This window comes from Lycorma delicatula, chromosome 1, assembly GCF_047948215.1.
Source record: "Lycorma delicatula isolate Av1 chromosome 1, ASM4794821v1, whole genome shotgun sequence".
In the NCBI taxonomy this organism is placed as follows: Eukaryota; Metazoa; Arthropoda; class Insecta; order Hemiptera; family Fulgoridae; genus Lycorma; species Lycorma delicatula.
This window is the reverse complement of record NC_134455.1, coordinates 313,223,759-313,367,937: the sequence shown is the minus strand read 5'-3', so window position 1 is coordinate 313,367,937 and position 144,179 is coordinate 313,223,759.

The window sequence follows — 144,179 nt, the reverse complement described above, 5'->3', positions numbered from 1 at the left end:
GACGTCGCCGACAGAAGACCCGTACCAGCGCAGTTTAAAAAACCGGCAAAATCCTCGATTATAACTCCAGCAATAGACGTAATGAAGAAAAATCTTGATTTATCCGAGAAAGATCTAAAGATCACCCCGACGACGAGTCATATAGCTAAGGATACTGTGACAAGAGTACAGGAAAAATTTGCGTCAACCAAAATGGAGGTGCAAGTAACTATCGAGAAAGCACCAGACACAGACGATATTAAAACCGTACCTACAGAGGCCCCAAAAGCTCAGAGAACAACTGTGGCGAGAGCATCTGTATCAGCCGGCCCAAGCACAGCCTTAGACATTGAATCGAGTTCATCAGCCGCCGAAAGTGCATCGGTTGCAAGTTTAGACTCAATTGCAACGATGCTCACAGCACCATTGAAGCTTTCATCACCAGATGTAAGCCGGCGAACGTCATTGGCGTCAGAAAGAGAAGACGATGCCATGTCCGAAGCCTCAGACACTCTGTCGTCGGAAGTTGAGGCCGTTCGCAGAATGGAAAAGCGGTGTAAAAAAGGTTGGCCGAAAGGAAAGCCTAGGAAGTAGTATAACTGGATCAGAAATTATAAGGAAAAGCAAAATTTTGATCATTTTGTGAAATTTTGAACCTTTTTTTTATTTTTTTTTGAAGTGGGATGGGGCTAATGACCAAAGTAGTCGATGCCCCTAAAAACCTCAAAAAAAAAAAAAAAAAAAAAAAAAAAAAAATAATAATAATAATAATAATAATAATAATAATAATAATAATAATAATAATAATAATAATAATAATAATAATAATTATAATAATAATAATAATGCCCTGAGGTAGGTAATCCCCACGTCCGGAACACAACATCTATGTTCCACGTCCAGGGCGGCAACAGCTGTACCTTTGTACAACACATATAGCTGGCTAACGGGGTTCCGAGTAAATTCCTCGGTTATGCTTTTCTAAGTTTGACCTGGTTCCAACTTCAGGTCACTAAACGGACTGGATTTTTGGCTACCTGCAGGAAATGAAATAACAAACGATTTTGGAAATGGATTCATACCATTCTTAGAGCTGGCGATGTGGCGGCCAGGGTCAATGTTATTGCAGGTGTAACGGAGACCCTTCCGTTGTCCACATGCCCCCTGCGATGGCAAGCATGTAGCAATGGTGCCCATGTATGTCGGTGCATGGGAGCTCTGAAAGCTTCGGTGAGTAGGAGCCTGGAGTCAGTGCAGAGACTGCGCATCCGCTCTCTGCCAGGACATATGCCGGTTCCACCGGAGTACCGGATAGGACCTCCAAGGTTAGTAGCCCTGGAGTGGGGGTGTACCCCGGCGGCTAGCCTTGCTACAGAAGGGATTAATGTTCATGAATTTTCCTGAACAAACTCACGTGGCAGAGGGTGCACGTAAACACCCTCGTTTAGAAACCGCCGATTCGCCACAAGCGAAGCGGAAAAAAAGTAAGGAGAGTGATAGAATTAGAAAAGATGCTGATAAAATCAGTAAAGATTTGAGAAAAGCTTTGTTTGGTAATAATGTTCCCAAACCAAGATTTTTGGTCATTACAAAAGAGAATGGTAACTTCCAAAAGGTAAGTCCATTCTTAATTGCTAGAGAGATTACAAATTGTGCTGGTGGTCCTGTCAAGGATATCCGTAAGACGTTTAACGGATTACATGTCGAAACTATAAACGACATGCAAAGTCAGAAAGTCCAGGCGTTGAAGAAGATCGGTGAATTTGCGGTTACTGTCCAACCGCATAGTACACTTAATTCATCTAGAGGAGTTGTTGTTTGCCGTGATCTTCTTAACTGTACTGAAGAAGAAATAGTGCAGGAAATGTCTAGCCAGGGAGTGACACATTGTCGCAGACTTTCTATGAGACGAAATGGTGAGATTCTTCCGTCGGCCTCTCATGTATTGACATTCAATAGGCCAAGTCTTCCTGAAAAGGTACGAGCTGGCATCCATCGGCTTGATGTACGGGCATTTATTCCGCAGCCGATGAGATGTTTTAGATGTCAACGTTTCGGACACACTGCCGCTAGATGTGAAGCGCAGGAAATTTGTATATGCGGATCGAAGATTCATGAGGGTGATCCATGTAAAGACCCTCCAGTCTGCATTAACTGTAAAGGGCACCATAACTGTCGATCCAGGAACTGCCCAGTATACAAATTAGAAACAGCCATTCAGGAGGTTAAAACGCTTCAAAAAGTCAGCTATCCTGAAGCGAAGAAGATTGTAAACCAACGTACACCTAGACCATCGACTTCATACGCAGAAGCAGCTGCTGCTCCCCCCACACCTAAAATCAACGTGGAGCAGTTGCTTAATACGATGGCACCAAGTCTCGCGACAGTGATAGAAAGAATCATTGATTCCAAGATCGAGTCGACTCATCAGATACAACAAAGTAAACATGAGCAGGCTCAATCCCGGACTGACGTCGCCGACAGAAGACCCGCACCAGCGCAGTTTAAAAAACCAGCAAAATCCTCGATTATAACTCCAGCAATAGACGTAATGAAGAAAAATCTTGATTTATCCGACAAAGATCTAAAGATGATCCCGACGACGAGTCATATAGCTAAGGATACTGTGACAAGAGTACAGGAAAAATCTGCGTCAACCAAAATGGAGGTGCAAGTAACTATCCAAAAAGCACCGGACACAGACGATATTAAAACTGTACCTACAGAGGCCCCAAAAGCTCAGAGAACAACTGTAGCGAGAGCATCTGTATCAGCCGGTCCAAGCACAGCCTTAGACATAGAATCGAGTTCATCAGCCGCCGAAAGTGCATCGGTTGCAAGTTTAGACTCAATTGCAACGATGCTCACAGCACCATTGAAGCTTTCATCACCTGATGTAAGCCGGCGAACGTCATTGGCGTCAGAAAGAGAAGACGATGCCATGTCCGAAGCCTCAGACACTCTGTCGTCGGAAGTTGAGGCCGTTCGCAGAATGGAAAAGCGGTGTAAAAAGGGTTGGCCGAAAGGAAAGCCTAGAAAGTGATATAATTGGACCAGAAATTATAAGGAAAAGCAAAATTTTGATCAGTTTGTGAAATTTTGAACCTTTTTTTTTTGTTTTTTTTTGAAGTGGGACGGGGCTAATGACCAAGGTAGTCGATGCCCCTAAAAACCTCAAAAAAAAAAAAAAAAAAAAAAAAAAAATAATAATAATAATAATAATAATAATAATAATAATAATAATAATTATAATTATAATAATAATAATAATAATAATAATAATAATTATAATAATAATAATAATAATAATAATAATAATAATAATAATAATGCCCTGAGGTAGATAATCCCCACGTCCGGAACACAACATCTATGTTCCACGTCCAGGGCGGCAACAGCTGTACCTTTGTACATCACATATAGCTGGCTAACGGGGTTCCGAGTAAATTCCTCGGTTATGCTTTTCTAAGTTTGACCTGGTTCCAACTTCAGGTCACTAAACGGACTGGTTTTTTGGCTACCTGCAGGAAATGAAATAACAAACGATTTTGGAAATGGATTCATACCATTCTTAGAGCTGGCGATGTGGCGGCCAGGGTCAATGTTATTGCAGGTGTAACGGAGACCCTTCCGTTGTCCACATGCCCCCTGCGATGGCAAGCATGTAGCAATGGTGCCCATGTATGTCGGTGCATGGGAGCTCTGAAAGCTTCGGTGAGTAGGAGCCTGGAGTCAGTGCAGAGACTGCGCATCCGCTCTCTGCCAGGACATATGCCGGTTCCACCGGAGTACCGGATAGGACCTCCAAGGTTAGTAGCCCTGGAGTGGGGGTGTACCCCGGCGGCTAGCCTTGCTACAGAAGGGATCAATGTTCATGAATTTTCCTGAACAAACTCACGTGGCAGAGGGTGCACGTAAACACCCTCGTTTAGAAACCGCCGATTCGCCACAAGCGAAGCGGAAAAAAAGTAAAGAGAGTGATAGAATTAGAAAAGATGCTGATAAAATCAGTAAAGATTTGAGAAAAGCTTTGTTTGGTAATAATGTTCCCAAACCAAGATTTTTGGTCATTACAAAAGAGAATGGTAACTTCCAAAAGGTAAGTCCATTCTTAATTGCTAGAGAGATTACAAATTGTGCTGGTGGTCCTGTCAAGGATATCCGTAAGACGTTTAACGGATTACATGTCGAAACTATAAACGACATGCAAAGTCAGAAAGTCCAGGCGTTGAAGAGGATCGGCGAATTTGCGGTTACTGTTCAACCGCATAGTACACTCAATTCATCTAGAGGAGTTGTTGTTTGCCGTGATCTTCTTAACTGTACTGAAGAAGAAATAGTGCAGGAAATGTCTAGCCAGGGAGTGACACATTGTCGCAGACTTTCTATGAGACGAAACGGTGAGATTCTTCCTTCGGCCTCTCATGTATTGACATTCAATAGGCCAAGTCTTCCTGAAAAGGTACGAGCTGGCATCCATCGGCTTGATGTACGGGCATTTATTCCACAGCCGATGAGATGTTTTAGATGTCAACGTTTCGGACACACTGCCGCTAGATGTGAAGCGCAGGAAATTTGTATATGCGGATCGAAGATACATGAGGGTGATCCATGTAAAGACCCTCCAGTCTGCATTAATTGTAAAGGGCACCATAACTGTCGATCCAGGAACTGCCCAGTATACAAATCAGAAACAGCCATTCAGGAGGTTAAAACGCTTCAAAAAGTCAGCTACCCTGAAGCGAAGAAGATTGTAAACCTACGTACACCTAGACCATCGACTTCATACGCAGAAGCAGCTGCTGCTCCCCCCACACCTAAAATCAACGTGGAGCAGTTGCTTAATACGATGGCGCCAAGTCTCGCGACAATAATAGAAAGAATCATTGATTCCAAGATCGAGTCTACTCAACAGATACAACAAAGTAAACATGAGAAGGCTCAATCCCGGACTGACGTCGCCGACAGAAGACCCGCACCAGCGCAGTTTAAAAAACCGGCAAAATCCTCGATTATAACTCCAGCAATAGACGTAATGAAGAAAAATCTTGATCTATCCAACAAAGATCTAAAGATCACCCCGACGACGAGTCATATAGCTAAGGATACTGTGACAAGAGTACAGGAAAAATCTGCGTCAACCAAAATGGAGGTGCAAGTAACTATCGAAAAAGCACCAGACACAGACGATATTAAAACCGTACCTACAGAGGCCCCAAAAGCTCAGAGAACAACTGTGGCGAGAGCATCTGTATCAGCCGGCCCAAGCACAGCCTTAGATATCGAATCGAGTTCATCAGCCGCCGAAAGTGCATCGGTTGCAAGTTTAGACTCAATTGCAACGATGCTCACAGCACCATTGAAGCTTTCATCGCCTGATGTAAGCCGGCGAACGTCACTGGCGTCAGAAAGAGAAGACGAAGCCATGTCCGAAGCCTCAGACACTCTGTCGTCGGAAGTTGAGGCCGTTCGCAGGATGGAAAAGCGGTGTAAAAAAGGTTGGCCGAAAGGAAAGCCTAGGCGGTAATTTGTGGATTCGAGTTAGGAGAACATAAATTTTTGAACATTTTTGATTCAAAGAAATGTGAACAATTGAACCTTTTTTTTTTTTATTTTTTTTGAAGTGGGATGGGGCTAATGACCAAAGTAGTCGATGCCCCTAAAAACCTAAAAAAAAAAAAAAAAAAAAAAAAAAAAAAATAATAATAATAATAATAATAATAATAATAATAATAATAATAATAATAATAATAATAATAATAATAATAATAATAATAATAATAATAATAATAATAATAATAATAATAATAATAATAATAATAATACTAATAATAATAATAATAATAATAATAATAATAATAATAATAATAATAATAATAATAATAATAATAATAATAATAATAATAATAATAATAATAATAATAATAATAATAATAATAATAATAATAATAATAATAATAATAATAATAATAATAATAATAATAATAATAATAATAATAATAATAATAATAATAATAATAATAATAATAATAATAATAATAATAATAATAATAATAATAATAATAATAATAATAATAATAATAATAATAATAATAATAATAATAATAATAATAATAATAATAATAATAATAATAATAATAATAATAATAATAATAATAATAATAATAATAATAATAATAATAATAATAATAATAATAATAATAATAATAATAATAATAATAATAATAATAATAATAATAATAATAATAATAATAATAATAATAATAATAATAATAATAATAATAATAATAATAATAATAATAATAATAATAATAATAATAATAATAATAATAATAATAATAATAATAATAATAATAATAATAATAATAATAATAATAATAATAATAATAATAATAATAATAATAATAATAATAATAATAATAATAATAATAATAATAATAATAATAATAATAATAATAATAATAATAATAATAATAATAATAATAATAATAATAATAATAATAATAATAATAATAATAATAATAATAATAATAATAATAATAATAATAATAATGATAATAATAATGATAATAATAATAATAATAATAATAATAATAATAATAATAATAATAATAATAATAATAATAATAATAATAATAACGCCCTGAGGTAGATAATCCCCACGTCCGGAACACAACATCTATGTTCCACGTCCAGGGCGGCAACAGCTGTACCTTTGTACATCACATATAGCTGGCTAACGGGGTTCCGAGTAAATTCCTCGGTTATGCATTGTTAAGTTTGACCTGGTTCCAACTTCGGGTCACTAAACGGACTGGATTTTTGGCTACCTGCAGGAAATGGAGTAACATATGATTTTGGAAATGGATTCATACCATTCTTAGAGCTGGCGATGTGGCGGCCAGGGTCAATGTTATTGCAGGTGTAACGGAGACCCTTCCGTTGTCCACATGCCCCCTGCGATGGCAAGCATGTAGTTAAGGTGCCCATGTTCGGAGCATGGGAGCCCTGAAAGCTTCGGTGTGTAGGGGCCTGGAGTCAGTGCAGAGACTGCGCATCCGCTCTCTGCCAGGACATATGCCGGTTCCACCGGAGTACCGGATAGGACCTCCAAGGTTAGTAGCCCTGGAGTGGGGGTGTACCCCGGCGGCTAGCCTTGCTACAGAAGGGATCCACTGTTCATGAATTTTTCTGAACAAACTAACGTGGCAGAGGGTGCACGTAAACACCCTCGTTTAGAAACCGCCGATTCGCCACAAGCGAAGAGGAAAAAAAGCAAGGAGAGTGATAAGTTAAGAAAAGATGCTGATAAAATCAGTAAAGATTTAAGAAAAGCTTTGTTTGGAAATAATTTTCCCAAACCAAGATTTTTGATCATTACAAAAGAGAATGGTAACTTCCAAAAGGTAAGTCCATTCTTAATTGCTAGAGAGATTACAAATTGTGCTGGTGGTCCTGTCAAGGATATTCGTAAAACTTTTAATGGATTGCATGTCGAAACCATCAACGACATGCAAAGCCAGAAAGTTTTGGCGTTGAAGAAGATCGGTGAATATGCGGTTTCGGTCCAACCGCATAGTACACTTAATTCATCTAGAGGAGTTGTTGTTTGCCGTGATCTTCTTAACTGTACTGAAGAAGAAATAGTGCAGGAAATGTCTAGTCAGGGAGTGACACATTGTCGCAGACTTTCTATGAGACGAAATGGTCAGATTCTTCCTTCGGCCTCTCATGTCTTGACATTCAATAGGCCAAGTCTTCCTGAAAAGGTACGAGCTGGCATCCATCGGCTTGATGTACGGGCATTTATTCCGCAGCCGATGAGATGTTTTAGATGTCAACGTTTCGGACACACTGCCGCTAGATGTGAAGCGCAGGAAATTTGTATATGCGGATCGAAGATACATGAGGGTGATCCATGTAAAGACCCTCCAGTCTGCATTAATTGTAACTGTCGATCCAGGAACTGCCCAGTATACAAATCAGAAACAGCCATTCAGGAGGTTAAAACGCTTCAAAAAGTCAGCTACCCTGAAGCGAAGAAGATTGTAAACCTACGTACACCTAGACCATCGACTTCATACGCAGAAGCAGCTGCTGCTCCCCCCACACCTAAAATCAACGTGGAGCAGTTGCTTAATACGATGGCGCCAAGTCTCGCGACAATAATAGAAAGAATCATTGATTCCAAGATCGAGTCGACTCATCAGATACAACAAAGTAAACATGAGAAGGCTCAATCCCGGACTGACGTCGCCGACAGAAGACCCGTACCAGCGCAGTTTAAAAAACCGGCAAAATCCTCGATTATAACTCCAGCAATAGACGTAATGAAGAAAAATCTTGATTTATCCGAGAAAGATCTAAAGATCACCCCGACGACGAGTCATATAGCTAAGGATACTGTGACAAGAGTACAGGAAAAATTTGCGTCAACCAAAATGGAGGTGCAAGTAACTATCGAGAAAGCACCAGACACAGACGATATTAAAACCGTACCTACAGAGGCCCCAAAAGCTCAGAGAACAACTGTGGCGAGAGCATCTGTATCAGCCGGCCCAAGCACAGCCTTAGACATTGAATCGAGTTCATCAGCCGCCGAAAGTGCATCGGTTGCAAGTTTAGACTCAATTGCAACGATGCTCACAGCACCATTGAAGCTTTCATCACCAGATGTAAGCCGGCGAACGTCATTGGCGTCAGAAAGAGAAGACGATGCCATGTCCGAAGCCTCAGACACTCTGTCGTCGGAAGTTGAGGCCGTTCGCAGAATGGAAAAGCGGTGTAAAAAAGGTTGGCCGAAAGGAAAGCCTAGGAAGTAGTATAACTGGATCAGAAATTATAAGGAAAAGCAAAATTTTGATCATTTTGTGAAATTTTGAACCTTTTTTTTATTTTTTTTTGAAGTGGGATGGGGCTAATGACCAAAGTAGTCGATGCCCCTAAAAACGATGCCCCTAAAAACCTCAAAAAAAAAAAAAAAAAAAAAAAAAAAATAATAATAATAATAATAATAATAATAATAATAATAATAATAATAATAATAATAATAATAATAATAATAATAATAATAATTATAATAATAATAATAATGCCCTGAGGTAGGTAATCCCCACGTCCGGAACACAACATCTATGTTCCACGTCCAGGGCGGCAACAGCTGTACCTTTGTACAACACATATAGCTGGCTAACGGGGTTCCGAGTAAATTCCTCGGTTATGCTTTTCTAAGTTTGACCTGGTTCCAACTTCAGGTCACTAAACGGACTGGATTTTTGGCTACCTGCAGGAAATGAAATAACAAACGATTTTGGAAATGGATTCATACCATTCTTAGAGCTGGCGATGTGGCGGCCAGGGTCAATGTTATTGCAGGTGTAACGGAGACCCTTCCGTTGTCCACATGCCCCCTGCGATGGCAAGCATGTAGCAATGGTGCCCATGTATGTCGGTGCATGGGAGCTCTGAAAGCTTCGGTGAGTAGGAGCCTGGAGTCAGTGCAGAGACTGCGCATCCGCTCTCTGCCAGGACATATGCCGGTTCCACCGGAGTACCGGATAGGACCTCCAAGGTTAGTAGCCCTGGAGTGGGGGTGTACCCCGGCGGCTAGCCTTGCTACAGAAGGGATTAATGTTCATGAATTTTCCTGAACAAACTCACGTGGCAGAGGGTGCACGTAAACACCCTCGTTTAGAAACCGCCGATTCGCCACAAGCGAAGCGGAAAAAAAGTAAGGAGAGTGATAGAATTAGAAAAGATGCTGATAAAATCAGTAAAGATTTGAGAAAAGCTTTGTTTGGTAATAATGTTCCCAAACCAAGATTTTTGGTCATTACAAAAGAGAATGGTAACTTCCAAAAGGTAAGTCCATTCTTAATTGCTAGAGAGATTACAAATTGTGCTGGTGGTCCTGTCAAGGATATCCGTAAGACGTTTAACGGATTACATGTCGAAACTATAAACGACATGCAAAGTCAGAAAGTCCAGGCGTTGAAGAAGATCGGTGAATTTGCGGTTACTGTCCAACCGCATAGTACACTTAATTCATCTAGAGGAGTTGTTGTTTGCCGTGATCTTCTTAACTGTACTGAAGAAGAAATAGTGCAGGAAATGTCTAGCCAGGGAGTGACACATTGTCGCAGACTTTCTATGAGACGAAACGGTGAGATTCTTCCTTCGGCCTCTCATGTATTGACATTCAATAGGCCAAGTCTTCCTGAAAAGGTACGAGCTGGCATCCATCGGCTTGATGTACGGGCATTTATTCCGCAGCCGATGAGATGTTTTAGATGTCAACGTTTCGGACACACTGCCGCTAGATGTGAAGCGCAGGAAATTTGTATATGCGGATCGAAGATACATGAGGGTGATCCATGTAAAGACCCTCCAGTCTGCATTAATTGTAAAGGGCACCATAACTGTCGATCCAGGAACTGCCCAGTATACAAATCAGAAACAGCCATTCAGGAGGTTAAAACGCTTCAAAAAGTCAGCTACCCTGAAGCGAAGAAGATTGTAAACCTACGTACACCTAGACCATCGACTTCATACGCAGAAGCAGCTGCTGCTCCCCCCACACCTAAAATCAACGTGGAGCAGTTGCTTAATACGATGGCGCCAAGTCTCGCGACAATAATAGAAAGAATCATTGATTCCAAGATCGAGTCGACTCATCAGATACAACAAAGTAAACATGAGAAGGCTCAATCCCGGACTGACGTCGCCGACAGAAGACCCGTACCAGCGCAGTTTAAAAAACCGGCAAAATCCTCGATTATAACTCCAGCAATAGACGTAATGAAGAAAAATCTTGATTTATCCGAGAAAGATCTAAAGATCACCCCGACGACGAGTCATATAGCTAAGGATACTGTGACAAGAGTACAGGAAAAATTTGCGTCAACCAAAATGGAGGTGCAAGTAACTATCGAGAAAGCACCAGACACAGACGATATTAAAACCGTACCTACAGAGGCCCCAAAAGCTCAGAGAACAACTGTGGCGAGAGCATCTGTATCAGCCGGCCCAAGCACAGCCTTAGACATTGAATCGAGTTCATCAGCCGCCGAAAGTGCATCGGTTGCAAGTTTAGACTCAATTGCAACGATGCTCACAGCACCATTGAAGCTTTCATCACCAGATGTAAGCCGGCGAACGTCATTGGCGTCAGAAAGAGAAGACGATGCCATGTCCGAAGCCTCAGACACTCTGTCGTCGGAAGTTGAGGCCGTTCGCAGAATGGAAAAGCGGTGTAAAAAAGGTTGGCCGAAAGGAAAGCCTAGGAAGTAGTATAACTGGATCAGAAATTATAAGGAAAAGCAAAATTTTGATCATTTTGTGAAATTTTGAACCTTTTTTTTATTTTTTTTTGAAGTGGGATGGGGCTAATGACCAAAGTAGTCGATGCCCCTAAAAACCTCAAAAAAAAAAAAAAAAAAAAAAAAAAATAATAATAATAATAATAATAATAATAATAATAAAAATAATAATAATAATAATAATAATAATAATAATAATAATAATAATAATAATAATAATACTAATAATAATAATAATAATAATAATAATAATAATAATAATAATAATAATAATAATAATAATAATAATAATAATAATAATAATAATAATAATAATAATAATAATAATAATAATAATAATAATAATAATAATAATAATAATAATAATAATAATAATAATAATAATAATAATAATAATAATAATAATAATAATAATAATAATAATAATAATAATAATAATAATAATAATAATAATAATAATAATGCCCTGAGGTAGGTAATCCCCACGTCCGGAACACAACATCTATGTTCCACGTCCAGGGCGGCAACAGCTGTACCTTTGTACATCACATATAGCTGGCTAACGGGGTTCCGAGTAAATTCCTCGGTTATGCTTTTCTAAGTTTGACCTGGTTCCAACTTCAGGTCACTAAACGGACTGGATTTTTGGCTACCTGCAGGAAATGAAATAACAAACGATTTTGGAAATGGATTCATACCATTCTTAGAGCTGGCGATGTGGCGGCCAGGGTCAATGTTATTGCAGGTGTAACGGAGACCCTTCCGTTGTCCACATGCCCCCTGCGATGGCAAGCATGTAGCAATGGTGCCCATGTATGTCGGTGCATGGGAGCTCTGAAAGCTTCGGTGAGTAGGAGCCTGGAGTCAGTGCAGAGACTGCGCATCCGCTCTCTGCCAGGACATATGCCGGTTCCACCGGAGTACCGGATAGGACCTCCAAGGTTAGTAGCCCTGGAGTGGGGGTGTACCCCGGCGGCTAGCCTTGCTACAGAAGGGATCAATGTTCATGAATTTCCCTGAACAAACTCACGTGGCAGAGGGTGCACGTAAACACCCTCGTTTAGAAACCGCCGATTCGCCACAAGCGAAGCGGAAAAAAAGTAAAGAGAGTGATAGAATTAGAAAAGATGCTGATAAAATCAGTAAAGATTTGAGAAAAGCTTTGTTTGGTAATAATGTTCCCAAACCAAGATTTTTGGTCATTACAAAAGAGAATGGTAACTTCCAAAAGGTAAGTCCATTCTTAATTGCTAGAGAGATTACAAATTGTGCTGGTGGTCCTGTCAAGGATATCCGTAAGACGTTTAACGGATTACATGTCGAAACTATAAACGACATGCAAAGTCAGAAAGTCCAGGCGTTGAAGAAGATCGGTGAATTTGCGGTTACTGTCCAACCGCATAGTACACTTAATTCATCTAGAGGAGTTGTTGTTTGCCGTGATCTTCTTAACTGTACTGAAGAAGAAATAGTGCAGGAAATGTCTAGTCAGGGAGTGACACATTGTCGCAGACTTTCTATGAGACGAAATGGTGAGATTCTTCCTTCGGCCTCTCATGTATTGACATTCAATAGGCCAAGTCTTCCTGAAAAGGTACGAGCTGGCATCCATCGGCTTGATGTACGGGCATTTATTCCGCAGCCGATGAGATGTTTTAGATGTCAACGTTTCGGACACACTGCCGCTAGATGTGAAGCGCAGGAAATTTGTATATGCGGATCGAAGATACATGAGGGTGATCCATGTAAAGACCCTCCAGTCTGCATTAATTGTAAAGGGCACCATAACTGTCGATCCAGGAACTGCCCAGTATACAAATCAGAAACAGCCATTCAGGAGGTTAAAACGCTTCAAAAAGTCAGCTACCCTGAAGCGAAGAAGATTGTTAACCTACGTACACCTAGGCCATCGACTTCATACGCAGAAGCAGCTGCTGCTCCCCCCACACCTAAAATCAACGTGGAGCAGTTGCTTAATACGATGGCGCCAAGTCTCGCGACAATGATAGAAAGAATCACTGATTCCAAGATCGAGTCGACTCATCAGATACAACAAAGTAAACATGAGAAGGCTCAATCCCGGACTGACGTCGCCGACAGAAGACCCGTACCAGCGCAGTTTAGAAAACCGGCAAAAGCCTCGATTATAACTCCAGCAATAGACGTAATGAAGAAAAATCTTGATTTATTCGACAAAGATCTAAAGATCACCCCGACGACGAGTCATATAGCTAAGGATACTGTGACAAGAGTACAGGAAAAATCTGCGTCAACCAAAATGGAGGTGCAAGTAACTATCGAAAAAGCACCTGACACAGACGATATTAAAACCGTACCTACAGAGGCCCCAAAAGCTCAGAGAACAACTGTGGCGAGAGCATCTGTATCAGCCGGCCCAAGCACAGCCTTAGATATCGAATCGAGTTCATCAGCCGCCGAAAGCGCATCGGTTGCAAGTTTAGACTCAATTGCAACGATGCTCACAGCACCATTGAAGCTTTCATCACCTGATGTAAGCCGGCGAACGTCATTGGCGTCAGAAAGAGAAGACGAAGCCATGTCCGAAGCCTCAGACACTCTGTCGTCGGAAGTTGAGGCCGTTCGCAGGATGGAAAAGCGGTGTAAAAAAGGTTGGCCGAAAGGAAAGCCTAGGCGGTAATTTGTGGATTCGAAGTTAGGAGAACATAAATTTTTGAACATTTTTGATTCATAGAAATGTGAATAATTGAACCTTTTTTTTTATTTTATTTTTTTTTGAAGTGGGATGGGGCTAATGACCAAAGTAGTCGATGCCCCTAAAAACCTCAAAAAAAAAAAAAAAAAAAAAAAAAAAAAAAAAAATAATAATAATAATAATAATAATAATAATAATAATAATAATAATAATAATAATAATAATAATAATAATAATAATAATAATAATAATAATAATAATAATAATAATAATAATAATAATAATAATAATAATAATAATAATAATAATAATAATAATAATAATAATAATAATAATAATAATAATAATAATAATAATAATAATAATAATAATAATAATAATAATAATAATAATAATAATAATAATAATAATAATAATAATAATAATAATAATAATAATAATAATAATAATAATAATAATAATAATAATAATAATAATAATAATAATAATAATAATAATAATAATAATAATAATAATAATGCCCTGAGGTAGATAATCCCCACGTCCGGAACACAACATCTATGTTCCACGTCCAGGGCGGCAACAGCTGTACCTTTGTACATCACATATAGCTGGCTAACGGGGTTCCGAGTAAATTCCTCGGTTATGCATTGTTAAGTTTGACCTGGTTCCAACTTCAGGTCACTAAACGGACTGGATTTTTGGCTACCTGCAGGAAATGAAATAACAAACGATTTTGGAAATGGATTCATACCATTCTTAGAGCCGGCGATGTGGCGGCCAGGGTCAATGTTATTGCAGGTGTAACGGAGACCCTTCCGTTGTCCACATGCCCCCTGCGATGGCAAGCATGTAGTTAAGGTGCCCATGTTCGGAGCATGGGAGCCCTGAAAGCTTCGGTGTGTAGGGGCCTGGAGTCAGTGCAGAGACTGCGCATCCGCTCTCTGCCAGGACATATGCCGGTTCCACCGGAGTACCGGATAGGACCTCCAAGGTTAGTAGCCCTGGAGTGGGGGTGTACCCCGGCGGCTAGCCTTGCTACAGAAGGGATCCATTGTTCATGAACATTGAACATTCAAACGTGGCAGAGGGTGCACGTAAACACCCTCGTTTAGAAACCGCCGATTCGCCACAAGCGAAGCGGAAAAAAAGTAAAGAGAGGGATAGAATTAGAAAAGATGCTGATAAAATCAGTAAAGATTTGAGAAAAGCTTTGTTTGGTAATAATGTTCCCAAACCAAGATTTTTGGTCATTACAAAAGAGAATGGTAACTTCCAAAAGGTAAGTCCATTCTTAATTGCTAGAGAGATTACAAATTGTGCTGGTGGTCCTGTCAAGGATATCCGTAAGACGTTTAACGGATTACATGTCGAAACTATAAACGACATGCAAAGTCAGAAAGTCCAGGCGTTGAAGAAGATCGGTGAATTTGCGGTTACTGTCCAACCGCATAGTACACTTAATTCATCTAGAGGAGTTGTTGTTTGCCGTGATCTTCTTAACTGTACTGAAGAAGAAATAGTGCAGGAAATGTCTAGTCAGGGAGTGACACATTGTCGCAGACTATCTATGAGACGAAATGGTGAGATTCTTCCTTCGGCCTCTCATGTATTGACATTCAATAGGCCAAGTCTTCCTGAAAAGGTACGAGCTGGCATCCATCGGCTTGATGTACGGGCATTTATTCCGCAGCCGATGAGATGTTTTAGATGTCAACGTTTCGGACACACTGCAGCTAGATGTGAACAGCAGGAAATTTGTATATGCGGAATGAAGATTCATGAGGGTGATCCATGTAAAGACCCTCCAGTCTGCATTAATTGTAAAGGGCACCATAACTGTCGATCCAGGAACTGCCCAGTATACAAATCAGAAACAGCCATTCAGGAGGTTAAAACGCTTCAAAAAGTCAGCTACCCTGAAGCGAAGAAGATTGTAAACCTATGTACACCTAGACCATCGACTTCATACGCAGAAGCAGCTGCTGCTCCCCCCACACCTAAAATCAACGTGGAGCAGTTGCTTAATACGATGGCACCAAGTCTCGCGACAATGATAGAAAGAATCACTGATTCCAAGATCGAGTCGACTCATCAGATACAACAAAGTAAACATGAGAAGGCTCAATCCCGGACTGACGTCGCCGACAGAAGACCCGTACCAGCGCAGTTTAGAAAACCGGCAAAAGCCTCGATTATAACTCCAGCAATAGACGTAATGAAGAAAAATCTTGATTTATTCGACAAAGATCTAAAGATCACCCCGACGACGAGTCATATAGCTAAGGATACTGTGACAAGAGTACAGGAAAAATCTGCGTCAACCAAAATGGAGGTGCAAGTAACTATCGAAAAAGCACCAGACACAGACGATATTAAAACCGTACCTACAGAGGCCCCAAAAGCTCAGAGAACAACTGTGGCGAGAGCATCTGTATCAGCCGGCCCAAGCACAGCCTTAGACATTGAATCGAGTTCATCAGCCGCCGAAAGTGCATCGGTTGCAAGTTTAGACTCAATTGCAACGATGCTCACAGCACCATTGAAGCTTTCATCACCTGATGTAAGCCGGCGAACGTCATTGGCGTCAGAAAGAGAAGACGATGCCATGTCCGAAGCCTCAGACACTCTGTCGTCGGAAGTTGAGGCCGTTCGCAGAATGGAAAAGCGGTGTAAAAAAGGTTGGCCGAAAGGAAAGCCTAGAAAGTAGTATAATTGGATCAGAAATTATAAGGAAAAGCAAAATTTTGATCATTTTTTTTGACACAAGAAATTTGAAATTTTGAACCTTTTTTTATTTTTTTTTGAAGTGGGATGGGGCTAATGACCAAAGTAATCGATGCCCCTAAAAACCTCAAAAAAAAAAAAAAAAAAAAAATAATAATAATAATAATTTATTTATTTATTTATTTATTTATTTTGTTTTTTGTGGAACAGAACAGCTTTACAAAGCCTTCATATGTTGCACAGTATTACATGAAAATATATACAATACTTACAATATCTATAAAGAGTTACAAGTAACAATTAATATATAAGTTGAAAATATAATATTTAAATACATAAATATCAGTATACAATATAAGAATAAATTATAAATTTACAACATTGGAAATAATAATTAATGCTTAAGTCACTATTTACAAAAAGTTTACAAAAATACATTAATTTCGTTCAACAAATTAACTTGCAGCAAGAAGTAATAATAATAATAGTTTATTTCTTTATTTTGTTTTGTGCAACAGAACAGCTTTACAGTGCCTTCATGTTGCGCAGTATTACATACAAATATATACAACAGTTACAATATCTTTAAAAAATAACAATTCCCATATAAATTGAAAATACAATATTTAAGCACATAAATATTGGAATACAATAATAATAATAAGATATAAATTTACAACAATGGAAATAATAATTAAAGTTTAACTCACAATTTACAAAAGTTTACAAAATACATTAATTTCGTTCAAGAAACGAACTTGCGGCAAGAAAATCAGACCATCGCCTGTACCATCTTATAAAGCAATAGCAAATTTACATATATATGTTGATAAATGCAAGTTATGAATCTGTGCATAATTATAAAATAATATTAATAGAATGGACCAATAATAATAATAATAATAATAATAATAATAATAATAATAATAATAATAATAATAATAATTTTTTTTTTTTTTTTTTTTTTTGAGGAGGGAGGTGGAAATGCATTTACGCACGGAGTGTCGGGCTCCCGCTGATGGTATTATCCAATCACCATCAGCGGACTACCGACTAAAACCACCCCCCTTTCTACCAGGGCTCGACCCGGAACCGTTTATCACATTACTTCCGGTCGAGTCCTCCTATACTACCCTGTTTGGTGCTACCTAATTTTCAGGACTGTCCAGGTCAACCTTTTTGGCCCTGAGTATGTTGCCGACGAATCGGGCTACGCTTTCCCAGCTGCCCAGGTCACGGAGCATCATCGCAACCACGTTGTGGGGACTCAGTGTTCCGTGATCCGCCTCTAATGTCCCTCGATCTGCCGCCCACCGAGCACATTTGAAAAAGGTGTGCTCGGCGTCGTCCCGTACACCGGGACAATACAGGCAGTCGGGGGACGGCGCATTCCCTATGACATGGAGGTAAGCGCGGAAGTACCCGTGACCCGTTAAAAATTGGGTCATGTAGTACTCCACTTCTCCATGCCGTTGCTCCGTCCACGGTCTGACCAGAGGAATAAGCCTTGCGGTCCATCGTCCTCTGGTCTCGTGGTCCCAGGTCTCTTGCCATGCGAGGAATGTGCGAGTGCGTTCCTCGTTGGCAATGGTCACCCGGTCTCCGCCTGCCAGCCGCCTCCCGTAGATCGCCTGGCGCTCCCTTGCTAAAGTAGCAATGGGTATGACGCCGGCGACCACAAGTACTGCAGGCTCGGAGACCGTCCGATACGCGGAAGCGACTCGCAAGGCTGCGGTGCGTTGCACCTGCGCGAGCCGCTTCCGGTTTCTCGCAACTCTTAATGCCTGGGCCCACACTTCCGACCCGTATAGCAGGATGGAATGTACCGTGGACATCAGCAATCGCCGTCTGCTGGCCTTCGGTCCGCCGACATTCGCCATAAGCCGGCTGAGATCAGTTACGGCTCTCGCAGCTTTGTCGGCGGCTGTACGAAGCTGCTCAGCAAAGCTGAGTTTCCGGTCAATCATCATACCGAGGTACTTTGCGGCCGGCTTGGTCTCGACAACCTCTACCCCGACCCGCAGGGAAAAAGGGTGTCGATACGTTTCTTCGTGAGAACTACGATCTCCGTTTTGCTGAGAGCTAGAGACAATCCATGATCGTCCAGCCAGGAACCGACTCTGTGCATGGCCCGACTGAGCCTCAGTTGGGCGCGCTCCACGTCGCGGTCTGCGACAAGTAGCGCAACGTCGTCAGCGTACCCAACCAAGGCAGATTCCTCAGGCATCTCCAGCCTCAGCAAGCCATCGTAGACGGCGTTCCAAAGGTCGGGGCCGAGAATCGACCCCTGCGCCGCCCCTGACGTGATCGTAGTCCTACGCCAGCCTGCTGCGGTCTCGTAAATGAGACCGCGGTTCCTCAGGTATGCGTCTACCATTCTCAGAAGGTATTGAGGCACATGGAACGAATGCTCCAGGGCCCGAATCATATCGCTCCATCGTGCGGAGTTGAACGCGTTTTTTACGTCCAACGTAACGAGAAGGACCACACGTCGCGAAAAATGATTGTGGTCCTCTGCTCGCCGCACTGCCTCAACAACCTCCTGAATTGCGTCTAGGGTCGATCGACCCTGCCGGAAACCGTACTGGTTAGGTGACAGGCCACCTGCCTGATTCATCGCCGTAACCAGTCTTTTTTTTAACAGCTTCTCCAATACCTTCCCAGCTGTGTCAAGCATACACAATGGGCGGTAGGAGGACGGCGACTCTGGGTTTTCTTTTCGTTTGGGAATTAGCACAAGACGCGCGGTCTTCCACCTGGCGCTAAAAGACCCAGCCTTCAGACATGCATTATACATGTCTAGTAGAAGACGGGGCCTGCAGCGCCCCACTAGTTTGAGCACCTCGGCCGGTATACCGTCGGGACCAGGGGCTTTTTTACATTTCAGCGACCGTAGGACTCCTTCCAATTCCTCCATCGAGAAGAGCGAAAAGTCGCCCACGTCGCTGAAGTCCCGCTCGGCACGGACCGAGTGCGCCGGGAACAACGTCTTAACGACGTGTTCCGCTTTAGCTTCGTCTAGTGGAGCTGGTGACCGCGAGACCCCCAATCGCCGAGTTACTATCTTGTAACCTAGCCCCCAAGGGTCTGCATCCACGGTCTCCGTCAGTTCTCTCCAGCAGCGTGCCTTGCTCACGTTGATGGCTCGACGGAGCCGCTTCTTTGCCGTCTTGTACTCGGCTGACCTGGCGTTCGCGTCTGTGCGATTCCTCGCACGTTGCGCCACTCGTCTTAGTCGAAGACACTCCCGGCGAAACCCCGCAATCTCCGGTGTCCACCAGTACACGGGTCGCTTCTGGTGCCTCGGCCCCCCGTGGGGCATGGAGGCGTCGCATGCAGAAGCGATCAGCCGCATAGTCGCAGCAACTACGGCTTCAGCGCCAGCGTCCCCCCCGTTGGCGAAGTTTTCAGGGGCTACCACCCCTGAGGAGATCTTTGAGGTGAATTTATTCTCGTCAATTTTGTTGATGTTATATCTTTTCGCCTGCTGTGGGGGCCCCGGGCGCTCTCGTGTACCATCTAGGACTCTAAATGAGATGTATTGGTGGTCGCTACCGGTATAATCCTCGAGGACTCTCCAGTCCTGGACGAGCGTGACCAACTCTTCGGAGGCGAGGGAAATATCAGGAATGGTTTCCAAATATCCTGGGCGGCGGAACGTAGTCGTGTTCCCTGTATTGAGAATCACGAGTCCAGTACGTGCCGCCATGTCCAGAATGTATTTCCCTCTGGAGTTGGTATGCGCCATACACCAGTCTACCGCCCTGGAGTTGAAGTCCCCAGCTACCACCATCTCACCAGCGGCAGCAAGGATGACATCCTCCAGCGCATCAACTTTCCGGCGAAAGCCCGCTATTGAATCATTTGGGGTGAGGTAACAGCTAAAAATCGTCACCTCACCGCAGCAGATCCAAACGAAACCCTCACTTGCGCCGTGCCTCCGAACTTGGGCTCTGCTGCGTTACGGAATCCATATCGCGGCAGTCCCGAGCGAGTCTCGGAACCATTGGGAGTCGTCACGGTCCCGGTACTGCTCGCTGAATAATAATAATAATAATAATAATAATAATAATAATAATAATAATAATAATAATAATAATAATAATAATAATAATAATAATAATAATAATAATAATAATAATAATAATAATAATAATAATAATAATAATAATAATAATAATAATAATAATAATAATAATAATAATAATAATAATAATAATAATAATAATAATAATAATAATAATAATAATAATAATAATAATAATAATAATAATAATAATAATAATAATAATAATAATAATAATAATAATAATAATAATAATAATAATAATAATAATAATAATAATAATAATAATAATAATAATAATAATAATAATAATAATAATAATAATAATAATAATAATAATAATAATAATAATAATAATAATAATAATAATAATAATAATAATAATAATAATAATAATAATAATAATAATAATAATAATAATAATAATAATAATAATAATAATAATAATAATAATAATAATAATAATAATAATAATAATAATAATAATAATAATAATAATAATAATAATAATAATAATAATAATAATAATAATAATAATAATAATAATAATAATAATAATAATAATAATAATAATAATAATAATAATAATAATAATAATAATAATAATAATAATAATAATAATAATAATAATAATAATAATAATAATAATAATAATAATAATAATAATAATAATAATAATAATAATAATAATAATAATAATAATAATAATAATAATAATAATAATAATAATAATAATAATAATAATAATAATAATAATAATAATAATAATAACGCCCTGAGGTAGATAATCCCCACGTCCGGAACACAACATCTATGTTCCACGTCCAGGGCGGCAACAGCTGTACCTTTGTACATCACATATAGCTGGCTAACGGGGTTCCGAGTAAATTCCTCGGTTATGCATTGTTAAGTTTGACCTGGTTCCAACTTCGGGTCACTAAACGGACTGGATTTTTGGCTACCTGCAGGAAATGGAGTAACATATGATTTTGGAAATGGATTCATACCATTCTTAGAGCTGGCGATGTGGCGGCCAGGGTCAATGTTATTGCAGGTGTAACGGAGACCCTTCCGTTGTCCACATGCCCCCTGCGATGGCAAGCATGTAGTTAAGGTGCCCATGTTCGGAGCATGGGAGCCCTGAAAGCTTCGGTGTGTAGGGGCCTGGAGTCAGTGCAGAGACTGCGCATCCGCTCTCTGCCAGGACATATGCCGGTTCCACCGGAGTACCGGATAGGACCTCCAAGGTTAGTAGCCCTGGAGTGGGGGTGTACCCCGGCGGCTAGCCTTGCTACAGAAGGGATCCACTGTTCATGAATTTTTCTGAACAAACTAACGTGGCAGAGGGTGCACGTAAACACCCTCGTTTAGAAACCGCCGATTCGCCACAAGCGAAGAGGAAAAAAAGCAAGGAGAGTGATAAGTTAAGAAAAGATGCTGATAAAATCAGTAAAGATTTAAGAAAAGCTTTGTTTGGAAATAATTTTCCCAAACCAAGATTTTTGATCATTACAAAAGAGAATGGTAATGGTAACTTCCAAAAGGTAAGTCCATTCTTAATTGCTAGAGAGATTACAAATTGTGCTGGTGGTCCTGTCAAGGATATTCGTAAAACTTTTAATGGATTGCATGTCGAAACCATCAACGACATGCAAAGCCAGAAAGTTTTGGCGTTGAAGAAGATCGGTGAATATGCGGTTTCGGTCCAACCGCATAGTACACTTAATTCATCTAGAGGAGTTGTTGTTTGCCGTGATCTTCTTAACTGTACTGAAGAAGAAATAGTGCAGGAAATGTCTAGTCAGGGAGTGACACATTGTCGCAGACTTTCTATGAGACGAAATGGTCAGATTCTTCCTTCGGCCTCTCATGTCTTGACATTCAATAGGCCAAGTCTTCCTGAAAAGGTACGAGCTGGCATCCATCGGCTTGATGTACGGGCATTTATTCCGCAGCCGATGAGATGTTTTAGATGTCAACGTTTCGGACACACTGCCGCTAGATGTGAAGCGCAGGAAATTTGTATATGCGGATCGAAGATACATGAGGGTGATCCATGTAAAGACCCTCCAGTCTGCATTAATTGTAAAGGGCACCATAACTGTCGATCCAGGAACTGCCCAGTATACAAATCAGAAACAGCCATTCAGGAGGTTAAAACGCTTCAAAAAGTCAGCTACCCTGAAGCGAAGAAGATTGTAAACCTACGTACACCTAGACCATCGACTTCATACGCAGAAGCAGCTGCTGCTCCCCCCACACCTAAAATCAACGTGGAGCAGTTGCTTAATACGATGGCGCCAAGTCTCGCGACAATAATAGAAAGAATCATTGATTCCAAGATCGAGTCGACTCATCAGATACAACAAAGTAAACATGAGAAGGCTCAATCCCGGACTGACGTCGCCGACAGAAGACCCGTACCAGCGCAGTTTAAAAAACCGGCAAAATCCTCGATTATAACTCCAGCAATAGACGTAATGAAGAAAAATCTTGATTTATCCGAGAAAGATCTAAAGATCACCCCGACGACGAGTCATATAGCTAAGGATACTGTGACAAGAGTACAGGAAAAATTTGCGTCAACCAAAATGGAGGTGCAAGTAACTATCGAGAAAGCACCAGACACAGACGATATTAAAACCGTACCTACAGAGGCCCCAAAAGCTCAGAGAACAACTGTGGCGAGAGCATCTGTATCAGCCGGCCCAAGCACAGCCTTAGACATTGAATCGAGTTCATCAGCCGCCGAAAGTGCATCGGTTGCAAGTTTAGACTCAATTGCAACGATGCTCACAGCACCATTGAAGCTTTCATCACCAGATGTAAGCCGGCGAACGTCATTGGCGTCAGAAAGAGAAGACGATGCCATGTCCGAAGCCTCAGACACTCTGTCGTCGGAAGTTGAGGCCGTTCGCAGAATGGAAAAGCGGTGTAAAAAAGGTTGGCCGAAAGGAAAGCCTAGGAAGTAGTATAACTGGATCAGAAATTATAAGGAAAAGCAAAATTTTGATCATTTTGTGAAATTTTGAACCTTTTTTTTATTTTTTTTTGAAGTGGGATGGGGCTAATGACCAAAGTAGTCGATGCCCCTAAAAACCTCAAAAAAAAAAAAAAAAAAAAAAAAAAAAAATAATAATAATAATAATAATAATAATAATAATAAAAATAATAATAATAATAATAATAATAATAATAATAATAATAATAATAATAATAATAATAATAATAATAATACTAATAATAATAATAATAATAATAATAATAATAATAATAATAATAATAATAATAATAATAATAATAATAATAATAATAATAATAATAATAATAATAATAATAATAATAATAATAATAATAATAATAATAATAATAATAATAATAATAATAATAATAATAATAATAATAATAATAATAATAATAATAATAATAATAATAATAATAATAATAATAATAATAATAATAATAATAATAATAATAATAATAATAATAATAATAATAATAATAATAATGCCCTGAGGTAGGTAATCCCCACGTCCGGAACACAACATCTATGTTCCACGTCCAGGGCGGCAACAGCTGTACCTTTGTACATCACATATAGCTGGCTAACGGGGTTCCGAGTAAATTCCTCGGTTATGCTTTTCTAAGTTTGACCTGGTTCCAACTTCAGGTCACTAAACGGACTGGATTTTTGGCTACCTGCAGGAAATGAAATAACAAACGATTTTGGAAATGGATTCATACCATTCTTAGAGCTGGCGATGTGGCGGCCAGGGTCAATGTTATTGCAGGTGTAACGGAGACCCTTCCGTTGTCCACATGCCCCCTGCGATGGCAAGCATGTAGCAATGGTGCCCATGTATGTCGGTGCATGGGAGCTCTGAAAGCTTCGGTGAGTAGGAGCCTGGAGTCAGTGCAGAGACTGCGCATCCGCTCTCTGCCAGGACATATGCCGGTTCCACCGGAGTACCGGATAGGACCTCCAAGGTTAGTAGCCCTGGAGTGGGGGTGTACCCCGGCGGCTAGCCTTGCTACAGAAGGGATCAATGTTCATGAATTTCCCTGAACAAACTCACGTGGCAGAGGGTGCACGTAAACACCCTCGTTTAGAAACCGCCGATTCGCCACAAGCGAAGCGGAAAAAAAGTAAAGAGAGTGATAGAATTAGAAAAGATGCTGATAAAATCAGTAAAGATTTGAGAAAAGCTTTGTTTGGTAATAATGTTCCCAAACCAAGATTTTTGGTCATTACAAAAGAGAATGGTAACTTCCAAAAGGTAAGTCCATTCTTAATTGCTAGAGAGATTACAAATTGTGCTGGTGGTCCTGTCAAGGATATCCGTAAGACGTTTAACGGATTACATGTCGAAACTATAAACGACATGCAAAGTCAGAAAGTCCAGGCGTTGAAGAAGATCGGTGAATTTGCGGTTACTGTCCAACCGCATAGTACACTTAATTCATCTAGAGGAGTTGTTGTTTGCCGTGATCTTCTTAACTGTACTGAAGAAGAAATAGTGCAGGAAATGTCTAGTCAGGGAGTGACACATTGTCGCAGACTTTCTATGAGACGAAATGGTGAGATTCTTCCTTCGGCCTCTCATGTATTGACATTCAATAGGCCAAGTCTTCCTGAAAAGGTACGAGCTGGCATCCATCGGCTTGATGTACGGGCATTTATTCCGCAGCCGATGAGATGTTTTAGATGTCAACGTTTCGGACACACTGCCGCTAGATGTGAAGCGCAGGAAATTTGTATATGCGGATCGAAGATACATGAGGGTGATCCATGTAAAGACCCTCCAGTCTGCATTAATTGTAAAGGGCACCATAACTGTCGATCCAGGAACTGCCCAGTATACAAATCAGAAACAGCCATTCAGGAGGTTAAAACGCTTCAAAAAGTCAGCTACCCTGAAGCGAAGAAGATTGTTAACCTACGTACACCTAGGCCATCGACTTCATACGCAGAAGCAGCTGCTGCTCCCCCCACACCTAAAATCAACGTGGAGCAGTTGCTTAATACGATGGCGCCAAGTCTCGCGACAATAATAGAAAGAATCATTGATTCCAAGATCGAGTCTACTCAACAGATACAACAAAGTAAACATGAGAAGGCTCAATCCCGGACTGACATCGTCGACAGAAGACCCGCACCAGCGCAGTTTAAAAAACCGGCAAAATCCTCGATTATAACTCCAGCAATAGACGTAATGAAGAAAAATCTTGATCTATCCAACAAAGATCTAAAGATCACCCCGACGACGACTCATACAGCTAAGGATACTGTGACAAGAGTACAGGAAAAATCTGCGTCAACCAAAATGGAGGTGCAAGTAACTATCGAAAAAGCACCTGACACAGACGATATTAAAACCGTACCTACAGAGGCCCCAAAAGCTCAGAGAACAACTGTGGCGAGAGCATCTGTATCAGCCGGCCCAAGCACAGCCTTAGATATCGAATCGAGTTCATCAGCCGCCGAAAGCGCATCGGTTGCAAGTTTAGACTCAATTGCAACGATGCTCACAGCACCATTGAAGCTTTCATCACCTGATGTAAGCCGGCGAACGTCATTGGCGTCAGAAAGAGAAGACGAAGCCATGTCCGAAGCCTCAGACACTCTGTCGTCGGAAGTTGAGGCCGTTCGCAGGATGGAAAAGCGGTGTAAAAAAGGTTGGCCGAAAGGAAAGCCTAGGCGGTAATTTGTGGATTCGAAGTTAGGAGAACATAAATTTTTGAACATTTTTGATTCATAGAAATGTGAATAATTGAACCTTTTTTTTTATTTTATTTTTTTTTGAAGTGGGATGGGGCTAATGACCAAAGTAGTCGATGCCCCTAAAAACCTCAAAAAAAAAAAAAAAAAAAAAAAAAAAAAAAAAAATAATAATAATAATAATAATAATAATAATAATAATAATAATAATAATAATAATAATAATAATAATAATAATAATAATAATAATAATAATAATAATAATAATAATAATAATAATAATAATAATAATAATAATAATAATAATAATAATAATAATAATAATAATAATAATAATAATAATAATAATAATAATAATAATAATAATAATAATAATAATAATAATAATAATAATAATAATAATAATAATAATAATAATAATAATAATAATAATAATAATAATAATAATAATAATAATAATAATAATAATAATAATAATAATAATAATAATAATAATAATAATAATAATAATAATAATAATAATAATAATAATAATAATAATAATAATAATAATAATAATAATAATAATAATAATAATAATAATAATAATAATAATAATAATAATAATAATAATAATAATAATAATAATAATAATAATAATGCCCTGAGGTAGATAATCCCCACGTCCGGAACACAACATCTATGTTCCACGTCCAGGGCGGCAACAGCTGTACCTTTGTACATCACATATAGCTGGCTAACGGGGTTCCGAGTAAATTCCTCGGTTATGCATTGTTAAGTTTGACCTGGTTCCAACTTCAGGTCACTAAACGGACTGGATTTTTGGCTACCTGCAGGAAATGAAATAACAAACGATTTTGGAAATGGATTCATACCATTCTTAGAGCCGGCGATGTGGCGGCCAGGGTCAATGTTATTGCAGGTGTAACGGAGACCCTTCCGTTGTCCACATGCCCCCTGCGATGGCAAGCATGTAGTTAAGGTGCCCATGTTCGGAGCATGGGAGCCCTGAAAGCTTCGGTGTGTAGGGGCCTGGAGTCAGTGCAGAGACTGCGCATCCGCTCTCTGCCAGGACATATGCCGGTTCCACCGGAGTACCGGATAGGACCTCCAAGGTTAGTAGCCCTGGAGTGGGGGTGTACCCCGGCTAGCCTTGCTACAGAAGGGATCCATTGTTCATGAACATTGAACATTCAAACGTGGCAGAGGGTGCACGTAAACACCCTCGTTTAGAAACCGCCGATTCGCCACAAGCGAAGCGGAAAAAAAGTAAAGAGAGGGATAGAATTAGAAAAGATGCTGATAAAATCAGTAAAGATTTGAGAAAAGCTTTGTTTGGTAATAATGTTCCCAAACCAAGATTTTTGGTCATTACAAAAGAGAATGGTAACTTCCAAAAGGTAAGTCCATTCTTAATTGCTAGAGAGATTACAAATTGTGCTGGTGGTCCTGTCAAGGATATCCGTAAGACGTTTAACGGATTACATGTCGAAACTATAAACGACATGCAAAGTCAGAAAGTCCAGGCGTTGAAGAAGATCGGTGAATTTGCGGTTACTGTCCAACCGCATAGTACACTTAATTCATCTAGAGGAGTTGTTGTTTGCCGTGATCTTCTTAACTGTACTGAAGAAGAAATAGTGCAGGAAATGTCTAGTCAGGGAGTGACACATTGTCGCAGACTATCTATGAGACGAAATGGTGAGATTCTTCCTTCGGCCTCTCATGTATTGACATTCAATAGGCCAAGTCTTCCTGAAAAGGTACGAGCTGGCATCCATCGGCTTGATGTACGGGCATTTATTCCGCAGCCGATGAGATGTTTTAGATGTCAACGTTTCGGACACACTGCAGCTAGATGTGAACAGCAGGAAATTTGTATATGCGGAATGAAGATTCATGAGGGTGATCCATGTAAAGACCCTCCAGTCTGCATTAATTGTAAAGGGCACCATAACTGTCGATCCAGGAACTGCCCAGTATACAAATCAGAAACAGCCATTCAGGAGGTTAAAACGCTTCAAAAAGTCAGCTACCCTGAAGCGAAGAAGATTGTAAACCTATGTACACCTAGACCATCGACTTCATACGCAGAAGCAGCTGCTGCTCCCCCCACACCTAAAATCAACGTGGAGCAGTTGCTTAATACGATGGCACCAAGTCTCGCGACAATGATAGAAAGAATCACTGATTCCAAGATCGAGTCGACTCATCAGATACAACAAAGTAAACATGAGAAGGCTCAATCCCGGACTGACGTCGCCGACAGAAGACCCGTACCAGCGCAGTTTAGAAAACCGGCAAAAGCCTCGATTATAACTCCAGCAATAGACGTAATGAAGAAAAATCTTGATTTATTCGACAAAGATCTAAAGATCACCCCGACGACGAGTCATATAGCTAAGGATACTGTGACAAGAGTACAGGAAAAATCTGCGTCAACCAAAATGGAGGTGCAAGTAACTATCGAAAAAGCACCAGACACAGACGATATTAAAACCGTACCTACAGAGGCCCCAAAAGCTCAGAGAACAACTGTGGCGAGAGCATCTGTATCAGCCGGCCCAAGCACAGCCTTAGACATTGAATCGAGTTCATCAGCCGCCGAAAGTGCATCGGTTGCAAGTTTAGACTCAATTGCAACGATGCTCACAGCACCATTGAAGCTTTCATCACCTGATGTAAGCCGGCGAACGTCATTGGCGTCAGAAAGAGAAGACGATGCCATGTCCGAAGCCTCAGACACTCTGTCGTCGGAAGTTGAGGCCGTTCGCAGAATGGAAAAGCGGTGTAAAAAAGGTTGGCCGAAAGGAAAGCCTAGAAAGTAGTATAATTGGATCAGAAATTATAAGGAAAAGCAAAATTTTGATCATTTTTTTTGACACAAGAAATTTGAAATTTTGAACCTTTTTTTATTTTTTTTTGAAGTGGGATGGGGCTAATGACCAAAGTAATCGATGCCCCTAAAAACCTCAAAAAAAAAAAAATAAAAAAATAATAATAATAATAATTTATTTATTTATTTATTTATTTATTTTGTTTTTTGTGGAACAGAACAGCTTTACAAAGCCTTCATATGTTGCACAGTATTACATGAAAATATATACAATACTTACAATATCTATAAAGAGTTACAAGTAACAATTAATATATAAGTTGAAAATATAATATTTAAATACATAAATATCAGTATACAATATAAGAATAAATTATAAATTTACAACATTGGAAATAATAATTAATGCTTAAGTCACTATTTACAAAAAGTTTACAAAAATACATTAATTTCGTTCAACAAATTAACTTGCAGCAAGAAGTAATAATAATAATAGTTTATTTCTTTATTTTGTTTTGTGCAACAGAACAGCTTTACAGTGCCTTCATGTTGCGCAGTATTACATACAAATATATACAACAGTTACAATATCTTTAAAAAAGTTGTAAGTAACAATTCCCATATAAATTGAAAATACAATATTTAAGCACATAAATATTGGAATACAATAATAATAATAAGATATAAATTTACAACAATGGAAATAATAATTAAAGTTTAACTCACAATTTACAAAAGTTTACAAAATACATTAATTTCGTTCAAGAAACGAACTTGCGGCAAGAAAATCAGACCATCGCCTGTACCATCTTATAAAGCAATAGCAAATTTACATATATATGTTGATAAATGCAAGTTATGAATCTGTGCATAATTATAAAATAATATTAATAGAATGGACCAATAATAATAATAATAATAATAATAATAATAATAATAATAATAATAATAATAATAATAATTTTTTTTTTTTTTTTTTTTTTTTGAGGAGGGAGGTGGAAATGCATTTACGCACGGAGTGTCGGGCTCCCGCTGATGGTATTATCCAATCACCATCAGCGGACTACCGACTAAAACCACCCCCCTTTCTACCAGGGCTCGACCCGGAACCGTTTATCACATTACTTCCGGTCGAGTCCTCCTATACTACCCTGTTTGGTGCTACCTAATTTTCAGGACTGTCCAGGTCAACCTTTTTGGCCCTGAGTATGTTGCCGACGAATCGGGCTACGCTTTCCCAGCTGCCCAGGTCACGGAGCATCATCGCAACCACGTTGTGGGGACTCAGTGTTCCGTGATCCGCCTCTAATGTCCCTCGATCTGCCGCCCACCGAGCACATTTGAAAAAGGTGTGCTCGGCGTCGTCCCGTACACCGGGACAATACAGGCAGTCGGGGGACGGCGCATTCCCTATGACATGGAGGTAAGCGCGGAAGTACCCGTGACCCGTTAAAAATTGGGTCATGTAGTACTCCACTTCTCCATGCCGTTGCTCCGTCCACGGTCTGACCAGAGGAATAAGCCTTGCGGTCCATCGTCCTCTGGTCTCGTGGTCCCAGGTCTCTTGCCATGCGAGGAATGTGCGAGTGCGTTCCTCGTTGGCAATGGTCACCCGGTCTCCGCCTGCCAGCCGCCTCCCGTAGATCGCCTGGCGCTCCCTTGCTAAAGTAGCAATGGGTATGACGCCGGCGACCACAAGTACTGCAGGCTCGGAGACCGTCCGATACGCGGAAGCGACTCGCAAGGCTGCGGTGCGTTGCACCTGCGCGAGCCGCTTCCGGTTTCTCGCAACTCTTAATGCCTGGGCCCACACTTCCGACCCGTATAGCAGGATGGAATGTACCGTGGACATCAGCAATCGCCGTCTGCTGGCCTTCGGTCCGCCGACATTCGCCATAAGCCGGCTGAGATCAGTTACGGCTCTCGCAGCTTTGTCGGCGGCTGTACGAAGCTGCTCAGCAAAGCTGAGTTTCCGGTCAATCATCATACCGAGGTACTTTGCGGCCGGCTTGGTCTCGACAACCTCTACCCCGACCCGCAGGGAAAAAGGGTGTCGATACGTTTCTTCGTGAGAACTACGATCTCCGTTTTGCTGAGAGCTAGAGACAATCCATGATCGTCCAGCCAGGAACCGACTCTGTGCATGGCCCGACTGAGCCTCAGTTGGGCGCGCTCCACGTCGCGGTCTGCGACAAGTAGCGCAACGTCGTCAGCGTACCCAACCAAGGCAGATTCCTCAGGCATCTCCAGCCTCAGCAAGCCATCGTAGACGGCGTTCCAAAGGTCGGGGCCGAGAATCGACCCCTGCGCCGCCCCTGACGTGATCGTAGTCCTACGCCAGCCTGCTGCGGTCTCGTAAATGAGACCGCGGTTCCTCAGGTATGCGTCTACCATTCTCAGAAGGTATTGAGGCACATGGAACGAATGCTCCAGGGCCCGAATCATATCGCTCCATCGTGCGGAGTTGAACGCGTTTTTTACGTCCAACGTAACGAGAAGGACCACACGTCGCGAAAAATGATTGTGGTCCTCTGCTCGCCGCACTGCCTCAACAACCTCCTGAATTGCGTCTAGGGTCGATCGACCCTGCCGGAAACCGTACTGGTTAGGTGACAGGCCACCTGCCTGATTCATCGCCGTAACCAGTCTTTTTTTTAACAGCTTCTCCAATACCTTCCCAGCTGTGTCAAGCATACACAATGGGCGGTAGGAGGACGGCGACTCTGGGTTTTCTTTTCGTTTGGGAATTAGCACAAGACGCGCGGTCTTCCACCTGGCGCTAAAAGACCCAGCCTTCAGACATGCATTATACATGTCTAGTAGAAGACGGGGCCTGCAGCGCCCCACTAGTTTGAGCACCTCGGCCGGTATACCGTCGGGACCAGGGGCTTTTTTACATTTCAGCGACCGTAGGACTCCTTCCAATTCCTCCATCGAGAAGAGCGAAAAGTCGCCCACGTCGCTGAAGTCCCGCTCGGCACGGACCGAGTGCGCCGGGAACAACGTCTTAACGACGTGTTCCGCTTTAGCTTCGTCTAGTGGAGCTGGTGACCGCGAGACCCCCAATCGCCGAGTTACTATCTTGTAACCTAGCCCCCAAGGGTCTGCATCCACGGTCTCCGTCAGTTCTCTCCAGCAGCGTGCCTTGCTCACGTTGATGGCTCGACGGAGCCGCTTCTTTGCCGTCTTGTACTCGGCTGACCTGGCGTTCGCGTCTGTGCGATTCCTCGCACGTTGCGCCACTCGTCTTAGTCGAAGACACTCCCGGCGAAACCCCGCAATCTCCGGTGTCCACCAGTACACGGGTCGCTTCTGGTGCCTCGGCCCCCCGTGGGGCATGGAGGCGTCGCATGCAGAAGCGATCAGCCGCATAGTCGCAGCAACTACGGCTTCAGCGCCAGCGTCCCCCCCGTTGGCGAAGTTTTCAGGGGCTACCACCCCTGAGGAGATCTTTGAGGTGAATTTATTCTCGTCAATTTTGTTGATGTTATATCTTTTCGCCTGCTGTGGGGGCCCCGGGCGCTCTCGTGTACCATCTAGGACTCTAAATGAGATGTATTGGTGGTCGCTACCGGTATAATCCTCGAGGACTCTCCAGTCCTGGACGAGCGTGACCAACTCTTCGGAGGCGAGGGAAATATCAGGAATGGTTTCCAAATATCCTGGGCGGCGGAACGTAGTCGTGTTCCCTGTATTGAGAATCACGAGTCCAGTACGTGCCGCCATGTCCAGAATGTATTTCCCTCTGGAGTTGGTATGCGCCATACACCAGTCTACCGCCCTGGAGTTGAAGTCCCCAGCTACCACCATCTCACCAGCGGCAGCAAGGATGACATCCTCCAGCGCATCAACTTTCCGGCGAAAGCCCGCTATTGAATCATTTGGGGTGAGGTAACAGCTAAAAATCGTCACCTCACCGCAGCAGATCCAAACGAAACCCTCACTTGCGCCGTGCCTCCGAACTTGGGCTCTGCTGCGTTACGGAATCCATATCGCGGCAGTCCCGAGCGAGTCTCGGAACCATTGGGAGTCGTCACGGTCCCGGTACTGCTCGCTGAATAATAATAATAATAATAATAATAATAATAATAATAATAATAATAATAATAATAATAATAATAATAATAATAATAATAATAATAATAATAATAATAATAATAATAATAATAATAATAATAATAATAATAATAATAATAATAATAATAATAATAATAATAATAATAATAATAATAATAATAATAATAATAATAATAATAATAATAATAATAATAATAATAATAATAATAATAATAATAATAATAATAATAATAATAATAATAATAATAATAATAATAATAATAATAATAATAATAATAATAATAATAATAATAATAATAATAATAATAATAATAATAATAATAATAATAATAATAATAATAATAATAATAATAATAATAATAATAATAATAATAATAATAATAATAATAATAATAATAATAATAATAATAATAATAATAATAATAATAATAATAATAATAACGCCCTGAGGTAGATAATCCCCACGTCCGGAACACAACATCTATGTTCCACGTCCAGGGCGGCAACAGCTGTACCTTTGTACATCACATATAGCTGGCTAACGGGGTTCCGAGTAAATTCCTCGGTTACGCATTGTTGAGTTTGACCTGGTTCCAACTTCAGGTCAATAAACGGACTGGATTTTTGGCTACCTGCAGGAAATGGAGTAACATATGATTTTGGATATGGATTCATACCATTCTTAGAGCTGGCGATGTGGCGGCCAGGGTCAATGTTATTGCAGGTGTAACGGAGACCCTTCCGTTGTCCACGTGCCCCCTGCGATGGCAAGCATGTAGCAATGGTGCCCATGTATGTCGGTGCATGGGAGCTCTGAAAGCTTCGGTGAGTAGGAGCCTGGAGTCAGTGCAGAGACTGCGCATCCGCTCTCTGCCAGGACATATGCCGGTTCCACCGGAGTACCGGATAGGACCTCCAAGGTTAGTAGCCCTGGAGTGGGGGTGTACCCCGGCGGCTAGCCTTGCTACAGAAGGGATCAATGTTCATGAATTTTCCTGAACAATCTAACGTGGCAGAGGGTGCACGTAAACACCCTCGTTTAGAAACCGCCGATTCGCCACAAGCGAAGCGGAAAAAAAGCAAGGAGAGTGATAAGTTAAGAAAAGATGCTGATAAAATCAGTAAAGATTTGAGAAAAGCTTTGTTTGGTAATAATGTTCCCAAACCAAGATTTTTGGTCATTACAAAAGAGAATGGTAACTTCCAAAAGGTAAGTCCATTCTTAATTGCTAGAGAGATTACAAATTGTGCTGGTGGTCCTGTCAAGGATATCCGTAAGACGTTTAACGGATTACATGTCGAAACTATAAACGACATGCAAAGTCAGAAAGTCCAGGCGTTGAAGAGGATCGGCGAATTTGCGGTTACTGTCCAACCGCATAGTACCCTTAATTCATCTAGAGGAGTTGTTGTTTGCCGTGATCTTCTTAACTGTACTGAAGAAGAAATAGTGCAGGAAATGTCTAGTCAGGGAGTGACACATTGTCGCAGACTTTCTATGAGACGAAATGGTGAGATTCTTCCTTCGGCCTCTCATGTATTGACATTCAATAGGCCAAGTCTTCCTGAAAAGGTACGAGCTGGCATCCATCGGCTTGATGTACGGGCATTTATTCCGCAGCCGATGAGATGTTTTAGATGTCAACGTTTCGGACACACTGCCGCTAGATGTGAAGCGCAGGAAATTTGTATATGCGGATCGAAGATACATGAGGGTGATCCATGTAAAGACCCTCCAGTCTGCATTAATTGTAAAGGGCACCATAAGTGTCGATCCAGGAACTGCCCAGTATACAAATCAGAAACAGCCATTCAGGAGGTTAAAACGCTTCAAAAAGTCAGCTAACCTGAAGCGAAGAAGATTGTTAACCTACGTACACCTAGACCATCGACTTCATACGCAGAAGCAGCTGCTGCTCCCCCCACACCTAAAATCAACGTGGAGCAGTTGCTTAATACGATGGCGCCAAGTCTCGCGACAATAATAGAAAGAATCATTGATTCCAAGATCGAGTCTACTCAACAGATACAACAAAGTAAACATGAGAAGGCTCAATCCCGGACTGACGTCGCCGACAGAAGACCCGCACCAGCGCAGTTTAAAAAACCGGCAAAATCCTCGATTATAACTCCAGCAATAGACGTAATGAAGAAAAATCTTGATCTATCCAACAAAGATCTAAAGATCACCCCGACGACGAGTCATACAGCTAAGGATACTGTGACAAGAGTACAGGAAAAATCTGCGTCAACCAAAATGGAGGTGCAAGTAACTATCGAAAAAGCACCAGACACAGATGATATTAAAACCGTACCTACAGAGGCCCCAAAAGCTCAGAGAACAACTGTGGCGAGAGCATCTGTATCAGCCGGTCCAAGCACAGCCTTAGATATCGAATCGAGTTCATCAGCCGCCGAAAGTGCATCGGTTGCAAGTTTAGACTCAATTGCAACGATGCTCACAGCACCATTGAAGCTTTCATCACCTGATGTAAGCCGGCGAACGTCATTGGCGTCAGAAAGAGAAGACGAAGCCATGTCCGAAGCCTCAGACACTCTGTCGTCGGAAGTTGAGGCCGTTCGCAGGATGGAAAAGCGGTGTAAAAAAGGTTGGCCGAAAGGAAAGCCTAGGCGGTAATTTGTGGATTCGAAGTTAGGAGAACATAAATTTTTGAACATTTTTTGATTCATAGAAATGTGAATAATTGAACCTTTTTTTTTGTTTTTTTTTTGAAGTGGGATGGGGCTAATGACCAAAGTAGTCGATGCCCCTAAAAACCTCAAAAAAAAAAAAAAAAAAAAAAATAATAATAATAATAATAATAATAATAATCGCCCTGAGGTAGATAATCCCCACGTCCGGAACACAACATCTATGTTCCACGTCCAGGGCGGCAACAGCTGTACCTTTGTACATCACATATAGCTGGCTAACGGGGTTCCGAGTAAATTCCTCGGTTTGCATTGTTAAGTTTGACCTGGTTCCAACTTCAGGTCACTAAACGGACTGGATTTTTGGCTACCTGCAGGAAATGGAGTAAAATATGATTTTGGAAATGGATTCATACCATTCTTAGAGCTGGCGATGTGGCGGCCAGGGTCAATGTTATTGCAGGTGTAACGGAGACCCTTCCGTTGTCCACATGCCCCCTGCGATGGCAAGCATGTAGCAATGGTGCCCATGTATGTCGGTGCATGGGAGCTCTGAAAGCTTCGGTGAGTAGGAGCCTGGAGTCAGTGCAGAGACTGCGCATCCGCTCTCTGCCAGGACATATGCCGGTTCCACCGGAGTACCGGATAGGACCTCCAAGGTTAGTAGCCCTGGAGTGGGGGTGTACCCCGGCGGCTAGCCTTGCTACAGAAGGGATCAATGTTCATGAATTTTCCTGAACAAACTCACGTGGCAGAGGGTGCACGTAAACACCCTCGTTTAGAAACCGCCGATTCGCCACAAGCGAAGCGGAAAAAAAGTAAGGAGAGTGATAAGATTAGAAAAGATGCTGATAAAATCAGTAAAGATTTGAGAAAAGCTTTGTTTGGTAATAATGTTCCCAAACCAAGATTTTTGGTCATTACAAAAGAGAATGGTAACTTCCAAAAGGTAAGTCCATTCTTAATTGCTAGAGAGATTACAAATTGTGCTGGTGGTCCTGTCAAGGATATCCGTAAGACGTTTAACGGATTACATGTCGAAACTATAAACGACATGCAAAGTCAGAAAGTCCAGGCGTTGAAGAAGATTGGTGAATTTGCGGTTACTGTCCAACCGCATAGTACACTCAATTCATCTAGAGGTGTTTGCCGTGATCTTCTTAACTGTACTGAAGAAGAAATAGTGCAGGAAATGTCTAGTCAGGGAGTGACACATTGTCGCAGACTTTCTATGAGACGAAATGGTGAGATTCTTCCTTCGGCCTCTCATGTATTGACATTCAATAGGCCAAGTCTTCCTGAAAAGGTACGAGCTGGCATCCATCGGCTTGATGTACGGGCATTTATTCCGCAGCCGATGAGATGTTTCAGATGTCAACGTTTCGGACACACTGCAGCTAGATGTGAAGCGCAGGAAATTTGTATATGCGGATTGAAGATACATGAGGGTGATCCATGTAAAGACCCTCCAGTCTGCATTAATTGTAAAGGGCACCATAACTGTCGATCCAGGAACTGCCCAGTATACAAATCAGAAACAGCCATTCAGGAGGTTAAAACGCTTCAAAAAGTCAGCTACCCTGAAGCGAAGAAGATTGTTAACCTACGTACACCTAGACCATCGACTTCATACGCAGAAGCAGCTGCTGCTCCCCCCACACCTAAAATCAACGTGGAGCAGTTGCTTAATACGATGGCGCCAAGTCTCGCGACAATAATAGAAAGAATCATTGATTCCAAGATCGAGTCTACTCAACAGATACAACAAAGTAAACATGAGAAGGCTCAATCCCGGACTGACGTCGCCGACAGAAGACCCGCACCAGCGCAGTTTAAAAAACCGGCAAAATCCTCGATTATAACTCCAGCAATAGACGTAATGAAGAAAAATCTTGATCTATCCAACAAAGATCTAAAGATCACCCCGACGACGAGTCATATAGCTAAGGATACTGTGACAAGAGTACAGGAAAAATCTGCGTCAACCAAAATGGAGGTGCAAGTAACTATCGAAAAAGCACCAGACACAGACGATATTAAATCCGTACCTACAGAGGCCCCAAAAGCTCAGAGAACAACTGTGGCGAGAGCATCTGTATCAGCCGGCCCAAGCACAGCCTTAGATATCGAATCGAGTTCATCAGCCGCCGAAAGTGCATCGGTTGCAAGTTTAGACTCAATTGCAACGATGCTCACAGCACCATTGAAGCTTTCATCACCTGATGTAAGCCGGCGAACGTCATTGGCGTCAGAAAGAGAAGACGAAGCCATGTCCGAAGCCTCAGACACTCTGTCGTCGGAAGTTGAGGCCGTTCGCAGAATGGAAAAGCGGTGTAAAAAGGGTTGGCCGAAAGGAAAGCCTAGAAAGTGATATAATTGGACCAGAAATTATAAGGAAAAGCAAAATTTTGATCATTTTGTGAAATTTTGAACCTTTTTTTTTTTGTTTTTTTTTGAAGTGGGACGGGGCTAATGACCAAAGTAGTCGATGCCCCTAAAAACCTCAAAAAAAAAAAAAAAAAAAAATAATAATAATAATAATAATAATAATAATAATAATAATAATAATAATAATAATAATAATAATAATAATAATAATAATAATAATAATAATAATAATAATAATAATAATAATAATAATAATAATAATAATAATAATAATAATAATAATAATAATAATAATAATAATAATAATAATAATAATAATAATAATAATAATAATAATAATAATAATAATAATAATAATAATAATAATAATAATAATAATAATAATAATAATAATAATAATAATAATAATAATAATAATAATAATAATAATAATAATAATAATAATAATAATAATAATAATAATAATAATAATAATAATAATAATAATAATAATAATAATAATAATAATAATAATAATAATAATAATAATAATAATAATAATAATAATAATAATAATAATAATAATAATAATAATAATAATAATAATAATAATAATAATAATAATAATAATAATAATAATAATAATAATAATAATAATAATAATAATAATAATAATAATAATAATAATAATAATAATAATAATAATAATAATAATAATAATAATAATAATAATAATAATAATAATAATAATAATAATAATAATAATAATAATAATAATAATAATAATAATAATAATAATAATAATAATAATAATAATAATAATAATAATAATAATAATAATAATAATAATAATAATAATAATAATAATAATAATAATAATAATAATAATAATAATAATAATAATAATAATAATAATAATAATAATAATAATAATAATAATAATAATAATAATAATAATAATAATAATAATAATAATAATAATAATAATAATAATAATAATAATAATAATAATAATAATAATAATAATAATAATAATAATAATAATAATAATAATAATAATAATAATAATAATAATAATAATAATAATAATAATGCCCTGAGGTAGATATTCCCCACGTCCGGAACACAACATCTACGTTCCACGTCCAGGGCGGTAACAGCTGTACTCAAGTACATTACATATAGCTGGCTAACGGGGTTCCGAGTGTTGTTTCTCGGATATACTTTCTTCGGTCGATATACATCCATAGGCCGAATTACAGGACTGGACTTTACGGCCACCTGCAGATATGACATTTTTAACGATTACGGAAATGGATTTATACCGCCTTTAGAGCTGGCGATGTGGCGGCCACGGTCAAAGTTATTTGCAGGTGTAACGGAGACCTTTCGTCGTCCACATGCCCCCTGCGATGGCAAGCATGTAGTTAAGGTGCCCATGTTCGGAGCATGGGAGCCCTGAAAGCTTCGGTGTGTAGGGGCCTGGAGTCAGTGCAGAGACTGCGCATCCGCTCTCTGCCAGGACATATGCCGGTTCCACCGGAGTACCGGAACGGACCTCCAGGGTTGGTAGCCCTGGAGTGGGGGTGTACCCCGGCGGCTAGCCTTACTACAGAAGGGATTTTTTGTTCATGAATTTTCCTGAACAAACCAACGTGGCAGAGGGTGCACGTAAACACCCTCGTTTAGAACCAGCCGTTTCGCCTGAGGCAAAACGGAGGAAGAGTACGGAGAGTAAGAAGATAGAGATTGAGGCTAGAAAAAGCTTACAGAAGGCTTTTTTTAAAAGTAGTAATGTACCGAAACCTAAATATTTGGTCATTACAAAGGAGGATGGAAATTTCTCGAGGGTGAGTCCTTTTCTCATCGCTCGAGAGATAAACAAATGTGCTGGAGGCCCTGTAAAGGAAATACGGAAAACTTTTACGGGACTTCATGTAGAGACTGTTAATGATATACAGTCTCAGAAGATTTTAGGGCTGAAGAAAATTGGAGAGCTAGCGGTACGCGTTGATCCCCACGGCACGCTCAACACCTCAAGGGGTGTTGTGGTCTGTCGGGATCTTTTAAACTGTTCGGAGCAAGAGATTGTAGAGGAGCTGGCAGCACAAGGAGTAATAGAGTGCCGTCGGTTAAACATGAGAAGGAACGGTGAGGTCTTACCCTCGGCTTCTCATGTCCTTACTTTCAACCGGCCTACTTTGCCAGAAAAGATAAGAGCGGGGATTCACCGTTTGGATGTGCGGGCATTTGTCCCACAGCCGATGAGGTGCTTCAAGTGCCAACGCTTTGGCCACACCGCTCTTAGATGCGAAAGACCGCAAATATGCGTGTGCGGTGAAGAGGTGCATGAGGGAGAGCCATGTAAAGAGCCTCCTACATGCATAAACTGCAAAGGAGCGCATTCTTGTAGATCAAGGAATTGTCCTGTCTACAAAGATGAGGTAGCTGTGCAGGAAGTAAAAACCCTGCAAAAAGTCAGCTACTTCGATGCAAAAAAAATAGTTAACGCCCGTAAGCCTAGAGCAGCAACATCTTATGCTCAGGCTGCGGCTACTGTTCCTGCTCCTGCTCCGATTGCTGTAGATGAGGTACAAATTATAAATAAACTTGCTCCCACTTTGGCTAACATGATTGAGAGGATCATCGAAAACAAGATGAAACCTCTTGGCAATAAAGAACTTGTTAAGCCAAAGATAGTGATACAGCCTGCTGAAGATAAGTCGATAAAAGTGAAAGTTGCTCCTCCAGAAAAGAAAACGGACAATAAACCTGAATGTCAAGTCCGTCTCAGCGAGATCCTCGATGAAAAGAAAAAGGCGATACCTACAGAGTCTGTTATGGAGGCTCCCAAGCCTCCTGTAACTGAAGTGGCCTCTAAGCCTCAGAGGCCACAAAAAATCACACAGGGGGGGCGAGTGTCCCCCCTCCCACAGGCGGTGACCGGTGCGACCCCCGTGTTGGGGAGCGGGCAGGTTGTCGCCTCTCAATCGGCGCCTGAAACCGGCGCCGATCCATGCCCGTCGTCGTCGGCGGCTTCGGTGGTCTCCGATACGGAGACCGGAAGCCTTACAGGCGACGACCTTCTCCGCGAACACGATGCTGTTCGCAGGATGGAGAAGAAAAGGAAAAAGGGATGGCCGAAAGGAAAACCCAGGCAATAATTTAATTAAAAATTAAAAATTAGCGAGTCGATTGTACAATGGAACATCAATGGATGTTTTTCAAACATCCATGAGCTCCAACGCTTGGTACATGACGTAGACCCGATTTGTATATGTCTGCAAGAAACGCATTTCCGCCGAAATGAAAATTTTAAATTAAAAGGATTCCATATATTTCGGCGAGATCAACCGCCAAATGTAAGAGTTAGCGGTGGAGTAGCTATATTAACATCGACTAGAGCTACCACCGAAGCGGTTGTTCTAAACACCAACCTACAAGCGGTCGCCGTTAGAATGAAGCGACCGCTTAAGATCACTGTGTGCAGCATATACTTACCGAATTACGATTGGAATAAGGATGACATAGAAAGATTAATTTCCGAGCTTCCCCCACCTGTTTTACTGGTGGGTGATTTTAACGCTCATAATTCTCTCTGGGGATCGGATCGAGTAGATCCCCGTGGAAGAGAACTGGAAGGGTTCCTGAAGAATTCTGATCTTATTATTTTAAATGACGGATCAGGAACCTTTTTCAATGCCAGAGATGGATCGACGTCCTGTATAGATCTTGCACTCATAAGCGGATCGATAGCACCGAGGTACAGCTTCCATGTTATAGACGATCTGCATGGAAGCGATCATTTCCCGGTGCAAATTGTAACTGATGTTACTAGAACAATATATCCCATCCCTAAAAGATGGTTATTTGAAAAGGCAGACTGGACGAGCTTCACAGCTAGAACGATGCTCCCAGAAACAACCGGAGTTATCGGAGACGATGTCGACGCCATAACAAATGCAATAATCGAGTCGGCATCGAGATATATTCCCAAAACATCTGGGAAACTTACAAAGAAACCCGTTCCATGGTGGAACGATGAAATAAGTGAAGCTATAAAAAGAAAGAAAAGGGCGTATAATGCCTTTAAGAAGCGTCCTAGTATAGAAAATCTTGTTGCCTTTAAGAAATACAGGGCGTATGCAAAACGTGTTATGATAGATTCGAAAAAACGATCCTGGCAGCAATACGTGTCATCCATTGACAAAACTACTACTGCATCAGATGTTTGGAGGAAAGTGAAGGCGATTTGTGGGCGTAATGATTTTACTCCCATAACTAGCCTTCAAGATGAAGATGAAATAAAAGATACTCCATATGAAATTGCAGAGCTGTTATCCAATCATTTCGAAAAGGCCAGCAAAACGGCCAACTACGAGGAAGGTTTTCGAACCAAAAAAGAAGAACACGAAGGTCTACTAAATTTTGGAACTGAGTATAATTACTCATATAATGTACCATTTAAAATGGAAGAATTCGCGAAGGCGTTGGAAAAATCAGGTAACACAGCTGCTGGTCCGGATGAAATCCACTATAATATGATCAGGCAGCTGAATACCACTGCAAAGTGTAGACTATTAGAACTTTATAATAAAATATGGCGGGATGGAACGTACCCGCAGCAGTGGAAAAAAGCTCATGTTGTTCCAGTACCAAAGAAAAATAAAAATTTAACAGACCCCAATAGCTACCGTCCTATTTCTTTGACGTGTGCTATGGGGAAAATATTGGAAAAAATGATTAATAATCGACTCGTCTGGGTTTTGGAAAAAGAAAACCTGATATCATCGTATCAAGCAGGTTTTCGACAATACCATTCTACCACTGATCAAATGATCAGCTTAGAGGACATTATATATAACAGCTTTATTACAAGGAAACATTGTGTCGGAGTCTTCTTTGATCTTCAGAAGGCTTTCGATATGACCTGGCGTCATGGTATAATGCTCCAGTTACATGAATGGGGCATTCGTGGCAATTTGCCTATACTGCTCAGCAACTACATGAATGACCGTACCTTCCAAGTACGCGTCAACAACGAATATTCATGTGAAAGAATCTTGGAAAATGGCATACCGCAAGGTTCGCCGTTGAGCGGTACCTTGTTTACCATTGCCATTAATAAATTGATATTAGCCATTCCAGTAGAAATCAGCAAAAGCGTCTATGTTGATGATCTGGCAATCGTATATGCCAGCAACAAGACTGCTATAGTGAGGTACAAATTGCAACGAGCGATCAATGCTCTAAATGAAGTTGCAAGGAATACAGGATTCCAATTCTCACCAGAAAAAACGTGCTGTGTACACTTTTGTAGGAAGAGAATTCCTCATCAAAGTCCTGCTCTGACAATTGATGATAATCCAATACAATATAAAGACAGCGTAAGGTATTTAGGACTAGTATTGGATAAATCCCTCACATGGGGATTACATTTACAGGACTTGAGTGATAGATGCAAAAGAGCCCTAAACATTATAAAATGTTTATCGAACCTAAATTGGGGCTCAGGAAAAGAGACATTATTGAGACTGTATAAAGCATTGGTTCAATCTAAACTAGACTACGGATGTATCGTATATTCATCCGCTAGAAAGTCGCACTTAAGAAAGTTAGACGTAGTTCATAATAGCGGAATAAGATACGCAACAGGTGCTTTCCGCACGAGTCCGGCGGCTAGTCTGATGTCTGAAGCCGGAATAATGCCACTACATTATAGAAGAGAGATCCTCTTGTTAAGATATGCAGCAAATATATGGGCTTTCCCTGCCCATATAAATAATAAATTGTTTATGAATCATCCCATGGCTGCATTATACGAACGTCGTGCTACCTATTCCAGACCAGCCGGAATTAGGTACCACGAATTAAGAAGGAAATATGAAATTGCTATACCAGAGACACTAGCAATTTCTACTAGAGAAATACCGCCATGGCTCTTGCCAGCGGTAAATACAAGTTTGGATCTCTCTCAAGGAGAAATAAAAAAGAAACCAGCAGTGATCATCCAGCAGGAATTTTTAGCAACCGTCAGTAGTTACGAAGAACATATTAGAATTTATACTGACGGTTCTAAAACCGAACATGGTGTTGGATGCTCGATATATGTAAATGAAGAAGCCCACTCTTGGAGACTGCCAGATGTGGCCAGTGTCTACACGGCAGAACTCACTGCAATTCAGCAAGCTCTTCGCTACACTGAACACTATTGCGAAGAGAGAGTGCTAATATGTTCCGACTCATTAAGTGCACTTGTCGCAATTCGGAACAAGAACATTAAGGATGTCCTAATTGCAAACATCCTGTCCATTTTATACGTTCTAAAACAACGAGGACAGCGATGCGTATTTGTATGGACTCCGGGGCATGCTGGTATTACAGGTAATGAAATCGCAGACGAAGCTGCCAGAAAGGCAACAGTCTGCGATGATTTGGATGCATTTCCTGTAAGAGTGGCAGATATTAAAAACCGTCTAACAAATATAGTAAGAAACAAGTGGAACGCTGAATGGAGGAGTTTAAATACAAAATTAAACTCAGTTAAAACTTCTCCTTATAAATGGAAAAGCGACTTTAAATTGACTCGCCGTGAACAAGTAGCGGTGACCAGACTTAGAATCGGTCACACGCGATTAACAAATTTATATTTGTTAACCGGCGAAGTGAGACCAATGTGCGGTGTTTGCAATAAAACACTGACAACCAAGCATCTAATAGAAGAGTGTACCATATATGAGGACCTCAGAAAGAGGTTCTGTTTTACAAATAATATTAGTGCTGATCTGGATAATGGAAATGAAGAAAATATAGTTGCATTTTTACACGCCAGTGGACTTCTTAAAAGTCTGTAAAATGGAAGTTTAAAGCTGTGGAAAAAGATACTCTAAGCGGTAGTTATATATATATACATATAGAAGAAAGAGGAAAGATATGGTATTGAGAAGATTAATTATAATTTTAAGTTCATGGTCTTTTGAGAACCTATCTAAAATTTTAATTTTGGGGCCCTTTACACCCCGTAAGTGTTTGTGATTGTCCTTGTCTTTCATGTTTTAATGTTTACTGTGAAGTTTGTGTTTTTAAATAAAATGTAAGGGCCCTTTACACCCTTACATATGACGATCCTGATGGAGATAATAATTTCTTTTAAAGAATGTGACGAGGGCTAATGACCTTAGCAGTCGATGCCCGTAAAAAATTCAGTTAAAAAAAAAAAAAAAAAAAAAAAAAAAAAAATAATAATAATAATAATAATAATAATAATAATAATAATAATAATAATAATAATAATAATAATAATAATAATAATAATAATAATAATAATAATAATAATAATAATAATAATAATAATAATAATAATAATAATAATAATAATAATAATAATAATAATAATAATAATAATAATAATAATAATAATAATAATAATAATAATAATAATAATAATAATAATAATAATAATAATAATAATAATAATAATAATAATAATAATAATAATAATAATAATAATAATAATAATAATAATAATAATAATAATAATAATAATAATAATAATAATAATAATAATAATGCCCTGAGGTAGATAATCCCCACGTCCGGAACACATCATCTATTTTCCACGTCCAGGGCGGCAACAGCTGTACCTTTGTACATCACATATAGCTGGCTAACGGGGTTCCGAGTAAATTCCTCGGTTATGCATTGTTGAGTTTGACCTGGTTCCAACTTCAGGTCACTAAACGGACTGGATTTTTGGCTACCTGCAGGAAATGGAGTAACATATGATTTTGGAAATGGATTCATACCATTCTTAGAGCTGGCGATGTGGCGGCCAGGGTCAATGTTATTGCAGGTGTAACGGAGACCCCTCCGTTGTCCACATGCCCCCTGCGATGGCAAGCATGTAGTTAAGGTGCCCATGTTCGGAGCATGGGAGCCCTGAAAGCTTCGGTGTGTAGGGGCCTGGAGTCAGTGCAGAGACTGCGCATCCGCTCTCTGCCAGGACATATGCCGGTTCCACCGGAGTACCGGATAGGACCTCCAAGGTTAGTAGCCCTGGAGTGGGGGTGTACCCCGGCGGCTAGCCTTGCTACAGAAGGGATCAATGTTCATGAATTTTCCTGAACAAACTCACGTGGCAGAGGGTGCACGTAAACACCCTCGTTTAGAAACCGCCGATTCGCCACAAGCGAAGCGGAAAAAAAGTAAGGAGAGTGATAAGATTAGAAAAGATGCTGATAAAATCAGTAAAGATTTGAGAAAAGCTTTGTTTGGTAATAATGTTCCCAAACCAAGATTTTTGGTCATTACAAAAGAGAATGGTAACTTCCAAAAGGTAAGTCCATTCTTAATTGCTAGAGAGATTACAAATTGTGCTGGTGGTCCTGTCAAGGATATCCGTAAGACGTTTAACGGATTACATGTCGAAACTATAAATGACATGCAAAGTCAGAAAGTCCAGGCGCTGAAGAAGATCGGTGAATTTGCGGTTACTGTCCAACCGCATAGTACACTTAATTCATCTAGAGGAGTTGTTGTTTGCCGTGATCTTCTTAACTGTACTGAAGAAGAAATAGTGCAGGAAATGTCTAGTCAGGGAGTGACACATTGTCGCAGACTTTCTATGAGACGAAATGGTCAGATTCTTCCTTCGGCCTCTCATGTCTTGACATTCAATAGGCCAAGTCTTCCTGAAAAGGTACGAGCTGGCATCCATCGGCTTGATGTACGGGCATTTATTCCGCAGCCGATGAGATGTTTTAGATGTCAACGTTTCGGACACACTGCCGCTAGATGTGAAGCGCAGGAAATTTGTATATGCGGATCGAAGATACATGAGGGTGATCCATGTAAAGACCCTCCAGTCTGCATTAATTGTAAAGGGCACCATAACTGTCGATCCAGGAACTGCCCAGTATACAAATCAGAAACAGCCATTCAGGAGGTTAAAACGCTTCAAAAAGTCAGCTACCCTGAAGCGAAGAAGATTGTAAACCTACGTACACCTAGACCATCGACTTCATACGCAGAAGCAGCTGCTGCTCCCCCCACACCTAAAATCAACGTGGAGCAGTTGCTTAATACGATGGCGCCAAGTCTCGCGACAATAATAGAAAGAATCATTGATTCCAAGATCGAGTCGACTCATCAGATACAACAAAGTAAACATGAGAAGGCTCAATCCCGGACTGACGTCGCCGACAGAAGACCCGTACCAGCGCAGTTTAAAAAACCGGCAAAATCCTCGATTATAACTCCAGCAATAGACGTAATGAAGAAAAATCTTGATTTATCCGAGAAAGATCAAAAGATCACCCCGACGACGAGTCATATAGCTAAGGATACTGTGACAAGAGTACAGGAAAAATCTGCGTCAACCAAAATGGAGGTGCAAGTAACTATCGAGAAAGCACCAGACACAGACGATATTAAAACCGTACCTACAGAGGCCCCAAAAGCTCAGAGAACAACTGTGGCGAGAGCATCTGTATCAGCCGGCCCAAGCACAGCCTTAGACATTGAATCGAGTTCATCAGCCGCCGAAAGTGCATCGGTTGCAAGTTTAGACTCAATTGCAACGATGCTCACAGCACCATTGAAGCTTTCATCACCAGATGTAAGCCGGCGAACGTCATTGGCGTCAGAAAGAGAAGACGATGCCATGTCCGAAGCCTCAGACACTCTGTCGTCGGAAGTTGAGGCCGTTCGCAGAATGGAAAAGCGGTGTAAAAAAGGTTGGCCGAAAGGAAAGCCTAGGAAGTAGTATAACTGGATCAGAAATTATAAGGAAAAGCAAAATTTTGATCATTTTGTGAAATTTTGAACCTTTTTTTTTATTTTTTTTTTGAAGTGGGATGGGGCTAATGACCAAAGTAGTCGATGCCCCTAAAAACCTCAAAAAAAAAAAAAAAAAAAAAAAAAAAAAAAATAATAATAATAATAATAATAATAATAATAATAATAATAATAATAATAATAATAATAATAATAATGCCCTGAGGTAGATAATCCCCACGTCCGGAACACAACATCTATGTTCCACGTCCAGGGCGGCAACAGCTGTACCTTTGTACATCACATATAGCTGGCTAACGGGGTTCCGAGTAAATTCCTCGGTTATGCATTGTTAAGTTTGACCTGGTTCCAACTTCAGGTCACTAAACGGACTGGATTTTTGGCTACCTGCAGGAAATGAAATAACAAACGATTTTGGAAATGGATTCATACCATTCTTAGAGCCGGCGATGTGGCGGCCAGGGTCAATGTTATTGCAGGTGTAACGGAGACCCTTCCGTTGTCCACATGCCCCCTGCGATGGCAAGCATGTAGTTAAGGTGCCAATGTTCGGAGCATGGGAGCCCTGAAAGCTTCGGTGTGTAGGGGCCTGGAGTCAGTGCAGAGACTGCGCATCCGCTCTCTGCCAGGACATATGCCGGTTCCACCGGAGTACCGGATAGGACCTCCAAGGTTAGTAGCCCTGGAGTGGGGGTGTACCCCGGCGGCTAGCCTTGCTACAGAAGGGATCCATTGTTCATGAACATTGAACATTCAAACGTGGCAGAGGGTGCACGTAAACACCCTCGTTTAGAAACCGCCGATTCGCCACAAGCGAAGCGGAAAAAAGTAAAGAGAGGGATAGAATTAGAAAAGATGCTGATAAAATCAGTAAAGATTTGAGAAAAGCTTTGTTTGGTAATAATGTTCCCAAACCAAGATTTTTGGTCATTACAAAAGAGAATGGTAACTTCCAAAAGGTAAGTCCATTCTTAATTGCTAGAGAGATTACAAATTGTGCTGGTGGTCCTGTCAAGGATATCCGTAAGACGTTTAACGGATTACATGTCGAAACTATAAACGACATGCAAAGTCAGAAAGTCCAGGCGTTGAAGAAGATCGGTGAATTTGCGGTTACTGTCCAACCGCATAGTACACTTAATTCATCTAGAGGAGTTGTTGTTTGCCGTGATCTTCTTAACTGTACTGAAGAAGAAATAGTGCAGGAAATGTCTAGTCAGGGAGTGACACATTGTCGCAGACTATCTATGAGACGAAATGGTGAGATTCTTCCTTCGGCCTCTCATGTATTGACATTCAATAGGCCAAGTCTTCCTGAAAAGGTACGAGCTGGCATCCATCGGCTTGATGTACGGGCATTTATTCCGCAGCCGATGAGATGTTTTAGATGTCAACGTTTCGGACACACTGCAGCTAGATGTGAACAGCAGGAAATTTGTATATGCGGAATGAAGATTCATGAGGGTGATCCATGTAAAGACCCTCCAGTCTGCATTAATTGTAAAGGGCACCATAACTGTCGATCCAGGAACTGCCCAGTATACAAATCAGAAACAGCCATTCAGGAGGTTAAAACGCTTCAAAAAGTCAGCTACCCTGAAGCGAAGAAGATTGTAAACCTATGTACACCTAGACCATCGACTTCATACGCAGAAGCAGCTGCTGCTCCCCCCACACCTAAAATCAACGTGGAGCAGTTGCTTAATACGATGGCACCAAGTCTCGCGACAATGATAGAAAGAATCATTGATTCCAAGATCGAGTCGACTCATCAGATACAACAAAGTAAACATGAGAAGGCTCAATCCCGGACTGACGTCGCCGACAGAAGACCCGTACCAGCGCAGTTTAGAAAACCGGCAAAAGCCTCGATTATAACTCCAGCAATAGACGTAATGAAGAAAAATCTTGATTTATTCGACAAAGATCTAAAGATCACCCCGACGACGAGTCATATAGCTAAGGATACTGTGACAAGAGTACAGGAAAAATCTGCGTCAACCAAAATGGAGGTGCAAGTAACTATCGAAAAAGCACCAGACACAGACGATATTAAAACCGTACCTACAGAGGCCCCAAAAGCTCAGAGAACAACTGTGGCGAGAGCATCTGTATCAGCCGGCCCAAGCACAGCCTTAGACATTGAATCGAGTTCATCAGCCGCCGAAAGTGCATCGGTTGCAAGTTTAGACTCAATTGCAACGATGCTCACAGCACCATTGAAGCTTTCATCACCTGATGTAAGCCGGCGAACGTCATTGGCGTCAGAAAGAGAAGACGATGCCATGTCCGAAGCCTCAGACACTCTGTCGTCGGAAGTTGAGGCCGTTCGCAGAATGGAAAAGCGGTGTAAAAAAGGTTGGCCGAAAGGAAAGCCTAGAAAGTAGTATAATTGGATCAGAAATTATAAGGAAAAGCAAAATTTTGATCATTTTTTTTGACACAAGAAATTTGAAATTTTGAACCTTTTTTTATTTTTTTTTGAAGTGGGATGGGGCTAATGACCAAAGTAATCGATGCCCCTAAAAACCTCAAAAAAAAAAAAAATAAAAAAATAATAATAATAATAATTTATTTATTTATTTATTTATTTATTTTGTTTTTTGTGGAACAGAACAGCTTTACAAAGCCTTCATATGTTGCACAGTATTACATGAAAATATATACAATACTTACAATATCTATAAAGAGTTACAAGTAACAATTAATATATAAGTTGAAAATATAATATTTAAATACATAAATATCAGTATACAATATAAGAATAAATTATAAATTTACAACATTGGAAATAATAATTAATGCTTAAGTCACTATTTACAAAAAGTTTACAAAAATACATTAATTTCGTTCAACAAATTAACTTGCAGCAAGAAGTAATAATAATAATAGTTTATTTCTTTATTTTGTTTTGTGCAACAGAACAGCTTTACAGTGCCTTCATGTTGCGCAGTATTACATACAAATATATACAACAGTTACAATATCTTTAAAAAAGTTGTAAGTAACAATTCCCATATAAATTGAAAATACAATATTTAAGCACATAAATATTGGAATACAATAATAATAATAAGATATAAATTTACAACAATGGAAATAATAATTAAAGTTTAACTCACAATTTACAAAAGTTTACAAAATACATTAATTTCGTTCAAGAAACGAACTTGCGGCAAGAAAATCAGACCATCGCCTGTACCATCTTATAAAGCAATAGCAAATTTACATATATATGTTGATAAATGCAAGTTATGAATCTGTGCATAATTATAAAATAATATTAATAGAATGGACCAATAATAATAATAATAATAATAATAATAATAATAATAATAATAATAATAATAATAATAATAATAATAATTTTTTTTTTTTTTTTTTTTTTTGAGGAGGGAGGTGGAAATGCATTTACGCACGGAGTGTCGGGCTCCCGCTGATGGTATTATCCAATCACCATCAGCGGACTACCGACTAAAACCACCCCCCTTTCTACCAGGGCTCGACCCGGAACCGTTTATCACATTACTTCCGGTCGAGTCCTCCTATACTACCCTGTTTGGTGCTACCTAATTTTCAGGACTGTCCAGGTCAACCTTTTTGGCCCTGAGTATGTTGCCGACGAATCGGGCTACGCTTTCCCAGCTGCCCAGGTCACGGAGCATCATCGCAACCACGTTGTGGGGACTCAGTGTTCCGTGATCCGCCTCTAATGTCCCTCGATCTGCCGCCCACCGAGCACATTTGAAAAAGGTGTGCTCGGCGTCGTCCCGTACACCGGGACAATACAGGCAGTCGGGGGACGGCGCATTCCCTATGACATGGAGGTAAGCGCGGAAGTACCCGTGACCCGTTAAAAATTGGGTCATGTAGTACTCCACTTCTCCATGCCGTTGCTCCGTCCACGGTCTGACCAGAGGAATAAGCCTTGCGGTCCATCGTCCTCTGGTCTCGTGGTCCCAGGTCTCTTGCCATGCGAGGAATGTGCGAGTGCGTTCCTCGTTGGCAATGGTCACCCGGTCTCCGCCTGCCAGCCGCCTCCCGTAGATCGCCTGGCGCTCCCTTGCTAAAGTAGCAATGGGTATGACGCCGGCGACCACAAGTACTGCAGGCTCGGAGACCGTCCGATACGCGGAAGCGACTCGCAAGGCTGCGGTGCGTTGCACCTGCGCGAGCCGCTTCCGGTTTCTCGCAACTCTTAATGCCTGGGCCCACACTTCCGACCCGTATAGCAGGATGGAATGTACCGTGGACATCAGCAATCGCCGTCTGCTGGCCTTCGGTCCGCCGACATTCGCCATAAGCCGGCTGAGATCAGTTACGGCTCTCGCAGCTTTGTCGGCGGCTGTACGAAGCTGCTCAGCAAAGCTGAGTTTCCGGTCAATCATCATACCGAGGTACTTTGCGGCCGGCTTGGTCTCGACAACCTCTACCCCGACCCGCAGGGAAAAAGGGTGTCGATACGTTTCTTCGTGAGAACTACGATCTCCGTTTTGCTGAGAGCTAGAGACAATCCATGATCGTCCAGCCAGGAACCGACTCTGTGCATGGCCCGACTGAGCCTCAGTTGGGCGCGCTCCACGTCGCGGTCTGCGACAAGTAGCGCAACGTCGTCAGCGTACCCAACCAAGGCAGATTCCTCAGGCATCTCCAGCCTCAGCAAGCCATCGTAGACGGCGTTCCAAAGGTCGGGGCCGAGAATCGACCCCTGCGCCGCCCCTGACGTGATCGTAGTCCTACGCCAGCCTGCTGCGGTCTCGTAAATGAGACCGCGGTTCCTCAGGTATGCGTCTACCATTCTCAGAAGGTATTGAGGCACATGGAACGAATGCTCCAGGGCCCGAATCATATCGCTCCATCGTGCGGAGTTGAACGCGTTTTTTACGTCCAACGTAACGAGAAGGACCACACGTCGCGAAAAATGATTGTGGTCCTCTGCTCGCCGCACTGCCTCAACAACCTCCTGAATTGCGTCTAGGGTCGATCGACCCTGCCGGAAACCGTACTGGTTAGGTGACAGGCCACCTGCCTGATTCATCGCCGTAACCAGTCTTTTTTTTAACAGCTTCTCCAATACCTTCCCAGCTGTGTCAAGCATACACAATGGGCGGTAGGAGGACGGCGACTCTGGGTTTTCTTTTCGTTTGGGAATTAGCACAAGACGCGCGGTCTTCCACCTGGCGCTAAAAGACCCAGCCTTCAGACATGCATTATACATGTCTAGTAGAAGACGGGGCCTGCAGCGCCCCACTAGTTTGAGCACCTCGGCCGGTATACCGTCGGGACCAGGGGCTTTTTTACATTTCAGCGACCGTAGGACTCCTTCCAATTCCTCCATCGAGAAGAGCGAAAAGTCGCCCACGTCGCTGAAGTCCCGCTCGGCACGGACCGAGTGCGCCGGGAACAACGTCTTAACGACGTGTTCCGCTTTAGCTTCGTCTAGTGGAGCTGGTGACCGCGAGACCCCCAATCGCCGAGTTACTATCTTGTAACCTAGCCCCCAAGGGTCTGCATCCACGGTCTCCGTCAGTTCTCTCCAGCAGCGTGCCTTGCTCACGTTGATGGCTCGACGGAGCCGCTTCTTTGCCGTCTTGTACTCGGCTGACCTGGCGTTCGCGTCTGTGCGATTCCTCGCACGTTGCGCCACTCGTCTTAGTCGAAGACACTCCCGGCGAAACCCCGCAATCTCCGGTGTCCACCAGTACACGGGTCGCTTCTGGTGCCTCGGCCCCCCGTGGGGCATGGAGGCGTCGCATGCAGAAGCGATCAGCCGCATAGTCGCAGCAACTACGGCTTCAGCGCCAGCGTCCCCCCCGTTGGCGAAGTTTTCAGGGGCTACCACCCCTGAGGAGATCTTTGAGGTGAATTTATTCTCGTCAATTTTGTTGATGTTATATCTTTTCGCCTGCTGTGGGGGCCCCGGGCGCTCTCGTGTACCATCTAGGACTCTAAATGAGATGTATTGGTGGTCGCTACCGGTATAATCCTCGAGGACTCTCCAGTCCTGGACGAGCGTGACCAACTCTTCGGAGGCGAGGGAAATATCAGGAATGGTTTCCAAATATCCTGGGCGGCGGAACGTAGTCGTGTTCCCTGTATTGAGAATCACGAGTCCAGTACGTGCCGCCATGTCCAGAATGTATTTCCCTCTGGAGTTGGTATGCGCCATACACCAGTCTACCGCCCTGGAGTTGAAGTCCCCAGCTACCACCATCTCACCAGCGGCAGCAAGGATGACATCCTCCAGCGCATCAACTTTCCGGCGAAAGCCCGCTATTGAATCATTTGGGGTGAGGTAACAGCTAAAAATCGTCACCTCACCGCAGCAGATCCAAACGAAACCCTCGCTTGCGCCGTGCCTCCGAACTTGGGCTCTGCTGCGTTACGGAATCCATATCGCGGCAGTCCCGAGCGAGTCTCGGAACCATTGGGAGTCGTCACGGTCCCGGTACTGCTCGCTGAATAATAATAATAATAATAATAATAATAATAATAATAATAATAATAATAATAATAATAATAATAATAATAATAATAATAATAATAATAATAATAATAATAATAATAATAATAATAATAATAATAATAATAATAATAATAATAATAATAATAATAATAATAATAATAATAATAATAATAATAATAATAATAATAATAATAATAATAATAATAATAATAATAATAATAATAATAATAATAATAATAATAATAATAATAATAATAATAATAATAATAATAATAATAATAATAATAATAATAATAATAATAATAATAATAATAATAATAATAATAATAATAATAATAATAATAATAATAATAATAATAATAATAATAATAATAATAATAATAATAATAATAATAATAATAATAATAATAATAATAATAATAATAATAATAATAATAATAATAATAATAATAATAATAATAATAATAATAATAATAATAATAATAATTATATAATAATAATTATTATATAATAATTATTAATATATAATAATATTAAAATTATATAATAATAATTATATAATAATAATAATAATAATAATAATAATAATAATAATTCCTCGGTTATGCATTGTTGAGTTTGACCTGGTTCCAACTTCAGGTCACTAAACGGACTGGATTTTTGGCTACCTGCAGGAAATGGAGTAACATATGATTTTGGAAATGGATTCATACCATTCTTAGAGCTGGCGATGTGGCGGCCAGGGTCAATGTTATTGCAGGTGTAACGGAGACCCTTCCGTTGTCCACATGCCCCCTGCGATGGCAAGCATGTAGTTAAGGTGCCCATGTTCGGAGCATGGGAGCCCTGAAAGCTTCGGTGTGTAGGGGCCTGGAGTCAGTGCAGAGACTGCGCATCCGCTCTCTGCCAGGACATATGCCGGTTCCACCGGAGTACCGGATAGGACCTCCAAGGTTAGTAGCCCTGGAGTGGGGGTGTACCCCGGCGGCTAGCCTTGCTACAGAAGGGACTCACTGTTCATGAACATTGAACATTTAAACGTGGCAGAGGGTGCACGTAAACACCCTCGTTTAGAAACCGCCGATTCGCCACAAGCGAAGCGGAAAAAAAGTAAGGAGAGTGATAAGATTAGAAAAGATGCTGATAAAATCAGTAAAGATTTGAGAAAAGCTTTGTTTGGTAATAATGTTCCCAAACCAAGATTTTTGGTCATTACAAAAGAGAATGGTAACTTCCAAAAGGTAAGTCCATTCTTAATTGCTAGAGAGATTACAAATTGTGCTGGTGGTCCTGTCAAGGATATCCGTAAGATGTTTAACGGATTACATGTCGAAACTATAAACGACATGCAAAGTCAGAAAGTCCAGGCGTTGAAGAAGATCGGTGAATTTGCGGTTACTGTCCAACCGCATAGTACACTTAATTCATCTAGAGGAGTTGTTGTTTGCCGTGATCTTCTTAACTGTACTGAAGAAGAAATAGTGCAGGAAATGTCTAGTCAGGGAGTGACACATTGTCGCAGACTTTCTATGAGACGAAATGGTGAGATTCTTCCTTCGGCCTCTCATGTATTGACATTCAATAGGCCAAGTCTTCCTGAAAAGGTACGAGCTGGCATCCATCGGCTTGATGTACGGGCATTTATTCCGCAGCCGATGAGATGTTTTAGATGTCAACGTTTCGGACACACTGCCGCTAGATGTGAAGCGCAGGAAATTTGTATATGCGGATTGAAGATACATGAGGGTGATCCATGTAAAGACCCTCCAGTCTGCATTAATTGTAAAGGGCACCATAACTGTCGATCCAGGAACTGCCCAGTATACAAATCAGAAACAGCCATTCAGGAGGTTAAAACGCTTCAAAAAGTCAGCTACCCTGAAGCGAAGAAGATTGTAAACCTACGTACACCTAGACCATCGACTTCATACGCAGAAGCAGCTGCTGCTCCCCCCACACCTAAAATCAACGTGGAGCAGTTGCTTAATACGATGGCACCAAGTCTCGCGACAGTGATAGAAAGAATCATTGATTCCAAGATCGAGTCGACTCATCAGATACAACAAAGTAAACATGAGAAGGCTCAATCCCGGACTGACGTCGCCGACAGAAGACCCGTACCAGCGCAGTTTAAAAAACCGGCAAAATCATCGATTATAACTCCAGCAATAGACATAATGAAGAAAAATCTTGATTTATCCAACAAAGATCTAAAGATCACCCCGATGACGAGTCATATAGCTAAGGATACTGTGACAAGAGTACAGGAAAAATCTGCGTCAACCAAAATGGAGGTGCAAGTAACTATCGAAAAAGCACCAGACACAGACGATATTAAAACCGTACCTACAGAGGCCCCAAAAGCTCAGAGAACAACTGTGGCGAGAGCATCTGTATCAGCCGGCCCAAGCACAGCCTTAGATATCGAATCGAGTTCATCAGCCGCCGAAAGTGCATCGGTTGCAAGTTTAGACTCAATTGCAACGATGCTCACAGCACCATTGAAGCTTTCATCACCTGATGTAAGCCGGCGAACGTCATTGGCGTCAGAAAGAGAAGACGATGCCATGTCCGAAGCCTCAGACACTCTGTCGTCGGAAGTTGAGGCCGTTCGCAGAATGGAAAAGCGGTGTAAAAAAGGTTGGCCGAAAGGAAAGCCTAGAAAGTAATATTCTGGATTCGAAGTTAGGAGAACATAAATTTTTGAACATTTTTGATTCATAGAAATGTGAATAATTGAACCTTTTTTTGTTTTTTTTTTGAAGTGGGATGGGGCTAATGACCAAAGTAGTCGATGCCCCTAAAAACCTCAAAAAAAAAAAAAAAAAAAAAAAAAAAAAAAAAATAATAATAATAATAATAATAATAATAATAATAATAATAATAATAATAATAATAATAATAATAATAATAATAATAATAATAATAATAATAATAATAATAATAATAATAATAATAATAATAATAATAATAATAATAATAATAATAATAATAATAATAATAATAATAATAATAATAATAATAATAATAATAATAATAATAATAATAATGCCCTGAGGTAGATAATCCCCACGTCCGGAACACAACATCTATGTTCCACGTCCAGGGCGGCAACAGCTGTACCTTTGTACATCACATATAGCTGGCTAACGGGGTTCCGAGTAAATTCCTCGGTTATGCATTGTTGAGTTTGACCTGGTTCCAACTTCAGGTCACTAAACGGACTGGATTATTGGCTACCTGCAGGAAATGGAGTAACATATGATTTTGGAAATGGATTCATACCATTCTTAGAGCTGGCGATGTGGCGGCCAGGGTCAATGTTATTGCAGGTGTAACGGAGACCCTTCCGTTGTCCACATGCCCCCTGCGATGGCAAGCATGTAGTTAAGGTGCCCATGTTCGGAGCATGGGAGCCCTGAAAGCTTCGGTGTGTAGGGGCCTGGAGTCAGTGCAGAGACTGCGCATCCGCTCTCTGCCAGGACATATGCCGGTTCCACCGGAGTACCGGATAGGACCTCCAAGGTTAGTAGCCCTGGAGTGGGGGTGTACCCCGGCGGCTAGCCTTGCTACAGAAGGGATCCACTGTTCATGAATTTTTCTGAACAAACTAACGTGGCAGAGGGTGCACGTAAACACCCTCGTTTAGAAACCGCCGATTCGCCACAAGCGAAGCGGAAAAAAAGTAAGGAGAGTGATAGAATTAGAAAAGATGCTGATAAAATCAGTAAAGATTTGAGAAAAGTTTTGTTTGGTAATAATGTTCCCAAACCAAGATTTTTGGTCATTACAAAAGAGAATGGTAACTTCCAAAAGGTAAGTCCATTCTTAATTGCTAGAGAGATTACAAATTGTGCTGGTGGCCCTGTCAAGGATATCCGTAAGACGTTTAACGGATTACATGTCGAAACTATAAACGACATGCAAAGTCAGAAAGTCCAGGCGTTGAAGAAGATCGGTGAATTTGCGGTTACTGTCCAACCGCATAGTACACTTAATTCATCTAGAGGAGTTGTTGTTTGCCGTGATCTTCTTAACTGTACTGAAGAAGAAATAGTGCAGGAAATGTCTAGTCAGGGAGTGACACATTGTCGCAGACTTTCTATGAGACGAAATGGTGAGATTCTTCCTTCGGCCTCTCATGTATTGACATTCAATAGGCCAAGTCTTCCTGAAAAGGTACGAGCTGGCATCCATCGGCTTGATGTACGGGCATTTATTCCGCAGCCGATGAGATGTTTTAGATGTCAACGTTTCGGACACACTGCCGCTAGATGTGAAGCGCAGGAAATTTGTATATGCGGATCGAAGATTCATGAGGGTGATCCATGTAAAGATCCTCCAGTCTGCATTAACTGTAAAGGGCACCATAACTGTCGATCCAGGAACTGCCCAGTATACAAATCAGAAACAGCCATTCAGGAGGTTAAAACGCTTCAAAAAGTCAGCTACCCTGAAGCGAAGAAGATTGTAAACCAACGTACACCTAGACCATCGACTTCATACGCAGAAGCAGCTGCTGCTCCCCCCACACCTAAAATCAACGTGGAGCAGTTGCTTAATACGATGGCACCAAGTCTCGCGACAGTGATAGAAAGAATCATTGATTCCAAGATCGAGTCGACTCATCAGATACAACAAAGTAAACATGAGAAGGCTCAATCCCGGACTGACGTCGCCGACAGAAGACCCGCACCAGCGCAGTTTAAAAAACCAGCAAAATCCTCGATTATAACTCCAGCAATAGACGTAATGAAGAAAAGTCTTGATTTACCCGACAAAGATCTAAAGATCACCCCGACGACGAGTCATATAGTTAAAGATACTGTGACAAGAGTACAGGAAAAATCTGCGTCAACCAAAATGGAGGTGCAAGTAACTATCGAAAAAGCACCGGACACAGACGATATTAAAACTGTACCTACAGAGGCCCCAAAAGCTCAGAGAACAACTGTGGCGAGAGCATCTGTATCAGCCGGTCCAAGCACAGCCTTAGACATAGAATCGAGTTCATCAGCCGCCGAAAGTGCATCGGTTGCAAGTTTAGACTCAATTGCAACGATGCTCACAGCACCATTGAAGCTTTCATCACCTGATGTAAGCCGGCGAACGTCATTGGCGTCAGAAAGAGAAGACGATGCCATGTCCGAAGCCTCAGACACTCTGTCGTCGGAAGTTGAGGCCGTTCGCAGAATGGAAAAGCGGTGTAAAAAGGGTTGGCCGAAAGGAAAGCCTAGAAAGTGATATAATTGGACCAGAAATTATAAGGAAAAGCAAAATTTTGATCATTTTGTGAAATTTTGAACCTTTTTTTTTATTTTTTTTGAAGTGGGACGGGGCTAATGACCAAAGTAGTCGATGCCCCTAAAAACCTCAAAAAAAAAAAAAAAAAAAAAAAAAAAAAATAATAATAATAATAATAATAATAATAATAATAATAATAATAATAATAATAATAATAATAATAATAATAATAATAATAATAATAATAATAATAATAATAATAATAATAATAATAATAATAATAATAATAATAATAATAATAATAATAATAATAATAATAATAATAATAATAATAATAATAATAATAATAATAATAATAATAATAATAATAATAATAATGCCCTGAGGTAGATATTCCCCACGTCCGGAACACAACATCTACGTTCCACGTCCAGGGCGGTAACAGCTGTACTCAAGTACATTACATATAGCTGGCTAACGGGGTTCCGAGTGTTGTTTCTCGGATATACTTTCTTCGGTCGATTTACATCCATAGGCCGAATTACAGGACTGGACTTTACGGCCACCTGCAGATATGACATTTTTAACGATTACGGAAATGGATTTATACCGCCTTTAGAGCTGGCGATGTGGCGGCCACGGTCAAAGTTATTTGCAGGTGTAACGGAGACCTTTCGTCGTCCACATGCCCCCTGCGATGGCAAGCATGTAGTTAAGGTGCCCATGTTCGGAGCATGGGAGCCCTGAAAGCTTCGGTGTGTAGGGGCCTGGAGTCAGTGCAGAGACTGCGCATCCGCTCTCTGCCAGGACATATGCCGGTTCCACCGGAGTACCGGAACGGACCTCCAGGGTTGGTAGCCCTGGAGTGGGGGTGTACCCCGGCGGCTAGCCTTACTACAGAAGGGATTACTTGTTCATGAATTTTCCTGAACAAACCAACGTGGCAGAGGGTGCACGTAAACACCCTCGTTTAGAGCCGGCTGTTTCGCCTGAAGCGAAACGCCGAAAGAGTACAGAGAGTAAGAAGATAGAGATTGAGGCTAGAAAAAGCTTACAGAAGGCTTTTTTTAAAAGTAGTAATGTACCGAAACCTAAATATTTGGTCATTACAAAGGAGGATGGAAATTTCTCGAGGGTGAGTCCTTTTCTCATCGCTCGAGAAATAAACAAATGTGCTGGAGGCCCTGTAAAGGAAATACGGAAAACTTTTACGGGACTTCATGTAGAGACTGTTAATGATATACAGTCTCAGAAGATTTTAGGGCTGAAGAAAATTGGAGAGCTAGCGGTACGCGTTGATCCCCACGGCACGCTCAACACCTCAAGGGGTGTTGTGGTCTGTCGGGATCTTTTAAACTGTTCGGAGCAAGAGATTGTAGAGGAGCTGGCAGCACAAGGAGTAATAGAGTGCCGTCGGTTAAACATGAGAAGGAACGGTGAGGTCTTACCCTCGGCTTCTCATGTCCTTACTTTCAACCGGCCTACTTTGCCAGAAAAGATAAGAGCGGGGATTCACCGTTTGGATGTGCGGGCATTTGTCCCACAGCCGATGAGGTGCTTCAAGTGCCAACGCTTTGGCCACACCGCTCTTAGATGCGAAAGACCGCAAATATGCGTGTGCGGTGAAGAGGTGCATGAGGGAGAGCCATGTAAAGAGCCTCCTACATGTATAAACTGCAAAGGAGCGCATTCTTGTAGATCAAGGAATTGTCCTGTCTACAAAGATGAGGTAGCTGTGCAGGAAGTAAAAACCCTGCAAAAAGTCAGCTACTTCGATGCAAAAAAAATAGTTAACGCCCGTAAGCCTAGAGCAGCAACATCTTATGCTCAGGCTGCGGCTACTGTTCCTGCTCCTGCTCCGATTGCTGTAGATGAGGTACAAATTATAAATAAACTTGCTCCCACTTTGGCTAACATGATTGAGAGGATCATCGAAAACAAGATGAAACCTCTTGGCAATAAAGAACTTGTTAAGCCAAAGATAGTGATACAGCCTGCTGAAGATAAGTCGATAAAAGTGAAAGTTGCTCCTCCAGAAAAGAAAACGGACAATAAACCTGAATGTCAAGTCCGTCTCAGCGAGATCCTCGATGAAAAGAAAAAGGCGATACCTACAGAGTCTGTTATGGAGGCTCCCAAGCCTCCTGTAACTGAAGTGGCCTCTAAGCCTCAGAGGCCACAAAAAATCACACAGGGGGGGCGAGTGTCCCCCCTCCCACAGGCGGTGACCGGTGCGACCCCCGTGTTGGGGAGCGGGCAGGTTGTCGCCTCTCAATCGGCGCCTGAAACCGGCGCCGATCCATGCCCGTCGTCGTCGGCGGCTTCGGTGGTCTCCGATACGGAGACCGGAAGCCTTACAGGCGACGACCTTCTCCGCGAACACGATGCTGTTCGCAGGATGGAGAAGAAAAGGAAAAAGGGATGGCCGAAAGGAAAACCCAGGCAATAATTTAATTAAAAATTAAAAATTAGCGAGTCGATTGTACAATGGAACATCAATGGATGTTTTTCAAACACCCATGAGCTCCAACGCTTGGTACATGACGTAGACCCGATTTGTATATGTCTGCAAGAAACGCATTTCCGCCGAAATGAAAATTTTAAATTAAAAGGATTCCATATATTTCGGCGAGATCAACCGCCAAATGTAAGAGTTAGAGGTGGAGTAGCTATATTAACATCGACTAGAGCTACCACCGAAGCGGTTGTTCTAAACACCAACCTACAAGCGGTCGCCGTTAGAATGAAGCGACCGCTTAAGATCACTGTGTGCAGCATATACTTACCGAATTATGATTGGAATAAGGATGACATAGAAAGATTAATTTCCGAGCTTCCCCCACCTGTTTTACTGGTGGGTGATTTTAACGCTCATAATTCTCTCTGGGGATCGGATCGAGTAGATCCCCGTGGAAGAGAACTGGAAGGGTTCCTGATGAATTCTGAACTTATTATTTTAAATGACGGATCAGGAACCTTTTTCAATGCCAGAGATGGATCGACGTCCTGTATAGATCTTGCACTCATAAGCGGATCGATAGCACCGAGGTACAGCTTCCATGTTATAGACGATCTGCATGGAAGCGATCATTTCCCGGTGCAAATTGTAACTGATGTTACTAGAACAATATATCCCATCCCTAAAAGATGGTTATTTGAAAAGGCAGACTGGACGAGCTTCACAGCTAGAACGATGCTCCCAGAAACAACCGGAGTTATCGGAGACGATGTCGACGCCATAACAAATGCAATAATCGAGTCGGCATCGAGATATATTCCCAAAACATCTGGGAAACTTACAAAGAAACCCGTTCCATGGTGGAACGATGAAATAAGTGAAGCTATAAAAAGAAAGAAAAGGGCGTATAATGCCTTTAAGAAGCGTCCTATTATAGAAAATCTTGTTGCCTTTAAGAAATACAGGGCGTATGCAAAACGTGTTATGATAGATTCGAAAAAACGATCCTGGCAGCAATACGTGTCATCCATTGACAAAACTACTACTGCATCAGATGTTTGGAGGAAAGTGAAGGCGATTTGTGGGCGTAATGATTTTACTCCCATAACTAGCCTTCAAGATGAAGATGAAATAAAAGATACTCCATATGAAATTGCAGAGCTGTTATCCAATCATTTCGAAAAGGCCAGCAAAACGGCCAACTACGAGGAAGGTTTTCGAACCAAAAAAGAAGAACACGAAGGTCTACTAAATTTTGGAACTGAGTATAATTACTCATATAATGTACCATTTAAAATGGAAGAATTCGCGAAGGCGTTGGAAAAATCAGGTAACACAGCTGCTGGTCCGGATGAAATCCACTATAATATGATCAGGCAGCTGAATACCACTGCAAAGAGTAGATTATTAGAACTTTATAATAAAATATGGCGGGATGGAACGTACCCGCAGCAGTGGAAAAAAGCTCATGTTGTTCCAGTACCAAAGAAAAATAAAAATTTAACAGACCCCAATAGCTACCGTCCTATTTCTTTGACGTGTGCTATGGGGAAAATTTTGGAAAAAATGATTAATAATCGACTCGTCTGGGTTTTGGAAAAAGAAAACCTGATATCACCGTATCAAGCAGGTTTTCGACAATACCATTCTACCACTGATCAAATGATCAGCTTAGAGGACATTATATATAACAGCTTTATTACAAGGAAACATTGTGTCGGAGTCTTCTTTGATCTTCAGAAGGCTTTCGATATGACCTGGCGTCATGGTATAATGCTCCAGTTACATGAATGGGGCATTCGTGGCAATTTGCCTATACTACTCAGCAACTACATGAATGATCGTACCTTCCAAGTACGCGTCAACAACGAATATTCATGTGAAAGAATCTTGGAAAATGGCATACCGCAAGGTTCGCCGTTGAGCGGTACCTTGTTTACCATTGCCATTAATAAATTGATATTAGCCATTCCAGTAGAAATCAGCAAAAGCGTCTATGTTGATGATCTGGCAATCGTATATGCCAGCAACAAGACTGCTATAGTGAGGTACAAATTGCAACGAGCGATCAATGCTCTAAATGAAGTTGCAAGGAATACAGGATTCCAATTCTCACCAGAAAAAACGTGCTGTGTACACTTTTGTAGGAAGAGAATTCCTCATCAAAGTCCTGCTTTGACAATTGATGATAATCCAATACAATATAAAGACAGCGTAAGGTATTTAGGACTAGTATTGGATAAAACCCTCACATGGGGATTACATATACAGGACTTGAGTGATAGATGCAAAAGAGCCCTAAACATTATAAAATGTTTATCGAACCTAAATTGGGGCTCAGGAAAAGAGACATTATTGAGACTGTATAAAGCATTGGTTCAATCTAAACTAGACTACGGATGTATCGTATATTCATCCGCTAGAAAGTCGCACTTAAGAAAGTTAGACGTAGTTCATAATAGCGGAATAAGATACGCAACAGGTGCTTTCCGCACAAGTCCGGCGGCTAGTCTGATGTCTGAAGCCGGAATAATGCCACTACATTATAGAAGAGAGATCCTCTTGTTAAGATATGCAGCAAATATATGGGCTTTCCCTGCCCATATAAATAATAAATTGTTTATGAATCATCCCATGGCTGCATTATACGAACGTCGTGCTACCTATTCCAGACCAGCCGGAATTAGGTATCACGAATTAAGAAGGAAATATGAAATTGCTATACCAGAGACACTAGCAATTTCTACTAGAGAAATACCGCCATGGCTCTTGCCAGCGGTAAATACAAGTTTGGATCTCTCTCAAGGAGAAATAAAAAAGAAACCAGCAGTGATCATCCAGCAAGATTTTTTAGCAACCGTCAGTAGTTACGAAGAACATATTAGAATTTATACTGACGGTTCTAAAACTGAACATGGTGTTGGATGCTCGATATATGTAAATGAAGAAGCCCACTCTTGGAGACTGCCAGATGTGGCCAGTGTCTACACGGCAGAGCTCACTGCAATTCAGCAAGCTCTTCGCTACACTGAACACTATTGCGAAGAGAGAGTGCTAATATGTTCCGACTCATTAAGTGCACTTGTCGCAATTCGGAACAAGAACATTAAGGATGTCCTAATTGCAAACATCCTGTCCATTTTATACGTTCTAAAACAACGAGGACAGCGATGCGTATTTGTATGGACTCCGGGGCATGCTGGTATTACAGGTAATGAAATCGCAGACGAAGCTGCCAGAAAGGCAACAGTCTGCGATGATTTGGATGCATTTCCTGTAAGAGTGGCAGATATTAAAAACCGTCTAACAAATATAGTAAGAAACAAGTGGAACGCTGAATGGAGGAGTTTAAATACAAAATTAAACTCAGTTAAAACTTCTCCTTATAAATGGAAAAGCGACTTTAAATTGACTCGCCGTGAACAAGTAGCGGTGACCAGACTTAGAATCGGTCACACGCGATTAACAAATTTATATTTGTTAACCGGCGAAGTGAGACCAATGTGCGGTGTTTGCAATAAAACACTGACAACCAAGCATCTAATAGAAGAGTGTACCATATATGAGGACCTCAGAAAGAGGTTCTGTTTTATAAATAATATTAGTGCTGATCTGGATAATGGAAATGAAGAAAATATAGTTGCATTTTTACACGCCAGTGGACTTCTTAAAAGTCTGTAAAATGGAAGTTTTAAAGCTGTGGAAAAGATACTCTAAGTGGTAGTTATATATATATACATATAGAAGAAAGAGGAAAGATATGGTATTGAGAAGATTAATTATAATTTTAAGTTCATGGTCTTTTGAGAACCTATCTCAAATTTTAATTTTGGGGCACTTTACACCCCGTAAGTGTTTGTGATTGTCCTTGTCTTTCATGTTTTAATGTTTACTATGAAGTTTGTGTTTTTAAATAAAATGTAAGGGCCCTTTACACCCTTACATATGACGATCCTGATGGAGATAATAATTTCTTTTAAAGAATGTGACGAGGGCTAATGACCTTAGCAGTCGATGCCCGTAAAAAATTCAGTTAAAAAAAAAAAAAAAAAAAAAAAAAAAAAAAAATAATAATAATAATAATAATAATAATAATAATAATAATAATAATAATAATAATAATAATAATAATAATAATAATAATAATAATAATAATAATAATAATAATATTAATAATAATAATAATAATAATAATAATAATAATAATAATAATAATAATGCCCTGAGGTAGATAATCCCCACGTCCGGAACACAACATCTATGTTCCACGTCCAGGGCGGCAACAGCTGTACCTTTGTACATCACATATAGCTGGCTAACGGGGTTCCGAGTAAATTCCTCGGTTATGCATTGTTAAGTTTGACCTGGTTCCAACTTCAGGTCACTAAATGGACTGGATTTTTGGCTACCTGCAGGAAATGGAGTAACTTATGATTTTGGATATGGATTCATACCATTCTTAGAGCTGGCGATGTGGCGGCCAGGGTCAATGTTATTGCAGGTGTAACGGAGACCCTTCCGTTGTCCACATGCCCCCTGCGATGGCAAGCATGTAGCAATGGTGCCCATGTATGTCGGTGCATGGGAGCTCTGAAAGCTTCGGTGAGTAGGAGCCTGGAGTCAGTGCAGAGACTGCGCATCCGCTCTCTGCCAGGACATATGCCGGTTCCACCGGAGTATCGGACAGGACCTCCAAGGTTAGTAGCCCTGGAGTGGGGGTGTACCCCGGCGGCTAGCCTTGCTACAGAAGGGATCAATGTTCATGAATTTTCCTGAACAAACTCACGTGGCAGAGGGTGCACGTAAACACCCTCGTTTAGAAACCGCCGATTCGCCACAAGCGAAGCGGAAAAAAAGCAAGGAGAGTGATAAGTTAAGAAAAGATGCTGATAAAATCAGTAAAGATTTGAGAAAAGCTTTGTTTGGTAATAATGTTCCCAAACCAAGATTTTTGGTCATTACAAAAGAGAATGGTAACTTTCAAAAGGTAAGCCCATTCTTAATTGCTAGAGAGATTACAAATTGTGCTGGTGGTCCTGTCAAGGATATCCGTAAGACGTTTAACGGATTACATGTCGAAACTATAAACGACATGCAAAGTCAGAAAGTCCAGGCGTTGAAGAAGATCGGCGAATTTGCGGTTACTGTCCAACCGCATAGTACCCTTAATTCATCTAGAGGAGTTGTTGTTTGCCGTGATCTTCTTAACTGTACTGAAGAAGAAATAGTGCAGGAAATGTCTAGTCAGGGAGTGACACATTGTCGCAGACTTTCTATGAGACGAAATGGTGAGATTCTTCCTTCGGCCTCTCATGTATTGACATTCAATAGGCCAAGTCTTCCTGAAAAGGTACGAGCTGGCATCCATCGGCTTGATGTACGGGCATTTATTCCGCAGCCGATGAGATGTTTTAGATGTCAACGTTTCGGACACACTGCCGCTAGATGTGAAGCGCAGGAAATTTGTATATGCGGATCGAAGATACATGAGGGTGATCCATGTAAAGACCCTCCAGTCTGCATTAATTGTAAAGGGCACCATAACTGTCGATCCAGGAACTGCCCAGTATACAAATCAGAAACAGCCATTCAGGAGGTTAAAACGCTTCAAAAAGTCAGCTACCCTGAAGCGAAGAAGATTGTTAACCTACGTACACCCAGACCATCGACTTCATACGCAGAAGCAGCTGCTGCTCCCCCCACACCTAAAATCAACGTGGAGCAGTTGCTTAATACGATGGCGCCAAGTCTCGCGACAATAATAGAAAGAATCATTGATTCCAAGATCGAGTCTACTCAACAGATACAACAAAGTAAACATGAGAAGGCTCAATCCCGGACTGACGTCGCCGACAGAAGACCCGCACCAGCGCAGTTTAAAAAACCGGCAAAATCCTCGATTTTAACTCCAGCAATAGACGTAATGAAGAAAAATCTTGATTTATTCGACAAAGATCTAAAGATCACCCCGACGACGAGTCATATAGCTAAGGATACTGTGACAAGAGTACAAGAAAAATCTGCGTCAACCAAAATGGAGGTGCAAGTAACTATCGAAAAAGCACCAGACACAGACGATATTAAAACCGTACCTACAGAGGCCCCAAAAGCTCAGAGAACAACTGTGGCGAGAGCATCTGTATCAGCCGGCCCAAGCACAGCCTTAGATATCGAATCGAGTTCATCAGCCGCCGAAAGTGCATCGGTTGCAAGTTTAGACTCAATTGCAACGATGCTCACAGCACCATTGAAGCTTTCATCACCTGATGTAAGCCGGCGAACGTCATTGGCGTCAGAAAGAGAAGACGAAGCCATGTCCGAAGCCTCAGACACTCTGTCGTCGGAAGTTGAGGCCGTTCGCAGGATGGAAAAGCGGTGTAAAAAAGGTTGGCCGAAAGGAAAGCCTAGGCGGTAATTTGTGTTTTTTAAATTAGAAGATTGAAATTTTGCTCACTTATTTTCTTCATGGAAATATGAATTAAAGAACCTTTTTTTTTATTTTTTATTTTTTTTGAAGTGGGATGGGGCTAATGACCAAAGTAGTCGATGCCCCTAAAAACCTCAAAAAAAAAAAAAAAAAAAAAAAAAAAAAAAAAAATAATAATAATAATAATAATAATAATAATAATAATAATAATAATAATAATAATAATAATAATAATAATAATAATAATAATAATAATAATAATAATAATAATAATAATAATAATAATAATAATAATAATAATAATAATAATAATAATAATAATAATAATAATAATAATAATAATAATAATAATAATAATAATAATAATAATAATAATAATAATAATAATAATAATAATAATAATAATAATAATAATAATAATAATAATAATAATAATAATAATAATAATAATAATAATAATAATAATAATAATAATAATAATAATAATAATAATAATAATAATAATAATAATAATAATAATAATAATAATAATAATAATAATAATAATAATAATAATAATAATAATAATAATAATAATAATAATAATAATAATAATAATAATAATAATAATAATAATAATAATAATAATAATAATAATAATAATAATAATAATAATAATAATAATAATAATAATAATAATAATAATAATAATAATAATAATAATAATAATAATAATAATAATAATAATAATAATAATAATAATAATAATAATAATAATAATAATAATAATAATAATAATAATAATAATAATAATAATAATAATAATAATAATAATAATAATAATAATAATAATAATAATAATAATAATAATAATAATAATAATAATAATAATAATAATAATAATAATAATAATAATAATAATAATAATGCCCTGAGGTAGATATTCCCCACGTCCGGAACACAACATCTACGTTCCACGTCCAGGGCGGTAACAGCTGTACTCAAGTACATTACATATAGCTGGCTAACGGGGTTCCGAGTGTTGTTTCTCGGATATACTTTTTTCGGTCGATCTACATCTATAGGCCGAATTACAGGACTGGACTTTACGGCCACCTGCAGATATGACATTATTAACGATTACGGAAATGGATTAATACCGCCGTTAGAGCTGGCGATGTGGCGGCCACGGTCAAAGTTATTTGCAGGTGTAACGGAGACCTTTCGTCGTCCACATGCCCCCTGCGATGGCAAGCATGTAGTTAAGGTGCCCATGTTCGGAGCATGGGAGCCCTGAAAGCTTCGGTGTGTAGGGGCCTGGAGTCAGTGCAGAGACTGCGCATCCGCTCTCTGCCAGGACATATGCCGGTTCCACCGGAGTACCGGAACGGACCTCCAGGGTTGGTAGCCCTGGAGTGGGGGTGTACCCCGGCGGCTAGCCTTACTACAGAAGGGATTACTTGTTCATGAATTTTCCTGAACAAACCAACGTGGCAGAGGGTGCACGTAAACACCCTCGTTTAGAGCCGGCTGTTTCGCCTGAAGCGAAACGCCGAAAGAGTACGGAGAGTAAGAAGATAGAAATTGAGGCTAGAAAAAGCTTACAAAAGGCTTTTTTTAAAAGTAGTAATGTACCGAAACCCAAATATTTGGTCATTACAAAGGAGGATGGAAATTTCTCGAGGGTGAGTCCTTTTCTCATCGCTCGAGAAATAAACAAATGTGCTGGAGGCCCTGTTAAAGAAATCAGGAAAACTTTTACGGGACTCCATGTAGAGACTGTTAATGATATACAGTCTCAGAAGATTTTAGGGCTGAAGAAAATTGGAGAGCTAGCGGTACGTGTAGATCCCCACGGCACGCTCAACACCTCAAGGGGTGTTGTGGTCTGTCGGGATCTTTTGAATTGTTCGGAGCAAGAGATTGTAGAGGAGCTGGCAGCACAAGGAGTAATAGAGTGCCGTCGATTGAACATGAGAAGGAACGGTGAGGTCTTACCCTCAGCTTCTCATGTCCTCACTTTCAACCGGCCTACTTTGCCAGAAAAGATAAGAGCGGGGATTCACCGTTTGGATGTGCGGGCATTTGTCCCACAGCCGATGAGGTGCTTCAAGTGCCAACGCTTTGGCCACACCGCTCTTAGATGCGAAAGACCGCAAATATGCGTGTGCGGTGAAGAGGTGCATGAGGGAGAGCCATGTAAAGAGCCTCCTACATGCATAAACTGCAAAGGAGCGCATTCTTGTAGATCAAGGAATTGTCCTGTCTACAAAGATGAGGTAGCTGTGCAGGAAGTAAAAACCCTGCAAAAGGTCAGCTACTTCGATGCAAAAAAAATAGTTAACGCCCGTAAGCCTAGAGCAGCAACATCTTATGCTCAGGCTGCGGCTACTGTTCCTGCTCCTGCTCCGATTGCTGTAGATGAGGCACAAATCATAAATAAACTTGCTCCCACTTTGGCTAACATGATTGAGAGGATCATCGAAAATAAGATGAAACCTCTTGGTAATAAAGAACTTGTTAAGCCAAAGATAGTGATACAGCCTGCTGAAGATAAGTCGATAAAAGTGAAAGTTGCTCCTCCAGAAAAGAAAACGGACAACAAACCTGAATGTCAAGTCCGTCTCAGCGAGATCCTCGATGAAAAGAAAAAGGCGATACCTACAGAGTCTGTTTTGGAGGCTCCCAAGCCTCCTGTAACTGAAGTGGCCTCTAAGCCTCAGAGGCCACAAAAAATCACACAGGGGGGGCGAGTGTCCCCCCTCCCACGGGCGGTGACCGGTGCGACCCCCGTGTTGGGGAGCGGGCAGGTTGTCGCCTGTCAATCGGCGCCTGAAACCGGCGCCGATCCATGCCCGTCGTCGTCGGCGGCTTCGGTGGTCTCCGATACGGAGACCGGAAGCCTTACAGGCGACGACCTTCTCCGCGAACACGATGCTGTTCGCAGAATGGAGAAGAAAAGGAAAAAGGGATGGCCGAAAGGAAAACCCAGGCAATAATTTAATTAAAAATTAAAAATTAGCGAGTCGATTGTACAATGGAACATCAATGGATGTTTTTCAAACATCCATGAGCTCCAACGCTTGGTACATGACGTAGACCCGATTTGTATATGTCTGCAAGAAACGCATTTCCGCCGAAATGAAAATTTTAAATTAAAAGGATTCGATATATTTCGGCGAGATCAACCGCCAAATGTAAGAGTTAGAGGTGGAGTAGCTATATTAACATCGACTAGAGCTACCACCGAAGCGGTTGTTCTAAACACCAACCTACAAGCGGTCGCCGTTAGAATGAAGCGACCGCTTAAGATCACTGTGTGCAGCATATACTTACCGAATTACGATTGGAATAAGGATGACATAGAAAGATTAATTTCCGAGCTTCCCCCACCTGTTTTACTGGTGGGTGATTTTAACGCTCATAATTCTCTCTGGGGATCGGATCGAGTAGATCCCCGTGGAAGAGAACTGGAAGGGTTCCTGATGAATTCTGAACTTATTATTTTAAATGACGGATCAGGAACCTTTTTCAATGCCAGAGATGGATCGACGTCCTGTATAGATCTTGCACTTATAAGCGGATCGATAGCACCGAGGTACAGCTTCCATGTTATAGACGATCTGCATGGAAGCGATCATTTCCCGGTGCAAATTGTAACTGATGTTACAAGAACAATATATCCCATCCCTAGAAGATGGTTATTTGAAAAGGCAGACTGGACGAGCTTCACAGCTAGAACGATGCTCCCAGAAATAACCGGAGTTATCGGAGACGATGTCGACGCCATAACAAATGCAATAATCGAGTCGGCATCGAGATATATTCCCAAAACATCTGGGAAACTTACAAAGAAACCCGTTCCATGGTGGAACGATGAAATAAGTGAAGCTATAAAAAGAAAGAAAAGGGCGTATAATGCCTTTAAGAAGCGTCCTAGTATAGAAAACCTTGTTGCCTTTAAGAAATACAGGGCGTATGCAAAACGTCTTATGATAGATTCAAAGAAACGATCCTGGCAGCAATACGTGTCATCCATCGACAAAACCACTACTGCAGCAGATGTTTGGAGGAAAGTGAAGGCGATTTGTGGGCGTAATGATTTTGCTCCCATAACTAGCCTTCAAGATGAAGATGAAATAAAAGATACTCCATATGAAATTGCAGAGCTCTTATCCAATCATTTCGAAAAGGCCAGCAAAACGGCCAACTACGAGGAAGGTTTTCGAACCAAAAAAGAAGAACACGAAGGTCTACTAAATTTTGGAACTGAGTATAATTACTCATATAATGTACCATTTAAAATGGAAGAATTCACGAAAGCGTTGGAAAAATCAGGTAACACAGCTGCTGGTCCGGATGAAATCCACTACAATATGATCAGGCAGCTGAATACCATTGCAAAGTGTAGATTATTAGAACTTTATAATAAAATATGGCGGGATGGAACGTACCCGCAGCAGTGGAAAAAAGCTTATGTTGTTCCAGTACCTAAGAAAAATAAAAATTTAACAGACCCCAATAGCTACCGTCCTATTTCTTTGACGTGTGCTATGGGAAAAATATTTGAAAAAATGATTAATAATCGACTCGTCTGGGTTTTGGAAAAAGAAAACCTGATATCACCGTATCAAGCAGGTTTTCGACAATACCATTCTACCACTGATCAAATGATCAGCTTAGAGGACATTATATATAACAGCTTTATTACAAGGAAACATTGTGTCGGAGTCTTCTTTGATCTTCAGAAGGCTTTCGATATGACCTGGCGTCATGGTATAATGCTCCAGTTACATGAATGGGGCATTCGTGGCAATTTGCCTATACTGCTCAGCAACTACATGAATGACCGTACCTTCCAAGTACGCGTCAACAACGAATATTCACGTGAAAGAATCATGGAAAATGGCATACCACAAGGTTCGCCGTTGAGCGGTACCTTGTTTACCATTGCCATTAATAAATTGATATTAGCCATTCCAGTAGAAATCAGCAAAAGCGTCTATGTTGATGATCTGGCAATCATATATGCCAGCAACAAGACTGCTATAGTGAGGTACAAATTGCAACGAGCGATCAATGCTCTAAATGAAGTTGCAAGGAATACAGGATTCCAATTCTCACCGGAAAAAACGTGCTGTATACACTTTTGTAGGAAGAGAATTCCTCATCAAAGTCCTGCTCTGACAATTGATGATAATCCAATACAATATAAAGACAGCGTAAGGTATTTAGGACTAGTATTGGATAAATCCCTCACATGGGGATTACATATACAGGACTTGAGTGATAGATGCAAAAGAGCCCTAAACATTATAAAATGTTTATCGAACCTAAATTGGGGCTCAGAAAAAGAGACATTATTGAGATTGTATAAAGCATTGGTTCAATCTAAACTAGACTACGGATGTATCGTATATTCATCCGCTAGAAAGTCGCACTTAAGAAAGTTAGACGTAGTTCATAATAGCGGAATAAGATACGCAACAGGTGCTTTCCGCACAAGTCCGGCGGCTAGTCTGATGTCTGAAGCCGGAATAATGCCACTACATTATAGAAGAGAGATCCTCTTGTTAAGATATGCAGCAAATATATGGGCTTTCCCTGCCCATATAAATAATAAATTGTTTATGAATCATCCCATGGCTGCATTATACGAACGTCGTGCTACCTATTCCAGACCAGCCGGAATTAGGTACCACGAATTAAGAAGGAAATATGAAATTGCTATACCAGAGACACTAGCAATTTCTACTAGAGAAATACCGCCATGGCTCTTGCCAGCGGTAAATACAAGTTTGGATCTCTCTCAAGGAGAAATAAAAAAGAAACCAGCAGTGATCATCCAGCAAGTTTTTTTAGCAACCGTCAGTAGTTACGAAGAACATATTAGAATTTATACTGACGGTTCTAAAACTGAACATGGTGTTGGATGCTCGATATATGTAAATGAAGAAGCCCACTCTTGGAGACTGCCAGATGTGGCCAGTGTCTACACGGCAGAACTCACTGCGATTCAGCAAGCTCTTCGCTACACTGAACACTATTGCGAAGAGAGAGTGCTAATATGTTCCGATTCATTAAGTGCACTCGTCGCAATTCGGAACGATGTCCTAATTGCAAACATCCTGTCCATTTTATACGTTCTAAAACAACGAGGACAGCGATGCGTATTTGTATGGACTCCAGGGCATGCTGGTATTACAGGTAATGAAATCGCAGACGAAGCTGCCAGAAAGGCAACAGTCTGCGATGATTTGGATGCATTTCCTGTAAGAGTGGCAGATATTAAAAACCGTCTAACAAATATAGTAAGAAACAAGTGGAACGCTGAATGGAGGAGTTTAAATACAAAATTAAACTCAGTTAAAACTTCTCCTTATAAATGGAAAAGCGACTTTAAATTGACTCGCCGTGAACAAGTAGCGGTGACCAGACTTAGAATCGGTCACACGCGATTAACAAATTTATATTTGTTAACCGGCGAAGTGAGACCAATGTGCGGTGTTTGCAATAAAACACTGACAATCAAGCATCTAATAGAAGAGTGTACCATATATGAGGACCTCAGAAAGAGGTTCTGTTTTACAAATAATATTAGTGCTGATCTGGATAATGGAAATGAAGAAAATATAGTTGCATTTTTACACGCCAGTGGACTTCTTAAAAGTCTGTAAAATGGAAGTTTAAAGCTGTGGAAAAAGATACTCTAAGTGGTAGTTATATATATATACATATAGAAGAAAGAGGAAAGATATGGTATTGAGAAGATTAATTATAATTTTAAGTTCATGGTCTTTTGAGAACCTATCTCAAATTTTAATATTGGGGCCCTTTACACCCCGTAAGTGTTTGTGATTGTCCTTGTCTTTCATGTTTTAATGTTTATTGTGAAGTTTGTGTTTTTAAATAAAATGTAAGGGCCCTTTACACCCTTACATATGACGATCCTGATGGAGATAATAATTCCTTTTAAAGAATGTGACGAGGGCTAATGACCTTAGCAGTCGATGCCCGTAAAAATTCAGTTAAAAAAAAAAAAAAAAAAAATAATAATAATAATTATTATTATTACTAAGGGCTACTAACTCCAAGGTTAGTAGCCCTGGAGTGGGGGTGTACCCCGGCGGCTAGCCTTGCTACAGAAGGGATCAATGTTCATGAATTTTCCTGAACAAACTCACGTGGCAGAGGGTGCACGTAAACACCCTCGTTTAGACACCGCCGATTCGCCACAAGCGAAGCGGAAAAAAAGTAAAGAGAGTGATAGAATTAGGAAAGATGCTGATAAAATCAGTAAAGATTTGAGAAAAGCTTTGTTTGGTAATAATGTTCCCAAACCAAGATTTTTGGTCATTACAAAAGAGAATGGTAACTTCCAAAAGGTAAGTCCATTCTTAATTGCTAGAGAGATTACAAATTGTGCTGGTGGTCCTGTCAAGGATATCCGTAAGACGTTTAACGGATTACATGTCGAAACTATAAACGACATGCAAAGTCAGAAAGTCCAGGCGTTGAAGAAGATCGGTGAATTTGCGGTTACTGTCCAACCGCATAGTACACTCAATTCATCTAGAGGAGTTGTTGTTTGCCGTGATCTTCTTAACTGTACTGAAGAAGAAATAGTGCAGGAAATGTCTAGTCAGGGAGTGACACATTGTCGCAGACTTTCTATGAGACGAAACGGTGAGATTCTTCCTTCGGCCTCTCATGTATTGACATTCAATAGGCCAATTCTTCCTGAAAAGGTACGAGCTGGCATCCATCGGCTTGATGTACGGGCATTTATTCCGCAGCCGATGAGATGTTTTAGATGTCAACGTTTCGGACACACTGCCGCTAGATGTGAAGCGCAGGAAATTTGTATATGCGGATCGAAGATACATGAGGGTGATCCATGTAAAGACCCTCCAGTCTGCATTAATTGTAAAGGGCACCATAACTGTCGATCCAGGAACTGCCCAGTATACAAATCAGAAACAGCCATTCAGGAGGTTAAAACGCTTCAAAAAGTCAGCTACCCTGAAGCGAAGAAGATTGTTAACCTGCGTACACCTAGACCATCGACTTCATACGCAGGAGCAGCTGCTGCTCCCCCCACACCTAAAATCAACGTGGAGCAGTTGCTTAATACGATGGCGCCAAGTCTCGCGACAATAATAGAAAGAATCATTGATTCCAAGATCGAGTCTACTCAACAGATACAACAAAGTAAACATGAGAAGGCTCAATCCCGGACTGACGTCGCCGACAGAAGACCCGCACCAGCGCAGTTTAAAAAACCGGCAAAATCCTCGATTATAACTCCAGCAATAGACGTAATGAAGAAAAATCTTGATCTATCCAACAAAGATCTAAAGATCACCCCGACGACGAGTCATACAGCTAAGGATACTGTGACAAGAGTACAGGAAAAATCTGCGTCAACCAAAATGGAGGTGCAAGTAACTATCGAAAAAGCACCAGACACAGACGATATTAAAACCGTACCTACAGAGGCCCCAAAAGCTCAGAGAACAACTGTGGCGAGAGCATCTGTATCAGCCGGCCCAAGCACAGCCTTAGATATCGAATCGAGTTCATCAGCCGCCGAAAGTGCATCGGTTGCAAGTTTAGACTCAATTGCAACGATGCTCACAGCACCATTGAAGCTTTCATCACCTGATGTAAGCCGGCGAACGTCATTGGCGTCAGAAAGAGAAGACGAAGCCATGTCCGAAGCCTCAGACACTCTGTCGTCGGAAGTTGAGGCCGTTCGCAGGATGGAAAAGCGGTGTAAAAAAGGTTGGCCGAAAGGAAAGCCTAGGCGGTAATTTGTGTTTTTTAAATTAGAAGATTGAAATTTTGCTCACTTATTTTCTTCATGGAAATATGAATTAAAGAACCTTTTTTTTTATTTTTTTTTTTTTTTGAAGTGGGATGGGGCTAATGACCAAAGTAGTCGATGCCCCTAAAAACCTCAAAAAAAAAAAAAAAAAAAAAAAAAAAAAAAAAAAAAAAAAATAATAATAATAATAATAATAATAATAATAATAATAATAATAATAATAATAATAATAATAATAATAATAATAATAATAATAATAATAATAATAATAATAATAATAATAATAATAATAATAATAATAATAATAATAATAATAATAATAATAATAATAATAATAATAATAATAATAATAATAATAATAATAATAATAATAATAATAATAATAATAATAATAATAATAATAATAATAATAATAATAATAATAATGCCCTGAGGTAGATATTCCCCACGTCCGGAACACAACATCTACGTTCCACGTCCAGGGCGGTAACAGCTGTACTCAAGTACATTACATATAGCTGGCTAACGGGGTTCCGAGTGTTGTTTCTCGGATATACTTTCTTCGGTCGATTTACATCCATAGGCCGAATTACAGGACTGGACTTTACGGCCACCTGCAGATATGACATTTTTATCGATTACGGAAATGGATTTATACCGCCTTTAGAGCTGGCGATGTGGCGGCCACGGTCAAAGTTATTTGCAGGTGTAACGGAGACCTTTCGTCGTCCACATGCCCCCTGCGATGGCAAGCATGTAGTTAAGGTGCCCATGTTCGGAGCATGGGAGCCCTGAAAGCTTCGGTGTGTAGGGGCCTGGAGTCAGTGCAGAGACTGCGCATCCGCTCTCTGCCATGACATATGCCGGTTCCACCGGAGTACCGGAACGGACCTCCAGGGTTGGTAGCCCTGGAGTGGGGGTGTACCCCGGCGGCTAGCCTTACTACAGAAGGGATTACTTGTTCATGAATTTTCCTGAACAAACCAACGTGGCAGAGGGTGCACGTAAACACCCTCGTTTAGAACCAGCCGTTTCGCCTGAGGCAAAACGGAGGAAGAGTACGGAGAGTAAGAAGATAGAGATTGAGGCTAGAAAAAGCTTACAGAAGGCTTTTTTTAAAAGTAGTAATGTACCGAAACCTAAATATTTGGTCATTACAAAGGAGGATGGAAATTTCTCGAGGGTGAGTCCTTTTCTCATCGCTCGAGAAATAAACAAATGTGCTGGAGGCCCTGTAAAGGAAATACGGAAAACTTTTACGGGACTTCATGTAGAGACTGTTAATGATATACAGTCTCAGAAGATTTTAGGGCTGAAGAAAATTGGAGAGCTAGCGGTACGCGTTGATCCCCACGGCACGCTCAACACCTCAAGGGGTGTTGTGGTCTGTCGGGATCTTTTAAACTGTTCGGAGCAAGAGATTGTAGAGGAGCTGGCAGCACAAGGAGTAATAGAGTGCCGTCGGTTAAACATGAGAAGGAACGGTGAGGTCTTACCCTCGGCTTCTCATGTCCTTACTTTCAACCGGCCTACTTTGCCAGAAAAGATAAGAGCGGGGATTCACCGTTTGGATGTGCGGGCATTTGTCCCACAGCCGATGAGGTGCTTCAAGTGCCAACGCTTTGGCCACACCGCTCTTAGATGCGAAAGACCGCAAATATGCGTGTGCGGTGAAGAGGTGCATGAGGGAGAGCCATGTAAAGAGCCTCCTACATGCATAAACTGCAAAGGAGCGCATTCTTGTAGATCAAGGAATTGTCCTGTCTACAAAGATGAGGTAGCTGTGCAGGAAGTAAAAACCCTGCAAAAAGTCAGCTACTTCGATGCAAAAAAAATAGTTAACGCCCGTAAGCCTAGAGCAGCAATATCTTATGCTCAGGCTGCGGCTACTGTTTCTGCTCCTGCTCCGATTGCTGTAGATGAGGTACAAATTATAAATAAACTTGCTCCCACTTTGGCTAACATGATTGAGAGGATCATCGAAAACAAGATGAAACCTCTTGGCAATAAAGAACTTGTTAAGCCAAAGATAGTGATACAGCCTGCTGAAGATAAGTCGATAAAAGTGAAAGTTGCTCCTCCAGAAAAGAAAACGGACAACAAACCTGAATGTCAAGTCCGTCTCAGCGAGATCCTCGATGAAAAGAAAAAGCCGATACCTACAGAGTCTGTTATGGAGGCTCCCAAGCCTCCTGTAATTGAAGTGGCCTCTAAGCCTCAGAGGCCACAAAAAATCACACAGGGGGGGCGAGTGTCCCCCCTCCCACAGGCGGTGACCGGTGCGACCCCCGTGTTGGGGAGCGGGCAGGTTGTCGCCTCTCAATCGGCGCCTGAAACCGGCGCCGATCCATGCCCGTCGTCGTCGGCGGCTTCAGTGGTCTCCGATACGGAGACCGGAAGCCTTACAGGCGACGACCTTCTCCGCGAACACGATGCTGTTCGCAGGACGGAGAAGAAAAGAAAAAAGGGATGGCCGAAAGGAAAACCCAGGCAATAATTTAATTAAAAATTAAAAATTAGCGAGTCGATTGTACAATGGAACATCAATGGATGTTTTTCAAACATCCATGAGCTCCAACGCTTGGTACATGACGTAGACCCGATTTGTATATGTCTGCAAGAAACGCATTTCCGCCGAAATGAAAATTTTAAATTAAAAGGATTCGATATATTTCGGCGAGATCAACCGCCAAATGTAAGAGTTAGAGGTGGAGTAGCTATATTAACATCGACTACAGCTACCACCGAAGCGGTTGTTCTAAACACCAACCTACAAGCGGTCGCCGTTAGAATGAAGCGACCGCTTAAGATCACTGTGTGCAGCATATACTTACCGAATTACGATTGGAATAAGGATGACATAGAAAGATTAATTTCCGAGCTTCCCCCACCTGTTTTACTGGTGGGTGATTTTAACGCTCATAATTCTCTCTGGGGATCGGATCGAGTAGATCCCCGTGGAAGAGAACTGGAAGGGTTCCTGATGAATTCTGAACTTATTATTTTAAATGACGGATCAGGAACCTTTTTCAATGCCAGAGATGGATCGACGTCCTGTATAGATCTTGCACTCATAAGCGGATCGATAGCACCGAGGTACAGCTTCCATGTTATAGACGATCTGCATGGAAGCGATCATTTCCCGGTGCAAATTGTAACTGATGTTACTAGAACAATATATCCCATCCCTAAAAGATGGTTATTTGAAAAGGCAGACTGGACGAGCTTCACAGCTAGAACGATGCTCCCAGAAACAACCGGAGTTATCGGAGACGATGTCGACGCCATAACAAATGCAATAATCGAGTCGGCATCGAGATATATTCCCAAAACATCTGGGAAACTTACAAAGAAACCCGTTCCATGGTGGAACGATGAAATAAGTGAAGCTATAAAAAGAAAGAAAAGGGCGTATAATGCCTTTAAGAAGCGTCCTAGTATAGAAAATCTTGTTGCCTTTAAGAAATACAGGGCGTATGCAAAACGTGTTATGATAGATTCGAAAAAACGATCCTGGCAGCAATACGTGTCATCCATTGACAAAACTACTACTGCATCAGATGTTTGGAGGAAAGTGAAGGCGATTTGTGGGCGTAATGATTTTACTCCCATAACTAGCCTTCAAGATGAAGATGAAATAAAAGATACTCCATATGAAATTGCAGAGCTGTTATCCAATCATTTCGAAAAGGCCAGCAAAACGGCCAACTACGAGGAAGGTTTTCGAACCAAAAAAGAAGAACACGAAGGTCTACTAAATTTTGGAACTGAGTATAATTACTCATATAATGTACCATTTAAAATGGAAGAATTCACGAAAGCGTTGGAAAAATCAGGTAACACAGCTGCTGGTCCGGATGAAATCCACTACAATATGATCAGGCAGCTGAATACCACTGCAAAGTGTAGATTATTAGAACTTTATAATAAAATATGGCGGGATGGAACGTACCCGCAGCAGTGGAAAAAAGCTTATGTTGTTCCAGTACCTAAGAAAAATAAAAATTTAACAGACCCCAATAGCTACCGTCCTATTTCTTTGACGTGTGCTATGGGAAAAATATTGGAAAAAATGATTAATAATCGACTCGTCTGGGTTTTGGAAAAAGAAAACCTGATATCACCGTATCAAGCAGGTTTTCGACAATACCATTCTACCACTGATCAAATGATCAGCTTAGAGGACATTATATATAATAGCTTTATTACAAGGAAACATTGTGTCGGAGTCTTCTTCGATCTTCAGAAGGCTTTCGATATGACCTGGCGTCATGGTATAATGCTCCAGTTACATGAATGGGGCATTCGTGGCAATTTGCCTATACTGCTCAGCAACTACATGAATGACCGTACCTTCCAAGTACGCGTCAACAACGAATATTCATGTGAAAGAATCATGGAAAATGGCATACCGCAAGGTTCGCCGTTGAGCGGTACCTTGTTTACCATTGCCATTAATAAATTGATATTAGCCATTCCAGTAGAAATCAGCAAAAGCGTCTATGTTGATGATCTGGCAATCGTATATGCCAGCAACAAGACTGCTATAGTGAGGTACAAATTGCAACGAGCGATCAATGCTCTAAATGAAGTTGCAAGGAATACAGGATTCCAATTCTCACCAGAAAAAACGTGCTGTGTACACTTTTGTAGGAAGAGAATTCCTCATCAAAGTCCTGCTCTGACAATTGATGATAATCCAATACAATATAAAGACAGCGTAAGGTATTTAGGACTAGTATTGGATAAATCCCTCACATGGGGATTACATATACAGGACTTGAGTGATAGATGCAAAAGAGCCCTAAACATTATAAAATGTTTATCGAACCTAAATTGGGGCTCAGGAAAAGAGACATTATTGAGACTGTATAAAGCATTGGTTCAATCTAAACTAGACTACGGATGCATCGTATATTCATCCGCTAGAAAGTCGCACTTAAGAAAGTTAGACGTAGTTCATAATAGCGGAATAAGATACGCAACAGGTGCTTTCCGCACGAGTCCGGCGGCTAGTCTGATGTCTGAAGCCGGAATAATGCCACTACATTATAGAAGAGAGATCCTCTTGTTAAGATATGCAGCAAATATATGGGCTTTCCCTGCCCATATAAATAATAAATTGTTTATGAATCATCCCATGGCTGCATTATACGAACGTCGTGCTACCTATTCCAGACCAGCCGGAATTAGGTACCACGAATTAAGAAGGAAATATGAAATTGCTATACCAGAGACACTAGCAATTTCTACTAGAGAAATACCGCCATGGCTCTTGCCAGCGGTAAATACAAGTTTGGATCTTTCTCAAGGAGAAATAAAAAAGAAACCAGCAGTGATCATCCAGCAAGATTTTTTAGCAACCGTCAGTAGTTACGAAGAACATATTAGAATTTATACTGACGGTTCTAAAACTGAACATGGTGTTGGATGCTCGATATATGTAAATGAAGAAGCCCACTCTTGGAGACTGCCAGATGTGGCCAGTGTCTACACGGCAGAACTCACTGCGATTCAGCAAGCTCTTCGCTACACTGAACACTATTGCGAAGAGAGAGTGCTAATATGTTCCGATTCATTAAGTGCACTCGTCGCAATTCGGAACAAGAACATTAAGGATGTCCTAATTGCAAACATCCTGTCCATTTTATACGTTCTAAAACAACGAGGACAGCGATGCGTATTTGTATGGACTCCAGGGCATGCTGGTATTACAGGTAATGAAATCGCAGACGAAGCTGCCAGAAAGGCAACAGTCTGCGATGATTTGGATGCATTTCCTGTAAGAGTGGCAGATATTAAAAACCGTCTAACAAATATAGTAAGAAACAAGTGGAACGCTGAATGGAGGAGTTTAAATACAAAATTAAACTCAGTTAAAACTTCTCCTTATAAATGGAAAAGCGACTTTAAATTGACTCGCCGTGAACAAGTAGCGGTGACCAGACTTAGAATCGGTCACACGCGATTAACAAATTTATATTTGTTAACCGGCGAAGTGAGACCAATGTGCGGTGTTTGCAATAAAACACTGACAATCAAGCATCTAATAGAAGAGTGTACCATATATGAGGACCTCAGAAAGAGGTTCTGTTTTACAAATAATATTAGTGCTGATCTGGATAATGGAAATGAAGAAAATATAGTTGCATTTTTACACGCCAGTGGACTTCTTAAAAGTCTGTAAAATGGAAGTTTAAAGCTGTGGAAAAAGATACTCTAAGCGGTAGTTATATATATATACATACAGAAGAAAGAGGAAAGATATGGTATTGAGAAGATTAATTATAATTTTAAGTTCATGGTCTTTTGAGAACCTATCTCAAATTTTAATATTGGGGCCCTTTACACCCCGTAAGTGTTTGTGATTGTCCTTGTCTTTCATGTTTTAATGTTTATTGTGAAGTTTGTGTTTTTAAATAAAATGTAAGGGCCCTTTACACCCTTACATATGACGATCCTGATGGAGATAATAATTTCTTTTAAAGAATGTGACGAGGGCTAATGACCTTAGCAGTCGATGCCCGTAAAAATTCAGATAAAAAAAAAAAAAAAAAAATAATAATAATAATAATAATAATAATAATAATAATAATAATAATAATAATAATAATAATAATAATAATAATAATAATAATAATAATAATAATAATAATAATAATAATAATAATAATAATAATAATAATAATAATAATAATAATAATAATAATAATAATAATAATAATAATAATAATAATAATAATAATAATAATAATAATAATAATAATAATAATAATAATAATAATAATAATAATAATAATAATAATAATAATAATAATAATAATAATAATAATAATAATAATAATAATAATAATAATAATAATAATAATAATAATAATAATAATAATAATAATAATAATAATAATAATAATAATAATAATAATAATAATAATAATAATAATAATAATAATAATAATAATAATAATAATAATAATAATAATAATAATAATAATAATAATAATAATAATAATAATAATAATAATAATAATAATAATAATAATAATAATAATAATAATAATAATAATAATAATAATAATTATTATTACTAAGGGCTACTAACTCCAAGGTTAGTAGCCCTGGAGTGGGGGTGTACCCCGGCGGCTAGCCTTGCTACAGAAGGGATCAATGTTCATGAATTTTCCTGAACAAACTCACGTGGCAGAGGGTGCACGTAAACACCCTCGTTTAGACACCGCCGATTCGCCACAAGCGAAGCGGAAAAAAAGTAAAGAGAGTGATAGAATTAGGAAAGATGCTGATAAAATCAGTAAAGATTTGAGAAAAGCTTTGTTTGGTAATAATGTTCCCAAACCAAGATTTTTGGTCATTACAAAAGAGAATGGTAACTTCCAAAAGGTAAGTCCATTCTTAATTGCTAGAGAGATTACAAATTGTGCTGGTGGTCCTGTCAAGGATATCCGTAAGACGTTTAACGGATTACATGTCGAAACTATAAACGACATGCAAAGTCAGAAAGTCCAGGCGTTGAAGAAGATCGGTGAATTTGCGGTTACTGTCCAACCGCATAGTACACTCAATTCATCTAGAGGAGTTGTTGTTTGCCGTGATCTTCTTAACTGTACTGAAGAAGAAATAGTGCAGGAAATGTCTAGTCAGGGAGTGACACATTGTCGCAGACTTTCTATGAGACGAAACGGTGAGATTCTTCCTTCGGCCTCTCATGTATTGACATTCAATAGGCCAATTCTTCCTGAAAAGGTACGAGCTGGCATCCATCGGCTTGATGTACGGGCATTTATTCCGCAGCCGATGAGATGTTTTAGATGTCAACGTTTCGGACACACTGCCGCTAGATGTGAAGCGCAGGAAATTTGTATATGCGGATCGAAGATACATGAGGGTGATCCATGTAAAGACCCTCCAGTCTGCATTAATTGTAAAGGGCACCATAACTGTCGATCCAGGAACTGCCCAGTATACAAATCAGAAACAGCCATTCAGGAGGTTAAAACGCTTCAAAAAGTCAGCTACCCTGAAGCGAAGAAGATTGTTAACCTGCGTACACCTAGACCATCGACTTCATACGCAGGAGCAGCTGCTGCTCCCCCCACACCTAAAATCAACGTGGAGCAGTTGCTTAATACGATGGCGCCAAGTCTCGCGACAATAATAGAAAGAATCATTGATTCCAAGATCGAGTCTACTCAACAGATACAACAAAGTAAACATGAGAAGGCTCAATCCCGGACTGACGTCGCCGACAGAAGACCCGCACCAGCGCAGTTTAAAAAACCGGCAAAATCCTCGATTATAACTCCAGCAATAGACGTAATGAAGAAAAATCTTGATCTATCCAACAAAGATCTAAAGATCACCCCGACGACGAGTCATACAGCTAAGGATACTGTGACAAGAGTACAGGAAAAATCTGCGTCAACCAAAATGGAGGTGCAAGTAACTATCGAAAAAGCACCAGACACAGACGATATTAAAACCGTACCTACAGAGGCCCCAAAAGCTCAGAGAACAACTGTGGCGAGAGCATCTGTATCAGCCGGCCCAAGCACAGCCTTAGATATCGAATCGAGTTCATCAGCCGCCGAAAGTGCATCGGTTGCAAGTTTAGACTCAATTGCAACGATGCTCACAGCACCATTGAAGCTTTCATCACCTGATGTAAGCCGGCGAACGTCATTGGCGTCAGAAAGAGAAGACGAAGCCATGTCCGAAGCCTCAGACACTCTGTCGTCGGAAGTTGAGGCCGTTCGCAGGATGGAAAAGCGGTGTAAAAAAGGTTGGCCGAAAGGAAAGCCTAGGCGGTAATTTGTGTTTTTTAAATTAGAAGATTGAAATTTTGCTCACTTATTTTCTTCATGGAAATATGAATTAAAGAACCTTTTTTTTTATTTTTTTTTTTTTTTGAAGTGGGATGGGGCTAATGACCAAAGTAGTCGATGCCCCTAAAAACCTCAAAAAAAAAAAAAAAAAAAAAAAAAAAAAAAAAAAAAAAAAAAAAAAAATAATAATAATAATAATAATAATAATAATAATAATAATAATAATAATAATAATAATAATAATAATAATAATAATAATAATAATAATAATAATAATAATAATAATAATAATAATAATAATAATAATAATAATAATAATAATAATAATAATAATAATAATAATAATAATAATAATAATAATAATAATAATAATAATAATAATAATAATAATAATAATAATAATAATAATAATAATAATAATAATAATAATAATAATAATAATAATAATAATAATAATAATTATTATTACTAAGGGCTACTAACTCCAAGGTTAGTAGCCCTGGAGTGGGGGTGTACCCCGGCGGCTAGCCTTGCTACAGAAGGGATCAATGTTCATGAATTTTCCTGAACAAACTCACGTGGCAGAGGGTGCACGTAAACACCCTCGTTTAGACACCGCCGATTCGCCACAAGCGAAGCGGAAAAAAAGTAAAGAGAGTGATAGAATTAGGAAAGATGCTGATAAAATCAGTAAAGATTTGAGAAAAGCTTTGTTTGGTAATAATGTTCCCAAACCAAGATTTTTGGTCATTACAAAAGAGAATGGTAACTTCCAAAAGGTAAGTCCATTCTTAATTGCTAGAGAGATTACAAATTGTGCTGGTGGTCCTGTCAAGGATATCCGTAAGACGTTTAACGGATTACATGTCGAAACTATAAACGACATGCAAAGTCAGAAAGTCCAGGCGTTGAAGAAGATCGGTGAATTTGCGGTTACTGTCCAACCGCATAGTACACTCAATTCATCTAGAGGAGTTGTTGTTTGCCGTGATCTTCTTAACTGTACTGAAGAAGAAATAGTGCAGGAAATGTCTAGTCAGGGAGTGACACATTGTCGCAGACTTTCTATGAGACGAAACGGTGAGATTCTTCCTTCGGCCTCTCATGTATTGACATTCAATAGGCCAATTCTTCCTGAAAAGGTACGAGCTGGCATCCATCGGCTTGATGTACGGGCATTTATTCCGCAGCCGATGAGATGTTTTAGATGTCAACGTTTCGGACACACTGCCGCTAGATGTGAAGCGCAGGAAATTTGTATATGCGGATCGAAGATACATGAGGGTGATCCATGTAAAGACCCTCCAGTCTGCATTAATTGTAAAGGGCACCATAACTGTCGATCCAGGAACTGCCCAGTATACAAATCAGAAACAGCCATTCAGGAGGTTAAAACGCTTCAAAAAGTCAGCTACCCTGAAGCGAAGAAGATTGTTAACCTGCGTACACCTAGACCATCGACTTCATACGCAGGAGCAGCTGCTGCTCCCCCCACACCTAAAATCAACGTGGAGCAGTTGCTTAATACGATGGCGCCAAGTCTCGCGACAATAATAGAAAGAATCATTGATTCCAAGATCGAGTCTACTCAACAGATACAACAAAGTAAACATGAGAAGGCTCAATCCCGGACTGACGTCGCCGACAGAAGACCCGCACCAGCGCAGTTTAAAAAACCGGCAAAATCCTCGATTATAACTCCAGCAATAGACGTAATGAAGAAAAATCTTGATCTATCCAACAAAGATCTAAAGATCACCCCGACGACGAGTCATACAGCTAAGGATACTGTGACAAGAGTACAGGAAAAATCTGCGTCAACCAAAATGGAGGTGCAAGTAACTATCGAAAAAGCACCAGACACAGACGATATTAAAACCGTACCTACAGAGGCCCCAAAAGCTCAGAGAACAACTGTGGCGAGAGCATCTGTATCAGCCGGCCCAAGCACAGCCTTAGATATCGAATCGAGTTCATCAGCCGCCGAAAGTGCATCGGTTGCAAGTTTAGACTCAATTGCAACGATGCTCACAGCACCATTGAAGCTTTCATCACCTGATGTAAGCCGGCGAACGTCATTGGCGTCAGAAAGAGAAGACGAAGCCATGTCCGAAGCCTCAGACACTCTGTCGTCGGAAGTTGAGGCCGTTCGCAGGATGGAAAAGCGGTGTAAAAAAGGTTGGCCGAAAGGAAAGCCTAGGCGGTAATTTGTGGATTTGAAGTTAGGAGAACATAAATTTTTGAACATTTTTGATTCATAGAAATGTGAATAATTGAACCTTTTTTTTTATTTTTTTTTTGAAGTGGGATGGGGCTAATGACCAAAGTAGTCGATGCCCCTAAAAACCTCAAAAAAAAAAAAAAAAAAAAAAAAAAAAAAAAAATAATAATAATAATAATAATAATAATAATAATAATAATAATAATAATAATAATAATAATAATAATAATAATAATAATAATAATAATAATAATAATAATAATAATAATAATGCCCTGAGGTAGATATTCCCCACGTCCGGAACACAACATCTACGTTCCACGTCCAGGGCGGTAACAGCTGTACTCAAGTACATTACATATAGCTGGCTAACGGGGTTCCGAGTGTTGTTTCTCGGATATACTTTTTTCGGTCGATTTACATCTATAGGCCGAATTACAGGACTGGACTTTACGGCCACCTGCAGATATGACATTATTAACGATTACGGAAATGGATTAATACCGCCGTTAGAGCTGGCGATGTGGCGGCCACGGTCAAAGTTATTTGCAGGTGTAACGGAGACCTTTCGTCGTCCACATGCCCCCTGCGATGGCAAGCATGTAGTTAAGGTGCCCATGTTCGGAGCATGGGAGCCCTGAAAGCTTCGGTGTGTAGGGGCCTGGAGTCAGTGCAGAGACTGCGCATCCGCTCTCTGCCAGGACATATGCCGGTTCCACCGGAGTACCGGAACGGACCTCCAGGGTTGGTAGCCCTGGAGTGGGGGTGTACCCCGGCGGCTAGCCTTACTACAGAAGGGATTACTTGTTCATGAATTTTCCTGAACAAACCAACGTGGCAGAGGGTGCACGTAAACACCCTCGTTTAGAGCCGGCTGTTTCGCCTGAAGCGAAACGCCGAAAGAGTACGGAGAGTAAGAAGATAGAAATTGAGGCTAGAAAAAGCTTACAAAAGGCTTTTTTTAAAAGTAGTAATGTACCGAAACCTAAATATTTGGTCATTACAAAGGAGGATGGAAATTTCTCGAGGGTGAGTCCTTTTCTCATCGCTCGAGAAATAAACAAATGTGCTGGAGGCCCTGTAAAGGAAATACGGAAAACTTTTACGGGACTTCATGTAGAGACTGTTAATGATATACAGTCTCAGAAGATTTTAGGGCTGAAGAAAATTGGAGAGCTAGCGGTACGCGTTGATCCCCACGGCACGCTCAACACCTCAAGGGGTGTTGTGGTCTGTCGGGATCTTTTAAACTGTTCGGAGCAAGAGATTGTAGAGGAGCTGGCAGCACAAGGAGTAATAGAGTGCCGTCGGTTGAACATGAGAAGGAACGGTGAGGTCTTACCCTCGGCTTCTCATGTCCTTACTTTCAACCGGCCTACTTTGCCAGAAAAGATAAGAGCGGGGATTCACCGTTTGGATGTGCGGGCATTTGTCCCACAGCCGATGAGGTGCTTCAAGTGCCAACGCTTTGGCCACACCGCTGTTAGATGCGAAAGACCGCAAATATGCGTGTGCGGTGAAGAGGTGCATGAGGGAGAGCCATGTAAAGAGCCTCCTACATGTATAAACTGCAAAGGAGCGCATTCTTGTAGATCAAGGAATTGTCCTGTCTACAAAGATGAGGTAGCTGTGCAGGAAGTAAAAACCCTGCAAAAAGTCAGCTACTTCGATGCAAAGAAAATAGTTAACGCCCGTAAGCCTAGAGCAGCAACATCTTATGCTCAGGCTGCGGCTACTGTTCCTGCTCCTGCTCCGATTGCTGTAGATGAGGTACAAATTATAAATAAACTTGCTCCCACTTTGGCTAACATGATTGAGAGGATCATCGAAAACAAGATGAAACCTCTTGGCAATAAAGAACTTGTTAAGCCAAAGATAGTGATACAGCCTGCTGAAGATAAGTCGATAAAAGTGAAAGTTGCTCCTCCAGAAAAGAAAACGGACAACAAACCTGAATGTCAAGTCCGTCTCAGCGAGATCCTCGATGAAAAGAAAAAGGCGATACTTACAGAGTCTGTTATGGAGGCTCCCAAGCCTCCTGTAACTGAAGTGGCCTCTAAGCCTCAGAGGCCACAAAAAATCACACAGGGGGGGCGAGTGTCCCCCCTCCCACAGGCGGTGACCGGTGCGACCCCCGTGTTGGGGAGCGGGCAGGTTGTCGCCTCTCAATCGGCGCCTGAAACCGGCGCCGATCCATGCCCGTCGTCGTCGGCGGCTTCGGTGGTCTCCGATACGGAGACCGGAAGCCTTACAGGCGACGACCTTCTCCGCGAACACGATGCTGTTCGCAGGATGGAGAAGAAAAGGAAAAAAGGATGGCCGAAAGGAAAACCCAGGCAATAATTTAATTAAAAATTAAAAATTAGCGAGTCGATTGTACAATGGAACATCAATGGATGTTTTTCAAACATCCATGAGCTCCAACGCTTGGTACATGACGTAGACCCGATTTGTATATGTCTGCAAGAAACGCATTTCCGCCGAAATGAAAATTTTAAATTAAAAGGATTTGATATATTTCGGCGAGATCAACCGCCAAATGTAAGAGTTAGAGGTGGAGTAGCTATATTAACATCGACTAGAGCTACCACCGAAGCGGTTGTTCTAAACACCAACCTACAAGCGGTCGCCGTTAGAATGAAGCGACCGCTTAAGATCACTGTGTGCAGCATATACTTACCGAATTACGATTGGAATAAGGATGACATAGAAAGATTAATTTCCGAGCTTCCCCCACCTGTTTTACTGGTGGGTGATTTTAACGCTCATAATTCTCTCTGGGGATCGGATCGAGTAGATCCCCGTGGAAGAGAACTGGAAGGGTTCCTGATGAATTCTGAACTTATTATTTTAAATGACGGATCAGGAACCTTTTTCAATGCCAGAGATGGATCGACGTCCTGTATAGATCTTGCACTTATAAGCGGATCGATAGCACCGAGGTACAGCTTCCATGTTATAGACGATCTGCATGGAAGCGATCATTTCCCGGTGCAAATTGTAACTGATGTTACTAGAACAATATATCCCATCCCTAAAAGATGGTTATTTGAAAAGGCAGACTGGACGAGCTTCACAGCTAGAACGATGCTCCCAGAAACAACCGGAGTTATCGGAGACGATGTCGACGCCATAACAAATGCAATAATCGAGTCGGCATCGAGATATATTCCCAAAACATCTGGGAAACTTACAAAGAAACCCGTTCCATGGTGGAACGATGAAATAAGTGAAGCTATAAAAAGAAAGAAAAGGGCGTATAATGCCTTTAAGAAGCGTCCTAGTATAGAAAATCTTGTTGCCTTTAAGAAATACAGGGCGTATGCAAAACGTGTTATGATAGATTCGAAAAAACGATCCTGGCAGCAATACGTGTCATCCATTGACAAAACTACTACTGCATCAGATGTTTGGAGGAAAGTGAAGGCGATTTGTGGGCGTAATGATTTTACTCCCATAACTAGCCTTCAAGATGAAGATGAAATAAAAGATACTCCATATGAAATTGCAGAGCTGTTATCCAATCATTTCGAAAAGGCCAGCAAAACGGCCAACTACGAGGAAGGTTTTCGAACCAAAAAAGAAGAACACGAAGGTCTACTAAATTTTGGAACTGAGTATAATTACTCATATAATGTACCATTTAAAATGGAAGAATTCGCGAAGGCGTTGGAAAAATCAGGTAACACAGCTGCTGGTCCGGATGAAATCCACTATAATATGATCAGGCAGCTGAATACCACTGCAAAGTGTAGATTATTAGAACTTTATAATAAAATATGGCGGGATGGAACGTACCCGCAGCAGTGGAAAAAAGCTCATGTTGTTCCAGTACCGAAGAAAAATAAAAATTTAAGAGACCCCAATAGCTACCGTCCTATTTCTTTGACGTGTGCTATGGGGAAAATTTTGGAAAAAATGATTAATAATCGACTCGTCTGGGTTTTGGAAAAAGAAAACCTGATATCACCGTATCAAGCAGGTTTTCGACAATACCATTCTACCACTGATCAAATGATCAGCTTAGAGGACATTATATATAACAGCTTTATTACAAGGAAACATTGTGTCGGAGTCTTCTTTGATCTTCAGAAGGCTTTCGATATGACCTGGCGTCATGGTATAATGCTCCAGTTACATGAATGGGGCATTCGTGGCAATTTGCCTATACTACTCAGCAACTACATGAATGATCGTACCTTCCAAGTACGCGTCAACAACGAATATTCATGTGAAAGAATCTTGGAAAATGGCATACCGCAAGGTTCGCCGTTGAGCGGTACCTTGTTTACCATTGCCATTAATAAATTGATATTAGCCATTCCAGTAGAAATCAGCAAAAGCGTCTATGTTGATGATCTGGCAATCGTATATGCCAGCAACAAGACTGCTATAGTGAGGTACAAATTGCAACGAGCGATCAATGCTCTAAATGAAGTTGCAAGGAATACAGGATTCCAATTCTCACCAGAAAAAACGTGCTGTGTACACTTTTGTAGGAAGAGAATTCCTCATCAAAGTCCTGCTCTGACAATTGATGATAATCCAATACAATATAAAGACAGCGTAAGGTATTTAGGACTAGTATTGGATAAATCCCTCACATGGGGATTACATATACAGGACTTGAGTGATAGATGCAAAAGAGCCCTAAACATTATAAAATGTTTATCGAACCTAAATTGGGGCTCAGGAAAAGAGACATTATTGAGACTGTATAAAGCATTGGTTCAATCTAAACTAGACTACGGATGTATCGTATATTCATCCGCTAGAAAGTCGCACTTAAGAAAGTTAGACGTAGTTCATAATAGCGGAATAAGATACGCAACAGGTGCTTTCCGCACGAGTCCGGCGGCTAGTCTGATGTCTGAAGCCGGAATAATGCCACTACATTATAGAAGAGAGATCCTCTTGTTAAGATATGCAGCAAATATATGGGCTTTCCCTGCCCATATAAATAATAAATTGTTTATGAATCATCCCATGGCTGCATTATACGAACTTCGTGCTACCTATTCCAGACCAGCCGGAATTAGGTACCACGAATTAAGAAGGAAATATGAAATTGCTATACCAGAGACACTAGCAATTTCTACTAGAGAAATACCGCCATGGCTCTTGCCAGCGGTAAATACAAGTTTGGATCTCTCTCAAGGAGAAATAAAAAAGAAACCAGCAGTGATCATCCAGCAAGATTTTTTAGCAACCGTCAGTAGTTACGAAGAACATATTAGAATTTATACTGATGGTTCTAAAACTGAACATGGTGTTGGATGCTCGATATATGTAAATGAAGAAGCCCACTTTTGGAGACTGCCAGATGTGGCTAGTGTCTACACGGCAGAGCTCACTGCAATTCAGCAAGCTCTTCGCTACACTGAACACTATTGCGAAGAGAGAGTGCTAATATGTTCCGACTCATTAAGTGCACTTGTCGCAATTCGGAACAAGAACATTAAGGATGTCCTAATTGCAAACATCCTGTCCATTTTATACGTTCTAAAACAACGAGGACAGCGATGCGTATTTGTATGGACTCCGGGGCATGCTGGTATTACAGGTAATGAAATCGCAGACGAAGCTGCCAGAAAGGCAACAGTCTGCGATGATTTGGATGCATTTCCTGTAAGAGTGGCAGATATTAAAAACCGTCTAACAAATATAGTAAGAAACAAGTGGAACGCTGAATGGAGGAGTTTAAATACAAAATTAAACTCAGTTAAAACTTCTCCTTATAAATGGAAAAGCGACTTTAAATTGACTCGCCGTGAACAAGTAGCGGTGACCAGACTTAGAATCGGTCACACGCGATTAACAAATTTATATTTGTTAACCGGCGAAGTGAGACCAATGTGCGGTGTTTGCAATAAAACACTGACAATCAAGCATCTAATAGAAGAGTGTACTATATATGAGGACCTCAGAAAGAGGTTCTGTTTTACAAATAATATTAGTGCTGATCTGGATAATGGAAATGAAGAAAATATAGTTGCATTTTTACACGCCAGTGGACTTCTTAAAAGTCTGTAAAATGGAAGTTTAAAGCTGTGGAAAAAGATACTCTAAGTGGTAGTTATATATATATATACATATAGAAGAAAGAGGAAAGATATGGTATTGAGAAGATTAATTATAATTTTAAGTTCATGGTCTTTTGAGAACCTATCTCAAATTTTAATATTGGGGCCCTTTACACCCCGTAAGTGTTTGTGATTGTCCTTGTCTTTCATGTTTTAATGTTTATTGTGAAGTTTGTGTTTTTAAATAAAATGTAAGGGCCCTTTACACCCTTACATATGACGATCCTGATGGAGATAATAATCTCTTTTAAAGAATGTGACGAGGGCTAATGACCTTAGCAGTCGATGCCCGTAAAAATTCAAAAAAAAAAAAAAAAAAAAAAAAAAAAAAATAATAATAATAATAATAATAATAATAATAATAATAATAATAATAATAATAATAATAATAATAATAATAATAATAATAATAATAATAATAATAATAATAATAATAATAATAATAATAATAATAATAATAATAATAATAATAATAATAATAATAATAATAATAATAATAATAATAATAATAATAATAATAATAATAATAATAATAATAATAATAATAATAATAATAATAATAATAATAATAATAATAATAATAATAATAATAATAATAATAATAATAATAATAATAATAATAATAATAATAATAATAATAATAATAATAATAATAATAATAATAATAATAATAATAATAATAATTATAATAATAATAATAATAATAATAATAATAATAATAATAATAATAATAATAATAATAATAATAATAATAATAATAATAATAATAATAATAATAATAATAATAATAATAATAATAATAATAATAATAATAATAATAATAATAATAATAATAATAATAATAATAATAATAATAATAATAATAATAATAATAATAATAATAATAATAATAATAATAATAATAATAATAATAATAATAATAATAATAATAATAATAATAATAATAATAATAATAATAATAATAATAATAATAATAATAATAATAATAATAATAATAATAATAATAATAATAATAATAATAATAATAATAATAATAATGCCCTGAGGTAGATATTCCCCACGTCCGGAACACAACATCTACGTTCCACGTCCAGGGCGGTAACAGCTGTACTCAAGTACATTACATATAGCTGGCTAACGGGGTTCCGAGTGTTGTTTCTCGGATATACTTTCTTCGGTCGATTTACATCCATAGGCTGAATTACAGGACTGGACTTTACGGCCACCTGCAGATATGACATTTTTAACGATTACGGAAATGGATTTATACCGCCTTTAGAGCTGGCGATGTGGCGGCCACGGTCAAAGTTATTTGCAGGTGTAACGGAGACCTTTCGTCGTCCACATGCCCCCTGCGATGGCAAGCATGTAGTTAAGGTGCCCATGTTCGGAGCATGGGAGCCCTGAAAGCTTCGGTGTGTAGGGGCCTGGAGTCAGTGCAGAGACTGCGCATCCGCTCTCTGCCAGGACATATGCCGGTTCCACCGGAGTACCGGAACGGACCTCCAGGGTTGGTAGCCCTGGAGTGGGGGTGTACCCCGGCGGCTAGCCTTACTACAGAAGGGATTTTTTGTTCATGAATTTTCCTGAACAAACCAACGTGGCAGAGGGTGCACGTAAACACCCTCGTTTAGAACCAGCCGTTTCGCCTGAGGCAAAACGGAGGAAGAGTACGGAGAGTAAGAAGATAGAGATTGAGGCTAGAAAAAGCTTACAGAAGGCTTTTTTTAAAAGTAGTAATGTACCGAAACCTAAATATTTGGTCATTACAAAGGAGGATGGAAATTTCTCGAGGGTGAGTCCTTTTCTCATCGCTCGAGAGATAAACAAATGTGCTGGAGGCCCTGTAAAGGAAATACGGAAAACTTTTACGGGACTTCATGTAGAGACTGTTAATGATATACAGTCTCAGAAGATTTTAGGGCTGAAGAAAATTGGAGAGCTAGCGGTACGCGTTGATCCCCACGGCACGCTCAACACCTCAAGGGGTGTTGTGGTCTGTCGGGATCTTTTAAACTGTTCGGAGCAAGAGATTGTAGAGGAGCTGGCAGCACAAGGAGTAATAGAGTGCCGTCGGTTAAACATGAGAAGGAACGGTGAGGTCTTACCCTCGGCTTCTCATGTCCTTACTTTCAACCGGCCTACTTTGCCAGAAAAGATAAGAGCGGGGATTCACCGTTTGGATGTGCGGGCATTTGTCCCACAGCCGATGAGGTGCTTCAAGTGCCAACGCTTTGGCCACACCGCTCTTAGATGCGAAAGACCGCAAATATGCGTGTGCGGTGAAGAGGTGCATGAGGGAGAGCCATGTAAAGAGCCTCCTACATGCATAAACTGCAAAGGAGCGCATTCTTGTAGATCAAGGAATTGTCCTGTCTACAAAGATGAGGTAGCTGTGCAGGAAGTAAAAACCCTGCAAAAAGTCAGCTACTTCGATGCAAAAAAAATAGTTAACGCCCGTAAGCCTAGAGCAGCAACATCTTATGCTCAGGCTGCGGCTACTGTTCCTGCTCCTGCTCCGATTGCTGTAGATGAGGTACAAATTATAAATAAACTTGCTCCCACTTTGGCTAACATGATTGAGAGGATCATCGAAAACAAGATGAAACCTCTTGGCAATAAAGAACTTGTTAAGCCAAAGATAGTGATACAGCCTGCTGAAGATAAGTCGATAAAAGTGAAAGTTGCTCCTCCAGAAAAGAAAACGGACAATAAACCTGAATGTCAAGTCCGTCTCAGCGAGATCCTCGATGAAAAGAAAAAGGCGATACCTACAGAGTCTGTTATGGAGGCTCCCAAGCCTCCTGTAACTGAAGTGGCCTCTAAGCCTCAGAGGCCACAAAAAATCACACAGGGGGGGCGAGTGTCCCCCCTCCCACAGGCGGTGACCGGTGCGACCCCCGTGTTGGGGAGCGGGCAGGTTGTCGCCTCTCAATCGGCGCCTGAAACCGGCGCCGATCCATGCCCGTCGTCGTCGGCGGCTTCGGTGGTCTCCGATACGGAGACCGGAAGCCTTACAGGCGACGACCTTCTCCGCGAACACGATGCTGTTCGCAGGATGGAGAAGAAAAGGAAAAAGGGATGGCCGAAAGGAAAACCCAGGCAATAATTTAATTAAAAATTAGCGAGTCGATTGTACAATGGAACATCAATGGATGTTTTTCAAACATCCATGAGCTCCAACGCTTGGTACATGACGTAGACCCGATTTGTATATGTCTGCAAGAAACGCATTTCCGCCGAAATGAAAATTTTAAATTAAAAGGATTCCATATATTTCGGCGAGATCAACCGCCAAATGTAAGAGTTAGAGGTGGAGTAGCTATATTAACATCGACTAGAGCTACCACCGAAGCGGTTGTTCTAAACACCAACTTACAAGCGGTCGCCGTTAGAATGAAGCGACCGCTTAAGATCACTGTGTGCAGCATATACTTACCGAATTACGATTGGAATAAGGATGACATAGAAAGATTAATTTCCGAGCTTCCCCCACCTGTTTTACTGGTGGGTGATTTTAACGCTCATAATTCTCTCTGGGGTTCGGATCGAGTAGATCCCCGTGGAAGAGAACTGGAAGGGTTCCTGATGAATTCTGATCTTATTATTTTAAATGACGGATCAGGAACCTTTTTCAATGCCAGAGATGGATCGACGTCCTGTATAGATCTTGCACTCATAAGCGGATCGATAGCACCGAAGTACAGCTTCCATGTTATAGACGATCTGCATGGAAGCGATCATTTCCCGGTGCAAATTGTAACTGATGTTACTAGAACAATATATCCCATCCCTAAAAGATGGTTATTTGAAAAGGCAGACTGGACGAGCTTCACAGCTAGAACGATGCTCCCAGAAACAACCGGAGTTATCGGAGACGATGTCGACGCCATAACAAATGCAATAATCGAGTCGGCATCGAGATATATTCCCAAAACATCTGGGAAACTTACAAAGAAACCCGTTCCATGGTGGAACGATGAAATAAGTGAAGCTATAAAAAGAAAGAAAAGGGCGTATAATGCCTTTAAGAAGCGTCCTAGTATAGAAAATCTTGTTGCCTTTAAGAAATACAGGGCGTATGCAAAACGTGTTATGATAGATTCGAAAAAACGATCCTGGCAGCAATACGTGTCATCCATTGACAAAACTACTACTGCATCAGATGTTTGGAGGAAAGTGAAGGCGATTTGTGGGCGTAATGATTTTGCTCCCATAACTAGCCTTCAAGATGAAGATGAAATAAAAGATACTCCATATGAAATTGCAGAGCTGTTATCCAATCATTTCGAAAAGGCCAGCAAAACGGCCAACTACGAGGAAGGTTTTCGAACCAAAAAAGAAGAACACGAAGGTCTACTAAATTTTGGAACTGAGTATAATTACTCATATAATGTACCATTTAAAATGGAAGAATTCGCGAAGGCGTTGGAAAAATCAGGTAACACAGCTGCTGGTCCGGATGAAATCCACTATAATATGATCAGGCAGCTGAATACCACTGCAAAGTGTAGACTATTAGAACTTTATAATAAAATATGGCGGGATGGAACGTACCCGCAGCAGTGGAAAAAAGCTCATGTTGTTCCAGTACCAAAGAAAAATAAAAATTTAACAGACCCCAATAGCTACCGTCCTATTTCTTTGACGTGTGCTATGGGGAAAATATTGGAAAAAATGATTAATAATCGACTCGTCTGGGTTTTGGAAAAAGAAAACCTGATATCATCGTATCAAGCAGGTTTTCGACAATACCATTCTACCACTGATCAAATGATCAGCTTAGAGGACATTATATATAACAGCTTTATTACAAGGAAACATTGTGTCGGAGTCTTCTTTGATCTTCAGAAGGCTTTCGATATGACCTGGCGTCATGGTATAATGCTCCAGTTACATGAATGGGGCATTCGTGGCAATTTGCCTATACTGCTCAGCAACTACATGAATGACCGTACCTTCCAAGTACGCGTCAACAACGAATATTCATGTGAAAGAATCTTGGAAAATGGCATACCGCAAGGTTCGCCGTTGAGCGGTACCTTGTTTACCATTGCCATTAATAAATTGATATTAGCCATTCCAGTAGAAATCAGTAAAAGCGTCTATGTTGATGATCTGGCAATCGTATATGCCAGCAACAAGACTGCTATAGTGAGGTACAAATTGCAACGAGCGATCAATGCTCTAAATGAAGTTGCAAGGAATACAGGATTCCAATTCTCACCAGAAAAAACGTGCTGTGTACACTTTTGTAGGAAGAGAATTCCTCATCAAAGTCCTGCTCTGACAATTGATGATAATCCAATACAATATAAAGACAGCGTAAGGTATTTAGGACTAGTATTGGATAAATCCCTCACATGGGGATTACATATACAGGACTTGAGTGATAGATGCAAAAGAGCCCTAAACATTATAAAATGTTTATCGAACCTAAATTGGGGCTCAGGAAAAGAGACATTATTGAGACTGTATAAAGCATTGGTTCAATCTAAACTAGACTACGGATGTATCGTATATTCATCCGCTAGAAAGTCGCACTTAAGAAAGTTAGACGTAGTTCATAATAGCGGAATAAGATACGCAACAGGTGCTTTCCGCACGAGTCCGGCGGCTAGTCTGATGTCTGAAGCCGGAATAATGCCACTACATTATAGAAGAGAGATCCTCTTGTTAAGATATGCAGCAAATATATGGGCTTTCCCTGCCCATATAAATAATAAATTGTTTATGAATCATCCCATGGCTGCATTATACGAACGTCGTGCTACCTATTCCAGACCAGCCGGAATTAGGTACCACGAATTAAGAAGGAAATATGAAATTGCTATACCAGAGACACTAGCAATTTCTACTAGAGAAATACCGCCATGGCTCTTGCCAGCGGTAAATACAAGTTTGGATCTCTCTCAAGGAGAAATAAAAAAGAAACCAGCAGTGATCATCCAGCAGGAATTTTTAGCAACCGTCAGTAGTTACGAAGAACATATTAGAATTTATACTGACGGTTCTAAAACCGAACATGGTGTTGGATGCTCGATATATGTAAATGAAGAAGCCCACTCTTGGAGACTGCCAGATGTGGCCAGTGTCTACACGGCAGAACTCACTGCAATTCAGCAAGCTCTTCGCTACACTGAACACTATTGCGAAGAGAGAGTGCTAATATGTTCCGACTCATTAAGTGCACTTGTCGCAATTCGGAACAAGAACATTAAGGATGTCCTAATTGCAAACATCCTGTCCATTTTATACGTTCTAAAACAACGAGGACAGCGATGCGTATTTGTATGGACTCCGGGGCATGCTGGTATTACAGGTAATGAAATCGCAGACGAAGCTGCCAGAAAGGCAACAGTCTGCGATGATTTGGATGCATTTCCTGTAAGAGTGGCAGATATTAAAAACCGTCTAACAAATATAGTAAGAAACAAGTGGAACGCTGAATGGAGGAGTTTAAATACAAAATTAAACTCAGTTAAAACTTCTCCTTATAAATGGAAAAGCGACTTTAAATTGACTCGCCGTGAACAAGTAGCGGTGACCAGACTTAGAATCGGTCACACGCGATTAACAAATTTATATTTGTTAACCGGCGAAGTGAGACCAATGTGCGGTGTTTGCAATAAAACACTGACAACCAAGCATCTAATAGAAGAGTGTACCATATATGAGGACCTCAGAAAGAGGTTCTGTTTTACAAATAATATTAGTGCTGATCTGGATAATGGAAATGAAGAAAATATAGTTGCATTTTTACACGCCAGTGGACTTCTTAAAAGTCTGTAAAATGGAAGTTTAAAGCTGTGGAAAAAGATACTCTAAGTGGTAGTTATATATATATACATATAGAAGAAAGAGGAAAGATATGGTATTGAGAAGATTAATTATAATTTTAAGTTCATGGTCTTTTGAGAACCTATCTCAAATTTTAATATTGGGGCCCTTTACACCCCGTAAGTGTTTGTGATTGTCCTTGTCTTTCATGTTTTAATGTTTATTGTGAAGTTTGTGTTTTTAAATAAAATGTAAGGGCCCTTTACACCCTTACATATGACGATCCTGATGGAGAATAATTTCTTTTAAAGAATGTGACGAGGGCTAATGACCTTAGCAGTCGATGCCCGTAAAAATTCAGTTAAAAAAAAAAAAAAAATAATAATAATAATAATAATAATAATAATAATAATAATAATAATAATAATAATAATAATAATAATAATAATAATAATAATAATAATAATAATAATAATAATAATAATAATAATAATAATAATAATAATAATAATAATAATAATAATAATAATAATAATAATAATAATAATAATAATAATAATAATAATAATAATAATAATAATAATAATAATAATAATAATAATAATAATAATAATAATAATAATAATAATAATAATAATAATAATAATAATAATAATAATAATAATAATAATAATAATAATAATAATAATAATAATAATAATAATAATAATAATAATAATAATAATAATAATAATAATAATAATAATAATAATAATAATAATAATAATAATAATAATAATAATAATAATAATAATAATAATAATAATAATAATAATAATAATAATAATAATAATAATAATAATAATAATAATAATAATAATAATAATAATAATAATAATAATAATAATAATAATAATAATAATAATAATAATAATAATAATAATAATAATAATAATAATAATAATAATAATAATAATAATAATAATAATAATAATAATAATAATAATAATAATAATAATAATAATAATAATAATAATAATAATAATAATAATAATAATAATAATAATAATAATAATAATAATAATAATAATGCCCTGAGGTAGATATTCCCCACGTCCGGAACACAACATCTACGTTCCACGTCCAGGGCGGTAACAGCTGTACTCAAGTACATTACATATAGCTGGCTAACGGGGTTCCGAGTGTTGTTTCTCGGATATACTTTCTTCGGTCGATTTACATCCATAGGCCGAATTACAGGACTGGACTTTACGGCCACCTGCAGATATGACATTTTTAACGATTACGGAAATGGATTTATACCGCCTTTAGAGCTGGCGATGTGGCGGCCACGGTCAAAGTTATTTGCAGGTGTAACGGAGACCTTTCGTCGTCCACATGCCCCCTGCGATGGCAAGCATGTAGTTAAGGTGCCCATGTTCGGAGCATGGGAGCCCTGAAAGCTTCGGTGTGTAGGGGCCTGGAGTCAGTGCAGAGACTGCGCATCCGCTCTCTGCCAGGACATATGCCGGTTCCACCGGAGTACCGGAACGGACCTCCAGGGTTGGTAGCCCTGGAGTGGGGGTGTACCCCGGCGGCTAGCCTTACTACAGAAGGGATTTTTTGTTCATGAATTTTCCTGAACAAACCAACGTGGCAGAGGGTGCACGTAAACACCCTCGTTTAGAACCAGCCGTTTCGCCTGAGGCAAAACGGAGGAAGAGTACGGAGAGTAAGAAGATAGAGATTGAGGCTAGAAAAAGCTTACAGAAGGCTTTTTTTAAAAGTAGTAATGTACCGAAACCTAAATATTTGGTCATTACAAAGGAGGATGGAAATTTCTCGAGGGTGAGTCCTTTTCTCATCGCTCGAGAGATAAACAAATGTGCTGGAGGCCCTGTAAAGGAAATACGGAAAACTTTTACGGGACTTCATGTAGAGACTGTTAATGATATACAGTCTCAGAAGATTTTAGGGCTGAAGAAAATTGGAGAGCTAGCGGTACGCGTTGATCCCCACGGCACGCTCAACACCTCAAGGGGTGTTGTGGTCTGTCGGGATCTTTTAAACTGTTCGGAGCAAGAGATTGTAGAGGAGCTGGCAGCACAAGGAGTAATAGAGTGCCGTCGGTTAAACATGAGAAGGAACGGTGAGGTCTTACCCTCGGCTTCTCATGTCCTTACTTTCAACCGGCCTACTTTGCCAGAAAAGATAAGAGCGGGGATTCAAAGAGCGGGGATTCACCGTTTGGATGTGCGGGCATTTGTCCCACAGCCGATGAGGTGCTTCAAGTGCCAACGCTTTGGCCACACCGCTCTTAGATGCGAAAGACCGCAAATATGCGTGTGCGGTGAAGAGGTGCATGAGGGAGAGCCATGTAAAGAGCCTCCTACATGCATAAACTGCAAAGGAGCGCATTCTTGTAGATCAAGGAATTGTCCTGTCTACAAAGATGAGGTAGCTGTGCAGGAAGTAAAAACCCTGCAAAAAGTCAGCTACTTCGATGCAAAAAAAATAGTTAACGCCCGTAAGCCTAGAGCAGCAACATCTTATGCTCAGGCTGCGGCTACTGTTCCTGCTCCTGCTCCGATTGCTGTAGATGAGGTACAAATTATAAATAAACTTGCTCCCACTTTGGCTAACATGATTGAGAGGATCATCGAAAACAAGATGAAACCTCTTGGCAATAAAGAACTTGTTAAGCCAAAGATAGTGATACAGCCTGCTGAAGATAAGTCGATAAAAGTGAAAGTTGCTCCTCCAGAAAAGAAAACGGACAATAAACCTGAATGTCAAGTCCGTCTCAGCGAGATCCTCGATGAAAAGAAAAAGGCGATACCTACAGAGTCTGTTATGGAGGCTCCCAAGCCTCCTGTAACTGAAGTGGCCTCTAAGCCTCAGAGGCCACAAAAAATCACACAGGGGGGGCGAGTGTCCCCCCTCCCACAGGCGGTGACCGGTGCGACCCCCGTGTTGGGGAGCGGGCAGGTTGTCGCCTCTCAATCGGCGCCTGAAACCGGCGCCGATCCATGCCCGTCGTCGTCGGCGGCTTCGGTGGTCTCCGATACGGAGACCGGAAGCCTTACAGGCGACGACCTTCTCCGCGAACACGATGCTGTTCGCAGGATGGAGAAGAAAAGGAAAAAGGGATGGCCGAAAGGAAAACCCAGGCAATAATTTAATTAAAAATTAGCGAGTCGATTGTACAATGGAACATCAATGGATGTTTTTCAAACATCCATGAGCTCCAACGCTTGGTACATGACGTAGACCCGATTTGTATATGTCTGCAAGAAACGCATTTCCGCCGAAATAAAAATTTTAAATTAAAAGGATTCCATATATTTCGGCGAGATCAACCGCCAAATGTAAGAGTTAGAGGTGGAGTAGCTATATTAACATCGACTAGAGCTACCACCGAAGCGGTTGTTCTAAACACCAACTTACAAGCGGTCGCCGTTAGAATGAAGCGACCGCTTAAGATCACTGTGTGCAGCATATACTTACCGAATTACGATTGGAATAAGGATGACATAGAAAGATTAATTTCCGAGCTTCCCCCACCTGTTTTACTGGTGGGTGATTTTAACGCTCATAATTCTCTCTGGGGTTCGGATCGAGTAGATCCCCGTGGAAGAGAACTGGAAGGGTTCCTGATGAATTCTGATCTTATTATTTTAAATGACGGATCAGGAACCTTTTTCAATGCCAGAGATGGATCGACGTCCTGTATAGATCTTGCACTCATAAGCGGATCGATAGCACCGAAGTACAGCTTCCATGTTATAGACGATCTGCATGGAAGCGATCATTTCCCGGTGCAAATTGTAACTGATGTTACTAGAACAATATATCCCATCCCTAAAAGATGGTTATTTGAAAAGGCAGACTGGACGAGCTTCACAGCTAGAACGATGCTCCCAGAAACAACCGGAGTTATCGGAGACGATGTCGACGCCATAACAAATGCAATAATCGAGTCGGCATCGAGATATATTCCCAAAACATCTGGGAAACTTACAAAGAAACCCGTTCCATGGTGGAACGATGAAATAAGTGAAGCTATAAAAAGAAAGAAAAGGGCGTATAATGCCTTTAAGAAGCGTCCTAGTATAGAAAATCTTGTTGCCTTTAAGAAATACAGGGCGTATGCAAAACGTGTTATGATAGATTCGAAAAAACGATCCTGGCAGCAATACGTGTCATCCATTGACAAAACTACTACTGCATCAGATGTTTGGAGGAAAGTGAAGGCGATTTGTGGGCGTAATGATTTTGCTCCCATAACTAGCCTTCAAGATGAAGATGAAATAAAAGATACTCCATATGAAATTGCAGAGCTGTTATCCAATCATTTCGAAAAGGCCAGCAAAACGGCCAACTACGAGGAAGGTTTTCGAACCAAAAAAGAAGAACACGAAGGTCTACTAAATTTTGGAACTGAGTATAATTACTCATATAATGTACCATTTAAAATGGAAGAATTCGCGAAGGCGTTGGAAAAATCAGGTAACACAGCTGCTGGTCCGGATGAAATCCACTATAATATGATCAGGCAGCTGAATACCACTGCAAAGTGTAGACTATTAGAACTTTATAATAAAATATGGCGGGATGGAACGTACCCGCAGCAGTGGAAAAAAGCTCATGTTGTTCCAGTACCAAAGAAAAATAAAAATTTAACAGACCCCAATAGCTACCGTCCTATTTCTTTGACGTGTGCTATGGGGAAAATATTGGAAAAAATGATTAATAATCGACTCGTCTGGGTTTTGGAAAAAGAAAACCTGATATCATCGTATCAAGCAGGTTTTCGACAATACCATTCTACCACTGATCAAATGATCAGCTTAGAGGACATTATATATAACAGCTTTATTACAAGGAAACATTGTGTCGGAGTCTTCTTTGATCTTCAGAAGGCTTTCGATATGACCTGGCGTCATGGTATAATGCTCCAGTTACATGAATGGGGCATTCGTGGCAATTTGCCTATACTGCTCAGCAACTACATGAATGACCGTACCTTCCAAGTACGCGTCAACAACGAATATTCATGTGAAAGAATCTTGGAAAATGGCATACCGCAAGGTTCGCCGTTGAGCGGTACCTTGTTTACCATTGCCATTAATAAATTGATATTAGCCATTCCAGTAGAAATCAGTAAAAGCGTCTATGTTGATGATCTGGCAATCGTATATGCCAGCAACAAGACTGCTATAGTGAGGTACAAATTGCAACGAGCGATCAATGCTCTAAATGAAGTTGCAAGGAATACAGGATTCCAATTCTCACCAGAAAAAACGTGCTGTGTACACTTTTGTAGGAAGAGAATTCCTCATCAAAGTCCTGCTCTGACAATTGATGATAATCCAATACAATATAAAGACAGCGTAAGGTATTTAGGACTAGTATTGGATAAATCCCACACATGGGGATTACATATACAGGACTTGAGTGATAGATGCAAAAGAGCCCTAAACATTATAAAATGTTTATCGAACCTAAATTGGGGCTCAGGAAAAGAGACATTATTGAGACTGTATAAAGCATTGGTTCAATCTAAACTAGACTACGGATGTATCGTATATTCATCCGCTAGAAAGTCGCACTTAAGAAAGTTAGACGTAGTTCATAATAGCGGAATAAGATACGCAACAGGTGCTTTCCGCACGAGTCCGGCGGCTAGTCTGATGTCTGAAGCCGGAATAATGCCACTACATTATAGAAGAGAGATCCTCTTGTTAAGATATGCAGCAAATATATGGGCTTTCCCTGCCCATATAAATAATAAATTGTTTATGAATCATCCCATGGCTGCATTATACGAACGTCGTGCTACCTATTCCAGACCAGCCGGAATTAGGTACCACGAATTAAGAAGGAAATATGAAATTGCTATACCAGAGACACTAGCAATTTCTACTAGAGAAATACCGCCATGGCTCTTGCCAGCGGTAAATACAAGTTTGGATCTCTCTCAAGGAGAAATAAAAAAGAAACCAGCAGTGATCATCCAGCAGGAATTTTTAGCAACCGTCAGTAGTTACGAAGAACATATTAGAATTTATACTGACGGTTCTAAAACCGAACATGGTGTTGGATGCTCGATATATGTAAATGAAGAAGCCCACTCTTGGAGACTGCCAGATGTGGCCAGTGTCTACACGGCAGAACTCACTGCAATTCAGCAAGCTCTTCGCTACACTGAACACTATTGCGAAGAGAGAGTGCTAATATGTTCCGACTCATTAAGTGCACTTGTCGCAATTCGGAACAAGAACATTAAGGATGTCCTAATTGCAAACATCCTGTCCATTTTATACGTTCTAAAACAACGAGGACAGCGATGCGTATTTGTATGGACTCCGGGGCATGCTGGTATTACAGGTAATGAAATCGCAGACGAAGCTGCCAGAAAGGCAACAGTCTGCGATGATTTGGATGCATTTCCTGTAAGAGTGGCAGATATTAAAAACCGTCTAACAAATATAGTAAGAAACAAGTGGAACGCTGAATGGAGGAGTTTAAATACAAAATTAAACTCAGTTAAAACTTCTCCTTATAAATGGAAAAGCGACTTTAAATTGACTCGCCGTGAACAAGTAGCGGTGACCAGACTTAGAATCGGTCACACGCGATTAACAAATTTATATTTGTTAACCGGCGAAGTGAGACCAATGTGCGGTGTTTGCAATAAAACACTGACAACCAAGCATCTAATAGAAGAGTGTACCATATATGAGGACCTCAGAAAGAGGTTCTGTTTTACAAATAATATTAGTGCTGATCTGGATAATGGAAATGAAGAAAATATAGTTGCATTTTTACACGCCAGTGGACTTCTTAAAAGTCTGTAAAATGGAAGTTTAAAGCTGTGGAAAAAGATACTCTAAGTGGTAGTTATATATATATACATATAGAAGAAAGAGGAAAGATATGGTATTGAGAAGATTAATTATAATTTTAAGTTCATGGTCTTTTGAGAACCTATCTCAAATTTTAATATTGGGGCCCTTTACACCCCGTAAGTGTTTGTGATTGTCCTTGTCTTTCATGTTTTAATGTTTATTGTGAAGTTTGTGTTTTTAAATAAAATGTAAGGGCCCTTTACACCCTTACATATGACGATCCTGATGGAGAATAATTTCTTTTAAAGAATGTGACGAGGGCTAATGACCTTAGCAGTCGATGCCCGTAAAAATTCAGTTAAAAAAAAAAAAAAAATAATAATAATAATAATAATAATAATAATAATAATAATAATAATAATAATAATAATAATAATAATAATAATAATAATAATAATAATAATAATAATAATAATAATAATAATAATAATAATAATAATAATAATAATAATAATAATAATAATAATAATAATAATAATAATAATAATAATAATAATAATAATAATAATAATAATAATAATAATAATAATAATAATAATAATAATAATAATAATAATAATAATAATAATAATAATAATAATAATAATAATAATAATAATAATAATAATAATAATAATAATAATAATAATAATAATAATAATAATAATAATAATAATAATAATAATAATAATAATAATAATAATAATAATAATAATAATAATAATAATAATAATAATAATAATAATAATAATAATAATAATAATAATAATAATAATAATAATAATAATAATAATAATAATAATAATAATAATAATAATAATAATAATAATAATAATAATAATAATAATAATAATAATAATAATAATAATAATAATAATAATAATAATAATAATAATAATAATAATAATAATAATAATAATAATAATAATAATAATAATAATAATAATAATAATAATAATAATAATAATAATAATGCCCTGAGGTAGATATTCCCCACGTCCGGAACACAACATCTACGTTCCACGTCCAGGGCGGTAACAGCTGTACTCAAGTACATTACATATAGCTGGCTAACGGGGTTCCGAGTGTTGTTTCTCGGATATACTTTCTTCGGTCGATTTACATCCATAGGCCGAATTACAGGACTGGACTTTACGGCCACCTGCAGATATGACATTTTTAACGATTACGGAAATGGATTTATACCGCCTTTAGAGCTGGCGATGTGGCGGCCACGGTCAAAGTTATTTGCAGGTGTAACGGAGACCTTTCGTCGTCCACATGCCCCCTGCGATGGCAAGCATGTAGTTAAGGTGCCCATGTTCGGAGCATGGGAGCCCTGAAAGCTTCGGTGTGTAGGGGCCTGGAGTCAGTGCAGAGACTGCGCATCCGCTCTCTGCCAGGACATATGCCGGTTCCACCGGAGTACCGGAACGGACCTCCAGGGTTGGTAGCCCTGGAGTGGGGGTGTACCCCGGCGGCTAGCCTTACTACAGAAGGGATTATTTGTTCATGAATTTTCCTGAACAAACCAACGTGGCAGAGGGTGCACGTAAACACCCTCGTTTAGAACCAGCCGTTTCGCCTGAGGCAAAACGGAGGAAGAGTACGGAGAGCAAGAAGATAGAGATTGAGGCTAGAAAAAGCTTACAGAAGGCTTTTTTTAAAAGTAGTAATGTACCGAAACCTAAATATTTGGTCATTACAAAGGAGGATGGAAATTTCTCGAGGGTGAGTCCTTTTCTCATCGCTCGAGAAATAAACAAATGTGCTGGAGGCCCTGTAAAGGAAATACGGAAAACTTTTACGGGACTTCATGTACAGACTGTTAATGATATACAGTCTCAGAAGATTTTAGGGCTGAAGAAAATTGGAGAGCTAGCGGTACGCGTTGATCCCCACGGCACGCTCAACACCTCAAGGGGTGTTGTGGTCTGTCGGGATCTTTTAAACTGTTCGGAGCAAGAGATTGTAGAGGAGCTGGCAGCACAAGGAGTAATAGAGTGCCGTCGGTTGAACATGAGAAGGAACGGTGAGGTCTTACCCTCGGCTTCTCATGTCCTTACTTTCAACCGGCCTACTTTGCCAGAAAAGATAAGAGCGGGGATTCACCGTTTGGATGTGCGGGCATTTGTCCCACAGCCGATGAGGTGCTTCAAGTGCCAACGCTTTGGCCACACCGCTCTTAGATGCGAAAGACCGCAAATATGCGTGTGCGGTGAAGAGGTGCATGAGGGAGAGCCATGTAAAGAGCCTCCTACATGTATAAACTGCAAAGGAGCGCATTCTTGTAGATCAAGGAATTGTCCTGTCTACAAAGATGAGGTAGCTGTGCAGGAAGTAAAAACCCTGCAAAAAGTCAGCTACTTCGATGCAAAAAAAATAGTTAACGCCTGTAAGCCTAGAGCAGCAACATCTTATGCTCAGGCTGCGGCTACTGTTCCTGCTCCTGCTCCGATTGCTGTAGATGAGGCACAAATTATAAATAAACTTGCTCCCACTTTGGCTAACATGATTGAGAGGATCATCGAAAACAAGATGAAACCTCTTGGCAATAAAGAACTTGTTAAGCCAAAGATAGTGATACAGCCTGCTGAAGATAAGTCGATAAAAGTGAAAGTTGCTCCTCCAGAAAAGAAAACGGACAACAAACCTGAATGTCAAGTCCGTCTCAGCGAGATCCTCGATGAAAAGAAAAAGGCGATACCTACAGAGTCTGTTATGGGGGCTCCCAAGCCTCCTGTAACTGAAGTGGCCTCTAAGCCTCAGAGGCCACAAAAAATCACACAGGGGGGGCGAGTGTCCCCCCTCCCACAGGCGGTGACCGGTGCGACCCCCGTGTTGGGGAGCGGGCAGGTTGTCGCCTCTCAATCGGCGCCTGAAACCGGCGCCGATCCATGCCCGTCGTCGTCGGCGGCTTCGGTGGTCTCCGATACGGAGACCGGAAGCCTTACAGGCGACGACCTTCTCCGCGAACACGATGCTGTTCGCAGGATGGAGAAGAAAAGGAAAAAGGGATGGCCAAAAGGAAAACCCAGGCAATAATTTAATTAAAAATTAAAAATTAGCGAGTCGATTGTACAATGGAACATCAATGGATGTTTTTCAAACATCCATGAGCTCCAACGCTTGGTACATGACGTAGACCCGATTTGTATATGTCTGCAAGAAACGCATTTCCGCCGAAATGAAAATTTTAAATTAAAAGGATTCCATATATTTCGGCGAGATCAACCGCCAAATGTAAGAGTTAGAGGTGGAGTAGCTATATTAACATCGACTAGAGCTACCACCGAAGCGGTTGTTCTAAACACCAACCTACAAGCGGTCGCCGTTAGAATGAAGCGACCGCTTAAGATCACTGTGTGCAGCATATACGTACCGAATTACGATTGGAATAAGGATGACATAGAAAGATTAATTTCCGAGCTTCCCCCACCTGTTTTACTGGTGGGTGATTTTAACGCTCATAATTCTCTCTGGGGATCGGATCGAGTAGATCCCCGTGGAAGAGAACTGGAAGGGTTCCTGATGAATTCTGAACTTATTATTTTAAATGACGGATCAGGAACCTTTTTCAATGCCAGAGATGGATCGACGTCCTGTATAGATCTTGCACTTATAAGCGGATCGATAGCACCGAGGTACAGCTTCCATGTTATAGACGATCTGCATGGAAGCGATCATTTCCCGGTGCAAATTGTAACTGATGTTACTAGAACAATATATCCCATCCCTAAAAGATGGTTATTTGAAAAGGCAGACTGGACGAGCTTCACAGCTAGAACGATGCTCCCAGAAACAACCGGAGTTATCGGAGACGATGTCGACGCCATAACAAATGCAATAATCGAGTCGGCATCGAGATATATTCCCAAAACATCTGGGAAACTTACAAAGAAACCCGTTCCATGGTGGAACGATGAAATAAGTGAAGCTATAAAAAGAATGAAAAGGGCGTATAATGCCTTTAAGAAGCGTCCTAGTATAGAAAATCTTGTTGCCTTTAAGAAATACAGGGCGTATGCAAAACGTGTTATGATAGATTCGAAAAAACGATCCTGGCAGCAATACGTGTCATCCATTGACAAAACTACTACTGCATCAGATGTTTTGAAGAAAGTGAAGGCGATTTGTGGGCGTAATGATTTTACTCCCATAACTAGCCTTCAAGATGAAGATGAAATAAAAGATACTCCATATGAAATTGCAGAGCTGTTATCCAATCATTTCGAAAAGGCCAGCAAAACGGCCAACTACGAGGAAGGTTTTCGAACCAAAAAAGAAGAACACGAAGGTCTACTAAATTTTGGAACTGAGTATAATTACTCATATAATGTACCATTTAAAATGGAAGAATTCGCGAAGGCGTTGGAAAAATCAGGTAACACAGCTGCTGGTCCGGATGAAATCCACTATAATATGATCAGGCAGCTGAATACCACTGCAAAGTGTAGATTATTAGAACTTTATAATAAAATATGGCGGGATGGAACGTACCCGCAGCAGTGGAAAAAAGCTCATGTTGTTCCAGTACCAAAGAAAAATAAAAATTTAACAGACCCCAATAGCTACCGTCCTATTTCTTTGACGTGTGCTATGGGGAAAATATTGGAAAAAATGATTAATAATCGACTCGTCTGGGTTTTGGAAAAAGAAAACCTGATATCACCGTATCAAGCAGGTTTTCGACAATACCATTCTACCACTGATCAAATGATCAGCTTAGAGGACATTATATATAACAGCTTTATTACAAGGAAACATTGTGTCGGAGTCTTCTTTGATCTTCAGAAGGCTTTCGATATGACCTGGCGTCATGGTATAATGCTCCAGTTACATGAATGGGGCATTCGTGGCAATTTGCCTATACTGCTCAGCAACTACATGAATGACCGTACCTTCCAAGTACGCGTCAACAACGAATATTCATGTGAAAGAATCTTGGAAAATGGCATACCGCAAGGTTCGCCGATGAGCGGTACCTTGTTTACCATTGCCATTAATAAATTGATATTAGCCATTCCAGTAGAAATCAGCAAAAGCGTCTATGTTGATGATCTGGCAATCGTATATGTCAGCAACAAGACTGCTATGGTGAGGTACAAATTGCAACGAGCGATCAATGCTCTAAATGAAGTTGCAAGGAATACAGGATTCCAATTCTCACCAGAAAAAACGTGCTGTGTACACTTTTGTAGGAAGAGAATTCCTCATCAAAGTCCTGCTCTGACAATTGATGATAATCCAATACAATATAAAGACAGCGTAAGGTATTTAGGACTAGTATTGGATAAATCCCTCACATGGGGATTACATATACAGGACTTGAGTGATAGATGCAAAAGAGCCCTAAACATTATAAAATGTTTATCGAACCTAAATTGGGGCTCAGGAAAAGAGACATTATTGAGACTGTATAAAGCATTGGTTCAATCTAAACTAGACTACGGATGTATCGTATATTCATCCGCTAGAAAGTCGCACTTAAGAAAGTTAGACGTAGTTCATAATAGCGGAATAAGATACGCAACAGGTGCTTTCCGCACAAGTCCGGCGGCTAGTCTGATGTCTGAAGCCGGAATAATGCCAATACATTATAGAAGAGAGATCCTCTTGTTAAGATATGCAGCAAATATATGGGCTTTCCCTGCCCATATAAATAATAAATTGTTTATGAATCATCCCATGGCTGCATTATACGAACGTCGTGCTACCTATTCCAGACCAGCCGGAATTAGGTACCACGAATTAAGAAGGAAATATGAAATTGCTATACCAGAGACACTAGCAATTTCTACTAGAGAAATACCGCCATGGCTCTTGCCAGCGGTAAATACAAGTTTGGATCTCTCTCAAGGAGAAATAAAAAAGAAACCAGCAGTGATCATCCAGCAAGATTTTTTAGCAACCGTCAGTAGTTACGAAGAACATATTAGAATTTATACTGACGGTTCTAAAACTGAACATGGTGTTGGATGCTCGATATATGTAAATGAAGAAGCCCACTCTTGGAGACTGCCAGATGTGGCCAGTGTCTACACGGCAGAGCTCACTGCAATTCAGCAAGCTCTTCGCTACACTGAACACTATTGCGAAGAGAGAGTGCTAATATGTTCCGACTCATTAAGTGCACTTGTCGCAATTCGGAACAAGAACATTAAGGATGTCCTAATTGCAAACATCCTGTCCATTTTATACGTTCTAAAACAACGAGGACAGCGATGCGTATTTGTATGGACTCCAGGGCACGCTGGTATTACAGGTAATGAAATCGCAGACGAAGCTGCCAGAAAGGCAACAGTCTGCGATGATTTGGATGCATTTCCTGTAAGAGTGGCAGATGTTAAAAACCGTCTAACAACCATAGTAAGAAACAAGTGGAACGCTGAATGGAGGAGTTTAAATACAAAATTAAACTCAGTTAAAACTTCTCCTTATAAATGGAAAAGCGACTTTAAGTTGACTCGCCGTGAACAAGTAGCGGTGACCAGACTTAGAATCGGTCACACGCGATTAACAAATTTATATTTGTTAACCGGCGAAGTGAGACCAATGTGCGGTGTTTGCAATAAAACACTGACAATCAAGCATCTAATAGAAGAGTGTACCATATATGAGGACCTCAGAAAGAGGTTCTGTTTTACAAATAATATTAGTGCTGATCTGGATAATGGAAATGAAGAAAATATAGTTGCATTTTTACACGCCAGTGGACTTCTTAAAAGTCTGTAAAATGGAAGTTTAAAGCTGTGGTAAAAGATACTCTAAGCGGTAGTTATATATATATACATATAGAAGAAAGAGGAAAGACATGGTATTGGGAAGATTAATTATAATTTTAAGTACATGGTCTTTTGAGAACCTATCTCAAATTTTAATATTGGGGCCCTTTACACCCCGTAAGTGTTTGTGATTGTCCTTGTCTTTCATGTTTTAATGTTTATTGTGAAGTTTGTGTTTTTAAATAAAATGTAAGGGCCCTTTACACCCTTACATATGACGATCCTGATGGAGATAATAATTTCTTTTAAAGAATGTGACGAGGGCTAATGACCTTAGCAGTCGATGCCCGTAAAAATTCAGTTAAAAACAAAAAAAAAATAATAATAATAATAATAATAATAATAATAATAATAATAAAAACAAAAATAATAATAATAATAATAATAATAATAATAATAATAATAATAATGCCCTGAGGTAGTTAATCCCCACGTCCGGAACACAACATCTATGTTCCACGTCCAGGGCGGTAACAGCTGTACCTTTGTACATCACATATAGCTGGCTAACGGGGTTCCGAGTAAATTCCTCGGTTATGCATTGTTAAGTTTGACCTGGTTCCAACTTCAGGTCACTAAACGGACTGGATTTTTGGCTACCTGCAGGAAATGGAGTAACATATGATTTTGGAAATGGATTCATACCATTCTTAGAGCTGGTGATGTGGCGGCCAGGGTCAATGTTATTGCAGGTGTAACGGAGACCCTTCCGTTGTCCACATGCCCCCTGCGATGGCAAGCATGTAGTTAAGGTGCCTATGTTCGGAGCATGGGAGCCCTGAAAGCTTCGGTGTGTAGGGGCCTGGAGTCAGTGCAGAGACTGCGCATCCGCTCTCTGCCAGGACATATGCCGGTTCCACCGGAGTACCGGATAGGACCTCCATGGTTAGTAGCCCTGGAGTGGGGGTGTACCCCGGCGGCTAGCCTTGCTACAGAAGGGATCCACTGGTCACGAACATTGAACATTCAAACGTGGCAGAGGGTGCACGTAAACACCCTCGTTTAGAAACCGCCGATTCGCCACAAGCGAAGCGGAAAAAAGTAAGGAGAGTGATAGAATTAGAAAAGATGCTGATAAAATCAGTAAAGATTTGAGAAAAGCTTTGTTTGGAAATAACGTTCCCAAACCAAAATTTTTGGTCATTACAAAAGAGAATGGTAACTTCCAAAAGGTAAGTCCATTCTTAATTGCCAGAGAGATTACAAATTGTGCTGGTGGTCCTGTCAAGGATATCCGTAAGACGTTTAACGGATTACATGTCGAAACTATAAACGACATGCAAAGTCAGAAAGTCCAGGCGTTGAAGAAGATCGGTGAATTTGCGGTTACGGTCCAACCGCATAGTACACTTAATTCATCTAGAGGAGTTGTTGTTTGCCGTGATCTTCTTAACTGTACTGAAGAAGAAATAGTGCAGGAAATGTCTAGTCAGGGAGTGACACATTGTCGCAGACTTTCTATGAGACGAAATGGTGAGATTCTTCCTTCGGCCTCTCATGTTTTGACATTCAATAGGCCAAGTCTTCCTGAAAAGGTACGAGCTGGCATCCATCGGCTTGATGTACGGGCATTTATTCTGCAGCCGATGAGATGTTTTAGATGTCAACGTTTCGGACACACTGCAGCTAGATGTGAAGCGCAGGAAATTTGTATATGCGGAATGAAGATTCATGAGGGTGATCCATGTAAAGACCCTCCAGTCTGCATTAATTGTAAAGGGCACCATAACTGTCGATCCAGGAACTGCCCAGTATACAAATCAGAAACAGCCATTCAGGAGGTTAAAACGCTTCAAAAAGTCAGCTACCCTGAAGCGAAGAAGATTGTAAACCTACGTACACCTAGACCATCGACTTCATACGCAGAAGCAGCTGCTGCTCCCCCCCCCCCCACACCTAAAATCAACGTGGAGCAGTTGCTTAATACGATGGCACCAAGTCTCGCGACAATGATAGAAAGAATCATTGATTCCAAGATCGAGTCGACTCATCAGATACAACAAAGTAAACATGAGAAGGCTCAATCCCGGACTGACGTCGCCGACAGAAGACCCGTACCAGCGCAGTTTAAAAAACCGGCAAAATCCTCGATTATAACTCCAGCAATAGACGTAATGAAGAAAAATCTTTATTTATTCGACAAAGATCTAAAGATCACCCCGACGACGAGTCATATAGCTAAGGATACTGTGACAAGAGTACAGGAAAAATCTGCGTCAACCAAAATGGAGGTGCAAGTAACTATCGAAAAAGCACCAGACACAGACAATATTAAAACCGTACCTACAGAGGCCCCAAAAGCTCAGAGAACAACTGTGGCGAGAGCATCTGTATCAGCCGGCCCAAGCACAGCCTTAGATATTGAATCGAGTTCATCAGCCGCCGAAAGTGCATCGGTTGCAAGTTTAGATTCAATTGCAACGATGCTCACAGCACCATTGAAGCTTTCATCACCTGATGTAAGCCGGCGAACGTCATTGGCGTCAGAAAGAGAAGACGATGCCATGTCCGAAGCCTCAGACACTCTGTCGTCGGAAGTTGAGGCCGTTCGCAGAATGGAAAAGCGGTGTAAAAAAGGTTGGCCGAAAGGAAAGCCTAGAAAGTAGTATAATCGGATCAGAAATTATAAGGAAAAGCAAAATTTTGATCATTTTTTTGACACATGAAAATGTGAAATTTTGAAACTTTTTTTTTGTTTTTTTTTTGAAGTGGGATGGGGCTAATGACCAAAGTAGTCGATGCCCCTAAAAACCTCAAAAAAAAAAAAAAAAAAATAAAAAAAATAAAAAAAAAAAAAAAAAATAATAATAATAATAATAATAATAATGCCCTGAGGTAGATAATCCCCACGTCCGGAACACAACATCTATGTTTTACGTCCAGGGCGGCAACAGCTGTACCTTTGTACATCACATATAGCTGGCTAACGGGGTTGCGAGTAAATTCCTCGGTTATGCATTGTTAAGTTTGACCTGGTTCCAACTTCAGGTCACTAAACGGACTGGATTTTTGGCTACCTGCAGGAAATGGAGTAACATATGATTTTGGAAATGGATTCATACCATTCTTAGAGCTGGCGATGTGGCGGCCAGGGTCAATGTTATTGCAGGTGTAACGGAGACCCTTCCGTTGTCCACATGCCCCCTGCGATGGCAAGCATGTAGTTAAGGTGCCCATGTTCGGAGCATGGGAGCCCTGAAAGCTTCGGTGTGTAGGGGCCTGGAGTCAGTGCAGAGACTGCGCATCCGCTCTCTGCCAGGACATATGCCGGTTCCACCGGAGTACCGGATAGGACCTCCAAGGTTAGTAGCCCTGGAGTGGGGGTGTACCCCGGCGGCTAGCCTTGCTACAGAAGGGATCCACTGTTCATGAACATTGAACATTCAAACGTGGCAGAGGGTGCACGTAAACACCCTCGTTTAGAAACCGCCGATTCGCCACAAGCGAAGCGGAAAAAAAGTAAGGAGAGTGATAAGATTAGAAAAGATGCTGATAAAATCAGTAAAGATTTGAGAAAAGCTTTGTTTGGAAATAATGTTCCCAAACCAAGATTTTTGGTCATTACAAAAGAGAATGGTAACTTCCAAAAGGTAAGTCCATTCTTAATTGCCAGAGAGATTACAGATTGTGCTGGTGGTCCTGTCAAAGAAATCCGTAAGACGTTTAACGGATTACATGTCGAAACTATAAACGACATGCAAAGTCAGAAAGTCCAGGCGTTGAAGAAGATCGGTGAATTTGCGGTTACGGTCCAACCGCATAGTACACTTAATTCATCTAGAGGAGTTGTTGTTTGCCGTGATCTTCTTAACTGTACTGAAGAAGAAATAGTGCAGGAAATGTCTAGTCAGGGAGTGACACATTGTCGCAGACTTTCTATGAGACGAAATGGTGAGATTCTTCCTTCGGCCTCTCATGTTTTGACATTCAATAGGCCAAGTCTTCCTGAAAAGGTACGAGCTGGCATCCATCGGCTTGATGTACGGGCATTTATTCCGCAGCCGATGAGATGTTTTAGATGTCAACGTTTCGGACACACTGCAGCTAGATGTGAAGCGCAGGAAATTTGTATATGCGGAATGAAGATTCATGAGGGTGATCCATGTAAAGACCCTCCAGTCTGCATTAATTGTAAAGGGCACCATAACTGTCGATCCAGGAACTGCCCAGTATACAAATCAGAAACAGCCATTCAGGAGGTTAAAACGCTTCAAAAAGTCAGCTACCCTGAAGCGAAGAAGATTGTAAACCTACGTACACCTAGACCATCGACTTCATACGCAGAAGCAGCTGCTGCTCCCCCCCCCCCACACCTAAAATCAACGTGGAGCAGTTGCTTAATACGATGGCACCAAGTCTCGCGACAATGATAGAAAGAATCATTGATTCCAAGATCGAGTCGACTCATCAGATACAACAAAGTAAACATGAGAAGGCTCAATCCCGGACTGACGTCGCCGACAGAAGACCCGTACCAGCGCAGTTTAAAAAACCGGCAAAATCCTCGATTATAACTCCAGCAATAGACGTAATGAAGAAAAATCTTTATTTATTCGACAAAGATCTAAAGATCACCCCGACGACGAGTCATATAGCTAAGGATACTGTGACAAGAGTACAGGAAAAATCTGCGTCAACCAAAATGGAGGTGCAAGTAACTATCGAAAAAGCACCAGACACAGACAATATTAAAACCGTACCTACAGAGGCCCCAAAAGCTCAGAGAACAACTGTGGCGAGAGCATCTGTATCAGCCGGCCCAAGCACAGCCTTAGATATTGAATCGAGTTCATCAGCCGCCGAAAGTGCATCGGTTGCAAGTTTAGATTCAATTGCAACGATGCTCACAGCACCATTGAAGCTTTCATCACCTGATGTAAGCCGGCGAACGTCATTGGCGTCAGAAAGAGAAGACGATGCCATGTCCGAAGCCTCAGACACTCTGTCGTCGGAAGTTGAGGCCGTTCGCAGAATGGAAAAGCGGTGTAAAAAAGGTTGGCCGAAAGGAAAGCCTAGAAAGTAGTATAATCGGATCAGAAATTATAAGGAAAAGCAAAATTTTGATCATTTTTTTCACACATGAAAATGTGAAATTTTGAAACTTTTTTTTTGTTTTTTTTTTGAAGTGGGATGGGGCTAATGACCAAAGTAGTCGATGCCCCTAAAAACCTCAAAAAAAAAAAAATAAAAATAAAAAAATAAAAAAAAAAAAAAAATAATAATAATAATAATAATAATAATAATGCCCTGAGGTAGATAATCCCCACGTCCGGAACACAACATCTATGTTTTACGTCCAGGGCGGCAACAGCTGTACCTTTGTACATCACATATAGCTGGCTAACGGGGTTGCGAGTAAATTCCTCGGTTATGCATTGTTAAGTTTGACCTGGTTCCAACTTCAGGTCACTAAACGGACTGGATTTTTGGCTACCTGCAGGAAATGGAGTAACATATGATTTTGGAAATGGATTCATACCATTCTTAGAGCTGGCGATGTGGCGGCCAGGGTCAATGTTATTGCAGGTGTAACGGAGACCCTTCCGTTGTCCACATGCCCCCTGCGATGGCAAGCATGTAGTTAAGGTGCCCATGTTCGGAGCATGGGAGCCCTGAAAGCTTCGGTGTGTAGGGGCCTGGAGTCAGTGCAGAGACTGCGCATCCGCTCTCTGCCAGGACATATGCCGGTTCCACCGGAGTACCGGATAGGACCTCCAAGGTTAGTAGCCCTGGAGTGGGGGTGTACCCCGGCGGCTAGCCTTGCTACAGAAGGGATCCACTGTTCATGAACATTGAACATTCAAACGTGGCAGAGGGTGCACGTAAACACCCTCGTTTAGAAACCGCCGATTCGCCACAAGCGAAGCGGAAAAAAAGTAAGGAGAGTGATAAGATTAGAAAAGATGCTGATAAAATCAGTAAAGATTTGAGAAAAGCTTTGTTTGGAAATAATGTTCCCAAACCAAGATTTTTGGTCATTACAAAAGAGAATGGTAACTTCCAAAAGGTAAGTCCATTCTTAATTGCCAGAGAGATTACAGATTGTGCTGGTGGTCCTGTCAAAGAAATCCGTAAGACGTTTAACGGATTACATGTCGAAACTATAAACGACATGCAAAGTCAGAAAGTCCAGGCGTTGAAGAAGATCGGTGAATTTGCGGTTACGGTCCAACCGCATAGTACACTTAATTCATCTAGAGGAGTTGTTGTTTGCCGTGATCTTCTTAACTGTACTGAAGAAGAAATAGTGCAGGAAATGTCTAGTCAGGGAGTGACACATTGTCGCAGACTTTCTATGAGACGAAATGGTGAGATTCTTCCTTCGGCCTCTCATGTTTTGACATTCAATAGGCCAAGTCTTCCTGAAAAGGTACGAGCTGGCATCCATCGGCTTGATGTACGGGCATTTATTCCGCAGCCGATGAGATGTTTTAGATGTCAACGTTTCGGACACACTGCAGCTAGATGTGAAGCGCAGGAAATTTGTATATGCGGAATGAAGATTCATGAGGGTGATCCATGTAAAGACCCTCCAGTCTGCATTAATTGTAAAGGGCACCATAACTGTCGATCCAGGAACTGCCCAGTATACAAATCAGAAACAGCCATTCAGGAGGTTAAAACGCTTCAAAAAGTCAGCTACCCTGAAGCGAAGAAGATTGTAAACCTACGTACACCTAGACCATCGACTTCATACGCAGAAGCAGCTGCTGCTCCCCCCCCCACACCTAAAATCAACGTGGAGCAGTTGCTTAATACGATGGCACCAAGTCTCGCGACAATGATAGAAAGAATCATTGATTCCAAGATCGAGTCGACTCATCAGATACAACAAAGTAAACATGAGAAGGCTCAATCCCGGACTGACGTCGCCGACAGAAGACCCGTACCAGCGCAGTTTAAAAAACCGGCAAAATCCTCGATTATAACTCCAGCAATAGACGTAATGAAGAAAAATCTTTATTTATTCGACAAAGATCTAAAGATCACCCCGACGACGAGTCATATAGCTAAGGATACTGTGACAAGAGTACAGGAAAAATCTGCGTCAACCAAAATGGAGGTGCAAGTAACTATCGAAAAAGCACCAGACACAGACGATATTAAAACCGTACCTACAGAGGCCCCAAAAGCTCAGAGAACAACTGTGGCGAGAGCATCTGTATCAGCCGGCCCAAGCACAGCCTTAGATATTGAATCGAGTTCATCAGCAGCCGAAAGTGCATCGGTTGCAAGTTTAGATTCAATTGCAACGATGCTCACAGCACCATTGAAGCTTTCATCACCTGATGTAAGCCGGCGAACGTCATTGGCGTCAGAAAGAGAAGACGATGCCATGTCCGAAGCCTCAGACACTCTGTCGTCGGAAGTTGAGGCCGTTCGCAGAATGGAAAAGCGGTGTAAAAAAGGTTGGCCGAAAGGAAAGCCTAGAAAGTAGTATAATTGGATCAGAAATTATAAGGAAAAGCAAAATTTTGATCATTTTTTTGACACATGAAAATGTGAAATTTTGAACCTTTTTTTTGTTTTTTTTTTGAAGTGGGATGGGGCTAATGACCAAAGTAGTCGATGCCCCTAAAAACCTCAAAAAAAAAAAAAATAAAAAAAAAAAATAAAAAAAATAAAAAAAAAATAAAAAAATAATAATAATAATAATAATAATAATAATAATGCCCTGAGGTAGATAATCCCCACGTCCGGAACACAACATCTATGTTCCACGTCCAGGGCGGCAACAGCTGTACCTTTGTACATCACATATAGCTGGCTAACGGGGTTCCGAGTAAATTCCTCGGTTATGCATTGTTAAGTTTGACCTGGTTCCAACTTCAGGTCACTAAACGGACTGGATTTTTGGCTACCTGCAGGAAATGGAGTAACATATGATTTTGGAAATGGATTCATACCATTCTTAGAGCTGGCGATGTGGCGGCCAGGGTCAATGTTATTGCAGGTGTAACGGAGACCCTTCCGTTGTCCACATGCCCCCTGCGATGGCAAGCATGTAGTTAAGGTGCCCATGTTCGGAGCATGGGAGCCCTGAAAGCTTCGGTGTGTAGGGGCCTGGAGTCAGTGCAGAGACTGCGCATCCGCTCTCTGCCAGGACATATGCCGGTTCCACCGGAGTACCGGATAGGACCTCCAAGGTTAGTAGCCCTGGAGTGGGGGTGTACCCCGGCGGCTAGCCTTGCTACAGAAGGGATCCACTGGTCATGAACATTGAACATTCAAACGTGGCAGAGGGTGCACGTAAACACCCTCGTTTAGAAACCGCCGATTCGCCACAAGCGAAGCGGAAAAAAAGTAAGGAGAGTGATAGAATTAGAAAAGATGCTGATAAAATCAGTAAAGATTTGAGAAAAGCTTTGTTTGGAAATAACGTTCCCAAACCAAAATTTTTGGTCATTACAAAAGAGAATGGTAACTTCCAAAAGGTAAGTCCATTCTTAATTGCCAGAGAGATTACAAATTGTGCTGGTGGTCCTGTCAAGGATATCCGTAAGACGTTTAACGGATTACATGTCGAAACTATAAACGACATGCAAAGTCAGAAAGTCCAGGCGTTGAAGAAGATCGGTGAATTTGCGGTTACGGTCCAACCGCATAGTACACTTAATTCATCTAGAGGAGTTGTTGTTTGCCGTGATCTTCTTAACTGTACTGAAGAAGAAATAGTGCAGGAAATGTCTAGTCAGGGAGTGACACATTGTCGCAGACTTTCTATGAGACGAAATGGTGAGATTCTTCCTTCGGCCTCTCATGTTTTGACATTCAATAGGCCAAGTCTTCCTGAAAAGGTACGAGCTGGCATCCATCGGCTTGATGTACGGGCATTTATTCTGCAGCCGATGAGATGTTTTAGATGTCAACGTTTCGGACACACTGCAGCTAGATGTGAAGCGCAGGAAATTTGTATATGCGGAATGAAGATTCATGAGGGTGATCCATGTAAAGACCCTCCAGTCTGCATTAATTGTAAAGGGCACCATAACTGTCGATCCAGGAACTGCCCAGTATACAAATCAGAAACAGCCATTCAGGAGGTTAAAACGCTTCAAAAAGTCAGCTACCCTGAAGCGAAGAAGATTGTAAACCTACGTACACCTAGACCATCGACTTCATACGCAGAAGCAGCTGCTGCTCCCCCCCCCCCCACACCTAAAATCAACGTGGAGCAGTTGCTTAATACAATGGCACCAAGTCTCGCGACAATGATAGAAAGAATCATTGATTCCAAGATCGAGTCGACTCATCAGATACAACAAAGTAAACATGAGAAGGCTCAATCCCGGACTGACGTCGCCGACAGAAGACCCGTACCAGCGCAGTTTAAAAAACCGGCAAAAACCTCGATTATAACTCCAGCAATAGACGTAATGAAGAAAAATCTTTATTTATTCGACAAAGATCTAAAGATCACCCCGACGACGAGTCATATAGCTAAGGATACTGTGACAAGAGTACAGGAAAAATCTGCGTCAACCAAAATGGAGGTGCAAGTAACTATCGAAAAAGCACCAGACACAGACGATATTAAAACCGTACCTACAGAGGCCCCAAAAGCTCAGAGAACAACTGTGGCGAGAGCATCTGTATCAGCCGGCCCAAGCACAGCCTTAGATTTTGAATCGAGTTCATCAGCCGCCGAAAGTGCATCGGTTGCAAGTTTAGATTCAATTGCAACGATGCTCACAGCACCATTGAAGCTTTCATCACCTGATGTAAGCCGGCGAACGTCATTGGCGTCAGAAAGAGAAGACGATGCCATGTCCGAAGCCTCAGACACTCTGTCGTCGGAAGTTGAGGCCGTTCGCAGAATGGAAAAGCGGTGTAAAAAAGGTTGGCCGAAAGGAAAGCCTAGAAAGTAGTATAATCGGATCAGAAATTATAAGGAAAAGCAAAATTTTGATCATTTTTTTGACACATGAAAATGTGAAATTTTGAAACTTTTTTTTTGTTTTTTTTTTGAAGTGGGATGGGGCTAATGACCAAAGTAGTCGATGCCCCTAAAAACCTCAAAAAAAAAAAAAAAATAAAAAAAAAAAAAATAAAAAAAAAAAAAAAATAATAATAATAATAATAATAATAATGCCCTGAGGTAGATAATCCCCACGTCCGGAACACAACATCTATGTTCCACGTCCAGGGCGGCAACAGCTGTACCTTTGTACATCACATATAGCTGGCTAACGGGGTTCCGAGTAAATTCCTCGGTTATGCATTGTTAAGTTTGACCTGGTTCCAACTTCAGGTCACTAAACGGACTGGATTTTTGGCTACCTGCAGGAAATGGAGTAACATATGATTTTGGAAATGGATTCATACCATTCTTAGAGCTGGCGATGTGGCGGCCAGGGTCAATGTTATTGCAGGTGTAACGGAGACCCTTCCGTTGTCCACATGCCCCCTGCGATGGCAAGCATGTAGTTAAGGTGCCCATGTTCGGAGCATGGGAGCCCTGAAAGCTTCGGTGTGTAGGGGCCTGGAGTCAGTGCAGAGACTGCGCATCCGCTCTCTGCCAGGACATATGCCGGTTCCACCGGAGTACCGGATAGGACCTCCAAGGTTAGTAGCCCTGGAGTGGGGGTGTACCCCGGCGGCTAGCCTTGCTACAGAAGGGATCCACTGTTCATGAACATTGAACATTCAAACGTGGCAGAGGGTGCACGTAAACACCCTCGTTTAGAAACCGCCGATTCGCCACAAGCGAAGCGGAAAAAAAGTAAGGAGAGTGATAAGATTAGAAAAGATGCTGATAAAATCAGTAAAGATTTGAGAAAAGCTTTGTTTGGAAATAATGTTCCCAAACCAAGATTTTTGGTCATTACAAAAGAGAATGGTAACTTCCAAAAGGTAAGTCCATTCTTAATTGCCAGAGAGATTACAGATTGTGCTGGTGGTCCTGTCAAAGAAATCCGTAAGACGTTTAACGGATTACATGTCGAAACTATAAACGACATGCAAAGTCAGAAAGTCCAGGCGTTGAAGAAGATCGGTGAATTTGCGGTTACGGTCCAACCGCATAGTACACTTAATTCATCTAGAGGAGTTGTTGTTTGCCGTGATCTTCTTAACTGTACTGAAGAAGAAATAGTGCAGGAAATGTCTAGTCAGGGAGTGACACATTGTCGCAGACTTTCTATGAGACGAAATGGTGAGATTCTTCCTTCGGCCTCTCATGTTTTGACATTCAATAGGCCAAGTCTTCCTGAAAAGGTACGAGCTGGCATCCATCGGCTTGATGTACGGGCATTTATTCCGCAGCCGATGAGATGTTTTAGATGTCAACGTTTCGGACACACTGCAGCTAGATGTGAGGCGCAGGAAATTTGTATATGCGGAATGAAGATTCATGAGGGTGATCCATGTAAAGACCCTCCAGTCTGCATTAATTGTAAAGGGCACCATAACTGTCGATCCAGGAACTGCCCAGTATACAAATCAGAAACAGCCATTCAGGAGGTTAAAACGCTTCAAAAAGTCAGCTACCCTGAAGCGAAGAAGATTGTAAACCTACGTACACCTAGACCATCGACTTCATACGCAGAAGCAGCTGCTGCTCCCCCCCCACACCTAAAATCAACGTGGAGCAGTTGCTTAATACGATGGCACCATGTCTCGCGACAATGATAGAAAGAATCATTGATTCCAAGATCGAGTCGACTCATCAGATACAACAAAGTAAACATGAGAAGGCTCAATCCCGGACTGACGTCGCCGACAGAAGACCCGTACCAGCGCAGTTTAAAAAACCGGCAAAATCCTCGATTATAACTCCAGCAATAGACGTAATGAAGAAAAATCTTTATTTATTCGACAAAGATCTAAAGATCACCCCGACGACGAGTCATATAGCTAAGGATACTGTGACAAGAGTACAGGAAAAATCTGCGTCAACCAAAATGGAGGTGCAAGTAACTATCGAAAAAGCACCAGACACAGACGATATTAAAACCGTACCTACAGAGGCCCCAAAAGCTCAGAGAACAACTGTGGCGAGAGCATCTGTATCAGCCGGCCCAAGCACAGCCTTAGATATTGAATCGAGTTCATCAGCCGCCGAAAGTGCATCGGTTGCAAGTTTAGATTCAATTGCAACGATGCTCACAGCACCATTGAAGCTTTCATCACCTGATGTAAGCCGGCGAACGTCATTGGCGTCAGAAAGAGAAGACGATGCCATGTCCGAAGCCTCAGACACTCTGTCGTCGGAAGTTGAGGCCGTTCGCAGAATGGAAAAGCGGTGTACAAAAGGTTGGCCGAAAGGAAAGCCTAGAAAGTAGTATAATTGGATCAGAAATTATAAGGAAAAGCAAAATTTTGATCATTTTTTTGACACATGAAAATGTGAAATTTTGAACCTTTTTTTTTGTTTTTTTTTTGAAGTGGGATGGGGCTAATGACCAAAGTAGTCGATGCCCCTAAAAACCTCAAAAAAAAATAAAATAAAAAAAAAAAATAAAAAAAAAAAAATAAAAAAAAAAAGTAATAATAATAATAATAATAATAATAATAATGCCCTGAGGTAGATAATCCCCACGTCCGGAACACAACATCTATGTTCCACGTCCAGGGCGGCAACAGCTGTACCTTTGTACATCACATATAGCTGGCTAACGGGGTTCCGAGTAAATTCCTCGGTTATGCATTGTTAAGTTTGACCTGGTTCCAACTTCAGGTCACTAAACGGACTGGATTTTTGGCTACCTGCAGGAAATGGAGTAACATATGATTTTGGAAATGGATTCATACCATTCTTAGAGCTGGCGATGTGGCGGCCAGGGTCAATGTTATTGCAGGTGTAACGGAGACCCTTCCGTTGTCCACATGCCCCCTGCGATGGCAAGCATGTAGTTAAGGTGCCCATGTTCGGAGCATGGGAGCCCTGAAAGCTTCGGTGTGTAGGGGCCTGGAGTCAGTGCAGAGACTGCGCATCCGCTCTCTGCCAGGACATATGCCGGTTCCACCGGAGTACCGGATAGGACCTCCAAGGTTAGTAGCCCTGGAGTGGGGGTGTACCCCGGCGGCTAGCCTTGCTACAGAAGGGATCCACTGTTCATGAACATTGAACATTCAAACGTGGCAGAGGGTGCACGTAAACACCCTCGTTTAGAAACCGCCGGTTCGCCACAAGCGAAGCGGAAAAAAAGTAAGGAGAGTGATAAGATTAGAAAAGATGCTGATAAAATCAGTAAAGATTTGAGAAAAGCTTTGTTTGGAAATAATGTTCCCAAACCAAGATTTTTGGTCATTACAAAAGAGAATGGTAACTTCCAAAAGGTAAGTCCATTCCTAATTGCCAGAGAGATTACAGATTGTGCTGGTGGTCCTGTCAAAGAAATCCGTAAGACGTTTAACGGATTACATGTCGAAACTATAAACGACATGCAAAGTCAGAAAGTCCAGGCGTTGAAGAAGATCGGTGAATTTGCGGTTACGGTCCAACCGCATAGTACACTTAATTCATCTAGAGGAGTTGTTGTTTGCCGTGATCTTCTTAACTGTACTGAAGAAGAAATAGTGCAGGAAATGTCTAGTCAGGGAGTGACACATTGTCGCAGACTTTCTATGAGACGAAATGGTGAGATTCTTCCTTCGGCCTCTCATGTTTTGACATTCAATAGGCCAAGTCTTCCTGAAAAGGTACGAGCTGGCATCCATCGGCTTGATGTACGGGCATTTATTCCGCAGCCGATGAGATGTTTTAGATGTCAACGTTTTGGACACACTGCAGCTAGATGTGAAGCGCAGGAAATTTGTATATGCGGAATGAAGATTCATGAGGGTGATCCATGTAAAGACCCTCCAGTCTGCATTAATTGTAAAGGGCACCATAACTGTCGATCCAGGAACTGCCCAGTATACAAATCAGAAACAGCCATTCAGGAGGTTAAAACGCTTCAAAAAGTCAGCTACCCTGAAGCGAAGAAGATTGTAAACCTACGTACACCTAGACCATCGACTTCATACGCAGAAGCAGCTGCTGCTCCCCCCCCCCCCACACCTAAAATCAACGTGGAGCAGTTGCTTAATACGATGGCACCAAGTCTCGCGACAATGATAGAAAGAATCATTGATTCCAAGATCGAGTCGACTCATCAGATACAACAAAGTAAACATGAGAAGGCTCAATCCCGGACTGACGTCGCCGACAGAAGACCCGTACCAGCGCAGTTTAAAAAACCGGCAAAATCCTCGATTATAACTCCAGCAATAGACGTAATGAAGAAAAATCTTTATTTATTCGACAAAGATCTAAAGATCACCCCGACGACGAGTCATATAGCTAAGGATACTGTGACAAGAGTACAGGAAAAATCTGCGTCAACCAAAATGGAGGTGCAAGTAACTATCGAAAAAGCACCAGACACAGACGATATTAAAACCGTACCTACAGAGGCCCCAAAAGCTCAGAGAACAACTGTGGCGAGAGCATCTGTATCAGCCGGCCCAAGCACAGCCTTAGATATTGAATCGAGTTCATCAGCCGCCGAAAGTGCATCGGTTGCAAGTTTAGATTCAATTGCAACGATGCTCACAGCACCATTGAAGCTTTCATCACCTGATGTAAGCCGGCGAACGTCATTGGCGTCAGAAAGAGAAGACGATGCCATGTCCGAAGCCTCAGACACTCTGTCGTCGGAAGTTGAGGCCGTTCGCAGAATGGAAAAGCGGTGTAAAAAAGGTTGGCCGAAAGGAAAGCCTAGAAAGTAGTATAATTGGATCAGAAATTATAAGGAAAAGCAAAATTTTGATCATTTTTTTGACACATGAAAATGTGAAATTTTGAACCTTTTTTTTTGTTTTTTTTTTGAAGTGGGATGGGGCTAATGACCAAAGTAGTCGATGCCCCTAAAAACCTCAAAAAAAAAAAAAATAAAAAAAAAAAATAAAAAAAATAAAAAAAAAAAAAAAAAAAAAATAATAATAATAATAATAATAATAATAATGCCCTGAGGTAGATAATCCCCACGTCCGGAACACAACATCTCTGTTCCACGTCCAGGGCGGCAACAGCTGTACCTTTGTACATCACATATAGCTGGCTAACGGGGTTCCGAGTAAATTCCTCGGTTATGCATTGTTAAGTTTGACCTGGTTCCAACTTCAGGTCACTAAACGGACTGGATTTTTGGCTACCTGCAGGAAATGGAGTAACATATGATTTTGGAAATGGATTCATACCATTCTTAGAGCTGGCGATGTGGCGGCCAGGGTCAATGTTATTGCAGGTGTAACGGAGACCCTTCCGTTGTCCACATGCCCCCTGCGATGGCAAGCATGTAGTTAAGGTGCCCATGTTCGGAGCATGGGAGCCCTGAAAGCTTCGGTGTGTAGGGGCCTGGAGTCAGTGCAGAGACTGCGCATCCGCTCTCTGCCAGGACATATGCCTGTTCCACCGGAGTACCGGATAGGACCTCCAAGGTTAGTAGCCCTGGAGTGGGGGTGTACCCCGGCGGCTAGCCTTGCTACAGAAGGGATCCACTGTTCATGAACATTGAACATTCAAACGTGGCAGAGGGTGCACGTAAACACCCTCGTTTAGAAACCGCCGATTCGCCACAAGCGAAGCGGAAAAAAAGTAAGGAGAGTGATAAGATTAGAAAAGATGCTGATAAAATCAGTAAAGAGTTGAGAAAAGCTTTGTTTGGAAATAATGTTCCCAAACCAAGATTTTTGGTCATTACAAAAGAGAATGGTAACTTCCAAAAGGTAAGTCCATTCTTAATTGCCAGAGAGATTACAGATTGTGCTGGTGGTCCTGTCAAAGAAATCCGTAAGACGTTTAACGGATTACATGTCGAAACTATAAACGACATGCAAAGTCAGAAAGTCCAGGCGTTGAAGAAGATCGGTGAATTTGCGGTTACGGTCCAACCGCATAGTACACTTAATTCATCTAGAGGAGTTGTTGTTTGCCGTGATCTTCTTAACTGTACTGAAGAAGAAATAGTGCAGGAAATGTCTAGTCAGGGAGTGACACATTGTCGCAGACTTTCTATGAGACGAAATGGTGAGATTCTTCCTTCGGCCTCTCATGTTTTGACATTCAATAGGCCAAGTCTTCCTGAAAAGGTACGAGCTGGCATCCATCGGCTTGATGTACGGGCATTTATTCCGCAGCCGATGAGATGTTTTAGATGTCAACGTTTCGGACACACTGCAGCTAGATGTGAAGCGCAGGAAATTTGTATATGCGGAATGAAGATTCATGAGGGTGATCCATGTAAAGACCCTCCAGTCTGCATTAATTGTAAAGGGCACCATAACTGTCGATCCAGGAACTGCCCAGTATACAAATCAGAAACAGCCATTCAGGAGGTTAAAACGCTTCAAAAAGTCAGCTACCCTGAAGCGAAGAAGATTGTAAACCTACGTACACCTAGACCATCGACTTCATAAGCAGAAGCAGCTGCTGCTCCCCCCCCCCACACCTAAAATCAACGTGGAGCAGTTGCTTAATACGATGGCACCAAGTCTCGCGACAATGATAGAAAGAATCACTGATTCCAGGATCGAGTCGACTCATCAGATACAACAAAGTAAACATGAGAAGGCTCAATCCCGGACTGACGTCGCCGACAGAAGACCCGTACCAGCGCAGTTTAAAAAACCGGCAAAATCCTCGATTATAACTCCAGCAATAGACGTAATGAAGAAAAATCTTGATTTATTCGACAAAGATCTAAAGATCACCCCGACGACGAGTCATATAGCTAAGGATACTGTGACAAGAGTACAGGAAAAATCTGCGTCAACCAAAATGGAGGTGCAAGTAACTATCGAAAAAGCACCAGACACAGACGATATTAAAACCGTACCTACAGAGGCCCCAAAAGCTCAGAGAACAACTGTGGCGAGAGCATCTGTATCAGCCGGCCCAAGCACAGCCTTAGACATTGAATCGAGTTCATCAGCCGCCGAAAGTGCATCGGTTGCAAGTTTAGACTCAATTGCAACGATGCTCACAGCACCATTGAAGCTTTCATCGCCTGATGTAAGCCGGCGAACGTCATTGGCGTCAGAAAGAGAAGACGATGCCATGTCCGAAGCCTCAGACACTCTTTCGTCGGAAGTTGAGGCCGTTCGCAGAATGGAAAAGCGGTGTAAAAAAGGTTGGCCGAAAGGAAAGCCTAGAAAGTAGTATAATTGGATCAGAAACTATAAGGAAAAGCAAAATTTTGATCATTTTTTTTTGACACATGAAAATGTGAAATTTTGAACCTTTTTTTTTTTTTTTTTTATTTTTTTTTTTAAAGTGGGATGGGGCTAATGACCAAAGTAGTCGATGCCCCTAAAAACCTCAAAAAGAAAAAAATAAAAATAAATAATAATAATAATAATAATAATAATAATAATAATTTCAATAATTCAGTTACCACTGCTGACCCTATATGTTTAAATGCAGACACTAATCAACATTATTTAGTTTCTGGAGCAAAGTGCAGTGTACCTAGCAAAGAGCCCAATATAAATGAGGAGACCTTGAAAATTAAGGATGAGCAGGAGAGGAATATCTCTTTGTATACTGGAACGGATCCAAATCACAGAAATCCTCTTCCAATTTTATAGCCAAATAAGAAGAAGTTTCAACTCTTGGATACAGTTAACGAAATTCTCAATACAATAACCATATCCACTTTGTAATCCTTACAGTTAACACGCGTATTGTGCTACAACAACTGCATTAAGTGTCCAGAATATAAACCCTGAACGAAAAGTGGCTTCAGGCCCAGTATTACAGGTACCAAAATGCAAGAGAAGAATTGAGAAAAAAATATATAGATTCAGAAGTGATATCGCAAAGTTGGCAGTATGGAAAGAAAAGTGCGACCAGTGTAAACAGAGTCAAACACATTCTCATATAAAAAAAAATCAGTCAAGATAACCTAGAAATTCGATACCTCATAGGTAGCGAAGTGAAGAAGAAAATGTTACACATTTTAGAAAAAATACGGCATTCACCAAAAAATTATTGATCTCCTTAAGAAGTTAATGAGTTCGTGGTGTGTAGAACTGGTACTCCCTGAGGAGGATATAAGTCAAAAACAACCCCAATACAACGCGGTATTTTTCAGGGCGATACGCATTAAGTCCTATGGTTTTGCTATCTATGAATCCTCTTTCAAATACGTTGTATAAATCAGGACGCGGTTTCAAAATGACAGACCAAGGGAAAAGTGTTTTCACTGTTAACTAAGTACATGAACGATCTCAAATTGTATGCTAGCAATGATATAGAGCTTAAAAGTATACTGAATATTACAGCCATATTCAGCAATGACATCCAGATGCACTGGTGTCGGGAAATGTGCCACTCTGAAGATTATAAATGTAGAAACTGAGGATGTTCCAAAAACTAGCAATTTTTCGGTAAATGGAGAGATACGGCCACTAGACGTGGAGACACTTATAAATACCTTGGTTTCGAAAGAACCACATGATAAACAATAAATCAAACAAACAGGAATTGGAGAAAGTGTTCAGAGAAAGACTACGCAAATTCCTGGAGACAGAACTCAACTGAAAAAAAATCAAAGCCATTAACTCTTGGTGTGTACCAGGTCTCACATACTCATATAGAGTTGTTCATTGTTCCAAGACAGATCTTGAAAACCTGAACATCTTGGTACGCACAACAATAAAAAAATACAATATGATCACCTTAAATCCATAGTAGAATGTTTGTATATCTCTCATTCTCAAGAATCTTTATTGACAAGACAAGTCTATTGACTATGTTACTAGTGGTTTTTTTAACACGGAGGGAATAGTATGTTTTTCTTTATTTGTAGTAGAAGGGGCTAATGACCATAGCAGTGGATGCCTCTTAAGTCTCAAACAAAAAATAATAATAATACGGCCCAGGACTAAATCCAACCCCACATCCATGTAGTTAATCCTGCGCATATGTCTGGCTTTTGCAACGACTTGGTACTTCGCTATTTTCACTTATATCGCCCAACGGACAGTGCCGATGTCCGTTGGCCGTTGTTGATGTTTTGCTCAGGAGTTCCAATATGAACTACAGGATTTGCAGTCCCAAGCTGTACGAGCTGGTCGCAGTTATGGTTGTCGTTTTTACTGCTTGCAATAAAATCGGCAGGAATAACCACAGTCTGTTTTTCCCGACGTTGAGCGGAGTGCGGACGAGGAGTGCGTATCCCCCTTTCCGGTAGTAGAAACTGGGCTGGGGATGAGTTGGTATAACTTTGCCCTGCCGAAGTCTTGTGCCCTTTGATGCGAATTAGTCTCTTCGGCCTTGGCAAGAATTGTCCCATGAATAAGCTTATCGAAGCCCTTGCTGCTACATGCAACCCCTGTAGCGATTGTACAGCGCGGGTTGCGCAGTATCCGATTTTTCGTACCCAGTTAAATCTGTGGGTGGACTAAGGGAACCAAGGTAGTATCAGTGGTCTGGGGTTTGCTCAACTATTTCTACATCCGCGGCATGTGTTCCATTGATTAGCGACAACTTTTTTATGTAGCAGTGGAGCTACATAAAAACCCTCATCCTGGAGAGGTCTTCAAATTCGAAGGGAAAGTTACAAGTCTATCGATAAGGAAAGTCGACTCGAAGCAGTTTTGACTGAAGAGTAACATACCGATTAGGAAATGTTTGGTTATTAAGAGAAGTGAAAGGAGCTTTACGAAGATTAGCCCTTTCTTGATATCGTGAGGAATCATGGAAGTTCGGTGAAGGAGGTTAGAAAGACTGCTGTAGGTTTGTTCGTCGAAACCGTTAATAAATTTACAGATTTTCTTACATAAATCTATGAAGATCGGCGTTATGGATATTGAGGTTGCACCGCATGGTATATTAAACACCTCAAAGGAAGTATTCGTGTGCAGGGACTTACTGAACTGCAAGGAATATCAAATAGTTATATCATATCAGCAATGACATCGAGATGCACTGGTGTGGGAAATGTGCCACTGAAGATTATCAAAGTAGAAATTTAGGATGTTCCAAAAACTAACAATTTTCCGGGAAATGGAGAGATACGGCCACTAGACGCGGAGGAAGCGCGGAAGAAGTTGTAGCGTGTTGGTGAATAAACACACGATGCAACGGAGAAGTTTTACCCACCGCGTCACCTTCCTCACCTTCAACAAAACAAAGTGTCGTGATAAAACAAAGTCTGGTTTTACAGATTGAATGTACTTTCATTTATCTTGATTCCATTACCGTGCTTTGTATGTTAAAGATTTGGACACACAGCAGTATTGCATAAAGCAACAGATCTGCGCTTGTAGAGACTCACTGCATCTGAATGAACCATGCAGAAAATCACCCGTCTGTGTTTATTTTCTAGCATCATCTGGCAAGATGATGCCAGATTGCTCAATGAACAAAGAAGAACAATAAAAGACAAGAAAGACAATAAAAGTCAGTTACTTCTTGACGAGGAAAACGGTTCATAGTAGATCGCTAAAGTCAACATCTTATGTCCAGTTTGTAGCAGTTCCTTTATCATCTTTAAAATCAAAAGATGTTATATATGAGCTAGCACCAATCTTAGTGAATATAGTCGAACGAATTATTAATGAGAAGCTTAAAAATACGACCAACTAAGGAATTTGCTCAGAACCGTCACATACATTTGTGAATGTTATTTAAAGAAAAGAGTTCTTCTGAACTCAGGGACGAACCTCCGGCTGGTAGTAAGCTAAAAGGTAACAAAGAGAAAATATAGAAGTCTCAACCTATTATCTAGAATAGAGATTATGGATCAATAGTGTATGGCTCTGCCAAAAAGTCTCACCTAAAGAAACGCGACGTGCTTTATGATAGAGGAATCATGCTTGCTACAGGTGCCTTCCGCGCAAGCCCGATTGACAGTATTTTGTCAGAAGCCGCAGTTATGCCGCTGAATTACAGAAGGGAAATTGTATCACTAAGATATGCATGTATGCATGTCTTGGCTTTCCGAAGACATATAAACTTCGTTTCCTTTTATAAATATAATTTGTCTGAATAGTATCATAAAAGACCTACCTTTTCCAAACCTGCTGGTATAAAAAATCGGTGATAATCATATTACTGATTTACCAGAGGTTTGATCAGTTTCCAAAAGAGAACCCCAACCACAGCTAATGCCAACGATAGAGAACCACATCGACTGAGAAAAGAAGCTAGAACAGTGAGTAGGAGAGGTTTATATTCAAAATGTTTTTAAATGAATGATATACGAATATAAAAATTACAACCACATATTCACTGACGGGTTGCAGACCGATATCGGCGTCGGAAAAACTATAGTGGTACGTTACGAATCCCACTTTTGGGGACTATTTCAAATATCTGTTTACTGCAGAGTTATACGCTATTCAGCAAACACTTCGCTTTTTTTACTTTAAAACGTAGATAGAGTGCTTCTCTGCTTTGATTCCTTAAGTAGAATCATTGCATTAAGGAATAAGTTCACACATGAAACATCTAGATGCCTTAACAACAATAAAGAATCTCAAAGACAACAGAAAAAATGCGCCTTAGTATGAACACTTGGCCACACCGGTATCCTAGGAAATGAAACTGCTGATATAGCCACCAAATAAGTGACAAAAACAATGAAGTCGACATTACTTTAGTTAGACTGGATGGCTTTATAAAAAATATAACGCAGATCATAAGAAAGAAATGGATAATGAAATGAGGTACGCTTACAACGAAGCTTAATTCCATTAAAAATACCCCCATTTTGCATTAAAACAAGAAATTGCTTTGATGCGTCGAAAACTAGTTACCATTACAAAATTTTGTGTTGGTCATATTAGAATCTCTTCGTCTTACGTGTTAGGAAAAGAACAGAGACCAATATGTGGAAGATGATTCATACCTCACAGTGAAATATATAATAGAAGAGTGCAGATTTTACAGCGGCATAAGATTGAGTCTAAAATTAACCGGAGTTTTGGTGATCACTTAATTTACAATGATGAAAGAGAGAAGAAAATTTTCATGTTTTTAAGAAAAAAGATCTCTGTTAGAGTGACTGTAACTTTAATATGTAATACGTTTCATGTGAGGATGACTATTGATTGATGTTATTTTTTAACAGTGTTTTTTTTTTTTTTTTAGCTAATTAAGAATGTGTTTTAAATTATTTTTTTCTCTACCTCCGATTTTGATAGTTGTGATGCCATTACTTCAGGATTGGATTATGTGTTTTTCGGATGATCTGCTTAACAAGACCTTTTGGTTTAGTTACTTATCTCAATGAGAGTGGGAAAGGTTTAGCTTGTAACAAGGGTTTATGAACACCGTACTCAATGCCCACTGTATGAAAAAATATATATACACCAGGAAGAAAGAAAAAGAAGAATAAATTTAGAATTAGTGGTTAAATATTAGACTAGATAGTGAGTGAGAAAATTAGGTTGGAAAGTTGTACCTGTACTGCAAAGATAAAAACAATAGTAGCAATAATGACAGAAAGCATCAAGACAAAATTGTTGTGCTGCCTTTTTTAATGTAGAGATATACGATGTGGAAAAGTAGAGAATAAATAGAAAATGAAAAGAAAGGGTAAAATATAAATATGGAGATAGCTATAATGACTGAGTAAAAGATTGAGCCAGTTATGAAGAACTCTTGAAAAAGATTACAAAATTAACTAAAGGAAAATATTAGAAGAAAAGATGAACGGATTTCAATGGCAGATGACAAGAAAACATCGACTGAAGATGGTAATGAGAGAATGGTACTGGAATAGGAAGAAAAAGGTACCAAATTCTAGATTAATTTAACGTAAAGAAATTGTACAATAACGCCCAGAAAATTGCTCAAAATAGAAAAGCTTGGAGGGATAACTTGGTAAGAACTATAAATGACTGATTAGCAAATAATTTTATGGATTAAAAGCAACAAAATATTTAATAGTTTTATAATTTTTATATGAAAGTTCCGATTTAAAAAAAAAAATGTCTAATTTAAGCAAGAAATAAGCAACGATTTACATAGCCCGGCTTGATTAATATTATATCGGAGTTCGTAGGTTATACCGCACCCATTATTGCAGTTCTACAGAAGAGAAATTATAGTTAACTAAAATTTTTAAAAGGGTTGATTTTGGAGAATATCGTACTTTATTTTCAAATTATTTGGAAAATTATATAAAATTCTTCCAATATTTTCTCTGTATTCGGAGATTTATTCCCACTTACTATCACTCATCATTTGTTTACAAGAGTCAGGTTTTTAATTATCTACAGCTCTTTGTAATTTTCAACCAGGGAAACGAGCGAAAAAATCATCATGACAGATGTCAAATGACTACTGACGTCGATCTGAATGATCCAGTTATTTTAACTCACCAAAGCACCCGGAACGTACAACTTTATTTGCTCTGTCTTGGGATTATTATAACTAATGGCGGCTAATGAACAACTAAACGATAACTCAGTTGACAGAAAGGAAAGAAATTAATTTTCTACATTATTTTCTAATTTAACTAAATGGAGAATGTAACTAAATTTAAAAGTTCCAATTATAAATTTAGAAAAAAATTTAAAAAGTTTATAAACATTAGGCAATGCAAAATATTATATATATATATACATATATATATATATATATATATATATATATATATATATAACTACGATATAAATACAATAACTAAGAAATAGCTAATAGCAGTTGAATGTTATTACATCTGTTCACTGTTGCGTTTTCTGAATTTTGGTTTTAACCAAAAAAATGCAAAGATATAACCGAATTAAACTATCATTAGAGTTATTATGTTAATACTTTATAAAAAATATTCAATGAAGTATATTTTGATTCGATCTATGACATCTATAATCATCTCAAATGTTAGTATATGAAATAAAAAAAGTAATATTAAAAAAAAATTGTGTTAGTTCAGAATATAAAAAAACTATTTATTTTCTTGGGATTTTCTATTACTCTTGCCTTACATTAAGTTGAATGATCGTATTAAATTCCTGTATCGTACTCTAAAAACAATAAAATAAAAAACAAAAAGTAAACTGATTACCAGTGGGTATCTAAAATGATAAATCCAGAGGTAAGAATGTAGAAAATTTGCGGAAAATATTACACCATTCTATAACCGGTAGAATATATCATATAAAAAGAAATGGATGGAATATTATTGTAGTGCATGATACTAACTCTTTACTCCCTATAATAACTTCTAAGTAAAAATTTAAAAACCATAACAGAATAATAATTTATTATGCTGGATCTTTTTTCTTATTTTATACCTCTGCTGTGTCTTCAGTGTAATAACAGTAAAACGTTACTGTTGAACTGCTACAAACACCATCTGTAGTGTGTTAGGTAAACTAAAAATATTACACTGTGCCTATCTACGAGTATCCTTACGCTTGCCATTTTTTGCCAGCAATATTCCAGATAATAGTAATTTACTGTATATCTATAAAAAAGAACTTTTTTTTACAAAATGTAATTATTATTTGTATAATATGGTGTAACATCCTTTAAAATTACTATATCAATCAAAGCTAATATTAGATTTTTTTCATTTAATTTTCATCTGACAGAGTATTTTTTGAAGAAATTATTATTCCTATACTTTTTTTAGAGGGTTAAATAATATAATACTTTTAAAAATTTATTTTTTAACATAAATATTTCACATCAAATTAAAAGTTATATTAGAAGGTTTGACTGACGTACTATAAATATTTCAGTCATTTAATTTACAGTAATCGAAATAAATAAAAAACTAAGAATTCCTAAATTGTTCACAGATAGTGAACAGTCAAATAATACGAAGTACTGGCTTTACTGTTGGTATCGGCATTATTATTGTGGATATACGAAGGTTAGATCTATGTCTAAATGAAGAAGAAGGGACTAAGATTAAGAAATAAAAGGTAGATTGTTAGGCAGTACCATCTATCCTTCGAACAGACGTAAGAAACAACAAACCATCCCATCCAGAATAAAACTTCAGGATCACTCAGGCGCTAGTCCCCATTCTGCTGAAAATCTACTGTGAGATTGGTTTTTTTTTTTTTACGAAGATATTAATGGAATAGTTCTGTTCAGAAATTTACTTAACTGTATGTTGCAACAAAAATTACCATTTTTCCAGAAATTAAATAGCTATCCCGAACAGATACAATAACATTACTAAAAAAAAGCATACAACCTTCAGGATTGTGTTGTACATACAAGCATCCAACTAAACTACACAGTTTGTCCCTCAGGGAAGGTAAATTCAAATAACAAGATTTACAGAAATTTAAATTTACTAAAAATAGTTGCTGATAAATTCTAGATATTGTTTTAATAATTAAACATGCAACCAATTTTATGTGTATACAATTCTTTGTCTTATGATAATTGTACAAAATTACTTGTGTTAAAAAATCACAAACCCATCCTTGTATAGTAATTCTTTTGCTAATGTTTAGGAGAATGTTTAAAAAATTTAAGTTTGGTTTTATTTATCAATAAATTTCTACATTTTCAAGATTTTTTTCAGGAGTAACAAAAAATATATTTATATTAATATGATTGCTCGCTTGTGTTTTTCATTAACTTTGGAAGAAAATTTTGAATTAAATTATTACAAACTTGTTGTAATTTAGTAAATATGATTGCTTGCAGCAAATTTTTCGGTCTACAATCACAAAAATGATTGAAATAAATTAATTTACTAATATAAAATAAATAATAACAATATTTATAAATTGCAATATTATTATAAATTCCTACGATGTGCTTTCAAGTATATGTTTATTTTTTTTGTTTAGAAAAGTACTATGTAAAGTTATAAACTTCTTTTGACTTACGTGTTTAATTTTCTATCATTTGGAAATTTTGAATAAAGCATAAAATCCATCCCCTTAGATATATTCAATGTAATTCCTATGATTTTGTTCAATATTTATCCCTAACATTACATTTCGATTTCAGTCATGGTGTTTTGGATAATCTTAAATTTTTTAATCTTTCTTTAGTTAATGTTTGTTTGTAATTTTTTATTTGGTTTGTAAATATTAAAATAACAGTTTATTTCTATTTTTCTTAAATCATAATATGTTTATTAAATACGCATCGTTTTTTTTTATATCAAACATTTTATTAATTAAGGTTATTAGTATTTTTATAATCTTATAATTTTATTCCATTATAGACATGAAGTTAATCTTGAAGTAATCCTTCGGTACTGAATATAACGAATGATTATGCACATAAATTCATTTGTTAGCTTGGGGCTTTTATCTTTATTTTTTCATATTGTCAATAAATAAAAAGATAAATAACATTTTAATAGTTAAATTCACGTACAAAACTAATTTATTTTAGAAGACGTTTTCATTTAAAAAAAATGTGAGAGGATTGAGAAAGGTGGATAGCTTACTAGAAAGAGGGTGGCTAAATAGGGCAATATATCAACAAAAGTGGCCTATAAAGAAGGTCGACCCACGTGACCTTTATTGCATAGTAGGACGTGCCCTCACTCAGGAACAGTCTTTCTGGGGTCCACACAAGTTTCCAACCTGCCATCTCGCTAACAGATTTACTTCTAACACCAACACGAATTATATATACTATGTTAAACTATCCTTAATGTAATTTAAATAATTCCGTTGTTTCATACGAGTTGAACCGCAGTAATCGTTAAATAACGTTGTCAAAAACTGAATAAATGGATATGTTTATAGAAAATATTATACTTATTAACAAACAGCTATGTGCATTTTTTTATCGTTCAGTACATCTTGATACCATCGTTTTTTGTGAAATTTTAACCAAACGTTGTAAAGAGAAGATAATTTTCTTTTCATTCTGTATCAAAAGGTTTTGTTTAACAAGGAAGTAGTGTTATTGTTAGCCAAAATTTGTTAGCTTAAGCTACAGCTATAAAGTCTGTTTATATATTTATAAAAACTACCGTTTCCTTTTAATGTAGTTAATCGTAATCGAAATTTTAGATATACAAATTAGGAAACAGGATCTGTAACTGGTATTGACAAACGTTAACTATAAAATTATCTTAATTTTGCAAACTTTAAAACCCTTTACCCTTTCACCGCATTTAAAACCATTAGAATCTCTTTCTGGAAATAACAATCAAAACTGAGAGTTATTTTCTTAAAGGAAATACTTTAGTCGCAGCTAACGTATTTTGAAAAGCTTCTTATAAAGTTAATTCAGAATTAATGAAGTAGGTTTTGTTGATTGTAAATCAGAGATAAAGTCTAATTAAATTAGTTCCCTCTCTGTACTCAATGGTTTATATGGACTTATAGTTTACGAGTCCATCTAATTTAAAATAAAGTTGAATAGCTGACACTTTCTCACCTTTTTCTAGTTAAAAGAGAGTACAGTAAAAATATTTAATTTTTTCTTGAAATATCCTTCTCTTTTTTATCTTACTATATTGGACTTGTACGTTTCTTTAGACAAGGAAGTTGATACGGTTCAAATTATTGGTGTATAAACTCTAATTCCCGAACCTTGCCGGGGATCTAACCCGATAATCCAAAAACTAGCATTCTAACCACTAAACTATTTAATCTGCAAATATCGACATCATAATTTTATTGTTGGCTATTAATTTTAATTTCATGGCAATAATAAATTGAAATTAACATTTTAATTTGAATGGCCCATTCAGTTTATTTATCTGTGCCAATTTCAACTTAATTTTCAAGTGGCTTTTATCAATAAATTTACTTGTTTACAGTTGAGGTGAATATGGATCCCGGAATAAATTCAAAATTAATGTATACTTTGCTGCTGTCCTGAGGTTCTGTAGATGTTAAAAGTATTACTTGTCTAAATATCAAATCCGTTGTGACTTCATTGTATTGTAATTTCCATTTTCCGTCGCAGTCAGGGGATGTTTAGCTGATCAGGGCTCATTTCACTACCCCTTCCTATCTAGCCAGCGGACTCTGCTCCTAGATCCCTTGGGTACATTAAACCAATGCTTATGAAAATAATAATGATAAATAAAAATTAAAGTTTGTTCAATTTATAAAAAACTATAGTGTATTGTAATTTCTTCACACCAACAGTTTGATCAGTACGAGCCTTAACTATCAGAGATCTAAAAATTTAGGGTTCAAAACAGTCGGCCTACGGAATGGAATGGAATGCAAAGTTGGCGAGAGTTTATTTCTCCCTACTTATCGCAGAACCTGGACAGAGTCCCTTGCTGCTGGATGATTCTGATCGGGCTTGTTTTTTAAAAGGGTTATTTTAAATGGCGGGTCTAATTTTTTAAGTTTTGTTTATTATTTAGTGATTTTAAGACGGATTTAGTTGCATTCCAATCCGTTGTTGAACCAGCGTTATCAACCCATTTTATGGCCGACCGCGGAAGGCTAGGCTTATGAAGCCTGTCCTCCCGACGTAATTCCCCTCAGACCGTCTAATGAAGTCCTTTCGGTGCTAACGCTTCATAGGCTAGCAGGAATACGCCACAACGGGGCACTAACTATAAGGAGGGAGCAATGCGATCCCTACTCCGGAGGAGTCGCAATTGCTGGTTTATTTTACTCTACTTGTAAGTTTTTGAAAAGGAGAGGTTGTGTAGAAGCTCTTCATCCGCTTCTGCTATGGCTGCCCTTCAGGACGCATCTCTGCTGGGCTCTGTTCCGGACTCCAGTCCGTGATGTTGAGACGAGTAGTGGGTCTTCCTTCTTCTTCATCTTCTTCTTCTCTCTCTTCTTCTTCCGAAGACCTCTTCATTCTTCTTTTGTCCTGCACATGCCAAGAATTGGTAGTAACCGAAGTTACATATCGTTAACCTTGAAATTCCCGAGGCCCCGAAGGGCTAGTCGGCCTACATCTTAAAAATATTAATCATGGGTAAAAATTTATTTTGCACGGTTTTTATCGTTACCCGACAAACATCACTCGGTGACCGTATTTCGAGTAGAATCAGTATTCCATACAAAGACATGCTTTGTAGTACTTCCTGGAGTGTTACCAGTTTAAGTAGTATAAAGTGAGTAAATAATTATAAAAATGTATATA